Source organism: Phoenix dactylifera, chromosome 1 (genome assembly GCF_051530095.1).
Source record: "Phoenix dactylifera cultivar Ajwa chromosome 1, Ajwa_hap1_PhDact_Kaust_v1.1, whole genome shotgun sequence".
Classification (NCBI taxonomy): domain Eukaryota; kingdom Viridiplantae; phylum Streptophyta; class Magnoliopsida; order Arecales; family Arecaceae; genus Phoenix; species Phoenix dactylifera.
The window spans coordinates 44,577,227-44,682,404 of record NC_143190.1 but is presented as its reverse complement, the minus strand read 5'-3'; the positions used below and the strand labels follow the sequence as shown (position 1 = coordinate 44,682,404).

Sequence of the window (105,178 nt, the reverse complement as noted above, 5' to 3'; positions counted from 1 at the left end):
AAAGCTGTTTGTTGTTTGGTAACTATATTTTTAAAGTGCTGTAGCACTTTAACATATGTTTAGTAAACAAATTGAGAAAATACTTTTATATGATAAAATTATCATAAAGGACATTGCATAGTATTATACAATAGAGCATGATAAAACATAACATATATTAATACATAATATACGATATAGTATAATATTACTGTAATATAAAATATTATTATTATAATATAGTAATATGATATTGCATAGCATAGCATAATGGTAATATAATTATTAGAGTAAGTTAATTTTCTATTATATAACATAATATTAAATTATTTAACATAACATATTAATGTATTATGATATAATGTAATATATATTATATTTATAGTATAATACAATAATAAAGATATAAAATATTATAATTATTAGTATTAATTAATTTCTCATAATATAACATAATATTAAATTATTTAAAATAACATATTAATGTATTATGATATAAGGTAATATAATATAATATGTATAGTATAATACAATAATAAAGATATAAAATAATATATTATTAGTATAAATTAATTTCTCATAATATAACATAATATTAAATTATTTAACATTACATATTAATGTATTATGATATAATGTAATATAATAATATATATAGTATAATACAACAATAAATAACCATTTATCTGTTTAATAGATTATCTCTTTATTTAACTATTTGCAATGGCGACAAATTCACTATACTTATCAATATCATAAGGATCAGATTATTTGCCACTCACTCATTATTTTTCTTTTTATTTATTTATTTATACGTTCATTCGTATATATATTTTTATTTATGCATTTATTTATTTATTTATTATTTTATCCATTGAAATGTATTTATTTATTATCTTATTTATTTATTCATTCATTCATTCATTTATATAAATATTTATTTATTTTATTTATTTATTCTTTTCTTTTCTTTTCTTTTCTTTTATTTTATTTTCTTTTCTTCTTTTTTTTTCCTTTTTCTTTTTTTCTTCTCTTCTTCTCCTTCCTTCCTCTGCCCCTTCTCCGTTCTTCTCCTCCCGCGCGGCCGGCAGCACCAGAAGGGGGCCAGGCCGCAGCGGCCGTGGGAGGAGGCCGGGCCGTGGCCGGCGGCAGTCTCGGTGGCCGACGGCGCCGGAGGGGGTGCGGCACTACGGCGGCGGGGGAGAGGGAGGGGGTGCGGTGGCGGGGGAGAGGGAGGGGGTGCGGCACTGCAGCGGCGGGGGAGAGGGAGGGGATGCGGCGGCGTGGGAGAGGGAGGGGGTGCGGCGGCGGGGGAAAGGGAGGCACGGCGGCGGCGGCAGTGCGGGGGGGAGGGGGTGCGGGTGGGTTGGGAGGTGGGTTGGGAGAGGAACAGGCGGGCGGTGAGGGGGGGGTGCGGGTGGGTTGGGAGGTGGGTTGGGAGAGGAACAGGAGGGGAGAGGAACAGGCGGTGAGACGGTTTTGGGGGAGGAATTTTTTTTTTTTAAATGGGGGTATTTTGGTCAAAAATATAGCTTTCCGGAAAAGCTGAAACAGCTTCCTTCCAAAAGCTCCAAATTGGAGCTTCCTCCCAAAAGCTGTTTTCAGCTTTCCGCAAAAGCTGAAACAGCTTTTTAAAAAATTTACCAAACACAGTTTTTTATCTAAAAGTACTTTTGGAGGGCCAGAAAGTGCTTTCTGGCCCTCCAGAAGCTCTCCCAAATAGGGCCTAAAAGATCTGGGGTTGCAAGCCTTGCATGCTACTTCAATTAGACCATTGTGCGTCCAACCCAGACTAACCCAATCCATTTCAATCTTCAGGTTGGGTTGGATCAGATTACTTTGACTGGGATATATTATGGAGATCATACCATCAAAGTAGGGAAATTAGGAATAGCTGTCCTTTCCGATATCGAGGATATATTTGGTTAAATAACATTCTGCATTTTATCTCGACTTGCAAATATCTCTTGCATCTTCAATTGCTATAATGTCAATCCTACATTTTTCAATTTGCTGCAATATCCCCTACCGACCTCCCAATTTTTAAGCTAGAGCTCACCATCGGTGCCCTACATGACAAGTTAAGAGAGGTATTAATCTAACATAGTAATTTTTTTTGTTTTTAAAATATACGGGAAGCTGACGTGGGTAGTTTGACACGATAAACTTCTTCTCTCAACCCACTCACTTCCAATAGAGCCATAATCTCCAATTCCTCCGACTACACCTATTGAGTCCGTGTGATCCTCCATAGTGTAAGCCTTATCGGCTTCCAATCTCCGGTAAAAAGCGAAGTGTCGGCAGGGCCACAAGAGCGGCCCAATATATTTGGGGCCTAAGGCCATTTTGTCTATGAGGCCTTCCCTACAGTGGACCGGCCTAAGATAAACTCATAGGAGGACCTTTTTTCTTTTCATTTTCTTTGAGGTCTTTTCTGTGGTGGGCCTTCTTTGGGCGGAAGCCTTAGACGACCGCCTCAGTCGCTTAAGAGTTGAGCCGGCCCTGAGTGTCGGACCATAGATCCTATTTTACGAGAGGCCTATTGCTCCCCATGGTTTTGACTAGATCAAAGGTGAGGTAGGCACCAACATCGGGCTGCTGGGCGGCGATCCATGCCTTGGAGGTGACGATGGCCTTAATTGAGGCGGTATGGCGGCCATTTGATTGAATACGGTGAAGTTGGTGTTGATGGCAAATTTCTTGGAGGGCTTGTTGAGGGTTTCGAGAAGTGGAGATGATATGGAGGAGGAAGTTGAAACGGTAGGTAGAGAAGTGGGGGTTCTCATTGGCGGCCAACTCGTGATGGGCAAGGTCGCCGGTCTTGATGCACATGTCAAAGGCGCGCAGAAACTTGCGGTCTCGCATGTCGATCTACTTCTTGATGGCCTACGCCGAGTAACTCTAGCTCCTGATCTCCATTACCATAAGAAATCCTGAAAAGCCATAAAACCCTGTGTGGAAAAAACACAATAGAATATGATCTATAATTCATGCAGTGATATCTAAAAATATCACAATTAGATAGCTTCAGAAGCACCTTATAGACAATTTCATTTCGTATATGCCCATTTATTTGTTAACCCGTAACCCAATATATACTAAAAGCACGGGCTAGACGAATCCTTCTGTCATGATCGCACCCTCCTTTTGTTCTCGCGAACTTAGAAATCATTTCACAAAACTCCAATTACGTATCCGTTCAATAGAAATTAGATAAACTCAGATATCTTTGCAATAACTCGTCTTGCAAAGTCCATAGTTTACATATCTTTAATACCATGCTAAGCTGCCAATGACCAGCACTAAAATATTTTATCTGTTCTCAAACCAAACCGAGTAGTTTTAATTGAAAAATTAAATAAAGATGATTTCGGTGGTAGTTTTAAAAATCAAAAAATATTTGATGTATTTTCCGACCTAAACCCGATTCGGAACCGAACTCAGCGCTAGAACATACCCAATAATTAATACTCTTAATACCTTTTATATTTAGTATAAATCCAAATTATGAATTCTATGAGATGGTAGCGAAGATGACTCTTACTTTGATGAAGTAATCTGTAGAACATTTCTTGGTATTAATAAAATTGCAAGCTTTGAATAAATAGTTGTAAATTACATTATAAATTATATTATTAACTGAGCTTGTTTTATTATATTTTTTTTCCTCTTAAGCATAATATGTTTGTGGATTGGTGAAGACAAAATGGAGAATTAGATTGCTCACCAATTTTTTTTATTCAAAAATTTATCATTATATTTTTTTTATATAGTTGGACTTATTTTTAATTTGAATTATTGTGTTTGTTTGATTGTCATATTAATATTTTTGAATTATTGAGTTTGTTTGATAGTGGTGTTATTATTTTTGGACACATTTATTAATTGAGATGGTATGAATTATATTATAAAAATTGTGCATGATGTGTTTAATTTGGTTATCTATATATCCAAATTATTTTATTAACTGAGTTAAATAGTTTTCAATTTTTTGGTTTTGATTATAATTTTATATTTTTTTATTTCAAAAATTGATCAATTTTGATTTCAATTTTGGGGAACTGTGTAGATTTCAAGTCCGTTTTTGATTTTTTCACTACAGGATCAAAGATGCGAGATGATTGCATTGTTGCTTTAAGTAAGATGATTTGTTATTTTCTCTTGCAATCCGAACCAAAAAAAATCATAATATTAAATTCTCTTATTAGGGTTTGTTATATATATATATATATATATATAGAGAGAGAGAGAGAGAGAGAGAGAGAGAGAGAGAGAGAGAGAGCATCCATATTGAATTTTTTTGGGGGGTTCATGTAAAGAGAGAAAATCCTATCAAACCAGGTTTGAAAATAAAAATTTATATTCTATCTATTTATTTTATTTTTAAAGCCATGCCCTTGCACCAATCCAATTAAGCTATGGCTCATTAATCGTACATAAAACTAAAAATCAAAAGAAACATTGTATGTTAAGATTGCAAATAGCTAAATCAAAATTTACTTTGTGATGAGAACTTTAAAGATATTATCATAATAAATTTATATTATATAACAACCATTAACTTTAAAGGTAAAACTAGGTAAAATATAACCATATCCATGCTGCCGCCGTATTCAAACTGAGATAGGAGCACAGTTCGAACGACTCTAAAGTTGGTGGTAGACGGCCGAGCAAAATGGTTGAGGCATTGAACGGTGGACTCCTTTGCTGGGTGGTCTACAAAAAGCCCACTTGCTAGAGGATTTTCGGCGGAGACCCTCTAATGCCTAAGTCAGCACAACGAAAGAACATTATGAAAGGAAAAGATTTTAGAAGAGTGTGGATTCCATGAGAAAAATAGCGTAGCCAATTTATCGTTACGTGTACTGGCATAGCATGCAATGATGGCCAGTGGTACAACCGTGGTGTGGGTGCCTATCCATGTGGTGACAGAGTGTACTAATGAGATGCAGGATATGATGATATCGTGACTGCGGACGGTAAGAGCTATCGATTGCTGGAGCTATCAGTTTTTGTCGATGCGTGCGGTTGTTCTCCATGGCTGGCCACCCTTTGGTCAAAATCGAAGCCGACTGCCTCGGTTTACGTATGAGAACGCAGTGGTTGGAGTGTCAAGTATTGCTTCCATCACACCATTCTCTCTCTCTCTCTAATTACCGGACCTAATACATCAGAAAAAAAAAACAATTAAAAGGACTATCAAGAGCCGGCTGGTTCCAACTGGATGACAAATGGTGATCCCTCGAGTCCATGGAGCTAAACGTGAACCTACACATTTATTTCTTGGGAAGACGGAGGGTCAGATTTTACGGTCCCTAGAAGTTACCTGGAGCCTGGAGGATCTCCGTGTTTTATTCGCTCAGAATTTAAGCGGAAGGTGCAACCCATGATCCTGGTTTCACCAGGTTTTCCTTTTCCTTCTCACGTGCAAGTGGGTAGGTGAGTAGTGGTAAAAAAAAAAAATCCGAGCTGGCAGAACTGGAAATGCCACGAAATATATCACGGTTGTTCCACGTTTACCCAGGCACCGACCCCTCCACAAGAAACGTCCTCCGTGTGACGTAGACTAAACCCCTCTAATCTCTCGTCCAACCAGATCAGATCTAACTTGGGTGGGAGGAAGGAAACAGGGGCAAGAACGACTTCCAGATGCTGGGGATCGGACCAAGAACAGCGGCCTCGCCTCTTAATTAGCTTGGAAAGATCAAATCATCAACCAGCCACGCCGCGGAGAGAGGAGGGGAGAAGGAGGAGGAGGAAGAAGGGCGTCGTCATCGGTTGTTGCGATGATGGATCCGTCGTCGCGGGCGATGGACGTGGAACGGTCGTCGCTGTGCAACTGCGTGGTGAATTTCCTGCTGCAGGAGAAGTATTTGCTCACCGCGTTCGAGCTCCTCCACGAGCTCCTCGAGGACGGTCGCCAGGACCAGGCCATCCGCCTCCGGGAGTTCTTCTCTGATCCCGCCCACTTCCCCCCCGACCAGATCGCCCGCTTCAACGCCCTCCGAGGTATCATTACCCTCCTCTCCTTCTTCCTCCTCCTAGATCTCTTCTCTTCGTCTCTTCCCCGTTTGCCTATCGCTCCTCTTGTCTCTTTTCTTGTCGATGTATCCAGGGTTGAATCTTGGTTCGCTTTTCTTGTCGCTGTATCGAGTCAGTTACTTGTCCGCTTCTTGATACAATTTCTGGATCTTGATCTGTTTCAGCAATTTCTTGTTATGATTTGCGGCGCGAATCACTTTTCTTTTCTTTATTTTTTTTTTATACCTGAAGATTGAGCTAGTCGACATTGGATCGCCAATTTAGAGGAAATGAACATGAGCACTGGACATTACTGATAGACTTTTTCCCCGATGTTTATCTGTGCTTTTTATACAAAGAAATCGCACAATTCTCTACACATTGGATCTCTAAATCTATTTTCATATCATTCAAGGTAGATCTTGAGGTCTTTCCTGTCACAATTTTCTCTTGCTTTTGTCTTATGTGGGTATTTGTTCTAATCTGCTTGTCTTCATTATATTTTCTTTTCTTGAAAAAGTCTAGGCTTCTCTGGATAATCTTATCAAGAGGCTTGAGACCTTTGTAGTTTTGTTGCACGTTCCATCAGCCATCAGTTTCATATTGTCCGACCATATAGCCTAAATCAAACACTGCTTAAAAATGCATCGAGATCTTTCACCTGACTCTCTAGGCTAGAAATCTCACATTAAGTTGCCGGCATCTTGCTCCATGACTCGCTGTCTTTATTTGTTTTTTTTTTGGGGGTGCTTTTGGAGCTTCTCGTCTTAGACTATTTCCAAGAACTTGTTGAAGATGATATATATTTGATGCTCTTGTTGATAGACATCATATGATTTTATTATGATTAATGTAGATTGAACCTTGATACTGGAAACTACACAAGAATGTTGATCCAATTTACATTTATCTTAGGAAACAAGAGAATAAGATAGACCTCAATACCTGACTGACTCCATAATCATAGAAGCAGTCCTCAAACCTGGATAGGGTAGATCTTAAGCACGGGTTTCATTAGCAAGAAATAAAATAGGGAGAAAAGAATGAGAGAATTTCATTAGTTCATCTCCAATATCTTGGGGATGTTCTCCTACATATTTCAAAAAGTTTTGTCTCAAACAGACTCCTAGAGTTAAAATTATGCCCCCCTAAAGTGCTAGCTACAAATATATGAAAAAATTATTAAAAGTTAGTTAGTACTCAACATAAAGATTCATGGGACCCTAAACTACATGCACAAGGGAAAGAGTGCATATGCGAGGAAAAATGCTCAAGAAGAAGAGGGACAAAGCTTAAAGATCTATGCGAAACTTTTTTATAGATTTTAGAAGCACTCACTATGTAAATCTTATGGCATACTGGAATGTTAATTTATCAAACAGTACAAAGTTGAATCAGGATCAACAGTGTACCAAGTCCATTGCCAAGGCAAGTACCTTGACACCTAGGCAACCACTTGGTTGAGAGGCTAAGTCCACAGCTGAGGGCCGCATTGGCTATTTGATAAATTGTGTTACAATGTTCTTTTTGATATGGTATGGTTAAATTACAATTTTATAAACCTAGAAGAACCACATTGCCACATCAATATTTTTCTTTTCATCATTTTTTAAATATAAGTTACATGTTTCTTCAATTGTTTGTAGTCAAAGTTGTTTTATGAACAATTATGGGTTCGTGACAGATGTAAAGAACTTTGATCATTGATTTTTGTCTATCCTGTTCCAGTTGCAGATCCACAAAGTTTGCTAGAAGAGAAAGTAGCTGTAGAAGAAAAATTGGCGATCAGTGAATATGAGCTTCGTTTAGCCCAAGAAGATTTGTCAAGACTGAAGGCAGAGTTGCAAAAACAGAGGGAGTTCCATCCTGATGAAAGCAATGGTACATCACTATTTCATGCAAACTATCAAAAATCAAGTAAACTATGATTGTGAGATGTTATCATGAAGGAGATGGTGGGATGAGAGAAGACACCTCTCATGCTAATGTTATGTCTCTCTCACATAAATTTATATGTGGCAGACATTCTTATATATTTGACTCCAATTGAAAAAAAAAGAAAAAACTATACCTTTAAATGGCGCGCCTTTAAAGTGAGAAGTTTACTTTCTCTCTCAAAACATAGCATTTGCTTGCGTGGTTGTATCACTTATGCTTTCACAATATAGATTGGTTTTGGCCAATTTTAGTTGATGAGGTGCCGGAAGTGCATAAAATTGTGGTGGCGAGGAAAATGTGTCCTAACTTAGTGTTATGTATGGTCAAGATCTATTATCAGCAATCAATTACGTTCTGAGGCATTCCTGTGATTTTTACTTGGACAAATTTATTTCCTTTGCAATATTAGATTGATGCCAAACTTCTTTTTTGGTTGCAGAACTACATTCGGATGTCTCTGTAGCTGATGGTCCTAAAAACCAACAGGATAAGAGAGAGATCACTTTTTCTTCTTTAGGCCCACTAAAAGACACTGAACGTAGAGACCTAAATTGTGCTGTGAAGGAGTACCTGCTTTTTGCTGGGTACCGTCTTACTGCCATGACGTTTATTGAGGAGGTTGGTAGTATTTATGCATGATTTTTTAACTATTGTTAGACATTTATGTATAAGATAAGCTCAACTAAAAACACATGCTATGGTGAGTTCTATCATGACTCAGTTTTATGGAAAAATTGTTGCACTGAGCAAATAAGGAATATATTAAATATCCTGTTTCACATGCTACATCACAAAGGATTTAACTTCTTATGTGGTAATTAATCTCATACAATTTCTGTTACACTCTCTCTATGTACACGTAGATATATCAACTAACTGAAACTTTTAATAATGGATTGAGAAGTAATAGTCGATACAAGGTACATTTTAGTTGTCTTTTTAACTTCATATCTTCATATAAGTGCATGAACAAATATGTTACTGAATATATGTAATGCACGCATGAGAGTTTTGCAGCCAAAGCTATGAGGGCTTACATTCAGAAAAAAGTAGAAAATATTTACCGCATAGCATCAAAATGCTCGATCCACAAGCAGGAGTATGAAATAAACCAACCGTCAAAAAAAAAGAAGAAAGTGAAATACACCATAGCAGATGACATACCATGCAAGACAAAATTAATTTGTAGGTCTACTTGTGAACCCAGATATCCTCATAGCATTTCCTTTTCATAGATTCATTTTCAATAATTCTCATTCCTTTGTTTTTTTGTCATTGTAGGATTCCTCATACCCTTTATACTGATGTTTTGCCTAGAAGATTCTTTTGAATAATGTCATCTGCATCTTCGATCAAGTATTGATCTGAGTATCAACCTACAAGTGCACATGTGAACACGAGTTTCCCTCACAACGATGCATCCAATTCACTACTCCAATCCCTAAAAAAAATGTAGAGATAATATTTGCTGATTCAACCATATAATTTTCAATAGGCAATACAATGTCGAGTAAGTCAAGTACAAAATTACCCTTCATTGATTGATCCAAGATTTTGTGGAAAAATTAGCTTCTCTGAGTGTGTTACTACGCTCTATCTATTCTACCACCGCTACCACTACTGATCTATTACAATCTTTTCTCTAGATTAATAAACACAAGTGCCAGGCAGGACTGATTATACTGGATCTTTGCATGGGCTTGCAGTTTTGCAGCAAACATAGGCGTGTCTCTTCATTTCAGATGGTAGTTTCATTTTGTGTCCTATCATTGGATGGCAAACTGATCTTTTATTGATCCATCTAAAACATAGGTATCTATTTTTATTGAAAATTAGGCAGGGCATATACCTCTCAAAAATTAAGTGATAGATTGTCATGTTTTCCGCCATTCTTGCTTGATAATAATGGGGAATCAATGAATATTTGTCATCCCATATAAAAGGAAGGATATCAGGGTTAATGAGTTTGACTCACATTAAGCAGACTAGAGGGTTCAATTTGACAGCTATAATTCTAAAAGAGATAAAACTTAATTGATGACTTTGATTGGCATGGAAAGCTAGGGAATGGGTGGATGGCTTTAATCCCTCTTTAGAGATAGAAAGAGCTTACATGGATGAGGTGGATGATTATTGTGATGCAAAAAGAATTGACAACTTCATGCTCACACGTTACGAGTGAGAGTAGAATCAATCACCTCGAAGGTGGTCATTGTTATTTTTTTTTTTTGTTATTAATGTTTGGCAGTAAGAACTCTTTCTTCTTTGTACAGAAAGTAGGGTTTGGTAATATTTTCATGACTGGTTTCACTGACTATGGGACTCAAGGTTTTCTCCTTTCCCTAAGTCACATCTTGTTGATGCAATACACTTCAACATGATCTGTCTTGTGTGTCATTTTCATAGGAACACTGATGATGTATTGATGGAGCTTCATCTTAAGCTTTATCCTAATAACCGCAAAGCTGTGCAAGAACGTATTCAATATCATCAGCTGGTCAGCAGCCTAACAATTCCTAGGTTTGACATTTTGTATATAACTTGTGCCAATTTCTTGTCCTTTAACTCATTTGAGCAAGAAGCACTATTTTGTCTTCTACATCAACACCAAAGCCAAGTATTTGTGTGATAGTCATACAACAATGGAGTTTGCATTTGGTGCTATTTATCTAATTTGAGCGTCATTTCTATGATTCCTGTCCTTCTCCATTATAAATGGAATACTGCTATATAGGCAGAATTGCTCATCTTTTCATCAACAGAGAAAAGCATATGTTGATTTGCAGCCACCTATTTGTTTTCTATTATGCCATTGAACAATTTTTCATGAACATGTATGATACATGCTTTCAGCTTAACTAGGTGAACTCTTGGCCTTTGATCCACCATGAATGTTTTGGAGGCATCAGGGATGCATGCTTTATTCCCTGTTATGTGGTTATGTTGGGTAGGTTTTGTAAAGCAATAGTTATGTATATAGGATTTAGTGCATAGTTTGTCGTACTGGTGCATACCATTCATGCCCTACCGGTACTAAACCAATATGGTAGGAGGGGGGGGGGGGTGTACTGAGTGTCAGTATGCCGAATTGCCCCTATACCAGGCATACGATATAATAATAGAATGGTATCAGTACAAGATCTGGTACCAAGACAACGAATCTTGATTCAGTGCATTATAGTGACACTATGACACTTGTTCCTCAAGTTAATTTGACAATATGGTTCACCGAAAGTTTGGATATTTATCACAAAACTGGTAGTTTGTCATCAATTTTGATAAATTTGTACAAAGTTACTGCAGTAATTGTTCATGAAAGTACAGAGGCAATCAAGTTTATAGTTTTTTTTTTTGTGTTTGACCAAGATTTTTAAGTTTGTAGCAAGGAATTTCACTTGGATCTATTTATTCTTCTCTTTCTTTCTTTGATTGCACAAAATCCTGATGCAGCATTCATCTGATCATGTTATACTGCAGGTTACGGATCAAAACCTTGATGTCTGGACAAACAGTTCAGCTTGTGTATCTGATGCTTTGCGCCGTTACTATTATCAGTACCTTTCTTCTACCTCAGAGGCTGCTGAGGTACGCCTTGAGAATATTCTGAGCCTTGCAAGTTGAAATTTTCTTTGAGTGATTTATATTTTCTGAAAATTGCTGGCATTCTTTTTATTATATCCAATTGTTGTGTTGTCATGCGTGAGGGCCTACCATTACTTATGATCTCTTATTTGTAGAGCATACAAAGATGTTCTGAAACTTGTCCCTGATCACCTGTTTCAGTGGCTGGGTCATTGGTCCACTCTTCAACCAGTAGTCAAAACATTGATACATGATGTCATAGCTCATAACGATAATAAAAAGGAAATTTTTTTCTTTGAAATTTAATAAAAACAATATTATATAAATCAAGTATATATTTAGCATCGATACATCAAAATAATAAAGCCCAACATCGCTAAACCTATCCTGTAAGTAATTCAACTTTTACATGTCATGGATTTCCACGTAACCTCGTGGAGGATCAACTTCATAAAATATAACATCAATTAAGAGGTTTCTGACTTTATTTTAAATCCAACTAACATGCTGAACAAATTTAGTAATATTGCAACAAATATTTGATGGAAAACATCATCATTAGATTCTGCATACCTCATGCCAGAAACCTGAGAATCCTTGCTTCAGTGACTTACTATTAGGGCAGAAATCTGAGAATCTTCAGTGACTTACTATTAGCTTCACCACTAGACTAAATTAGCCCCACAGCCCAACTAAAAAATATTGTACTATTCTTTATACAAGAAGGAGAATCCTTCTCAGTATGCCAGCTATGCTAATTGAATTCCTAATCTCAATGCAGTTCTAGTCACATCATATCTACATTTCAAAGTTAGGACTACACAATATGAATGTGCTTTAGATCTGGTTCTGGCCTTTTTTAATCTAAACAAGAAGGTTGTTATTAGCTCTTTTTATATATTAGATTTCAGATTTCAGTTCTAAATCTGAATTTCATAGGAGAGGTACAAGATGTGAGGTATTTGAGGATGTTGAGAAATTGGAGGAGACAAAGGTGGCTTGAAGAGAAGATAGAAGAAAATGTGAGAGGGATGAAGGGCAGAAGAGTAAGGGTTGCCAGGTGGATGGGAAGAAGGGCAGAGGAGAGGTGAGAGAGGAGGGGTTGGATGGAGAGAGAAGAGAAGAGGAGGAAAAAAGGATGCTTTAAGGAGGGGAGGAAGAGGGTACAAGAAGATGATGGGATGATGTGATTGGATGATAAATATTTGGTTTCTAAGATGGGGTTCAAGATCATAAGGAAGACACAGGTCCCAGATATTTTATAAAGTCCTATTTTTAAGTTTTGTGAGATTCTTGTTTTACCTAAATCCTGATTGGCATCTTACTAAACATGTTAACAGAAAACTACGAAATTCCCTTTTTGTAAATTATACTTTCCTAAAACCTAAGAAACTAAAAAGCCTCTACCTCTCTTTAGGTTTTGAATAAAAGTAAGGCCCAATATTGAGATGGAATGGATCTAGATCAAATTCTGTGGATTCTTGGTACCGTTTCGGTACTGGGCCCGTACCGAGAGCCGGAGCCGGAGAAGACGAGGTGAAAGAGAGAGCGAACGGGGGAGGGAGAAGGAGAGGCCTTCGCCGCCAATGGAGGGCCGGCAGAGGCCACGGGGGCACGGCGGAGGCCAAGGCCGCGGCCGAGTCTCCTATTTCTTTCGAAACAGTTTTAATTTGGAGATTTTTAAGTGAAGTCGGCAAACGAGTTGTCGACTTCACTTAAAAAATCTCAAATTTTTTGCCGCGGCCGCATCCTTGTTTGGCCGCGCCCTCGCAGCCTTCGCCGGCCCCTTGAGGCCCTCTACTAGTGGCGGAGGCTTCTCCTTCTCCCTCCTTCCCCCGCTTGCTCTCTCCTTCTCTTCTTCTTCTCCAGCTCCGGCTGGTTTCTGTTGGTATGGGCTGTGTACCGTTTTCCACGGCCGAACCGTACCGGTCAGAGCCTGGACTGGTATGGTACGTGTTGAACCGGCCGGTATGGGCCAGCTCAGCATACCATGGTCCAAATCCACTTCCATTGATGCTTCCAATTTAGGTAACTTACCAGGATCTTTAATAACAGTCTGCTCAGTATGGCTTTTATGTTCAAATGATGGATATCTTTTCGATTTTAAGCATGAATTAGTGAACAAAGTTCTACTTGAAGTCTCTCATAGTTTCACATATTTAATTAATCTCTCATTTCTGATACACAACAAATTTTTAGGCAATCCATGGCTTTTAGTAGCAGACTGTACTGGTCTGTACCAGGCATATTGACTTATACTGGTAGAGAATTGATACTAGTAGAGATTTGATACTCAGTATGCCCATTTGTATTGAGTATCGGTACCAAGAACTTGACCATACCGACACTGAACTAGTTAGGAATTGGTATGGGTGGTGCTGAAAACCTTGAGGCAGTCTATATAAGGTCATTATTTTAATGCAATTTACAAGAATTTATCATGTGTCTCTTAGAGTCAATTTTGTTGATCCTTATCTATCTACTATTGGTTGAGGGCAAAAATTCTTAACCGTTGCAAGATTGTTATCGTTTGTTTCGAGTAACTATGTATAAACTTTATTGCATACATGGATGAGATGCACAAATGAAGAAATGCCATAATTTATCTGTATTTTTTGCAAATGGCTGTTTTCTGCAGGAGAAGATGTCCATTCTCCAAGAAAATGAATCACTATTGAAAGAAAATGAGAGGCTTAATAATGAAAAAACCTCCTTGCTTAGAAACAAGGAATTCACTGATGGCCAGATTGTAGTTCTAACAAAGTCCTTGGAAGCTGCCCAAAAGGATTTAAAGGACAGAGAAACTCTGGTATTTCTCACTAATTAGTTGTTATATTCTTATCTGTCAAACTAATTACATGAATACATGAAAAATTTATACATTAACTTACTTTGAAGGTTCAAGGTCTGAAGCAGTCTTTGGATCTTCAGAGAAAGGAACTCAATGACTGCAGAGCTGAGATCACTGCACTAAAGATGCACATAGAAGGGGCCCGAGCTAGTAGAGGGTGGACTGGAGAAAGTGAAAGGAGACAATCTCTTTCAATTGATAAATCTAAGGAAGAAATGAAATCCTCGCATAGTGAAATAGAAAACTTAAAGACATCCACAGGAAATTCAGAGAGCGAGGATACACAGCCAGAAGAAAAAGTTGTTGGGGCTAATGAAGTAGCCTTATCGTCTAATCCCATTGAGTCGGTATTTGGATCATATGTCAAGAATGCTGAATGTACTTCTGAAGAAGACAGAAGTACTCCTGAAGACAGAATTAAGCCCAATGATGCAATTTCTGATTCCTTGACAATTTCTTGTAATGGTAATTTACTTACTGAAAATCGACAGAATCTCCACAATCACATTTCCGATTCACCAGCTGAAGATAGAGGGTTTGTTCAAAAGACAGAGAGTCCTAAGAGGGAAAGAACTTCTGATAAGATGGTAAGAGCCTGGAAGCATGTAGTTTTCTTCTTCAGGGTCTTCTTTTTCCACATATACATATATGGGATCAATTTAAATAAAAATGTGATTACTTGAGACAGGCTTTGGAGACCATCCAGATACTTTCAGATGCTTTGCCGAAGATTGTACCTTATGTTCTGATCAACCACCGTGAGGTTTTATTGGATTTCCCTTCTCTCGTCTCTGTTCTTCTTGTAATGCATTAATTTTCTATTAACAAATGTCATATGCCTACAGGAGCTTCTTCCACTGATCATGTGTGCAATTGAACGTCATCCAGATAGCAGTGTGAGAGATTCTCTAACTCACACATTGTTTAATCTAATTAAACGACCAGATGAACAGCAGAGACGAATTATAATGGATGTAAGTTCCTTATAAAGCTGTCAGAATTATGGGCAGGCCGTAATGCCTTTTGCATTATATATTGCCGGGCCATGTATCAGAAGTAGTGGAGTAGCTCATTATTGCTCACTTAATTTTTTTCCTTCTTTTTTCCAGGCCTGTGTAAGCCTAGCTAAGAATGTCGGAGAGATGAGAACTGAAACAGAGCTTCTTCCCCAGTGCTGGGAACAGGTGCTCATATTGTTTGTTTAAACTGTTTAGTCTATTTACCTAATATATTATCGTTGAAGCACCATTACGTAATATGAGTATATCTGCAGATAAATCATACATATGAAGAGCGACGGCTACTAGTCGCCCAGTCATGTGGGGAGCTGGCAGAATTCGTTCGGCCTGAGATTCGGGATTCTCTCATTCTATCCATTGTGCAACAACTAATTGAAGATTCTGCCACAGTTGTGCGAGAGGCTGCGGCTCGTAACCTGGCATTGCTGCTCCCACTCTTCCCAAACATTGACAAATATTTTAAGGTCAGCCTCACTAATGCTCAGAGGCAATCATGGAGCAGAAAATTGACTTCACAGATTTGGCTGAAATGTAAGCTATATAACAGGCTGGAACACATGGCTTCATGATGGCGTGGAGGCTTACTTCCTGTTGAAAAATATAACAATTCCATTTGAAAGGTCAATCTGAAATGGATCTGTTTGTTTAATAGGTTGAGGAGCTGATGTTCCAGTTGGTCTGCGATCCTTCAGGAGTGGTCGTTGATACTACACTTAAAGAACTTGTTCCTGCAGTAATAAAATGGGGAGGTAAATTGGACCATATCCTACGAGTCCTTCTCTCCCACATCTTAGGTTCTGCTCAGGTACATGTGCTGTTTATGTAGCATTTTCCCGCCCTTTAACACTGGCTTGTTTCTGAATTGCTTGCTGATATGTCTTTGAATAATTTCAGCGTTGTCCACCTCTTTCGGGGGTTGAAGGTTCTGTAGATTCTTATCTTCGTGTTCTGGGAGAACGAGAGCGCTGGAATATTGATGTGCTGCTGCGGATGTTGATGGAATTGCTTCCATTTGTTCATGAGAAATCTATTGCAACTTGTCCTTTTACTTCTGCAATTGAGTCTCTTACAAGTTCAGAGAATGGAAAATCCTTTTTCTCTGCTTCCTTGCTTCACTTATATGCAGGGTGAGTTCTTTTCATCACCTGAGGTGTCTTAGCTTGTTCCAAGTTTTGGAACATATCGTTATTGAATAGTATAGTGTAGCCCTTTCTTTCAGGTTTCTCTGATTTCTGAACTCTTAACAAACATAAGTTTTAACTTTGCTTGGGTAGGGGTCATGTAGACTGGCCTGCATTTGATTGGATGCACATCGAATGTCTTCCTGATTTGATTCAACTTGCTTGCCTCTTACCCAGTAAGGAAGACAATCTAAGAACTCGAATCACAAAGGTAAATGTGTATATTAAATGCTCATTCACACTAGTGCACTCAATATTCATCCAAGTCTGCCTATGAATGAATTCACTTATCATGGTCCATTTCTTATTTTGGTATGATATGTGCAGTACCTTTTGGATGTTTCTGAACGGTTTGGGGAACATTATCTTGTGCACATAATGTTGCCAGTTTTCTTGGTAGCTGTTGGGGACAGTGATAGTGCTGACTTGACATTTTTCCCTTCTGCCATCCAATCTAGAATAAAAGGTATCAGGAACAATCTCTTAGAGATCTTATCATCATTTCATTATCAAAAAATTCACTCATCTTGCTTGATCACAGGCTTACGACCTAAAACTGCCGCGGCAGAGAGACTTGCTATCATGTGTGTACTTCCACTGTTACTGTCAGGTATTTTGGGTGCTCCTGCCAGTCATGAACAACTATCAGAATACTTGCGAAAACTGCTAGTGCATAACACAATGAGTGAAGGTTCTTGGTCTATGTATCGCACTAGTGAGCTCATTGATGCAGTTCGCTTCCTTTGGTTGGTATCTTTTGAAATACCCAGCATTATAGAAGATTGTTGCCATTCTCTTAAGTGATCAATATTATTGTTGGATCAAACTGACAATGATTTTAATGCAGTACATTTGAGGAGCATCATGGAATTATTTTTAATATTTTATGGGAAATGGTCGTGAGCTCCAATGTGAACATGAAGACCAATGCTGCAGCTCTGTTGAAAGTCCTTGTATGTTTGCTGTCACACCAATCAAACCAAACTGTTTGTTCTATATGAATTATCTTATGTTCTCACAACTATGTTATTCCATCAATAGGTACCTTACATTGATATTAAAGTTGCTTCAACTCATGTATTGCCTGCGCTTGTCACTCTCGGTTCTGATCAAAATTTAAATGTAAAATATGCGAGTATTGATGCATTTGGAGCTGTTGCCCAGCATTTCAAAAATGACATGGTACTAAGCAAGTTGCTTTGAAATACTACCTTAATATTTAAATATGTCCTAATATGTGCTAACTAAACTTCTTATTTGTTAGATTGTTGACAAGATACGCATACAAATGGATGCTTTTCTTGAAGATGGATCACATGAAGCTGCTATTTCTGTTATTCGTGCATTAGTGGTGGCAGTACCGCATACAACTGATAGGCTACAAGAATATATCCTTGATACTCGAAAAAAAATCAAATATGTTTTTGTATGTTCAAATATTCTTATCTTTTGTTTCTTTGACATTTTATACATCTTTTGTCAAAGATTTTTCAGCTTACAGGCATGCCATCTCCTGGAAATGATGTTATGCGCCGCCGTGAGAGAACAAATGCATTTTGTGAAGCAATCCGTGCTTTGGATGCTACAGGTTTGCCTGGCAGATTAATACTTTTCTTTCATTTCTTTTGTCTGTACAGTAGTATTACTGATATGACACTCTCATGTTTATCTCTAGTTACCATTCACTGTCGTGCTAGTATCTTTCTTGTAGAATCGATGCTTTATATTGTCAGTATAAAATCAATGTCAAACATTTATATTGAAATGTCACACTTTAAACATGACTGACATTTTTTGAGATATATGGAGAGGATGCCACCACCCACGTTCATATCCAGGACCTCCAGCTGAGCTAAACTTTTTGGGCTACAGCATATAAAATCTTAGAACTGCATACCAGAATGTTTTGGAAAATTTTTATGCATCAAGTAAGCTGATGATAGACAATTTTACAAGCACAATTGCAATTTTTTTAATTTGACATGTAGTCTAAATAATGAATGATTCCAAAATCTGTAGGATTTTAGTTTCTACATGGGTTAAGATGCCTAGATCATTGTCAATGATTTGGCTTCTCAATTTTGGTGGCCTACAATATACATTAGCAGACTAGCTTTTATTTTCACTGCCCATTTTTTGTCCAATTGATGCATAAGTAAGAGACCTTGAAAATACATGATCTTTTGTTTTACAATATCATGATAAGCAGTATCTGTCCTCAAATTTAAAGACTGACCATTTATCTCCTGTTGGTAGGATTAAGATTCCAATTGTACCCAGGAATGCAGATTGTGTTGAGCTAGCGCACACCCTGCTCAACCTAGCCTCTTTTCTGTACAATGCCAAATAACCATTTGGTTGGCACAGTTTGGGCTTGAAAAAATTGGCCTGACTTAAGGGTTTCTTTCTTGTTCTGCTGCTGCTTCTTCATCTTCTTCTTCTTCTCCTTTCCCATCTTGGATCAAGAGCTTATGACCAACAAATTGCTTTAGCCTAGCCTAGATATCAGATAGGCAATGCATCCATGATATATTTGCAATGCATCTTCAAGAGGAAAAGGAATCTTTAAATGAAGATTTTGCAATATAAAAGTAAAGTATCTCTTGTCTGGATTCTGTTTTTGCTGTTTAATAATAGAGATAGCAGGAAGCTTGAAGAAGGAGAGAAGAAATTGAGGGAGGAGCATAGGGGATTTGATACTTTCAGAATCCATAACTCTAATTGAAACTTTTAACCGGGTCACCTTCTTAAACCAGTTCTGCCCTCTTTTATGACAATCATGGCTGGCCATTTCTTTCAAAATGAGGAGTTTTCTAGCGGTTGGTTAGCTGCTAGTCAAGCAATTACACCTTTCTTGTGGTTCCTGAAGATGCTGGGACACAAAATAGGATAGTATCCTGCTGAATATTGACCAGAGACACCTCAAACCAAATGTATTCAAATTTAAAATAATCCTTGTTGGTTGGACTTCTTCATGTGTAAGGGCCAGGTCCCTGGATTGTTGTGGCCAGGCCAAGCCTCTCCCATTGTGCATTGACTCGCCCTCAAGTAAGAATGCAAATTTAATGTGAATGTGTATTATAAATGTCAGATATGTTTTTGTTATCAATAATCTATTGATAAGGCAAATGGATATAGAATAAGTAAACATGTACTTGCATGGAGATTTATGGTAATGTTATTATTCTTACCAGGACTATATGACAAGTCAACTGTAGTGGCCAATAGTGCTTTGTGAATATGAATCCTGTAAGAGACAAGAATATAAAGGTTAACATTGAGAGTTACTACATTGAATGTTGTGAAGGGACTAGTTTTGCATTGATATTATATTGTTATAACAAAGAACTGTAAATCATGTTCTTGTCATGAGACCAGAGGTCAATAGTGGTATGTCGGATAAGGACTTGTTAAATGGAGCACTTGCAATTGGATGGAAGTTGCAAGGGGAAAAAGATCTAACATCATTTGATAATTTAGCCACTAATGGAGATTGGTGGCCTGTGGCCAAGGATTAATAAACTTGAACTTCAGACAGACGAGATATGTGGATCCATTAAATTTCCTTCCTTTGGTGTAATTTCCTTTGTGGATTTCTTTTTTTTTTCTTCTCTAGAAAAGAAGGATGATGTCTGTTTTGTGTCATTTAAGGTTTATTGTTTATTGACCATACCTTGACTGGAATGGTTGTATACTTAATTATGCCTCCAAATATGATTAACTATTATATTTTGATTTGATGATGTTTTCTTTTCATATTTTTCTACCTGATGCAAATACTTTTTGACTGAATTCAACGGACTATTAAGAGATGCTGAGCATAGCAAAAGTATTTGGTACTTGCTCAATATTCTCTTTAATATATTAATGGGATTGATTTTAACAAAAATATTTGAAATAAAATGTCTCAAGCAAAATCTTGGCATGGGGAACTGTATGGATCAGGTTAAAGTCATGTGATACCAGTGCAGACTGGTATGAATCAGTACCAGAAGGAAAAAAGATAAGTCTTTCACCCTGTTTGACTTGGTATCAGTCTGTGCCAGTACCTTATCAGCAGGTGCCTCTCAGTACTGCTCAGTTTCAGTCAGTATCAAGTAGCATCCCTCGGTTTAGCCCAGTTTGCCAAGAAACAGGTACCTAGGTGTGTCTTTCCAAGTGCTAGTCCTTCACCAATCTGGTTCGATACAACAGGGAAACATACCAATACTTGAATCCTTGATTTCAAAACCATGCCTTTTTCTTTCTTTTCTTCTTTTTCTTAACAACTTTGTGTCTGCAGCACCTAGCAAGGCTCGTTTTTGAATCATCCATAATATGCAATCCCATTATTATTTTTTTCTTAGTTTTGTATCTGGCTAAGGTTGATTCCTCCAATGATATTGCCTTTCACGTTCATTTGTTGTATTCATAGATTGAATCTATACTTGGTTGCCTATTAATGTGATCTGAGATCCATAATTACATCACTTTGTTTCTATGTCTTTTTTAATTATTTTCACTGGACTAAATGACATTGTCTCATTTTCTTGATTAAGTTAACATTACCTGTAACATTGCTTGAAGATTTTGCTTTGGTGTTCCACTTATACATTGTTCATGGTTTTTAATTTCTTCGTTTGCTTATGGAAAATAAAAAATCTTTATGCCCCACTTTCCTGACCTGTAAGATACATAATCCTGCTGCAATGCTCCAGTTGGATGGACTAATCCCCTTTCAGATGTTAGCCTATTGAATAATGTCAGTTTGCTTTGATTCCAAATGGTCTTTTTGGTTGCTTACTGGAAGATGCCTTGGGCATGTAGATGTGCCATCATATCTTGCCGCTAGGCCAAAACACACCAGTCAGTGATCTACATGCACTCTTAATTCTCATTGCATTGACCCAGAACTGACCACTTGCATGCTTGGGGAAACAGAGGTGTCTTGCTAGTTGGAGTTAGATGGAGAATGCTGGCAGCTTTTTTCTGATAATGCACTTCTCTTGCTGTTCTACGTTTATTTATTTTTACATCCTTGTTATGGGAAATGAAATCCAATGAAATTGTGGTTTTGACTGAACAATACAATTTTACAACTTGTGATATGTAAGTTTTAATCAATGATGTGAGACTAGGTAGTTGTAATAAGCAATCGGACCATTTTGTTATTGTCAAGGCTACTTGATGCACTATATTTTCTACAATGTGATTATTTTTCTTTCTTACCACAGATCTTCCTGCAACCAGCATCCGAGATTTCCTCTTACCTGCCATACAAAACCTGCTAAAAGACCCAGATTCTCTCGATCCTGCACACAAGGAAGCGTTGGAGATTATAATGAAGGAGAGGTCAGGAGGAACATTTGAAAGCATCAGCAAGGTGATGGGAGCTCATCTTGGCATTGCATCCTCTGTGAGTAGCTTCTTTGGCGAGGGTAGCCTTCGTGGAAAGAAAGAGGGTGGAGGACCAGAGCTTGTGGCCTCTCAGCAGCCCAGCCCATCGACCCAACAAGATGACACACGGTTCCAGCGAATCATGAGGGGTAGCTTTGGGGACATGTTAAGGGGAAAAGGGAAAGGCTATGATGATTCTCCGAAACAATTGGGCTGAAGGTGAAAAAGTCGGGTGTTTTTCTGCTATTGAAAAGCCTCCCTTGTGGCTATGGTTATACCGCCAGATGGTTTTTGCCAATTTTCTTTAGGGGGGAACATCTTTTTTTCATCAGAGGTTACTGGGAGTTGGTAAACAGGGCAGTATGGCTGTGCATAAGCTGATGTTCTTTAGAATACTAGGGAGACGAAAGATCTCTGTAATCACAGAATGTTTGTCATTCTTCCCATAGTGCTTGATATTAATCCAGCATTCTTTGGACTTGCTACTCTTGCAATTACAATTGTTTATTTGCACATCTTCAGAGATTTAGAGATCTCTATCTGGTTATTCGGTCCAAATCAGAAGCGGTATTCTATTCTTTAAATTAGTGGAACAGATATTTGTTAAAGAGGTAGTTTAGTCGTGGAATTTTAGTGTGTTCACAGATAAAATTGAGATGTGATAGCTCTGCAGGTGTGGTTGGAACTTTTACCAGAATAGGGGGCCGAAATGGTTGCTTTTGACCATCGTATGGGCTGGGGATGCACTGATGGCTGTACAGGGGACACAGGAAGAAAAGGAATGAATGCTATGCTGGAGGGAGTTTAACGAAATGTGTATGAAGTCGAATGTTACATTAGACTCGGTGTGGCAGCTCAAGGAGAGGTGGCCTGCTGCTGTGCAAGAAAAATCTTATGCTCTTGTTTTTTTTGGCCTTGGTTATGCATTTGGAGTGGTTCTATGTTTTAGGTATTATGCTTTAGTGGGTCTTCAATAGTCTTGCATCATCCGTCTCGCATGAATCTCAAGACCGCTGTGAATGACATCTCACTGGCTATGCATTCTTGTTTTCTTCCGGGTGAGAAAAATGGATGATAAATATGGGTGACTTCTAGTTAATTGTTCAATTAATCAAATAAGGAGGATGACTATTTGTAACAAATCCATGGTAATGGAATAATAGGATTTTTCCACAGGAAAAGACTGTTACATGGAAAAATTCTAGAAAACTAGTTGTATTTTTTTTAAAAAAAAATTGTTAGTTTTCTAATAAAATAACGAAACACAAAATTAGAGTTTATACGACCAAAAATAAATTTTCAAGCTAACAAACATATATTTGAAGTATTATTGATATTTAATTATGCTGGGAGTTTGATTTAACTGTTAGGAGTCGCAAATCCAGACCATATTTTTGAGACTTGTTTGACATTTATGTCCGGAATAAAGCAGGTAAGTACCTTGTCCCACCGCTTACCCCGTTTCTAAAGTGATTCCATGAGGGTTTAAGGTGCGTCCACAAACCCTGCCGCCCCAGCGAGGCCTTAAATATTTGCCCTAAAATAAAATTAAAAAGAATCCAATCAACAGCGGGCTTTTTCAAACTCGACTTCTACTGTTAACCTAAACAGAGGAAGTTCTGCCGAACGAGAAATACAGCGCACAGAGAACTATCGTCTGATCGGTCTTCGAGGGAAGGAGAAGCCAAAGAGCCCAAAGGGCAGTCAGATGATGGATGGGTGGATTCGCTCCTTCGTCGAAGCCATCCATTCCAGCCCCACGCAGGCCGTTATCTACCTCTCTGGCGGAGCTTCTCAGGTCCCCAAGTCTCCACGCTCTCTCCCTTCTTCCTCTCGCTTGCTCTCGCGTTTCCTTGTTATTTTTCGCCCTCATATTTATCGGTTTACGGATCATAAGGATGATGGGTAACAGGCGCTTGGATGGCTGATGTCTGTTCCCGGAGCTTCTAACACCATTCTCGAAGTCCTCGTTCCCTACTCCAGAACCTCCACGGCTCAATTGCTCGGCAAGGTTTTCGATCTTTTCCCTTCTCCTCTATTCCATGGGAATTTGTTTGGAAACTGATATGCTGGAGTGATTGATGGCTAATTAGAGTCTCATATTACAACGGAGGTGAATCCTTCTTTTAGATCATGCTGTTTCCATCATTGATAAATTCTTCCTTTACTTTATTTTTTTAAAAACTTCACTTATATTTCGAAAGGCTGATTACATATATAGAGTGCAAATTTAATGGACGAATTTTTAGTTGGGATCTAAACGGAGTCATCTGGTATGGCTGAGCCACAACGAATTGAATTGCATCCGTTCTTTCACATATTACCTACATGTTCATTCAAGAAGCCTCGAGATTTATAATCTACATGTTCTTATAAACAACTGATCCTGGATAGGAATCTTTCCATGAACACAAATCCATAATGTGCTAGGTCTGCATGACTGGGAAAGCCAAGGGCAAACACAATTAAAACTAGCACTTGAAGCATCAAATTACAAGGAAACATCATCATACCTTGTCTAAAAGTCTTTCTAGAGAACAATTTAATGCGCAAACTTTTCCAGTCCGATATCAGAATGCAGTTGTAAAATTGGAATAGAGTTTTAAGGCCTGAACAGTGATGACGTGCCAAACAGCCAAAGCTCTCTAACGAATTGTTACATTGACTGATGGCATGTTAGATGTCTTGCTGCATGTATAAGTTAGAATGCGTCAAGCTTTCTGCAATGAAGGCATTGGGACAACATCCATGACATTGATCTCCTCTACAATTTGGGGCTAATTGAATCATAAAGAAGTAAACTATGCCCATTCACATCGATCCATTGCAAAAATAGATAAAATCTTGCTTTTAAAATATTAACTGAAGCTGATATTTCTCTTTGGACTATCTTTGCATACCTGATAATTGGGACATAGGATGCTTGTGTAATCCCTCATGAGAAACTAATGGGTCAAACCTGACTTCTTCATGGGCTGAAAACCTCTATTATTTTTAATAGACGTAATGACTTCCGTATATCAGTAAAATAAATAAAATAGCATGACCATTGCCTTTTTCCGCACAAGGTTCCTCAGGGTTGTGAACAAAACCAAAATTCTCAATAGGTTAGGAGCTAGTTTGGCGCCTTATCGATTTGGCAAGTTTGTGTCCTTCATGCTTACAACCCCTATCAGAAAAACTGCTTTGAATTTCTTCTGTGTATGGTGTTATTTAAAATCCTATATCAAGAAGGATTTTATCTTTAGATATATGTGATAGTGTTTGCAATCATAGTGTATAGCAATGGTTAAGAGAATACTACTAGTTCACCATGGCTGCTGGCAAGAAGGTTTCCCCATGATCAATACCCTATCTTCTCATCCATGCTTTTCATCTGCTCATAAATTGAGATGCATTGACATGCATGAAGTCAACTTTTAAGTCCATTTCTTCAATCTACTTTTGCATATTTATCATCTGGAAACTCTTGATAAGCGCAAAATCCATCTCTTAATCTAGGAATGATGGTCCGCTTTGGCATCTATAATTAAGATTTTTATGTTCCCTTTGACTTCGACGAAGTACCAATCTACTCCAAATCTTTGATGCTTAAGTGGTCTATGATGTTTCCATCAATTCAATACTTGAAAGTCTCGCCCCCCTCAACACACACGCAAACAAAAAAAAGAGAGCGCATCAGCTTTTCAAACAAAGTTTGTTTTGACTGTGAAAGGCATGCTGGTATTGTTGTATTCTTTTGCCTTGTTAATGTGATTCACAAAATACTAATTCTAATTCATGCCTCTAGCTAATACTCAATTGACTTATCCATCCATGTAGGGAATTCGTAGATCCTTATGAACTGCAAACTAGGTTTTTGCCCCATCCATGTGTGATAAGGAGCTAATTTGCTGACCTAAAACATTATTTAAGATCTATGATTCACAAAATACAAAATTCTAATTCATGCTCTAACTAATTCTTGATTCATTTTTCCATGCATGCAGGGATCCGTAGATCCTTATGCACTGCAAACTAGGTTTTTGCCCCATCCGTGTGTGATAAGGAGCCAATTTGCTGACATAAAACATCATGTAAGATCTACATTGCACTCTAAAGTGCAAAACCCCAACAAAAGATAGGGAGATTTGCTTGACTCATTGTAGAACATACCATTTCCATTGAAATGCAGTACTTCACCTTGTGTATTTCCTGGAGATGCCTCCTGAAAATCTATTCTGTTGTCTTATATGAACTAAACTTGCAGAAAAATATAGCAACCAACAAAATAGTATCCTAGAAAGGTCTGATCAACTTACATAGCTTGTTTTGCATGCTGTGGTATATAACACCCTTGCTTTCTTGTGATGCTTCTTGATAGAAAGGAAATGTTAACGAAATATATGACTGTCTGTTCTAATTTTTTGAGCCTGGTGCTCCCCTTCCACTCTCCTTTTCTGCTAACGTGTTCCTTCCGAGCATCATTATTTATAATTTTTTTTTGGTCAAATTAACACGTAATGGTTTACTTTTATATGCTCCTCACATGATAAAATTTTCGTTTCAAGTATGAGATGTCAAGCATTTATTTGTTTGAGTTCATTTTGTGCATGTCCATTATTCAGATTCCTGCACAATTCGCCAGCCAACAAACTGCTGAGGAAATGGCATTATTTGCATACAATCGTGCATTGAAGCTTTCTAGACCAGGTTCTACAACCATCACTTGAGTTTCTAAAGATCGTATACTATGTTTTTCAGACAATAGTTGACTTCATCTATGAGTTATGAGATGAAGCTCAGTTCTGTTGCATTTGCTTTCTAGTTTTATTGTATGAATTGTTGGATGTGGAAAGCATAATTAGTATTTATTACCTGCAACATTTAGCTTACTTCTATTGTATGGTTATCAAATGGCCTTTATATTTTGCAATGTTTTATTCATTTCTGATGGGATTGCAATACAACATGCAATAATGCCTTACCTGAACTTGGAAGTAACTACAAATACTGCATTTGATCTGTGCAAGTCAAAGTTGAGGTTTGTTTTTTCAAAAAAAAAAAAAAAGCCTTAATGCAGGTCTATATCCATGGTAGTAATCCTTGAAAGAAATATTTAATAGTCAATTATTGAAATCATAAGATTCTAAGAGAGAGACCATTTCTATGGTAGATTCTTGAACTTGAAAGTCCTATTATAAAATGCATGGTTTATTTTTGCATGCTTATTGATGCTTCAACATGATATATTTGTGATACAACTAATTTGAGATTTTTATGAATAGGTTTACCAGTATTAGGTGTTGGATTTACTGGGTCTTTGGCCACCATACATCCAAAACATGGGGATCATAGGTATTTTTTGTATTCTCTCTTTTTTTCCCCATCCCCCTAGGACATGAAATTCTATCATCATCAGATTGGATTGAGTTGCTTACAGAAATGAAAGTGTTTCTTGAACTTGCAATAGGTGTTTTTATGTATGTATATCTGTTTTTATGTAGATATCGCTAATCCTATATCTTTGTCAGTCTGGCAACCCAGGGAGGATATGGTTGGTGATACTTACCAGAAACAACATGAATAGCTGGTAGGACAGTATGATGAATGAGTAAATTTTGTTGTTAAATATTGAAAAGGATTATTTTTTGACCATTTATACAATAAAATTATTTATATGCAAGGATTCAAATACTGACCATGCCAGTATACCATTGGTATTGTGTATGTTGGCTAACCCATGACTAAATATAGGGGTATACGGCAGTATGTACAACACCACCACATGGCCAGTATGCCCTTGTACTATGGTATTTCAGATCTTTTGCATGTCTATAATGTGGTTTTTGTATCTTTTCTTTAGCTGCAGTCAGAATTAATTGGCTTAAACATGTCAGATCTATCATACAAGATTTGAGAGAAATATGAAGACACCCAAGAATTTTTATTGGGTGGTTAAATTGGTAGGTGCAATTGGAGGTTAAAGTGACCAACATGTGCCTTGTGATACAAAAGGCAATAAACTAACAACACTGTGTGATTCAGACTTACAGAGTGTTTCAAATGTGTCTGCAATATTGCATGGTAGAAACGAGAACATTGGGATGGAAATGTGGTGGAATTCAATAATAGAGATTCCTTGCCCATATATGTTCATTTGTACAGGTATCGTATCTATCCAAATTGGGTTGAAGGATGGGATAAGGAATTAATACTAAAGGAGGTGTAGAACTAGAACCATTTCAGAATTATATGTTGATAACTAATTGAGGTGGTCTAAACATATGTGGCAAACTAACCTCAAAAAAGGAGCGGGAGATCTAAGCTAAGGTTTTGAGAAAGGATTTATAATAGCTTGCAGTACAATTTCAGGTTGCCTTTCATAACAAATGACCAGAAAATAAGGACACGTAAAGCTGACCCAACTTGTCGGGCCAAGATGCCTATAACTATGGTTTTTGTAATATATATCATCAATTAATTTTCTTTGCTTTTCCGTGTGTTATACTTATTTATGTAGTGCATATTTGATAAACATTTTACAGTGCCTTGGCTCTTTCCTCCATTCTCCCACTAACCTTTTTGTTACAACCATGCAGATTTTACTTGTCAACACGAACTTGTGATCGCCTGTGGTCCTCAGATGTTACTTTATTGAAGGTATCCAGTTCCTGTTTTCTCTCTCCAATGGATTCTACTAGATTAATTAAACATTTTGTATTTTGGTTAGGGTTTGCGGACTCGAGAAGAAGAAGACAAGGTCTCTAGCCATTTCTTACTTAAGGTAAGATGTAATGGTCAAGTTCAAACTTTTATTATATTATCCGCCACTAGTTTTTTTTTTTCAAATTCTGTCATGATATCTATGTTCCTTCTAGATTACAATCGTGCTTTTGTGTAATAATTAAGAAATGTTTGGTTGGTTAGTTCTTAAAAAGTAGGTAACATATGGCCATTTAAGCTGCATTTTGATAACTATGGTTGAAGATATTAGAATCAGGCAAATTAATACTTTCAGGGGTGGAATCGTTCAATATTAAAAATAAATTTATATCCTGTTAAGTATGCCATTGCATGATTCTGTTATAACATCTTTAATCTCAACCAAAATGTTGTGACACAATGCAATAGAGGTTACCCCCCAAGGTCTATGAGAGGAAAAGTACATTATAGCTGCTTACTTTTTGGTATCTACTGTAAATGGCATTAGACATACAATGTTGTTATTTTCAGTCATCCTTTAATGAACTGTTAATCATTAACACTTTGTCCCTGTAAATGTTAGTTGAATCTTTTGAGATGAATCTTCAAAACAAAAAAAAAAAAATGCTCTAATTCTTCCTAAGATCAAAAAGAAGCATGAACTGTTGTCATCTTCCTATGATCTAAAAGAAGTATAACTATTGAATGTGCCATATTTGTATTTTGTTATTGTTGATTATGGTATTTGGAACTATCCTGAATAACGGTTATCTACTTATTCCAAGGCAATTGCAGATGCCTGCAAAGTTTCTGCTACCTTTAAGTCGGAGTTACATGAGTCTGAGATGCCCAATGAATGTGAAAAACAATTCGATGAGGACCAGGAGTTACAACAAATTATTGATGGGAAATTATGCATGAAAATTTATCATTTTTCTTGTGGTATTGTGGCATCACCTGTTTATTATTGATTGGACTGCTTATAATCATATTTAAATTGGTTAATACTGTTTTATAAGCTTATGGTTCATCTGAGCTTGTAGATACACAAACATCTAATTCAGAAAGGAAGATAATATTATCTGGTTCATTTAATCCTTTGCATGATGGGCATCTCAGACTTTTGGAAATTGCATCAAGGTATGCACCTCGACTGAAAGCTTTTTACTGCAATATTCATGGCCTAACTTCTTTCGTAATTTTATATGCCTTGATAAAACTTAAAGATTCTTTCAGAAGTTGAACTAGCCATAATGATTTATGTATTGTTAAAAAAAATGTGTGTGTGGTGGTTTTGGGGGGGGGGGGGGGGGGGGGGGGGGGGGGGGTGGGGTGTGGGGGGGGTGCGGGCGGGGAGGCTTTGACTAATAATTTGAATCTTTTTACCACCTCATTGTGAATTATGTACAAAAATTTAAATCTTGGCCCTTCTGGCCCCATGACCTTCATGCCCTTTGTTTTCATCATGTTAAGTATGTTAAGTATACTTGTATCCTCGTTTGTCTAAGCATAACTACTAAACATTATTTTAATTATATATCTGCTTTTTTCCTTGCAGTATTTGTGGTGATGGGCTTCCGTGTTTTGAGATAGCAGCAGTCAATGCAGACAAACCCTCACTGTCAGTAGCTGAAATTAAAACTCGAGTTCAACAATTTAAGAAGGCAGGTCTGTGTTGTTTTGGAAATGAATGATTTTAATGGCTTAAATTTTTCTTGCCATGCTCATCGTGTAGAAGTTATTCAAATTCTTTTGGATGTTTATGTTTCATACCAAGTACTTCAAGTTCATGTGCTATTTGTTCGATTCATTTGTGCAAACCCCAGTTCCATTCTATATAGTAGCTTAGATTTTAAAATTCAACAAACTAGTTATGCTTCTTACTCAATCTTAGTCATCAAATTGTGTTAAGATCGGGAAACTTCTTTTGTTACCATCAACTTACCAACAGGCATAAAGTTTAATACATCGATGAAAATAATGGGACAGAAATATAGTGCTACCTGTCATTATTTTGATGGCATATAAATAATGGATCTCTGGACGCAAGGGAGAAGTAGAAGCAATCATCAAGAACATTTCTTTTGCACAGATTTATTACTATTGCTTTGAGGTTTTATTATATTTCAACATGGAAAGAGCACTGTTGAGAATTATTGCATTTAAAAACAAGTTTTATTTGTTGGTAACAATGATTGAAACACATAAATTGGGTTTGTTGGTAAATAGATGTCTGTAGGTTTTGGAGTTTTGTACCAAGAATTATATGGATGCTTGCCAAATTTGTGGAAGATGCTTTATCATATGTCTAGGCACAACTTTAGGATGGTTAGCAAAATGCCAGGTCAAATGTCCCATCAGGAAAATATACAAGTACCTAGCTAAGATAAAGGATGTGCAGAATTGATGGTTTGGAGCTGGCCAATCATTGAAAAAGGGGGCTGTACCATAAAATAAGTTTAAATTTTATTTTGACTAGGCTGAAGAGCATACAAGTTTCATAGAAAAAAGTGTTCTGGATGTTGAAATTTCTTTAATATACCATAGATTTTCAAGGATGGCTATGGCCTATGGCAGGCCTATAAGATCTTACAGCATCTGCTCTGGACATGTTTATGTGCCCTTACGATTGCATCTGCGCATAAGCATATGAAAGTCTCTCATGTCTTGATGTGGATGGTTGTGATTCTTGCGAAATTCTTTGCATTATGGACATTGCAATAGCTGATTAACATATTTTATAGAAAACCAAATCTTTCTCCATTTATCCTACTTCATTCTTGACTTATTATATTATGATCAACTAATATATTGAGGGATGTCTCATCTTATTGGTAATTTCAGTATTTAAATTCTTATTATTCTTTAATGCAGGGAAGACTGTTATTATTTCAAATCAGCCCTATTTTTATAAAAAAGCAGAACTTTTTCCTGGAAGTGCCTTTGTGATCGGCGTGGACACTGCTGCAAGGCTTATTGATGTAAGAGGTCACTAGCTTAAAAAAGAATTTTCCTTTTTTACCAAAAAGAGAGGGCTTATACCCTTGTTGAAGCCAATTTGTTAGAACAAAGAGCTGATTATTCCTGCTACCTTCTTTCTTATGTTGCATAAATATACTTCAACTTGTTTTTTCTGTAGTTCCTATTTTCATTTCTATATATTTTCTTTTTTTAAAGATATTCTGTTTAGTATGGTGCCCCTGATGAACTCACCAAAATTTCTTGAATCTATGCAAAGTGACATTTTAGTGATCTATAATGCTCCATACATTAAGATCCAGCAATAGAACTCTAACCCCCAATTGTCAGTTAGTTATGAACTTGCTCCATTTTCCAGTATTTTCCTCAATTTCTGTGATAGTGGAAATTGATAAGTAATACACCCATTTTTAGATTGCACTATGTTGTAACTTTTGTTGCTTCTCTCATGAATTGTGGATGGAGAGTCTCAATGGATGTTTTCTTTTCATTTTTAATAGAAAAGGAGTTCAGAAAGGGAAGTCGCAGAACTGTGTCTAATCCTGAAATCCAATCAAAATATCGTGTGCATTTGCATGTAAATGCAAGTATGTCTAGTAGTTCCATTCAGGTGGGTTTGAAGCAAATCCAGTTCAAATTTAACAAAGGAGAATCTTTAATGAAGTTCCACATGGTTGAAATTGATCTACAGTGCCTAAAATCCTACAGACCAAATTTTAGAATGTACATATTGTAAGATATTTAGCATCATGATGGATGTCATTCTTCTTTCCAACACTAGTATTCATTTTTGTGATGTAAAATAAAATCAGCAGAAGGAAAGCTCATGTTTTGTGAACATAATAATAGTCATTTGATGAAAATATTAATTTGGAGAAATTTGTGTGCTCGTATGTCATACTTGAATCAGGAATTATCTCCATATTTTACATCTTGAACCCATTTAATTCTTCATCCTTTGAATACTTAATATGTTGCATCAGTTCTTTTCTTTTTTTTGGGAGGGAAAGATTAGGAAAGCCTAATCACTTTCATTTCGGCAATGAAAGAAGGTAGGTGCAGAAAAGATGCATCAATTTTTAAATTTCTATTACTTCGAGGAATTTTTTGAACTACTAGACCTGTAAATGTATTCTTCTTACAAGATATAGATTTTCTTACTGGAAAGTGGTTTCTGTTAGTCAAGTCTTTATAATCTTAGCAATAAACTTGCTTTTCCTTGTAACCTGGAGAGCATGGATGGAACATGACCGATTCGTATAATACATACTAAATAAGATTCTGTTATTCTTTGTTTAGCCGAAATACTATGGTGGCGATTATGGTAAAATGCTGGAAACACTTCTTGAGTGCAAAAGAACAGGCTGCCAATTTCTTGTGGGTGGTCGAAAGGTCGATGGAGTTTTCAAGGTATTGGTTATATATATATATATATATATATATATATATATATAGAGAGAGAGAGAGAGAGAGAGAGAGAGAGAGAGAGAGAGAACTAGATGTGTTTTTTTACAGTATTTCTAGGAAAGTTAACCATGACTGTTGCCATTTTGTAGGTTCTTGAAGATTTTGATATTCCTGAAGAATTGAAGGACATGTTTATCTCCATACCAGCAGAGAGTTTCCGTGTTGATTTATCATCCACTGAGATAAGAAAAAGTAGGGGCATGTGATATATTGTGGACTCATTTTCTGTCCATATAAGATGCAATAATTTAATCTAGGTGAAACATTAATATTTGTATTCTTGGTTCATTACGATATTAGTTAACAGTTGATGCAGCATAAAAAGTTGTGGTCCTCTTAATGATGTTTTCTTGGCCTGAAGCCTGCTTCCGTTCGTCACCAGACCTGGTCTTCTTCCACTATTAAACTCTGGCTCTTGAGCATCATCATTTGCGAGGAAGCAGGTCATCCATTCGACATCTTCACTTTATTTTTCTCTTCCTGCCTCACATTTTCACGTGCATGTCAGGTGCTGAAGCTTAACCCTGATGTTGTCTGATAGAGGGATCGTAACATGCTTTTATTTACTTGATGGCGTACAAAAAAGATCATTGTTGAAAGGAAACCCAGGCTCACTTTGTTTTGAGATAATAAACTGACTCGCTCTCCAGATATAATCATCAGGGTGATGTTAATATCTTTCATTCTTCCCCCTTGTTTATTTCTCTCTCTTCATCTTCTTCCTTCTGAGACTTGCAGATCACTTGCGACTCATAAAGTGGTCATGAATAAAGTTTTGGAATTTAACCTCTAATTATTTAGACAAGATCTAGCTAATGAGAACGGATCGGTTAATCTTTGTTCTCCAATCGTAGCAATAGTGAGCCCAAGACAAACATAACGTAGGCAAAGTTAATCAAGTTTATTCAGAGAAATAGGCTAGTTTCCCTTTGAGGGGCTTACTCCTTAGAGGTGTTGATCGCCCTAACTCCATCTCTCTCTCTCTCTCGCTGTGCAGTCCTCAGTGCCCATTCACACGGACCGAACAGAGCGGACACCTCGAACCTAGCAAAACAACTACAGTGATCTCGTGCTATCTCTGCATCTGCCATTCAAGTACTCGCAAAGTCCGACTCCAACCCGTGACGCTCTTTTTTTTTTTTTTTACTACCCCTAAAATATTCCATTATATTTTCGCAAATTCACCCATGCAACCATCCAGCTCCATAACGGTTCTTTTTAAATTTTTTATTTTTACACCGGGGAGGCCGACCACCACCCATTCTTATCCCAAATGGGTCTTATCTAAGCCAAAATTTAGGCTCCTAGAGAGATTTATTCTAGTGCTGGCACAGCCCGAGCTTTTAAATGGGGATCAAAATGAAGATTTGAGCTAATTCTCCGGTCGTCAGCGCACAGCATTCGAAGTGTGGCCAAATATAGCTTTTTCCCGTGACATTATTGGGAGTCACCATCTTATCCATTTCCCCAGAGTTGATATATTGTTAACTATGTTTACACCATTGATATTTGATACAGCACCTCAAGTTAGATAGAGATTGGTGTGATTCAAGTTAATGAATCTATAAGAAATAGGTGATTGGTAGTATTAGTCCCAATTGGTTATTCGCTAGATAGATCTTAAATACTTATACAGGATTAAGAAACTCAACTAATACTTTCCGACTAGTCTTTTTGGATGAGGTCCTAGATTGTTACAAATCGTATCAGACTAAACACAGCCTATAACCTATATGGACTAGGTTAAACTACAATATAAATCCATTGAGACTAATCATGAACTGATCATGGTGTTTATGATTAGCTTTGAATGGATTTGAAGTTTTAGCTTGATGAGGACGTCAGAGCTTAAACAGGAGATGTGAGGACCCGTGCGGGCGTGTGTTTAGTCTCATATCAGTTATTTGCTGGATAGATCTTGAGTACTTATATAAGATCAAGAAATCTAAATATTATCTTTCTACTAACTTTTTTTGGATAAGGTTTTGTGTTGTTATGGATAGAGTAGGAGAGTTGATGCATCAATTAATAATAGGCCAAATAGATAGAGTGGGCGAATTGATGTATCAAACTGTTTTTTCATCTCAATGGCCTCCAGCACTATTTTTTTTTTCGGTCTCAAACTACAGCAAGTTGAGTCTACACAGTGTATGAGGGTCAAGCAAATCCTATTACGTCGATAACAAGTTTAGTAAAAAGACTTTTTTTTATAAAAAAAATCTATATCTGGTGAATTTAGAGAGATAAACTTGTAGCTATCGGCCTAAATTTTAGGGGACGTGTCAGCATTTAAACATGATTCAACCACGTCAGTCACATGTTATCTCAACCTAAGCTAAGATCGAAAGAGGAATGAGAGCGGTCCTCATCTGAAGGGCGCCGATTTTTTGACTCTACAGGGTTCACATTTCTACTACTTCATCTAAATAAAAATAAGGTTGGCAAGTGGATGCTAAGATTACAATATCATAAGGTCGCCAATCTTTTCAGCTCTGTAAATTCTTCAAACCTTCTCGAAATTTCGATCTATGCATCTACCTTGATGAATTAATAAAGTGGGGAAGTTGCTTATTTCCTCCTCCATTACTCAAAAGGAAAACGTTCTACATATCCAACGAAGACCTACGGTTACTGGTCATAGATTGCGTATTACGTCACATAATATATTTTAAATTTCTCACGTCGTCGTGGAGGTGGGTCAATACAGTGCAGCCAAAAGACCATCAAGGGAACCATCAAAGTTCGGATATTTTCTAAGGTGTGCTGAGATCTAAACAGAAGTTCATGATGAGGTACACCAAGCTCCCACCCCCAACCACATCATTAGGACGCTCCAACCCCACTGACAAATTAGATAGCAATTGGATGTGATTATGATACGTGGTGGAACTTTTCATCTACCAAAAGATATAATCCATTGGACCAAACTTCAAAGCACTATCTATGGTTCAAAACTTCAAATTCGAACTCAGAAGAACAGTGCAAGAACTCACGTGAAAGGTCCCCGCCATTATCTAAAAAACTTCAAAAGTGGGTTGGAATCTCAAAGTGCTGCCATCTTCGTTCTTTCCTTCTCACGAGCCACCATGGTCTTTATATAGGACCCTCCTCCCTTACTCTCTCTCCCCCATCCTCCATTTACCTTCTTCTCCCCTTTGGCGCCATCATCTTCTTCTACTTCTTTGGTCTAGTGTTTGACATGAAGTCAGCACTCATCTTCTTCTTCTTTATCACAGCTCTTCTCCTACGCCGAGCTCCGACTACGCTGTCGGTGACATGCGACCCCATGGAGCTGAGCCCGTGCGCGGGGGCCATCCTGTCGTCGGCTCCGCCCACCGCCGCCTGCTGCGCCAAGCTGAAGGAACAAACGCCTTGCTTCTGCCAGTACAAGAAGAACCCCAAGCTGCAGAACTATGTCAACTCCAAGAACAGTAAGAGGGTGGCCAGCGCGTGCGGCGTGCCGATGCCCAATTGTTAGTGTACTAAGAGTATCCTCTTTCTCCTTGAAGATTTGAGCATATCTAATTAATTATATAGTCTTATGGTTAAATAGGGGAAAGAGGGTGCAATCCTTCGCATATTAATGGAGACTGTAATTTTTAAGGTAAGGGTTGCAGCAGGTATTCACTTTTGCTTTTGCTTTCTCCTTGAACTCCTTGGTGCGAGTGAGAAAGTTTTGTATGCATGGCGTCCGATGTATGAGGAGAGGAGGGAGAGTGCTGTCTCTTCTGCTTGTGACTTCAACTCTTTTATCATCAGCTCAGTACGTCCAATGCTTTGGTATTATTTGCTAGGTGTTGCTTCTCTGCTGTTCTAGTGAGCAAGCGTTTGAGGGTGTCAACTGCCGAGTTGGCGAAGTTTATGCAAGGGTTTGTCAGATGTGGCAAATAAATATTTTTTTCATATTGTATAACATAATATGTGATATTTCTCTTTGAAAAGAAAAAGTTCATAAGTTGTCCATCGATCAGGTTAGTTAATTTCCACGAGTTTATGCGCGCCTCCTGCGCATGCAATTATCGATGGATCAAATGATTAAATTATATAAGAAAGAAAAAGGTGTAGATAAAGTTAATAGGCTGTTTAAACATTTTCTTGAAAAGGAAATTAATATCGAGAAATAGTACACTCCTGTTTATTTACTACTAAAAAAAATCAAAAGGAAATGTCATTAGACGACTGTTAAGAAGGCGGGTCGTGACAGCTTTACTCGCATATTTTCATTTCATACAGAATTCTGTCATGGTTTATAAGATGGAATTGTGAGCAGGGAGTGAGTTTGTAAATTTCGTTTCTTCATGAATGGAACCTAGATCATTCAACCTCGTCTACAAGCAGCTATCAGTGTTTGGTCTTTTTTTCTGGACTCTCACTTTTTCGCCGAATCTGCTTGTTCTCTTTTGAGAACACATATCAACGGTAATCTTTAGCCATTTTATTCACTCTAGTAGCGTCTAATCTTCGAGTTAAGGCTTTCTTTTATATGATCAAAAATATATCGCATCAGTTAAGCCTCAAATAGGAGTGAGTGCAGGTGGGTGGGCAAAATCTGCCTCAGAGCTAAAATTAAAACCCTAAAGGAAGGAAGGGAGGAAGTTTGAAGTTAGAAATGGACCAGGACCCAAAAATTAGTTAAAAATCCAGGTCGAGACATCAAAGTTTAGACCTAACCGACACCAAATTCAAAAGAGACTCACCCTAACCCAAACCCAGTAAAAATACAGGTCAAAACCAAATCTTAGACCCAATGAAACTTGAGTCGACCAGATTCAACCCACCCGATTGCAATCCTTCGACTCTTTCATGCTGAGTTTGAGACCTGAAGCACAGAGCAGGAAAACATACATGATGAGTCCTGCCTGTCCGATAAAACCTATGAAAGGGATTTAATGACTTTTTCGAGGTTTTAAGTAGCAGCCCTCGTCGGACCACACTACACGATCAAGGATGCTAATCCTGTGAGTCAAAAAGCCCTGGATTTCAATTTCTAAAATATTTTCAAATTCCATTAGCTGCAAGAACATTGAATTCAAAAATTCCTAGGTTTAATTATCAAAAAATCAAAATTCCAACAGCTACAAAAATCTGATTTAGGTTGCAAAAAGAAATCAGATGCACCGAGCCTAATGGACGGATGCCCATAAAAATAAAACAACTTCGTAATGCCACAGAAGTACAGAACCAATACATCAACAGCCATCCCAATAACACACATCCGCCTCAATGCAATGCTCTGGCTTGCTATCACTTTATCACATTCAAACCAAGGGAGTTCGATTTTTTTTGTCCTCTCAACAAATGGAAAACCTTGTTTTACAGCAGATTTTAAACCGGGAAGTCATGTCCCAGGGATCTCCTTCAATATGGATGGTGCCGGGTTCTGCTACGTGCCTTCTGCGATTTCATAATTAGGGCACTTGAGATCCATGACCGGTCTGCTCCTATTGAGTCATCTGACAACCAGCAACATAAGCGACCATCTTCACCCCCAGTCCATCCAAAAACACCTTTGGCTGATGCAAGGCCACCATGACTGCTTGAAGCTGGTAATACAGTTCTTACTACCCCTGCATGGCCACCTTCAAGAATAGCTTCCGGGGACCCAATCACTCCAAGTGGTTCATGACTAATGGGAAAGTAACCAAGTGTCCCCGAGCCCGTACCACCAATCACCCATAAGCGGTCATCAACTTTGGAGTAGTGGCAATCAACAAAATAGTCAACCTGCCAAACAACAAAACAGAAGAACAAAGCGAAAGGAAGCAAATTTGGTCAGGATATTTACCTTGGTATGCCACTTTACTCAACTACTCTCAATAATCTATTATGCAGGATATTAAATGACAAAGGAAATCATATTCTTTGCAGGTAGGAAAACTGCAACGTGAGGTATGAAGCTTGAGCCTGATAACTAGAAATCTAACATCACATTGTTCTGTCAAGTTACATTGGGAAAAAAATGCTAATGAAGCAAAAGAAATTATTTAATCCACCTATAGAGAGGCAAGAGGGTAGGAGCCCAGAGAAGCGGAGTTAAAATGAAAAAGATCATGTGGGGCAGTAGGCTTCATGTCATTAGACAAAATTGTAAGTAAAGCCTTGTAGCAGTACAAGCTGGGGAAACTTTCCCATTTCCCTAGATGAAATGAGAAGGAAGAGAATGCTGTTAGCTGTATGATCAAAATCTAGTGAATCCTCTGGAATCCCTGGACTTACAGAAAGTCTAATTAAAGGAGAGTGACAGTGTTTGATATGGAGCTCTGATCACCTTTAAGATGGATTACATATGCCAAAGAGCTAAATTATATTGTGGTGTATGCTTCGCAAAACAAAATTCATGAGTTATATGGTTCTTGGGCACAAAATGGAAGCATGAAAGCAAATCATGATGCAACACCAAAGGAGTTTCAATCAACTCCAGCACTAAATATGTACAATTGCAGATGATTATTAAAAAAAAAAAAAAAAAAAACAAGATAGCATATATGCGCGAATAGGTGTATAACCAAAAGTGGTCTAGAGAACTTGGTACGGCAAAGGACAGCATAGAACAACCCGAACAGGGCCTTGTGGACAGCCATAGCTGGTCAGAGAAAAGGCCAGCGATGCAGGCTTATTGCATTTATTGGGCTCTAATAGCTAGGTTTATTCTCATTTGAATACTTTATTTCAAACAGGAAACCAAATTTCCAAGTTAGTGTTTTCAGGAGTTTCTGAAGCCCAGCTCAAATAACCAGTTTTGGGTGCAGTGTTTCCGAGACACTTCAAAATTTCAGTTTTTTGACTTGTCCAAACATCCAGACACCTGGACACACCTTATGACACTCCTTGTCACTTCTGATCAACAAACTATTATATCATCACTGTTAAATATCAATTCACAGCAGCTAATTACTAAAACTCGGTTTCAGTCCAGTCCCCCAAGTAAAATTTCAATTTCGGCAATTAGATCATTTCAAAGCCTTTAGCTATCATGTAGCAAATGCCACATGCAATTAACTTATCAAGGTTAGAAACAAAAATTAGCAAAAAAAATGAAACAGGTAAACAGATTCACTAAGGGAGCTTAAAGATCATCACTAAATAATTTTCGAAATAATAATTATAAGGCCATAAGAGAAAACCTAGAAAGATAAGAAATAACTAAGCAACCAAGCTAAAGAATCAGCAATAATATAATACTGTATAGTGAATTGGTTTTTGTAACTATGAACTGAAATGGATCATAAGAATCCAATTATAAGAGCAGACAACCATACATGGTCTAGATTCCATCTGTCAGAAGCTGATGAACGAGCTTCTTCGAAATTGACTTCTCTTTTTCCCTCTTCCCAGTCCCATATACTGTAAAGAACAGAAAAGATGATTACATAGAGATCTGTAAAGCCTTCAAATGCTTCATTCACTAGCAAAGCTCATTGAGTGGAGAAGAGAAGACACTGGAAGAACAAAAAATTTTCAATGTCTCAGCTAAAAATAGCCTAGAGAACAGTATTAAAAAGAATATCAGAAGGTACACCTCTGGAAGTGGAAATTATCTCCATTTTTGTGTTGTCCTTGCCATCCATGCTTAAAGTCTTATTCTTTAAATAAATATAATTGTTTAAATAAATATAATTGTTCAAATATCATTGTTTATAAAAACATGCACACTCTGCTTGGATACTGGAAAGTTGAAGGAAATGAACTGAAATTACAAATATAGGCTTCCCATTCCATGACTTAAACATGTATATTATGACAAGATTCCCCAAAATTTGAATATTCATCACCCTTTACTTTCCTTCCACCGAAACAGAACATAAAAGAAAAGTCATTTTAAACATTTATTTGGGGCATAGTACCCTATATGGTTAATGGTTTTAGCCCCACAGTTTAGTTCACTGACAAGTTTTAATGGTACGGCTATTCTGTTTAAACATGCTTTACTGATCATAAAGATCAAGTCTACCTACATTCAGACTGCATGAAATCACCTTGCAGAAATTCAGCAACAACCCTGAGCCCTCCATCAAAATGCTTCAATGAAGTTATCATGATACAATAGAAATAGACCCGGACAAATGAATACAGGCAATCTTCCTGTTATTTACTAATTGCAATGTATATATGCTCGTACGAAGGGTTCACTTTGTAGAAACAAAAGCAAGCAGCATAGGAATGCTTGTTTCGGTGCAGCATGGTGACACCATCACTTGAAACAAATGATTCAGATATTGATCAACATGTGAATTTGGAAATCTGCCTCATGGAAAAGCCTCAAGATCCGAAAGAAAATGTCCCCTTAGTTTACACCAAGATCTATATGTCCAATCAATATACCAGGTCGCTCCCCAAATTTAAATTCTCTGCACATCTCTGGTCTGTCAAAGGAGCATATAGTGGAATTATCCTTCAGTCAGTAATAATTTGTCAAAACTCACCGTACAAAGTAAGTATATTGCAACCCTGAGGTTCTATCCTCTCTAGATCAAAAGAAGGACAGAAAGAAAAGAAAATTGGAAAATTAAAAATGCAAGAGCTCCATTATGATATTTTTTGAAGTAATGGTGTCTTTAATCCAACAAAGGATCTAGTGCTACCTTAATGTTTCAATATGCGTCAAACACCAAAGCTTTTGATTCATCTGCCCAAAAAATCCTACTTTCGCAATAGATGTCTCAACATTCATCACCTGTCCATTAATAAGGATTGGCATGTGTTACATTCGGATATAAATCCTTCATATTGCATATGTTTTCTATGCAGTAAAATTAGATGCTTCTGTCCTTCAATGCTTAAATATTCAGGAATTGTGGAATACTTGTGACCTCTAAAATTCAAAAATTAAAAAATTGAAAATGAACAAGAAGCCACTGTTATCGAGAAACAATATGTTTACAGTCTAGAACATGACCAAAAAGATTGAAAAATGCACATATGAAGTAAAAAGGTTGTGCATAACTAGAATCATAATTTACTTCATTATATCTGGGAATATGCATAATAAGAATCAGATGGCTTCTTTAAAGTTTCAATGTCAAAGTCTCTATTGCTTTATAGTTTAATAGGTCCCTTGTTGTTAAAATATACAGAAAACAAATATATCATACACAAAAAAACTAAAACTACGTTAACACGAACCGTACCCTGCCCCCTTAAATCATAGACCCCATGTCTATTAGACGCAAGTTTCATATTGCTAAGGGCCATTTTCAAAGTTATGCTGCGTGCAGGTGGCACTAGCATACATTTGCAGGTAGGTCTAGCAGATGTCATCTTAAATAGCTCAAATTAACTAAATTCCTGCTGCTCATAAATAAAGAATTTTACTTGCACCTTAGAACATGTGCCAGCTTGAGTAACCGTAGCTGTTGCAGTATCGCATTAAACTATAAGAACGAAATAAAATCAACACTAATTACTTACTGATTCCAAATGGTTATCATCATCAATTTGTCCATCGGTATCAAAAAGGCATAACAATCCGTCAACAGAAGAAGAAATGAGCTTATTTTGCTTCTCTGGAATGAATCGTACCTAGCAGACATCAGAGTTCACAGGGATAATTTAGAAGATAATATGGAGATGCCAACTTTGCTGCATAAACCTACTGAATAAAGATATGAGTAACTGTACAGTTCTTGAAGCTATGTCGTAACATCTGAATGGAACACAGAAAAACGCCATTCCACAGTTAATGCTACATGGTATACTAATACAGATTAAAGTGTCTCATGTTCACACAATCATAGAACTGAAGAAACCTTTAAATAATATCCGAGGATTTGGAGCAATACAGCATTATCTACTTCTTGTAGCAAGAAAAATTAAATATACAACTACATCTAAAAAACAATACAAATATTATTTAGGCACCGTATAACAGGAAATGTCAAAAAAAAGGGTTTAAGATTGCATTAAGAAAATGAAGTCAAAAATGTTTCGTATGGTAAATTCCCAATACAATCCTCAACGGGTTTCAATTTTAAATGTTGGTTACCTTGGATTGCATAATGTCACAAAAAAAATATCTATTTTTTAATTTTGAATCCAAACTTTAGGAGAAACCTCAAAAACAAATATTATTCCTATGGACATGTGACTACCCATGGACATCCTTAAATGTATTGACAAGAGATTGCAAGGCAATTTGAAGTCTCCATGAAAAATAACTAAGGATCTTAAAGGTTATACTTTCACATATCTTAAAAATGTAAACAACCCACAATCCCTGAAAAAACCTAAAAGTCATTGCGTCTACACTATTGAGCTTTTGACATTTAGATATGTTGGCCATGTTTGGTTCGCAAGAAATGAAAGAAAACAAAAGTAAACTAATAGGAGAAAAGAAAAGAAAAATTAAAAATTTTCTCTTGTTTGGTTGAATAGGAAAATTTTCTCTACATCTGCCATGCAAGTACTCGCAAAGTCTGACTCCACCCCGTGACGCTCTTCTTTTTTTTTTACCTCTAAAATATTCCATTATATTTCCGCATATTCACCCATGCAACTATCCAGCTCCATAATAGTTCCTTTTAAATTTTTTATTTTTAGACTCGGGAGGCCGAGCACCACCCATTCTTAACCCCAACGTGTCTTATCTAAGCCAAAATTTAGGCTCCCAGGTAGATTTATTCTTGTGCTTGCACAGCCCGAACTTCTAAATGGGGATCAAAATGAAGATATGAGCTAATTCTCCGGTCGGCAATGCACAACATTCGAAGTGTAGCCAAATATAGCTTTTTCCTAAGACACTGTCGAGAGCCACCATCTTATCTACTTGGTTATGCATTTTTTTCAGAGTTGATATATTGTTAACTATGTTTACACCATTGATATTTGATACAATGCCTCAAGTTAGATAGAGATTGGTGTGATTCGTAGAAGTTGATGAATCTATAACAAATAGGTGATTGATAGTGTTAGTCCCAATTGGTTATTCGTTGGATAGATCTTAGGTACTTATGCAGGTTGAAGAAACTCAAATAATGCCTTCCGGCTAGTCTTTTTGAGTAAGGCCCTAAGTTGTTACAAATAGTATCAGAGCACACCCAGTCTATAACCTATATGGACTAGAAAAACTACAGCATTAATCCATTAAGGCTAACCACGGGCCGATCATAGTGCTTATAGTTAGATTTGAATGGATTTGAACTCTTAGCTTGATGAGGACATCAGGGCTTAAACAGGAGATTTGAGGACCCATACAGGGATGTGTTTAGTCCCACATCGGCTATTTGCTGAATAGATCTTGAGTTATATAAGATCAGCACACCACATCAGTGCTTATATAGGATCAAGAAATTCAAATAATACCTTCCTACTAGCTTTTTTTGGATGAGGTCTTGTGTCGTTGCAAATAGAGTAGGAGAGTTGATGCATCAATTAATAATAGGCCAAATGGATAGAGTAGGTGAGTTGATGTACAAACTATTTTTTCGTCTCAATCGCCTCCTAGCACTAATTTTCTTTTTCCGTCTCAAACTGCAGCAAGTTGAGTCTACACAGTGTACGAGGGTCAAGCCAATTCTATTTTTTTTAAAAAAAATCTATATCTCATGAATAACAAGAAATGACAAAAAAGGGTTTAAGATTGCATTAAGAAAATGAAGCCAAAAATGTTTCGTATGGTAAATTCCCAATACAAATCCTCAATAGGTTTCAATTTTAAAGGTTGGTTACCTTGGATTGCATATTCTCACAAAAGATATATCTATTTTTTAATTTTGAATCCAAACTTTAGGAGAAACCTCAAAAACATATATTATTCCTATGGACATGTGAATACCCATGGACATCCTTAAATGTATTGACAAAAGATTGCAAGGCAATTTGAAGTCTCCATGAAAAATAACTAAGGATCTTAAAGGTTATACTTTTACATATCTTGAAAATGTAAACAACCTACAATACCTGAAAAAACCTAAAAGTCATTGCATCTACACTATCGAGATTCTGATATTTAGATATGTTGGCCATCTTTGGTTCGCAAGAAAGTGAAAGAAAAAAAAATAAACTAATAGGAGAAAAGAAAAGAAAAATTAAAAATTTTCTCTTGTTTGGTTGAATAGGAAATTTCCCAAACAATGGAGGAGTCACCACACACTCCTAGGGTTTAAAGACAAAGGAGGACAAGTGGGATCATCTATCCCTGCTTATTGGCCAATACTTTAGCAAGGTCTCCACTACTTACTAAGTTGCCACATCACACTCTAATTTAAACCCTCCAAATATTATATGTTCTAATCTAATCAGTAATCAAGTAAACCTCTAAAACAAAAAACAGAAGACTAATTTGAACTTGAACCAGAAAAACTAAAAATTTAAAAAAAATGTGGAAATACTTCAAAAACACAATCACCTTAGTTGCCCCTTTTTCCAGAAAATTAGTCCACAAGTTTATTACTTTTGCATGCTTTTCCTCTAACCATGTAGAATAGGATTGTTCCTTAGCTGGAGATGGGATGCACATCAGATATTGAGTCCAACCAAGAAGTTTTAAGTCCATAATTGTAATCATCCTGCTTGTTCAGCATAAACTTGTACCTTATGCACTGATATCAGATGGTGCAAGTGGTCTCCAGTGTCATCCTCCGCGCTCCAATCGTACAGTCATACTCTTCCTGACTGGGATGGCTCCAGAATAGTTGCACCATAATTTCTCTTGGTTCTTGTCTTTAACGGTTATTCAGGTCCATCCTGATACTGCCCAAACTAGGACAGGCCCCAGTACTTGGATTTAAACCCATAGGAAGCGTTCTTTCTTCCACCTTCAGATTTATCTTTTTCACTGCTTTTGCTTGGACAAAATTTATAATTCCCCCACCAAAGATTAGCTTATCTGCTTTTTACCACAACCGGTCATCATTCTGAAGACATCTATGCACTTCCAATATGCATCATTATTGTCCTTGTCATTTCAGCATCTTTGATCTTTCTTATAAGTAATTCTTCTCATCCATTCTATTATTTTGCAAAGAGGCATTCACCTTGAGAGAAGGCTGATTGCTCCTAGCTTTTCTGATAAGGCATACTGATCTCTTCTTTTATCAATTTAGGAAAGTGGTATAGCCATACCTCTTGCTGATGTGTCACCCTCCTTGTGTTTTACAAGTTGGGCTTGAGATAAGATCTTTTGAACAACAGATGAAGATGTTGGAACTTTGATTGTAGCACGTCAATCCAATAACTCATACATCTCATTCTTATTCAAGGATTGAGTTGGATGCCTCTAATTGTCTTCAATAATCCCTTATTTTTATTATGTCTAATCTATTTTTATGTCTTACAGGTATGATATCTTCAAATTATTATATAAATGAGATCCCCTGCACCATTGAAGCAGAAATTCTGCTATGATGCATTCCTAATCCCACATAGTATTATCATTCAAACCATCATCGAAAAACTTCAGGACTTGCATAAAAACCCTTACAAGAGAATCTCAGATAAGCAACAGATTTAAGGCTCCGTTGTCATGCAGCTTCATTTTTTTTTCCTCAAACCAATTACTTCAGGGAAAAATGTGAGACTTGTTTGAAAATAAAATTAAATTAAAAAAGTCGATAACAATTGGTTCCCATGCCTTCACTCTACTACAAAATATACTCTTTAGTGATCAAAGCATAAGGAAAACTTACTTCTATATTTTTTCAAAAGATGGCATTTTTTTAAAAGCTTTGAATTTTTTTCCATGGTGAACCAATTATCAAGAAACACATTTTTGCTTTCATTCTAAGCAAAAACAATTGCTGCAAGCCTGCAAAAAAAACGATTCACTCTTTATAAGTTTCAACCAAACATACTTGTGTCACATCATCCATGTGAGATTCTTCCAAGCAAGCCACTTGCTTTCCATTTCTCCAATCCCAAAATAATATCTGCAAGAAATTAAAGCATTTAAAATTGGCATATACACCAAGATCACAAGAAGCCATCATAACAAGTTTGAAGAACTTTATAGATGACATAATATGTCTATGCTCATATATAGCTTACACCCTATCCAACTAGCATGATAATAAGAAAGGCAGATTGTTTGCAAAATGTTAGAAAGTCAAACAAGTAATATCAGAGTTAAAATCAATTAATTCTACCGCAACCATTAGTTTTGTCAAATAAAATAAAGCACCATAAGCATTGCCAATTGTCCTTGTCAAGCACTTTTATCTTCTCTGAGTTTACAAATCCTACTTGTCCATTGTCTCCTATCAAGTGCAGTAGCATTTGCCTGTAGAAGGTTGATGAAATTCTTCGTCAAAACCTTCCACTAGATTAACGAGATCCTTACCCTTCATCAGGAATTATTTGTTCCAGATCTGACCATCCAACTTTATTTCTCTTCTTTATAGAGAAAGAAGTCCTCACTGGGGTTCCAATATAAAACATGGCCCCTATATTTTCTTCACACTTTAACTTTGTTACAATAAACTTTCAAAAGGCACACTCCCACATCTCCTCAAAAGAATATGTACTGGTCTCTTTGACTAAAAAAAAAATCGGGAACTTTACATAGTAATCATGATTCAATTCCATTCTGAATGACAAATGCGTAAGAATTTTAAGTCAAAAAGCTTTTTTGTGGTACTAATAAAAGCCTCTACTACAAATATGAAATATGCAATTTACAACAATAGTTCATTTAAAGAGAGCAACAAAATGATGCCACAGAAAGGTAAATATCAAGCTTTGGCAAACAATTACTGTTGAAATGTAACTCCCTGAGGCATCTTAAATGTATCTCACAACAGTTAATATGCATAAGTTTTTTAAATGAGGATGATGCTTTCCTAAAATTATTTGTCATGTTGTATTTATCCTCCCATCTAAACTCAAGTTGTGATCCATGTTCTCTAAAAGCAAGAAATCATTCTCCCATGTCATAATGATGTCACAAAATTAATACCACACAATGCATTCTATGGTAATAAGTTTCCTAGGGGTATGAGAAAGAACACGTATTATTACATTATGAAGGACTTAATAACCAACCATTATAAAACAATGTATAACAACAATGTAATAATAAAAGGGCATTTCAATGCACAAGGCTCCCGCCAACTGCAAGGTCAGGGGAGGGTTAGATGGACGCAATCTTGAGCTCGTGTAAGGAGGGGCAATTTCCATGTTTCAAATCCATGATACCCAAGTCAGAATAGAGCAACCATACTGTTGTTCCAAGGCCAGCCCTTTGTAACAGCAATGCAACAATCATGGTTCAAAAAAACAAAATACCGGTGCAAGTGATGCACATGAGAGTAGTATTAAGGGCTGCAATATCCAATTTGTAATTTGATAAATGCTCTCCTAATTTAGAGAGTTGCTCTACTCTTGTTTCTCTCCTCTCAAGGCAGACTAAAAGGATATTTTGTTTAAATTTTAAGTAATTATAAATTGCTGTGGTGAATGAAGCAACCACGGAACCTCACCAACACTACTCAGGAGGAGTTTGGGCTCAATCGCTGTATGCTTTTTTGAACATGCTAGCATGGGCTGCACAGTGCAGATCCTACAGTTTCCACAGCTGGCGTTTTACTAACAAGTCATGTATTATCCACATATCATTCAGCATTTTTATTTGTTCTGGCATGTCAACCTTCATAGTACAGCAAGTAGGCATATCAATCAATTTGTATTCAAAGAAATTCTTCCATTGCATAGATATATGCAGCATCAGATAAAAATTTGCTCAGATTTAACAAAATTAAATAAATTAATATGTAGCAAACTAAAGGACAATTATGCAGTACCTTCAATCAACAACTAATAAATCACTTTAAAGTATTTTTTTTTTGTTTGAAAGACTTAAGTGTACATTGACTTCATTAGTGAGATAAATTATTTATATAATGTATTTTCATCAAATCAACATATCAAAATATTTAAGTTTTTCAGAATGTTTAGGTCTGAGTCACATATTTGAAAAATAAAATCAATTTCAGAGGAGAGATTAGAAAACTTTATGCCCATGTCCATTAATAACCCATCAGATTCCTAAGACAGATAAAAATTTTCAGAATTGATGATTACTACTGATTCTTGGTACTATAAGTTCAATGCAACATGCATCAAAATTATTGAATTTTCTTTTCATTGCTAAAGTATCTTCATGCACGCAGTCGAATATAGTTGAGACCAGTGCCAATCACAACAATCTTATCATGGTGCATAGTATTTATAACCTTAGTCCTAATCATTAAATATCAAAGAAAATATCTGTAAAGCAATTGCATCAAGTGTATGAAGTGTAGAAATTTTTATATAATGACTTAAGAAGCTCAAGCATATGATGCTATATGCAGATATGAGAAATCGAAATATATGGCTTAACAGATAGCAGCATTATCCTTAAAAATAATGCATTAGATTTCTAATAAAAAGAATAATAAACCGTAAGACTTACCTGAGCATTGCATCCACCAGCAAGTAGATTACCACTTGATCCACCGAAAGAAAAGCTAAATACTTCTTGGGAGGAACCAGCCCTTAATGTAGAAACCTAGGTCATAAATACTCAATTACAGAAATACACAAGTGAAGAAACGATACTTTCTCAACCAAAACAACTTGAGTTGCATCGGCCAAGATATATATTCATCACCCAAGATATATATCATCATCAAATATAGTAGCCAATTAAAGAGGCCTAGACCATAAATTTTGAACTAAAGAAATAGCTGATCAAAGAGAAAAGAGATTTTTTCTTAAGAAACCGAAGAAGATATATTCATTACATAGAAACCAAAGGATTTGAACTACAGTATGCATACAGCATGAAGTCATGGGAAAAGCACAGCTATAGAGGTCAAAGCGTGGTTTCTGGGTTGCTCATGTTTGAGGAAACTAAGGATTTGTTGACTATTCTCAGTGGTGCACAACACTATTAAAAGGGAAATGAATAATATGCTAAATGGGATAATAAGTAGTAAAAACATCGGTGAAATTATAAAAGTAAGAGAGCAAAGAATACCCTTTTGTGATAATTGGCATTTATCACTGAGATACTGACTGTGCTGAAATAATTTATATTTTTTAGAATATAGTGATGCAGAAAGACCTGGATTTCGTACTCTGTTAAATAACAGTTTTCAGCTTGCACAACGAAACAGTCCAGGTTAAAGATCATGCACTTGGGGTGATAAGGGTATGCAATGAGCCCAAACTCAGTCCTAGTTGGAGTCTTGTGAGCCTAATAAAGCAAATTTGAGTCTTGGGGATTTTACTTTTATGTTTTAGGGGATTGTTTTGCAAGTTGTTTTGGTCCAATGGCTGAGATTTGATCTGAACATACTCCACCATAGTTGTTTCCATTTCTTTTTTTTTCTCACTTTGTTACTTAATTAATTTTGGCCAGCTTTGAGAGACCTGTTGGAATCATGAAGTCCATGAGTATGAAGAAAGAGGTACCTAGCTTCCTTCCTTCACCTGTGTTGAATAAGGTGCAGAAGAAAGCTTTCCAGGATAGAAAATACAAAGAGTAGGAGCAGAAAGTACGGAAAGAATAGGAGAACAAAAAAAAGTGGGGGAAGGAGAGGGAGGAGAAAACATAAGAAATACAGAGGAAGAAGAGAAGATGGAAAAGGATGAGAGTGAAAAAAAGGAGCTGACATCCCTTCTAGCCATCCATTCCACTCACTCAACTGGCCTCCAGGCTATTTATCTTCATTTATTCTTCCTAAGGATTTGAACAGGCAGTGGAGTTTGATAGACGAGAGAAGCTTAAGAAATGTAGAAAAATGATACAGCCATTTAAAAACAAAAAAAATAAAATATGTCGCTGACAAAATTCATGGTTGGAGTATAAGCAAAAACCAGTACAAACCAAAGTTAACCAACAAACTTTGAACATTTTCATTAACAAGAAAGCATGCGAGCACTTAAAACACTTGCTGGAAAAAAAAAACAGTTTTTAAACCTGCTTGAAGGTCCTTGTATCCCATGCTCTAACAGTGCCATCGGACGAACACGAACATATAACATGTGCAGAGGATGGAATTGAAAAGGAAATCTCATGGATGGTTCCACTGTGTCCCTTACACTCCCCAAAATATTGTCCGGTTGCTGGAGAGTATAATTTGATTGTGTTTGTTGATAGGGACACTGCCAATGTTGAAATCTCCTGACTTAGAAATAGAATATTGCATCAAAAATGTTATTTAATATAAGTTCTATTATTTACTATAAGTTCTATCAATTTTAAAAAAACAGAAGATGGCTTGCAACAAATCGAAATAAACATCAAGAAACAAAAACTACAAGTTGCAACAGTGGTATATAACATGCAAAACTATATCGAGTGAAAATGCAATAACAAAACTATGAACTCCATCAAAGAGCAAAGTTAACGCCCGCCCGCCCCCGCCCCCGCCCCCGCCCCCGCCCCCGCCCCACCCCTGTAATGGTAGAGAATAACACAGGGAACTTGATGCGACATGTAAAGGTGATGGCTTTGTCCTACAAGAAGGCATCACTTCGACGAACTATCTAATGTTGAAGGAAAGCTTGAAAAAGAGTTTAGATTGAGATAATGTAAACAAAAGTTTAAAAGAGAAAAAGTATCTACAGATTAATTAAAGACACAAACACGACTTGTTGGGGGGAAAAATATAAATCGTCACGCTTGCATGAACGTCCGACCGGACCCTCCGACCTGGAGGCGTCCGAGCGGACCCTCCGACCTGGAGGCGACCGAGCGGATCCTTCGACCTGGAAACCCGGAGGCACCCGAGTGGCCTCTCCGACCCGGAGGCGCCCGAGTGGCCTCTTCGACTTGGAAGCGTCTGAGCAGCCCTACCGACCCAAAGACGCCCGACTCGCGTGCTGTGGTCACATCCCCCCGCAGCGCGACCGAAAAACTACACCTTGTCTTCGTCAACAATCAATACGTATGACTCCTACAGGCATTCAGTTTACTCAACAATCAAAGCGTATGGCCCCTACAGGCACTCAGCTTACTCAACAATTAAAGCGTATGGCTTCTACTGTCTACGGACATCAAGCCCCTTACGGCAAACCTGCTTGGCTACGAATGATGGCATGACTCCACGATGATTTGTAAGCTTCGGCCTGATCTCCTACAGTAACAGCATTGATTCACACGATCGAGCATTAATTTCTACTGCATGCCCAATCGTACGACAGACCGTTTGCCCCGTCACATCACAGGTAACCCAGCTCCCCTCTATAAAAGGAGAACTTCTCCATTTTAAAAGGGGACTGGGAGATTGAAACTCTGAATATTCACTACTCCTCCCGTTCATACACTTGCCCCCTCTGACTTAAGCATCGGAGGGCCAGCGCCGGAAACCCCGGCCACCGGCTTCTTGCAGGTCTCCCGGAGGACGTTGCGCGCCGCCAGACCGCAGCTCGTCGATTCTCACCGGAGCTCCTCCTTCCTAGCCCAGTGGTCGCCCCCGGGTCCAAATTCCAGCAACAGTTGGCGCTAGAGGAAGGGCCCGAGTCGCGGCCATGAAGCTGAGAAGTAAGGGAGCTTCTAATGCCTCCCGACGTCTTCCACCTAGCCCTGGACACTCTGTCCAGAACTTACCACCTCCGGCCGATTCTACTCATCAAGTTCGGCCGGAACAGTTTGATACCCTGGTGCAGCAGGTTCAGGCCTTGGCAGCTGCTGTCCAAAGCCTGCAACCTAAGGGCGTCCCGACAGCACCGTTTCCTCAGGCCCCGGTCCAACCGGTGCCCCCTTCAAGTGGACCGGCACCCCAAGGCCGAGATCTCCACGCCTCTTCAAAGGCCAATGGTGAGGAGCGGTGCCGCTGCCAGGGTTCAGCCCGAGCATCCTCCTAGAGAGAACCCCTAGTGAGGGGTCCAGACGACTGGCCGCAACCGTCAGAGGTCGAGTCAGTCCCAGGGCAACCTGCGCCCGAGCAGACCACCGTGGTGATCCCCCAGAGCGACGAACTCGACAAGAAAGTCGAGAAGCTGGAGCGCCAAATCGAGGCGCTCCACGGCAAGAGGGCGACTTCAAGTTTACCACGAAGTCCCCTTTCTCCCAACAAATCGAGGATGAGCCGGTCCCGCCGAGGTTCAAGATGCCTCAGGTGAAGCCCTACAATGGCATGACCGACCCCCTCGATCACCTGGAGAGTTACCGGGCCTTGATGGCACTGCAAGGATCCTCGGAGGCCATGCTCTGCAAGGTCTTCCCAGCGACACTTCGAGGAGCAACTCGGTTTTGGTTCACCGGGCTGAAACCCAGCACAGTCTTCTCTTTCGAGCAGCTCGGCAGGCAGTTCGCCACCAACTTTGCTGCCAGCCGACCCCAGCGGCGGACTTCAGACTCCCTCCTTGACATAAAGCAAAGGAAGGGAGAGTCGCTCAGGGAATATCTGGACCATTTCACTGCCGCAACTTGAGAGGTCCGCGAGTTTGACCAATCAATAGCCATGTCGGCACTCAAGACTGGAGCTCGGTCTTATAGGTTTCTCTTCTCCATCGAGAAGAATTTTCCAGCTAACTTCACCGAGATGCTAGTTCGGGCACGGAAGTACACAAAAGCCGAGGAAGCCGTTGCTTCTAGACGGGGTGGGGCCGAGTAGACTCCAAAAAGCAAAAGAGGCGTTGTGAGGAGCGCGGCCGTCCCAGAAGCCCGTCTCCACGCCGAGCTAAGAGCCCGTCTCCACGCCGAGCTAAGAACCCGCCTCGTCTGAAGAGTCCACCCCGGCTGCGGGAACCGCTCCAACCAAGGTCCCTGACTGCGGGGACCGCTCCAACCAAGGTCCCCGCCTCGTTCGAGATCTCCACCGCGGCCCCGCATACCCAGCGGGAGGTACGAAAATTATACTCCCCTTAACGCTCCTCGGACTGAGATCCTCATGAAGATCGAGGGTATTTTCTGCCTCCACCCCCGATGCGGGACCCCGGGGCCTGGCACAATCCCAAGAAGTACTGCCGCTTCCACCGGGACCACGGCCATGATACGAAGGACTGCTTCCAGCTCCGGGACGAAATCGAGGCACTCATCCGCCGAGGAGTGCTCAACCGGTTCGTGCGGAACCGGCGTGAAGAGAAAAGGCCAGTGGAGGACGTCGTGCAGCATGGAGAGCCGAATGCTAACAAACCCATCGCTGGCACTATCAACACCATAGATAGGGGGGCCTAGCCGGAGAACCAGCTGGGGAAAGGCTTCTTCCAAAGCGCCCCCGCACCTCTGAAGTCATCTCTTTCTCGAATGAGGACCTGGAGGGAGTTGAAACTCCCCACGATGATGCTGTGGTCATTTCTATGGTCGTAAACAAATTTGATGTAAAACGCATCCTAGTGGATAATGGAAGTTCGGTGAATGTTTTGTACTTTGATGCCTATTCTATAATGGGGATGGCAGAAAAACAGTTACGGAGGATGAACGCCCCACTGGTCGGATTTACTGGAGACTCGGTTCCAGTGGAGGGCGAGGTCGATCTCCTGGTTACAGTCGGGCTCGCCCCCCGAGAGAATACCGTGAGGATGGATTTCCTCGTGGTGCGCTTGCCCTCGGCCTTTAACGCCATCCTTGGACGACCAGGGCTCAACGCTCTTCGAGCCGTGGTCTCAACCTGCCACCTACTTATGCGGTTTCCCACCAGCCAAGGAGTCGGCGAAGTCCGTGGGGACCAGGCGGTAGCAAGGCGATGCTACATGGCGACCCACGAGGCGAAGCAACCGGCCAAGGTGTCAACTTCGACACCAGATGACAAGCTCTCAGCTGAAACTTTAGAGACACGGGTCGGGCCTCAGAAGAAGCGGGTGGAGCATGGTGAGCTACTCACCCGAATTTCCTTACGAGAAAATTATCCCGAGCTAACCGTGCAGGTCGGCTCCGGCCTTGATGCCCGCAAGAGAGGTCGCCTTGTCAGCTTCCTGCGGGCCAACATGGACATTTTCGCCTGGTCGCCCGCTGATATACCGGGGATAGATCCGGAGGTCGTGCGGCAAAAGAAGCGAAGTGCCGCCCCGGAACGACGACGAGCGGCGGCCGAGGAAGTCAACAAACTCCTCAAGGCCAGCTTCATCCGGGAGATATCCTATCCGGAGTGGCTCGCCAATGTGGTCCTTGTCAGAAAAGCTAGTGAAAAATGGCGCATGTGCGTGGACTACACCGACCTGAACAAGGCCTGCCCGAAGGACAGCTTCCCACTCCCTAGCATCGACCAGCTCGTGGACTCCACCTCGGGACATGAGTTGCTGACATTCATGGACGCATTCTCAGGGTGCAACCAGATCCGGATGGCGCCGGAGGATGAAGAAAAGACGCCCTTCATTACTTATGGGGGCACCTATTGCTACAAAGTGATGCCTTTCGGCTTAAAAAATGCTGGAGCAACTTATCAAAGGCTGGTCAGCCAAATCTTTAAAGACCAAACAGGCCGAAACATGGAGGTCAATGTCGATGGCATGTTGGTGAAGAGCCGAATGGCGAAGGATCATGTGGCTGACCTCGACGAAGCATTCTCCACGCTTCAAAGGTACCGGATGAAGCTCAATCCTGCAAAATGTGCATTCGGAGTCACCTCGGGCAAGTTCCTTGGCTTCGTGATTATCCAACGGGGAATTGAATCCAATCCCGAGAAGATCCGAGCGCTCCAAGAGATGGTGCCCCCGAGGACAGTTAAAGAGGTACAGCAGTTCACGGGACGGGTTGCAGCTCTCGAAAGATTTGTTTCCCGGTCGGCCGAGCGCTGTCTCCCGTTCTTCGCGGCTCTCAAGCGGCCGAAGAACTTCTTGTGGTCGGCAGAATGCCAGCAAGCCTTTGAAGAGCTTAAGCGTCTTCTCGCTTCTCCTCCTTTGCTCACGAAGCCTCAGCAGGGTGAGCTCCTTTATCTGTACTTGGCTGTTTCCCCAGTTGCAGTGAGCTCGTTCCTGGTCTGAGAGAAGAACAAGCTTCAGAGACCGGTATACTACACTAGCCGGGTCTTGAGGGATGCTGAGACCCGATACTCCAAACTGAAAAAGACCATCTTTGCCCTGGTCGTCTCAGCTCGGAGACTCCGGCCCTATTTTCAAGCTCACACGGTGGCCGTGTTGACCGACCAGCCGATGAAGCAAATCCTGCAATGATCAGATCGTGCTGGTCGAATTACAAAGTGGGCAGTCGAGCTCGGGGAGTTTGATCTTGAATATCGTCCGAGGCCAGCAATTAAAGCTCAGGCGCTCGCCGATTTTATCGTGGAGTGTACTGTGCCCGACGAGCCCGAGCCCATACCTACAGCGGAGGAGCCCTCGAAACAGCCGTGGACCTTGCATGTGGACGGCTCCTCGACCTCGGGGGGTAGCGGAGCAGGCCTCATCCTCACCAGCCCGGATGGGGTGGTTGCGGAACAAGCTCTGCGCTTCGAATTCCCCGCCTCGAACAATGCGGCGGATTACGAGGCACTTATTGCCGGACTCAAGCTGGCTAAGGAGCTGAAGGTTGAGAACCTAAAGGTTTTCAGTGATTCCCAACTGGTTGTAAGCCAAATTTTGGAAGACTTCGAAGCCAGAAAACCATCAATGCAGAAATATCTCCAGAAAGTGCGATACCTCATCTCGACTCTGAGCTCTTTCCACATCCAACACATTGCCAGGTCGGAGAATCTCAGAGCAGATCAATTGTCGAAGTTAGCGTCCTCCCGTATGAGTGAGCTCCCCAAAGCAGCAGCGATGGAGTATCTCCAAATGCCCAGCACGGAGAAACCCGAGCCGGCCCTTTGCATCGAGGTTGAGCCGAGCTGGATGGACGAGCTCATCAGCTACCTGCAGGATGAAATCCTCCCCAGTGATGAGCGCGAGGCTCGCCGAGTCAAGCGTCTAGCCGCTCGGTACATATTGCATGAAGGCAAGCTTTACCGAAGATTTTTTACCTCTCCCCTCCTTAGATGCCTCTGCCCGACAGAGGCGGATTATGCAATGCGTGAAGTCCATGAAGGAATTTGCGGAAATCATTTGGGAGGCTGAGCACTGGCGCATAAGATTCTATGCTAGGGATATTACTGGCCGACACTCCAGAAGGATACGCTAGATTTCGTCCGGAGATGCGACCGATGCCAGAGGAACGCCAATATTCAATGCCGACCCTCGGCCCCGTTGACCTCGATCAATTCCCCCTGGCCATTCGCCCAATGGGGAATTGATATCCTGGGACCATTCCCCCTGGCAACCAGACAAAGAAAATTTTTGGTCGTCTCTATTGACTATTTTACTAAATGGGTTGAGGCCGAGCCAGTGGCCCGGATCACCGAGCAGAAGATGCGGGATTTCGTTTGGAGGTCAATAATCTGCATATTCGGACTTTCCCGCATCCTCATATCAGACAACGGCCGCCAGTTTGACAACGCTCGCTTGAGAGAGTTCTGTTCCGATCTTGGCATCGACCACCGCTTCACCTCGGTCGCGCATCCTCAGACGAATGGAGAAACCGAGGTAACGAATCGTACTATTTTGCAGGGACTCAAAGCCAGGCTCGGCCAGTCCAAAGGACAGTGGGTCGAAAACCTATACAGCGTCCTGTGGGCTTATCGGACCACATTCCGTGTACCCACCGGCGAAACTCCCTTCAATTTGACGTATGGAATGGAAGCCGTCATCCCATTGGAGATCGAGCTCCCTTCCCCGAGGGTAGAGCATTATGACGCCAACTCCAGCTCTTTGCAGCTCAGAAACAACCTGGACCTAATCGAGGAGACAAGGAAAGCCGCCCGAGTCCGCATGGCGAGGTACCAACAAAAGACGGCACAATACTACAACGCCAGAGTCAAAGCCAAATCCTCAAAGTGGGGGACCTCGTCCTCAGAAGAGCTGAAGTCTCTCAGCCGACCGAGCAAGGAAAGTTGGCTCCGAATTGGGAAGGACCTTACCGGATCACGCGCGTCCAACGACCCGGGGCGTACAAGCTGGAGTCTCTCGAGGGGACCCCTATTCCACGAAGCTGGAGTTCTGAAAATCTCCGGATGTATTACCAGTAGGACCCCAAGGGGTTCTCTCTGATCGGAGCATGAGTCTCACCTTTTTACAATAATTTATCTGCAATCGTTTAATCGTGCTGCGTTTCTCCTAATGTCTAAATGTTTCGTGATTCTCAGACGACCCGGCCTAGCTCGTATATACGACCTCGCTCGGATACTATAATTAACACCGGGCAACACCGGGCGCCTTAGCCAGAAGTCCGAAGTGCCAATGTCGAGCTCGGTCTCGATCTCCCTCAAATACCTCGACAAAGGTCGGAATGCCCCGAGGTCGACAGTGCGTTCCCAGACCCCTCGACCTCGGAAAGCGTCGCAGGTCGATAGTGCGTGCCCAAACCTCTCGACCTCACGTACGATACCTCGGCTAAGGTTGGAATGCCTCGAGTGCCGACAGTGCGTGCCCAGACCCCTCGGCCTTGGAAAGCGTCACAGGTCCATAGTGCGTGCCCAGACCCCTCGACCTCGGGATGCCCCGAGTGTCGACAGTGCGTACCCAGACCCCTCGACGCTTCGGAAAGACGGGGTAATACCTTCGCGGCCCTCCGTGGCGCTCAACACCAACAACGGGGTAGTACCTTCGCGGCCCCCCATAGCGCCTCCTCGACTAAGGTCGAGATGCTCCGACGAGTCGACAGTGAGCCCGAGCTCCCTCGACCTCGGGATAACGGGGTAGCACCTTCGCGGCCCCTCGAAACGTTCGTGATTGACAACAAAGCGCCCCTAAAATGATCATGGATGACAACAAAGCAACGCCCACACATATCTCCAATGGCAACTATTTCTCCTAATGTGCCGGCGTCCCCAGAAAGCAGACCCCGAGCAAAAGAGCGTCCTCAAAAGTTAGCCGAGGAGCAAAGCTGCCGACCTCGGCGTGAGACGCTCGACTCCGACAGTACAAAAGGTATATTTTAATCAGTAGTTACATTGTTTCATTCGTTCCTGCACCGATTGAATGCTTAAATAAAGTCTTGACCAGCGTCGGGGTGCTTTGCCGGGTCAATCACGGGCTGACCTCATTGACCCCGCGTGCACTACTCGTCAGTGAACCCTAGTTCGATTTATACCGGCAGCTCAGCGAAATTTGATCCCGAGCTTGGAGACTTATATCGGGCCTGTACCTAGACGTGTTTAAGTCGGCGGGGTCCAACAATCCGCTTCGGCAACTAAAGGTCCGAGCTCACGGAGTCGATGAAATTTGAGTCCGGTTAGCGACCTCAGGTTCTAGGGCTCGGCAGGATTCAGTTCCGAGCTCTGCTAATCTACAGAGCCTGAGGCTAGCGACCTCAGGTTCTAGGGCTCAGCAGGATTCGGTTTCGAGCTCGAAGGCTTGACGAGCCCGAGGATAAGCGAGTATCTCCCGGACCTAAATACAGCAATATCGCTGGTCGAGGGTCCGAGCAGCGGGGACTTAGGACCCGAATCCAGGGACTTGGCAAGTATGCCAAACCTAAGTCTGACTACGTAACGAACGTGGTTGAAACCGCAGAGCCTAAGTCCATGAACTTGAGTGAACCCGAAGAACCTTAGATCTACTGAGAAGCGAGACTTAAATCAATTACACAAATTTAGAAAAGAAAGTTCATTTAGAAGAAAAGCCCGAAGGCTGAGTACAAAATTGAGGCTCGGCCGTATAACAGACATAAAGGCCATCCTCCTTTACAAAAATAACAAAAGAAAAAGAAAACCCTAGGGGACGAGCGCGGCACCAGCAGCCGGGATCCCTTCTGCCCGACTGTCCTCGGTAGCTTCGGGGGCAGCTTCAGGAACTCCCGCCAAGCCCTCGGCAGCGGCCGATTCCTCCGTGGCGAAGGTCTCGGCCCGGCCGTCCTCAGCAACCTCAGGAGCAGCCTCGGATGCTCCCGCCGGGCCTTCCTCGGCAGCGGCCTCTTGAGCGGCTTCCTCAACCGCCCGAGCCCCTGCCTCGACCGAGTCATCTGCCTCGGACTCCTCGACTCCCGCTCCCGGTTGAAGCAGATTGAGGTCGAAATCGGGGCAGAGCCGCCTCAGTTGATTGCGGAAATCGTTGAAGCCCTGGATGAGCCCGTTCACGGCTTCCTCTTCGAGCAGGTCGCGGAACTCTTCTGATTCACGAAAGAGTTGACGGCGCTCTGGGCCTGCTCCCGGGCCTCCTTTTCCCGAGCTTCGAGTTGCTCGGCCTTCAGCTCCATATTCTTTATTTCCTGCTCGCGGACGACGAGCAGGGACTGCGCCTCGGCCAAGCGAGCCTCGGCGGCCCGCACCTCTGATCTAGTCAGAGCGTGAGCGGCCCTTTCTTCCTCGAGCTCCGCGGTCAGAATTTGGACCGCATCCTCGCTGGCCCCCACTCTAAGCAAAAGCTCCTTCTGTTGGAGCTCGGCCTCCGTCAACTTTTTCTCGGCCTCTTCTTGTGCCCGTAAACACCTACAAGCTCGTTCCTTGTAGTCCGCACCGATCGAGATCAGTGTATCGATCTCGTGGAGGTGCTGTAAGCAAGGCAAAGAGAAATTAGGCCGAGGATAAAATTAGGGCATGAAAGCTAAAAGCGCAAAAAATAAATAATAGTAAATAATGAATAGACTTACTCGAACAGCAGAGAGGCGAGTTGAGTCCAAGAAATTGTTCACGCTCATGGCCTGAATTTTCGCCTTGTCAGCTGGGAGAAGTGCGACGAAAAAGATCTGTCGCGTCGTCTCGACATTCTCGAGAGTTGAGTCGCCCTCGAACACCACCCATTTTGGAATATAGGGCCGCCTCTCTTGTTGGCCCTCGTCCTCCGGTGGACCAGGGAGGCTGGGCCTTGTCGCCTTCGGCGAAAGCGGCCTCGCGGCCCCTCGGCTGCTGCCCGGCTCGGACGCCGAGCGCTCGGGTTAGACGGGCGGCCGACTAGGGATCTGCAAGATTAGCGCCGGGCATGCGAGCACCATAGTAGCTCCTGCTGAGCTCAAGCTCCTAGGCTCGGAGCTCGAGCCCCCCCTCCGAGCAGCTTCGGAGGGCCCAGCTTGGGGAGCGTTCTCCTCAGCGGCCCCACCAGCCGAGATCTTGGCCTTCTTCTTCGGCTCGGGCAAGACTCCTCTAGTCTTGGCCGCCCTCTTTCGGAACCGAGCGTACAGAGCTCCGCTGTTGGTCACCATTTTCGCAATGTCTGCAAGGACGAGCAAAAGAAGTTTGTAAAATATTGTGAGGGGAAAAAGAAGAGAGATAATTTTTTAAGTTACTATCCTTACCCTGAGGGCGCGCCGAGCTCAGACCGACATTGATTAGAGCATCCTCGCTCACGAGGTCGCTCAGAAGAATAACATCCCCGAGGCCGCGAACGGCGTCAAGGATCCCCTGCTCGCGCGTGGAAAGCCTAGGGAGTTTGTTGGCGGTCTTGAGCCGGCTCTGCCTCCACCTAGGGTCGAACCCCCATGACCGCTCGGAAGCCAAAAAGAAAAAAATTTTCTTCCATTCATGAATGGACGTCGTAGCGCCCCGGAAGAGTGGCCGCCCCCCCCCCCCCCGAAGGGCGATATAGAGCCACTCTCAGTCTCCCGGGTTGGACTTCAACATGAAAAGCCGCCGGAAGACATTCACAGAAGACGGGATCCCGTGTGCTACGCACAAGGACAAAAACTCGATAATCGTCCTCCATGCATTCGGAGCAAGTTGCGCTGGGACGAGTTGGTACTCCCCAAGCAACTCATTCACGAACCTATGGAAGGAAAATCGCAGGCCGGCCCAGAGTGCCTCCATATACACTCTGATCCGACCTGTAGGGGGTTCGTTACCCGATCGCCCAACCCAGCGGGTTCCACGGAACCCTTGCCGAGGAAAAAACCACTCCTCGGCCATTTCAACCTCCTCCTCACTCATTGTGGACCCAATTTCATCCGGACCAAGACCCATTAGGAAAAAAAAGAAAGAAAGAAGAAAGAGAAGGAGAGGGGAGGAAGAGAGGGTTCCGAATAGACGAAGAGGACACCTTTGGGAGTTCGTCGGAGGTAATGGAGGATTGGCCGCTTCGGACTGGGAAGAAGATGGAGAGGCTATGGGAAAGAAGTCAGAGACGGCCAAGTAGGAATTTATATAAATCCCTCTGACGACCCAGATCTGCGAGGCGGAGCACTGCTTCCCGTCCAGATCACAACACGTGTCGACCCCGAAAATTAAAGCGCTGCATTCAATTCGAGCTGACGCTTCGAATATGGAAGCGCCTCGTTGGATCGTGTGGCCCCATCATGAGGCCACGACGCGAGGACGCTTCGAAAAATAAAAAGGCACCCCCCTAATGAAACGTTTCGGAAAAAAGGAGACGCCGCCCATTAAAAGCACCTTGAAGCGCGCAATAATTCAAAATTCTCCTAATCCACATTAACACGACCGAAGCTACTTCCCGCGCTCGAGCCTGCGAGCAGCTCGAGCTCGGAAGTCGGGGGATAGTGTTGGGGGGAAAAAATATAAATCGTCACGCTTGCATGAACGTCCGACCAGACCCTCCGACTTGGAGGCGTCCGAGCGGACCCTCCGACCTGGAGGCGACCGAGCAGATCCTTCGACCAGGAAATCCGGAGGCGCCCGAGTGACCTCTCCGACCTGGAAGCGTCCGAGCAGCCCTACCGACCCAAAGCCTTCCGACTCGCGCGCTGTGGTCACATCCCCCCGCAGCGCGACCGAAAAACTATGCCTTGCCTTCTTCAACAATCAATACGTATGACTCCTACAGGCATTCAGTTTACTCAACAATCAAAGCGTATAGCCCCTACAGATACTCAGCTTACTCAATAATTAAAGCGTATAGCTTCTGCTGTCTACGGACATCAAGCCCCTTACGGTAAATCTGCTCGGCTACAAATGATGGCATGACTCCACGATGATTTGTAAGCTTCGGCCTGATCTCCTACAGTAACAGCATTGATTCACACGATCGAGCATTAATTTCTACTGCATGCCCAATCGTACGACAGACCGTTTGCCCCGTCACATCACAAGTAACCCAACTTCCCTCCATAAAAGGGGAACTTCTCCATTTTAAAAGGGGACTGGAAGATTGAAACTCTGAATATTCACAACTCCTCCCGTTTATACACTTGCCCCCTCTAACTTAAGCATCAGAGGGCCGGCGCCGGAAACCCCGACCACCGGCTTCTTGCAGATCTCTCGGACGACGTTGCGCGCCGCAAGACCGCAACTCGCCGATTCTCATCGGAGCTCCTCCTTCCTAGCCCAGTGGTCGCCCACTTATCAAAAGGTCTAAAAAATAAAATAAATCATCATGAAGAAGGATATGGCTAAACGAGTATTTTTATTGATCACTTTTCGACTCGATTATTAAAAAATAGTAAGGCTGCATGGCACAAGCAAGCAACTTATTGAGCAAGTTACCAATTCATATGATTGACATTAACGAACAAATCTTTAAAAAGAACGAACGGAAATACAAGAAGAACAGATTGAGTCCAAGAGACATCTTCCAATATTCCAGCTGATTCCATCGAAGGCGGTGACGGGTAAAGATACCTGGAAGCAATTTGGAAGACGTAATCGTCGCCGAAATTGGTTTGGATGGTGTTCTTGATGCCCAGACGCTTGGAGGAGGAGTAGGACGAAGAGCCATCCCCTATTTCCATATCCATGGCCGTATCCGCATCCATGGGAAGCAACTCCGCCCTCGAGCTCGGCACGAGATGGCCAGGCCGAGCTCAAGCTCGCCGGGAAAAGGTGAGACCTTGTTGCCGTCGAAGTGGTAGAGAGCCGGAAAAAGGTGTAGACCGGACGCGAGGGATGGATTGGGAGAGGACGAAGAGGGGAAATAGATGAGAGATGGGAGGGATCGATCGGGTGAGACTCGTGAATGGGTTAGGGCCGGCGGACCTCGTCGCAACTCCCGAGTCCCCTACCGGTTTCAAGTCTCGGAGTGTATATTTCAGCCACTGGATTAAGATCTAATGGCTGAGGAATAAATCATATTGCTTCAATCTATTTGTATTTTCGGTACACGCAATGGTGTATGTGGGACTCCATTTCAAACTGGCCCCTAAAATGAAGCTTGTTTGGCCATTTTATTTTCCTTCAAACTATTTCCTTTTCTTTTAAAAATTTAAATTTGCTTAAATACCCTCTTAAAATTTATATTTATTTCTATACCATCATAAAATACTATTTTTTAACAAATGCCTGGATTCTTCTAACACCATTAATAAAAACTATATTTATTTTAATTAAAAAAATAAAATTTTGAAATTATTTTTTTGTTCTCTATCGCGATCGCCTTATAAATGTTTCTTTTACACATTTATCCATTAAAGATATTTTAGTCATTTTAATTTAAAATCGTTAATTTTTTAACGGCATTAAATGGCTTGAGTGCATATGTAAAAAATAAAGATAAAAAAAAGGTAGAATAGCATAATAGGTATTTTACGAGGATATACATGCAAATATCAATTGTGGAAAAATATTCATGCAAAATTCAATATTTAGAAGGATATTCATGCAAAAAAAAAAGAAGAGAAAACAATAAGATTTCGGTTCCAAGGGACGTGTTAAATATATAGCACAAGGATTGTGGAGTTACTAACTCATAGCATCATATTCATAATTTAAAATTCACTATTCATTAACAAAACCAATATGAAGAATTGGATGTACAAGATATTTTTCTAAAAAATAAAATAAGTATTCTTATTCTCTTATGTTTATTTTGGTAGTGGTTCCAATGCTTTTTGAAATCCAATTTTGCCATAATATAAATGCATGTGATAAAAATTGAGTTATATACACCATTGTTTTCTAGCGAACAAGGCTAATCCTCATAATCTCTCAACTAAACTTGTTTCTTAATAGCCCAAAGGCACCAGAATCTTAATCTTACTATAAACATAAAAACTCATTTTTCAGTGCCTCCTCGACATGTTCAAAAATCACATGAACCTCCGATGGTTTTTAAGCTCCCCCATTGGGCACCAAAAAGCATAACTTAAGTTTGGAGTCCTCTTTTTGATTGTTGTGTTAGAATATTTTCAAAATATGGGCTTCCACTAATTGCGTATTTTGATTTTATAAAACGGGTTAGATGTATGGCTCATAATGGTACTATGGTTAATCCCAATATGATGTGTAATCATTTTGTTTTATGGGCTTTGGTGCACCTTGGATGTATAAGATTGAGTCTTATTTATTGTGGTAATTTTGGTATGTAGGCCAGAAAACTTAATTAGAGTTTGGAGCCTTTAATGGGAAGGCTCCCTTATGTTTCCTATATAAAGGCTGGGTTTTCCTCTCCTCTCCATATGGTTGATAGCTTGCCCCATTGACGGCTATCTTTTGTGAGGAGCAAGGAAGAAAAGATTCAGCCGCTATTATTCTAGGTGATTGAAGAACGAATTCAATACGTCTTTCGCATATATATCTCTCAAACTTGAATACGGTGCTATTATGATTCTAAATCTTAGCATGTTATTATTTATGATTAATAATTGGTATCAGAGCCTTCATGCTAGGATTAGAATCCTTCATACACAATTATTATTTTATCTGGATTTACAGATTGGTTTTATGCATTGGTGATATATGGTGAATGGATCTTCTGCATAGGATTAGAATCCTTCATACACTGGATTTACGGATTGGTTTTATACATTGGTGATATATGGTGAATGGATCTTCTCCATAAATCTTCATACACCATTGACAATCAAATATCTGATTTGATTTTATTTTAGATTTGCATGCAATATGATTGTCTAAATGAAACAATATAATTATGGAGGAAAAATAAAAAGGAGAAGCTAGAAGGATTTGCGAATGAAAAGATCATCCAATCTCCTTTGTCACTAGCCCAATATCTCGGCTTATAAGCCAGCAAAGAAATAGATAGAACGAAGACCTCCATTGAATAAGCTCAATTGCAAAAAAAAAAAGTCCCACTGCACCTTCTGTCGAAGCCCATTGGCCCATTCTTAATAATGTTATTATTGCATAACGGGAAAGCTGACTAAAACTATAAGAAAGGGATCCATTAGAAGCAATGGTCTTTTGGATCTAATTTACACCAATATTAATGAACTATTACCTTCTACTATATGTGGGAACAAATATTTCATAATGTTCATTGATGATTTCTCGCGTTATAGTTATGTTTACTTGATTAATGATAAATCCCTCGCTCTTGAGAAATTCAAGATTCTTACAAGAATGTGGGATAGTTCCTCAATACATAATGCCAGGAGCACTTGAGCAAAATGGTGTTTCTGAAAGGCATAATCGGACTCTGAAGGATATGGTTAGGAGTATGATGAGTAGAACAAATTTGCTAGAATTCTTGTGGGGTGAAGCATTGAAATCTGCCATGTACATTCTGAACAGGGTTCATAGTAAAGCTATTGAGAAAACTTCTTTTGAATTGTGAATAGGACGTAAACATAGTTTAGCCCATTTTAGAGTTTGGGGCCACCCAGCTGAGGTTAGGATTTATAATCCTTCTAAAAAGAAATTAGACCCCAAATCTACATTTGATTTTTTCATTGGGTATCCAGATAGATTAAAGGGCTATAAGTTCTATTGTCCTAATCGTGGCACCAGAATTATTGAGTCTATTATGGCGAAGTTTCTGGAGAATAATGTTGGTAATAGTAGGAGTTCTGTGTTAAAGAAACTTTTGCTGAACCAAATCAAGTTGTGGTTCCAATTTTCGTTATACAAAAAAGAGTTATTTCTCAGCCGATTGCAACAGTTAATTAAGAACTTGGGCACCAAGAAGAGCCTCACGTTCCTCCTCCAACAGCAGTTAAGTCAGTTTTTGAACCACAGGTTAGGAGAATATAAAGGAAAAGAAGATTTGCCTTGTCTAATGACTATATTGTTTATTTATTGGAGAGTGATTTTAATATTGGGCATAATATTGATCCCATCTCCTTTAAAGAAGCATTAACAAGACCTAACTTAGATAAATGGCTAAATGTCATGGAAGATGAAATGCTTTCTATAAAGAAAAATAGAGTTTGGAAACTTGTTGAGCTTCCACCACATGTTAAGGCGATAGATTGCAAATGGGTTTACAAATCTAAATTAGACTCGAAAGGGGACGTTGAACGACAAAAGGCAAGGCTAGTTGCTAAAAGTTTTAGAGGGCATCGACTATAATGTGACTTTTTCACTGGTTTTATCCAAGGATTCTTTTAGAATTATTATAACACTTGTAGCACACTATGATTTGGAGCTTTATTAAATAAATGTTAAGATAGCATTTTTAAATAGAGTTCTCTGTGAAACAGTTTACATGAGACAATCCGAAGATTTTATTGTAGAGAAAAAAAAATTTGGTGTATAAGTTGAATAAATCTATATATGGGCTCAAGCAAGCATCCCGACTATGATATTTGAAATTTGATGAAATTGTGACTTCTCTTGGTTTTGTTGAAAATACAGTAGATCAATGCATTTAGTTCAAGTTTCCACTAGACCAGACATAGCCTATGCAATCAATGTCTTTAATATATTTCAGTCGAATCCAAGACGAGCATTGAAAAGCAACTAAGAAAGTTATGAGATATTTAAAGAAGACTAAAGGTTATGTGCTTACTTTTCAGCATACAAATCATCTTGAGGTGGTAGGCTGCTCGGATTCTAATTTTGCAGGATGTCAAGATTATCTGAAGTCAACTTCAGGTTATGTTTTTATGATGGCTGGTGGAGCTATTTCTTGGAAAAAGCATCAAGCAAACTCTAGTAGCTTCTTCTACTATGCAGGCTGAATTTGTGGCATGTTATGGAGCTACGATTCAAGCCATTTGGTTGAGAAATTTTATTTTGGGACTGAAAGTTATTGATTCCATCTCGAGACCAATTACTATCTACGCTGACAATAGTGCATCGGTGTTCTTTTCGAAGAATAACAAGAGTTCTGGTGGCTCTAAGTATATAGACATCAAGTACTTAGTGGTTAGAGATAAAGTAAAAGAAGGACAGAGAAAAAAATAGGGCATATAAATACAGAGACAATGATTGCAGACCCATTGACTAAGGGACTCGCACTGAAAGTCTTTAAGACACATATTGCTAATATGGGCATTGTGAAAACCTTTGATGTTTTTGGTTAGTGGGAGTTATTTATGTAAAAGAACTACGTTTTGGCTTGATCCCTTTTTTATGGGGTACGTAGGCAACCCATATGCTTCGGGTACATCCTTTTCCAATAATAATAGCATTTATCTTTTCATTTATAATTCTATATTTTGTGCACATGAATTATAATTATATTTGAGCATGCATTTCATATATGTCTTTTGTTGTGATATCATTTTGATCTCGAGATATAATGCATAAAGACATAATGTAAATCTCTTTTGAGACATGTGGCTTCTTTTTGAAGCATTTATGTGGACCGATGTGAATTAGCACACATTTTAGTCACATTTTGGTGCTAAGTTCATACTACATACTACTACATTAGTTAGAGGATGAGGATCCATGTCGATAAGGATGTTAGTATTTATAGCTGTGGAGTGGTCTTACATCAATTAAATGGTGTAACAACTTCCATGTTCGATGTTGATGTTCTTGTTGGACCGAATCATGTATCCAAGGTGATTATCATTTGAGCTATATACATGGCCATTTATGTAGTCTAACCCGAGAGTCGTTTTCAAAATAAAGTTTTTTAAATTAATATGACAATCCGTGTTCGCCCAAGTGGAAGAATATTAGAATATTTTCAAAATATGGGCTTCCACTAATTGCATATTTTTATTTTATAAAATGGGTTAGACTTATGGCTGATAGTGGTACTATGGTTAAGCCCAATATGATGCGTGATCATTTTGTTTTATGGGCTTTGATGCACCTTGTATGTATAGGATTGAGTCCTATTTATTATGATAATTTTGGTATGTAGGCTAAAAAACCCAATTAGGATTTGGAACCTTTAATGGGAAGGCTCCCTTATATTTTCTATATAATGTGTAGGTCCCCTCTCCTCTCCATATGGTTGATAACTTGTCCGATTGCCAACTATCTTTTGTAAGGAGTAAGGAAAGAAGGATCCAGCCACTATTATTCTAGGTGATTGAAGAACGTATTCAATATGTCTTTCGCAAGTATATCTTTCAAACTTGAATACGATATTATTGTGAGTCTAAATCTTAGCATGTTATTATTTATGATTACCATATTGTTCACTGAAAAGAGTAACATAGCACAAGGTATTGAAGAGAGCAACGACACAATGGTGGCGAGCAAGAAAGAATACGATGTAGCTGCGGCGAGAGGTGGAGCGGACGTTGCGGCCATAGTGAGGGGGAGCGGATGATGCGGCCGCAGCGAGAGGGAGAGAGAACAATGTGACGGCGGCGAGAGGAGGAGTGGATGATGTGATAGAGGCGAGGTGCGACGAGATTAAGCATTTAAGAGTTAGGTTAAGATGTAAATTTGTAAAGCTATAAATTTTTTTAAAAAATATCATATATATATAATATTTATTAATTTAAATAACAGGCTTGGTTCGGGTCAGTGCAAATCTGATTCTGGCCCAATCAAAGTATAGGCTCAAATTTCTGGCCCGATCCAGTCTGCCAGGATGAAAAATGAGGTCCAGGTACGTCAAAACTATGCCAGGCTTGAACAGGCCGAGCAGCCCGCCTGGTTTTTTAGCAGGCCTAATTATGTACCAGGTTACTCAAAATTGGATCAAAGGGCACTCTCAATGATACCCGGCGGACTCCTCTGGCATTTAAAGCAACTCATATTTTAAAGAAGGTATTCAATTTGCTGATTGGTTAGCCAGTAAAGGTTTCCCAAAAAAGATGCAGAGAATATTGGCTGATACCCTATTACATAGCATTTGGTTTTAAAGAAAGCTATATTTCTAGACATGGTAACTGATTTGCTAATTGTTTAGCCAATAAAGATTCTCAAAAGACTTTATTTCCAAGATTGAGCTCCAAAAATAGAATATTTGGGGTTTCAATCCCCTCCTTGAGAGAGGAGTGAAAAGGAGAAAGGGAAGCCGGATGTGCTACCTCTCTTTCCATCCTTCATTTTCATATCCAGCTGTAGAATGAAAAGTCTAAACACCATCCAAATTACGCATACGACGGTGAGGACTCGAGGCAACCTTATAGAACCTGGATTAGCTCGAGGATGCAATGGTGTAAGGGTCAAGGGTGGCATGATCTTTTTACAATATGGTTTTTGTCTGTACTCTCTTGAAGATAGAGACATTCTATAATTGACTAAGACCTTCATTCAAAAGTCCTAGCACAACCTAGGCCTAGATGAGAGGAGGCACGACAGCTTAATACTTAGGTGTTAGCTATCCAGAGAATCCAACCGATCATTAATCGGTTAGCCACCAAGGATAGTAGTCCAATCCTTGAGAGTAAAAGAAGCTTTTGTATGCACTCTTTAGTGGTGCAAGGTTGGTGCATTCTAATCTCTTTTTATGAAGGATAGGATATCATTAGCATTATCATCACCTCTATGGTGCATGATCAGCCTTTGTCGCTCCTCAATATTATAGACCTTCACATAATAATTAGTTTTAATTTATTATTTTTTAAAATAAAGACCATGTGTTGGTGGACTTGAAGATCTGTTGTAGATTCTTAGGTTTTTGATCCTGGCATCCTGCTTTGTTTTTAGCCGTTTCAATTTCATGTTTTCTGAAAAAAATCAATGTGACTAAAAAATATCCATTCATCCAACTCCCCGCTGCCTTTTTAGCAACTCAACTATTAATATTTGCTAGATACGGACTCAAGCCAACTCTGGGCCGGAATTTGGGCTAGGCTTGAAAAAATTTAGACCAGATTTAGGCTTAAATATAGAGCTTATTTGTTTGTTGTGTCAAGCTCGGAATATGTCATTAGTTCGGCTCGAGCCCAAATAATTTCTAAAATGGAGCCCAAATTTAGGCTTGAATCAATTTAATTTTGTGTATTATTATCTAAAGAGAATAATGAGGAAATAAAGAATAAAATAAAATAGGTTTAGTTAAATCATTTACTTGCGTTATAGGAGAGAGTTCAATTTTCAATTATCAGTTACTTATTTTCCATTTTAATCAATCCTATTAACAACTTAATTTATTTATTATTTTGTTGCCGGCCCAATGGGTTGCGCTAACGGTGACCGGGTCACATAACGCGTCCAAGCCCTCGTGCTACAGGAATCTCTTTGGGTACTTTTGGTTGGGCCTTGTATTTTTTTTTTTATTTTTTTCTTTTCCCCAGCACAAAAGTAACCCTAGAGTCCGTATCTGGGTTAGCTCCCGACTTAATAAAAGCGGGTCCTTTGATTCCTTTCCGACTCCAACTCCTTTCTAGGGTTCGCGGAAGAAATCAGGGGAGACGAGCCGGACAAAGAAGCAAGATCTCGAGGTGCGAAATTCCCTCTCCTCACGAAATCGCTGCTTTCCGTTCTTCGAAACGATGCGCGTTTCCCATGATTTCGTTAGGTTTTTGGTTCTTAGCCGGTTGTTTGAGAAGATATTCTCGTTCTTCAATTTCTCTGGTTCTCTTCTGCTCTATCTTATGGTTATAGACGATTCTGAGACTGTGGCCGTTTCTTTGCTGCCTTTGGATGATTTGTTTTAGATTCTAGGGTTTATGTGCGGTAAAACCTATTTTTCATAGCAGTGTGCTATAGAACCGAGAATAGGTGGTTTGGAATGCGAAAGATTGTTTTAGATCTAAGGTTTATATGCGGTAAAACTTAATTTTCACTTATAGAACCGAGAATTAGGTGGTTTGGTGGGTGAAAGATTTCATCTTCAAGGGTTTTGATTGGTGAATAATGGAAACAAAAGATCTCGTCGTTCTTGAGTTTCGATCAGGAGCTTTAGACAGGGTTATTGGTGGTTCACTAGGTGCAGTGATGAAAACCCAACGCGGGGGGGGTGGGGGGGTGTCGGTTCTTCTAAGTGAATAAAGATTTATTATCTTCTTTTAGATACATCTGTATCCTGATGTTGTATTTTCTGTTCGTCTTGGTTGTTCTGTTGGTTTCAATTGCCTAGTTGACAGTTGGCTCTTCTCGTTAAATAGCTAATTTGAAGTAAAATCATGAAGGATCTTGGACATAAACATACTCAAGATTGTCAGTGCTGCATGCCAGTGATTTCGCAGCCTTGCACTAGCATGATATGCCAACTCTTTTTCAGTTCTGGCATGAACTAGCATGCATGGCCACTATTGGTTCCCGACTTTCCCTCTGCTTGCAAGGATGATTGCACTGCAGTCATGCTATGTGTCATTCTGGTGCTGACATGTGTTGGAAGGCAAACCCCTGAATATAATGGCAAGTTTTCTCAATTGGTGGCTGTCACAAACTATTTAGATGTTTCATTTATTCATATAATTTTCATTATGAAGTTACTGTATAAATATATCATTATTTTGATAAATCAGGAAATTTTATTTTTACATATTAGCATCTTTAAAATTAATACATGAGTTTATTTATGCAGTCAACTTCTCTATATTCTTCTTGGTTGTCATATCTGCTTTCTTTTTGAGCTCTTTAAGTTCTTGATTTTGCAGATTTTCTGCTTGTTGTCAAGATTGTAATGTTTTCTTTTCCAGCCAACTTTCATCATTTCTGAACTTTTACAAGTTTTTCCCTTTATTATTTAATTAGATACTCTCTCCCTATGTATGTGTTTGTTTTGAGCGTGCGTGCATGTGTATATTTGGGGGGCTTGGTTGTAGGGGATAACCTCCAGGGTTGCACCAAAATCTTACATGATCAGCTAATGGATCATAGCCTGTTTAGAAACGTTACATTACTTCAACTATTTTGCATTGTTCCTCCACTTTGGCTGCCTGGAGTGATGTTAAATGAGCTTATTCTTTTAATGGGGAAGTAGAAGGTAAATATATTTGATCTAACATGATGAATATTTGTTGCAGAAGTGAAAAAAAATCAAGTTCCTTAATGGCTGGACAGAGAAACAACTATGGTAAACGATCCCACTCTCAGTCAGACTATGCTGACAATGGAGCAAATGGAGCAAGCAAGAGAAGAAATCCTGGTGAAGAAAGAGATCCCTATGTTCCTGGGCCAGAAGATACTGTTTATCGTTACTTGTGTCCTGGAAGAAAAATCGGAAGCATCATCGGGAGGGGTGGTGAGATTGTGAAGCAACTGAGGTCTGATACACAAGCTAAGATCAGGATTGGTGAGACTGTACCTGGATGTGATGAGCGAGTTATAACCATATTTAGCACAAGCAGAGAAACGAATTCCTTTGAAGATACTGGGGATAATGTTTGCCCTGCGCAAGATGCCCTCTTTAGAGTGAACGAGAGGCTCGTCACAGATGAGGCACCTGGTGATGAAGATGCAGATGCAGGTGCCCCTCAAGTTACTGTCCGTCTGCTTGTGCCATCTGACCAGATTGGCTGTATTATTGGGAAAGGGGGACAAATTATACAGGGCATACGTAGTGACACTGGTGCTCAAATTCGCATTTTGAAAAATGAACATCTTCCTGCTTGTGCCATCAGTAGTGATGAGCTTCTGCAGGTATGATGGTTCACTTGCATATTAGTAAAGAAATTTTAGTTGTGATGTATGCCTAATGCATACCCCCTGTTTACATGTGAGGCTTGCACCACATGCTAGCAGTTCACATTATGTATCTTGCATTTGCATCATCAGAGGGGTGATGTTTTGGTGCATTACTGTATATATGCTTTCAGCTTCACTCATATGTTGATCATGCATTCCTTATAATTAACAACTTTGCTCCACTTGCTGTCATAGCATGGAGCGTGCATCAGTTTCGGTGAGAGCTTATTTGTCCTAAGCGAGAGACTCTTGACTTGTCAGATCTGTTAATGGTTACTGGATTTACCCTTACTAAACAAAAGATTCTACTTCTGATGTTTTCTTTCTGCCCTTTTCCTATTGTGTATCATTTGAAGATCAAAGTAATGCTTAATTGTGTGCTTTCCTTTTGGAAACCAATAGATGATAAAGTAATGCTTAATTGTGTGCTTGCTTTTTGGAAACCAATAGAGAATATAGTATATTTAATATTGTAACTAGCATAAGCAACTGATGATAACTCTGGCATTGTCCCTTCACATCATTATCCCCCCTGCCCCCCCTCCTCCTCGTCCAAAAAAAAAAAAGAAGCTTCTCTCTGTGCATTGGTATAGATTATATGTGCAAGTCTACTTCTGTTTTATTTTCTTCTGTTCCCTTATGTTTATTGTTAACTATGTCTCTAATCAGACAGAATCTTTGTTAACTATATCTCTCTGATCAGAGATTTTTTTTTTTTGGTATCAGATTACTGGGGAAGCTCTTTTTGGAAACCAATAGAGGATATAGTATATTTAATATTGTAAATAGCATAAGCAACTGATGGTAACTCAGGCATTGCCTTCACATCATTAGCGCGCCCCACCCCCCCCCCCCCCCCCTCTCTCCAAAAAAAAAAATCTTCTCTCTGTTGCATTGGTATAGATTATGCTTGCAAGTCTACTTCTGTTCCCTTATGTTTATTGGTAACTATGTCTCTGATCAGACAGAATTTTTGTTAACTATGTCTCTCTGATCAGAGATATTTTTTTTGGTATCAGATTACTGGGGAAGTTGTAGTTGTTAAAAAAGCTCTTCTTCAAGTTTCATCCCGCCTCCATGATAATCCATCTCGTTCGCAACACCTGCTTGCTTCCAGCATGTCCCAGATGTACCCACTAGGTGGTCAGTTTGGGGTTCCAAGTGCCAGTGCTCCAGTTATGGGTATGGGTCCACTAGTGGGTCCTTATGGAGGTTACAAGGGTGATGCTGCAGGAGATTGGCCATCTTTCTACCCGCCTTCAAGGGATGAAAGTTCTGCAAAGGAGTTTAGCTTACGTCTATTGTGTCCTTCTGTCAACATAGGAGGTGTGATTGGAAAGGGTGGGGCCATTATTAAACAGATCAGGCAGGAATCTGGAGCATATATCAAAGTAGATAGTTCCTCTGCGGAAGATGACTGCATAATATCTATTTCAGCAAAAGAGGTGATATTCATGTGATTTTTTTTTAAAAAAATGTTTTTGGAAGCTACATTGGGTTTACCTTTTCATTCTTTCAGTTCTTTGAAGACCCAATTTCTCCCACCATAGATGCTGCAGTACGCTTACAGCCTAGATGCAGTGAGAAAACTGAGAGAGAAACTGGTGAACCTTCATACACTACCCGCTTACTTGTATCGACATCACGCATTGGTTGCCTAATTGGTAAAGGTGGGACCATCATATCTGAAATGAGGAGAAACACCAGGGCAAATATACGCATACTTTCAAAGGAAAACCTTCCCAAAGTTGCTGCTGAAGATGATGAGATGGTTCAGGTAATAGTAAGTCAATTCAGTGAACTACATACATATCATCTGAATGCAAGGTGAAATATGCTGATATGTTGCATGGAGTTTGTCTAACCACAACATCTTTTTTTATTATAAATATAATTACCAGATAAGTGGCGACCTTGATGTTGCCAGAAATGCTCTTGTACAAGTAACAACACGGCTGAAGGCCAATTTCTTTGAAAGGGAGAGTGCGCTGTCTGCATTTCCATCCTCTGTTCCCTACCATCCCTTGCCAGGTGATGCTTCTGATGGGTCAAAATATGGGAGCAAGGATAGCAAGGCGTATGGCCGTGGATATTCATACTCTGGTGGATATGGTGCTTCAGGTGATTTGATGCCCTCTGACAACTATGGAGGTTATGGTGGTTCCCAGGTACTTTCTTTGCATTAATTTCTAAAACAATAATTTAACTTTTTTACTGCTCTCTCCCCCTCTCTCATGGTCTGGTTATTGACCAGTTGCAGTTTAATTTCACAAATTTTTTTGGTGCACTCTTTAGGGTGGTGGTAGCAGTTACAGCGCATATGGTGGGTACTCTGCTCGTTCTGGAAGCACTGGGTAAGGCTATTTTATCTTGCTGACGGCATTTGGCATGTTGCCTGTCAAGTATCTTTGTTTACATAGGTGTGAAAGAAAAATCGGGAGACACTTATGTACACTAGTTTTGTTTGCCAATGTTCATATCAACCCTTTCATTAATGATCATAAGCTGCTGATATGTGGGCATGTACCTTGAAACAAATGGGAAAAGGTGGTAATGAATACTTAAGGAGTATTCAGCATTGGACCAATTGATGTTTAGACTTTCTAAGTTTTTTCACTTTTGGAATTTGTCTCTAGCCTCTAGTTCCAAGGAAAATCAATGGTTGAGAGAACTACTGCCTTTTATCTCTAAACTAATATGGTTTCATCTATCTTGTCCATTTGGCTATTACAATTTCTACATAAAATTTTGATGAATATTATTTACTGTTTTTGAGTAGTCAATCATTTTTTTTCATTTTTTCTTTAATAAAAAAATTTCCTATTATGATGATCCTAATCAATAGCTTCTTTTACCAGGTTATCTGGTCCAAACCCTGTTTCCCATGGGAAACATCATGGTTATTAGTGTTCCCTGTGATTAGCCTATCAGGTAGACTACTCCCTTTACCTTCTTTATCTTTCAATGAAAATACATGGAATAACTTTAGATATGCTTGTAAGTCACTTATTCTTTTCCGACCAATTTGCTGTCTTTTACCCAACCAGCCTACCTATATTAGATTTCTAATGCACCTTTTTTCTTAACCTTTGTTGCCTTGGCCTCCAATTTAAAACAGCTGAGGTCTATGAAGCCTGGAGCCAGCCTATATGAAGCCTCAAGCCTAAACCAGAAGACCAGATGAACAGTTTCTGAGATACTAATCTCCCACCTTGGAAGCTATATTTAGGAGGATTAACAAGTGATAATACTTTCCGTTTCTCATGCCCATGCCTTTAGCATTACACCAGCTTATATCAGCGCTGCCACGGGAACATGTTTCATGCCCAACCTTATGTTTGGAAGCAATTGTATTATTTTTAAAATTCTAAGACTGAATGTACTTTAAACCTCGGCTCTTTCTTCTTGAGTGGTAATACTTAGTGGTTTGCCCTATTTAGAAGTGGAACTCATCCTCAAAACTTTAGGGGAAGTTAGCCACCCTTGTGCTAAAGACTTTCAGTTTGAAATTTTTATTGGATTGCTGGTATTATGATACAATTCCACACCATGCTTCTGGGTTGTTACATTGCAAGTTTTTTTTTCTTCATATTATCCAGCCAGAATTCTCTCCTTATTTTGTTTGAACCTTACAAGTTTATCTTTGATCTTGTTCGTTATTCTTGGATGAATGGTCTGTATGCATGCATATATGCAAGCACATGATCAGAATTAGTAGCATCTTCTGTACACCTGGGAAATTGTTTCTGCTCCGGAAAGCAGTCGTGGCTTCTGAAATTTCCTTTTATTAACAATGGCTGGACCTCACTGATTAGCACTTTAGAATTTTAGTGCAGCAAATCAGTGAAGTAAGTGTGTTAGCTTATTTTGTGTGTGTTCATGTTGTTTTGAAGGCTTTGCAGTGGAGAAGCATTTATGCCATTAGTCCATGCTAAACAACTGTATCGAAGGTAGGCGATTCGAATGAGCTTAATTCATGGGGAAACCATTGCTTGAAGCTGGTTTGTGAGCTATGTCATTTTACTGGATTTACTGACATGTGAGATTGGTAAGTTTGCTTTGTCCTTTTCTAATGCTTCATAAGGTTTCAGTGCGGAATAGAATTGAAAAATGCAAATGATATCAGTTTTGCAGGTTCTGGGAACTTTGGGTTTTTACTTAGAAGGCTGGCAAGAATTCCGCTCAATGGTCCATATTCACTTCTAAGAAATCTTCCCAGCTAACTTGGTCATAGGATAGTCTAAACTTTGGACCCCAAACATGTGACTTTGCTAGCCCGGAGAAGCCTTACGTGCGTCTCTTTGGTGTGTGCTCATAGTACATGAAATATCAGCTACCTTTAAGAGGGTTCCGATGTTATACAAATGTGAACTGACATAATTACCGATTTTTCTTTTAGTTCTGTGCTCCTACATTCCTAACTAGAGTCATCATACTCAAGACTCGCAACTAGAGTCGCACATTTTTCAGGAACCTGAAACTTGAACTGAACTGCCCTTTGGGCTTGATTTGGTTCAAATTTAAGCATATATTGGTTCATTCCCTGTTTTCATTTTTAAAAACCTGATTTGGTTGATTCTTGTTCCAGGTCAAGGTGTCAGATCCATATGCATGTATATTATGTAGTATCATATATGTAAAGTATATAATATGATATATATCTGCATAGTATTTATTATTTTATGTATTAATGGTTCACATCTATTTTTGTATTGTTGATTAGACATGCTTTGTTCAAGATTTATAGTTTATTCTTTTGGGTTCTCTTATTGTCTGATTTTCCTGCATAGATTATTTGTTAATTTATTGTTGTCTCTGGTACTTAAGTTTGAACAGAAACAACAGAACCTTTTACTTCTGTTATAAAAAATATTAATTTCTAGGTAATCCAAGAACTGATTTGAATCAACCCAATCTTGATTGGCTTCCTGTCTGGTTCCAGCATCAATTATTTTATTTGTGTTCAAAAGTTGACAACTGGTTAGGATTGGTTCAGTTTTGCGTTGACACTTAATCCAGCCATTTGCACTCCTACTTCAACTCAGTGTAAGATGATTTGCTTAGAAATAGGTATTTTTTGTTGACATTTTTCATTAATAATATTGTCTTGATTGATCTATAATTTGTAAGAATTAGTTATAGGTTGAGAAAATCAAGAATAGATTGAAATTTAATTAGTATATTAGTGATTGTTTTTCATGAATTGATCATTCATAATATTGAGTACTTGCAGAATATGATGGACATCAGGATAGATATTTAATTTTCTGCTTTTGAATTGCTATTTTGCTCCTCTAAACTCTTTTCCATCCCGAACTTCTGACACTTTTATATAAACATGCTAGAAATCAAATGAATCTAGTGTTCTATGGTTTTAAGCTGACTGCAACGTTGTTTTTGTAAAAGGTGGTCCTATGATCAGTTCATAATGACCTTAACATGGAATTCAACATTTTATCCGGGTTCCATTCATGCTTTCTGCAAATCTCTCTCTTTATTTTGTTCCCACTGATGTTGAAATTGCTTATGTTGATAAATGATTCTAATTTTGCTAATTGTTTGATTCTTTATGTGAAACTGTAATGGCCATGAAAGAAAGTACCTGTGATGAGTCCTCAAACCAGTTCTCTCAGTCATGTATTTAGAGGTACATAGGCAGAAGCCAAAACTAGATGTTTAATGCGATCCTTTAATTACTTGAAACTACTATGATCTAGCATACTTAGTGCATTTTTTGAAAAGAAATTTTATATATTTACCCTAAAAAGGAAAATCTAACAAGGTTCATACCATGGGAGTACTTCATTTCATCATCCTGATTAAATTCTAAAGTACAATAATCTTGCTATGTGACTGAAGAGCAATAGTTTTGTTCAATCATAATTATTTTCTAATGCCTTCTTAGTTATTTGAATCTTGCAAATGCCTTTTAAGTTTATGATTTTTTTAATTTTATTTATGGTTGCCTAATGAGTGTATGAGTTGTTACTCAATGTTTCTTTCCCCCCCCCCCCCCCCCCCCCCCCCCCCCCCTTTGCCTCTGATGCTTTCTGTTTCCATTGAGCTTAAATTTATAATAGGAATACATCTTCTACAAGACAACCTCCCCCCCCCCCCTCCTCCCAAAAAAAAAAAAAAAACACACCAAAAGAAGCATACACACAGAGATGTGTGCAAAAGCCCTAGGAAAAACAGCAACAAAAAAAGGTGATCTAATGGAAAATATCTTTTTATTCATTGCAGATCCTTCCCGAATATACTCGAGATACTTCCCTGATAACCTCCTCCTAGTACGAGGGTTGCGTTTTTTTTTATTTATTGATAATCTCTAATGATGAATGATCAATTTTGTAGCCTATAATATTAATGTCATTAATATTAAAATTGAGTATGGATTGAGATCAAATAATGAGTTTGTAAAAGTTGGTTTTAATGATATCGTTTTAAAGTGCAGACTACATTATTTTGATAACCTGATATGCTTTTAAAATGATAAATGCTTTTTTTTAACATATATTCATACATATTGATGTATATATCTATACATGTTGATGTATATATCTATACATATATGTCCATTCATACATACCATATTGATGTATTGTACCCAAGGTCAGAGGAACTGGTACTGGGCATCGTACTGGTTCTCCGGCAGGACGACTCAGTATGGGCTGTGCCGAGAGAGGGTATGACACCTTGGGAGAGAGGAAAAGAGAGAGCGAGCGGGGGAGGGAGGGCCGAAGGAGGGTGGCGGACGCCGGCTTCACTTAAAAAATCGCTCGCTTTCCTTTTTCTGGCTCCGGCAAGCGTCTTGTTTTTATAGCTGGAACCGTACGGGTGAGTAGGGCTGTTAACGAGCCGACCCGAGCCCGAGCCTTCGCAGGCTCGGCTCGGCTCGTTTCACCAATTCCCCGGCTCGGGCTCGCCCGAGCCCGCCCCATCCCCATCTCCGTACCTGTCTCCGTCGGAGAGAAGAACGAGCAGCCGCCAGCCGAGCTCAGTTCCGGCGGTTCGTCGTCGGAGAAGAATGAAGGAAAGAAAGAAAAGAAGAAGAGAAGAAAGAAGGATACAAAGAAATAAAAAAAAGAGAGAAGAATGGACTCACCTCGTCGCGTACGGTGGCCGCGAGCACCGCCTGCACAGGCGTCGGCCGCAGGTACGGCCGAGGACGTCGCGGGCTCGGCCGCGGGCGTTGCCGGCCGTGGCTCGACCCTCCCGTGCGAGGGACTCCCCTCCTCTGTCGCAGTCTCGCCGCCGTCGCCGGTGGAGGAGTCGGCAAAGAGGGGAAAAGAGGGAGAAACGGAGAGGAAAGAGGAGGGACAACCCTATCCAGTCTCCGATCGAAACCTCCTTCACTGGCAGCGGAAGGAGGCAGCGAGGCATCGGCGGCGGAGGAGGAAGGCGAGAGGGGAGGGGACACCCGGAAGAAGGGAGGGGAGGGACACCCGGAAGAGGGGAGGGGAGGGACACCCGGAAGCTTCTGGAGAAACCCAGAAGAAAGGAGAAGGAAGAAAAAAAAGAAAGAAGAGGTGGGAGGGAAGGATTAACGGATTGGGTTTGGGTTAACGGGCTAAGTCCGAACCCGAACCAATCCAATTCGATTTATAGAAATTAAATGGATTTGGGTTAGCTCGGGTTGGGTCTGATTTAAATCCAACTGGGTTCAATCAGATTGGGATTTAAATTGATTAAACCAAATAAAATTTAATTGGGTTGAGTCCAAATTTAATTGGGACCCAATTAAATTGTTAATTGGACTGAGCCCTCTTTTGGGCTCGTTTGGGCTCACGAGCTGCTTGGGCTTGAGCTCGGGCTCGGGCTCAGATTTAAACGGGCCTCATTTTGGGCTCAGGCTCGTTTGACTAACGAGCCGAGCTCGAGCCGGGCCCGAGCCGAGCCCGAGCAGCTCGGCCCGTTGACAGCCCTACGGGTGAGCCATCGGTACGGCTCAAAAGGGGCAGAACTGTCTGGTTCGGGATGGTTCCACCGACCTTGATTGTAGCATATCATATTTTTCAAGATTTGTCATATCGGTGTATCCCATGCTGTCATATCTGTATCCTGCACTTGTATACACCGAGTTGTGTCATATCTGGAACCTGTGCTTGTTTCCATAATATAGTGCATATAGATGGAAGGACATACTAGTATATAGATGGCAAGAACTTTTCTTGTTGAACATCAATTTCTTTAAGATTAGTTTTTATAGTTAATGAATTTTAAATCCTATCTAAGAATATGTCCATTCAATATAATGTACAGAAGAAAGCATCATTTTGTCGAAACTGCTATTACTAATGATATTCAAGTTCCTGATTTTCATTTGATTTTCCAATTTTCTACAACTCTGCCTGGAGCCTTTTTACAGTTCTCTAATGGTGTATAGAGATATGCCAGTACATAATTCCAATCATGAGTTGCAGAACCCTTGCTTCATGTTTCATAACCCGCCTGTGTTTTGTTTTTACTATTTTTTGTATTTTTGTGTGTGTGTGTGTGTGTATATATATATATATATATTTGGCGTGCGCCAATAGGCCTGAGAATAGTGCTTGTAGCGGGTCCGTACTTCTGACTCAAAAATGCAAATACCACCCTAAATAAAGGGGTTACAGGTTTAAGAGGTTACCTTCTTACTGTGTGATGCTGCTGTTGGGTGCTAGAGATGATCTCCTGCCACATTGGACATAACAAGCTGTGCATTTGATGGCTGCATATTTATATGGCTTAGGAATATCCTACCACCACAGTGTGTCAATTTTGTTCCTTTAGGCAGGATGGGGAGTTTATTCTTCTGCTACACTAGAATATCTCTATGGCCCTGGGATCCACACTGCAGGTACTTGGATTTCTTAATTTGGTGAACAAGAGATGGGCCTTTCATGTCCTGTGTTCAATTGCATAGAGAAATCGTTCTATTTGCAGGTGGGGTCAGATCAAAAAAAAAAAAAAAACGCTGTAGTACTCTAATATTGGGTAAGCAGCAACTGTACAGTGTTCTCATGATGGATTGGATGATATCCTCATGGTGGTTGGTTCTTTTGTTCCATTTGTGTTGCATGTTTCTCAACCAAGAAATGGGTTGAAAGTATATATGCTACAAATTGTAAATTTGTTATTTTTAGTGCAATGCTTTCGGAATGTCGGGAAGCCAAGGCTCTTCTTCGGACATGTTCAATGAAATGGGAGATGCCCAGTCCAATGGCTGGGACATGAAATAAGTGATTTTATTTGGGTTCAAATTTATGCGGAGAGCAAAGCTTCTGGGTGGTTCCGAAAATGACCCTCTCTTCATGTTTGGTCAGAACTGTCGTTAAGGGTTTTTCGTGCGACTGTAGAAACTATGAATTCCTTCAGGAGTTTCTTTTTAAGTGAGAGTGGTCCGTTCGATGGATGTAGTTTGATGGCTCCTCTTTGTACCTTCTCATGCAATCAAATTTGCCATGCCCCTTTCCTTTTGGTTATGTGGCAGGAGGAGTTGTTTGTGCGTAATATTCGCTTTCAGAAATGACAATCCAATGGCAAATGAAGTGAGGGTGCTTCTTAACCAGATACATCAACAAACGACATGGAATGATTAATGATATGGTATTGTTGAAATGTGTATTATTAGCTGATCAATCACTATGATTAATGTGTTCGTTACTGATGGCTTTCGTGCTTGACTGTATGCCTCTGCGCAAATATAGGTGGCATGGAATCTGGCGTCAGCATCTTTCCAATAGGGCCATTTGTCTTATCTGCATCCTTCTGTGGTCGGGCAAACGGAGGCCATTATCTATAAGAAAAATCGGGTTTCCTCTTGATAAATTAAAACCCATTGATAGATTCTTCAATCCTCTAGCTAACAAACTTGGGATAACAGGCCTGTTCGATGCCCTGTCACAGTGATGCTCGTCTTGGGTTGCTTTCTGCATCAGTTGCTTCAAAAGTGCTTTGAGTGCCGGTTCTCCACCTGCTCGGTTTACCGTGAGCTGGCAATTCCGCTTAAAATAACTTTGAACGGAATATAAAGACATTTTGTTACAGGTTATCTATTGTTTTATATATTTGATGTGAAATTATATGATTTAAAAAACAGGTTATTAGCGGATTTAAGTGGAAGAGTAAAGCTGTCTTTCAAACCATAGGCTTCTTATTACCGCTAGGAAATATGATGTCCAGGCTAGCTTTCGAAGAACTCGGGGATCAGGAAATGAAAAGAAAAAGGAGACATGAATGGTAAGAGTTTAGCAAATTCAAGCGTATTCCACTAATGCCAACAGATATCACAATTGCAACAAACAAGCCAGATTAATGTTATACAGAAAGGTCAGGTTCTTTCAACTAGGAGCTCTGTAAAATGTAAGACAAATAACCCTTGCTTTCTGGCTTTTATATGCTCTACCTGAACGTATAGGATTAAGACCCTATATGGGGTTGTTTTTGGAGAGGTTAATTTCTGAAGCTCATAAAATTCTTCAAAATAATATATGGATATTGGGTAAAAAATTTAAAACAGATCTTAAAAGCTGAAAATCTCAATTTAGCAAAAACTCTAATTTAGAATATCTTCCCAAAAATGTTTTCTAAAATTCGTCAAAAAACTATTTGTATGACTAAAATACCTCTTTAACTTTATATTATATTAATATACAAATAATATTATAATATAATACTATTATAATATTATCTTAAAATAATAATACGATGCTCATATACTATAATAATATTATACTATGAAATATTAACATATAATAATAATAGTTGTAATACTTTATATTAAAATATCACATTATAATTATTAGCTAATAATAGATACATTACCACTATTACTATTATTATAATAAAAAACAAAACATTATATCATTATAATATTATATATTATTATAGCATTACAATATTATATTATTAAAAATAAAAAATCTGTAGAATAAGAATATTTTATAACAACAATTCTAGTATAAAGAGTTTGAAAGCACTAGAAAATATTTTTTTCTGTCATTTTTTAATATTGAAAGCATTTTTTTAATTTGGTTCTCAAACGGATGTTAAAGTTTTACATAATTACAAAACAATAAATATATCTGCTATGAAAAGCTAAATTTTCAAAAAACTCTACCAACAAAAGCTCTACCACCAACAATGATTTCAAATAGGGCACAGTGACAACGGTGTTTTGGCGGATTCATTAAAACCATCAAGCAACAAGGATTCTACAATAATCTTTTCTCTCTAATATCACCTGAAAAACGTGCACTAACATATCCTGCTTTGCACTTTAAAGATAAATTTCACCATAATACCAACCTCTTAATAGTAGAAGACAAAAAGAAAATGGCAAGAACTTAAAAGTGTCACAGCAGGTGCAAAAAGAAGAAACCCAAAATCCAACTGTAGTTTAATAATTACTGACATTCTAATGTATGCTTTAAGACCATCCATGGAACCTTGATCTCAAACACATTCTGCCAGCCGAATGAAACTGGTTCCACTGCCTATAAATATAGATGATAAACTCCACACGAACTACAGTTCAATATCAGCAGATACAAGCAAGCAATCAATACAGTAATGAACACAAACCATGATCAGCTAGCCTCGTTCAGCAACACATTAGAACCATGGAAGTGATTTTTTGGCTGAAGGACTCTTTCATGTGCTTGGAGCTGCTTCCATTTTGGCCTCTGAAGAGGCTTCTTCAGTCTGCTGCACATCTCTAACCTTTTTGGCATTATCAGTCTTTTCTGCTTCCTCTTCTGGAAAAAGATGGGTAATTAATTTAATATGAGGTTAGAGTTCACAAAATACTGAAAATGTATAACTGCACTGCAACAATTGCACTGGGGATCATCACCCCCACTACTGGAGCACAGGAGCTTATGCTTAAAAAATAAATTGTCTTTACAACAGCAAAAGCTTGTTTTGTTAGTTATCTGCAGGCTGACCATCAGAGTTTCTTAACAAACATTAGAGTTGCCTAAATTGATAATTTAAATTAATATTAATCATGGGTAACCATGAGACAATAAGGTACGTTTCTAGCGTAAATGTCTTAGATCTGTGAACAAAAAACTTTTCCTTTTTTAAATCAAAGATAAAGAAATCACTATCTGCAATCAGCTCCCCGGTTCCAATTTCTCACTAGGAATGATATATATCAGCTTTGTATAATGCAAGCGTAATTTGTATTTCCACTTGAAGCATATTATTCTGTGCAAAAAGGTAATAGCTTAATCAATGAAAAAAGCATGCAGAATAATCTACATAATAGAAAGGAAAGATCAGCAAACAAGCATTATGCAGATAAACATAGAATCGTGTCAAATGTAGAAGGACAAGATGTGTGGATAAAAATTTTGAATCCTCAATAGGTTCTTTTCCCCCTAAGATGCAGGCAATCCATTTCATGCAGTCTCGATGAAACAACAGTTGATTGCATCCTCTAATGAGGAATACTTCTAAGTTGTTAAGTGTCCTCTAATCCACCTTGATAAACTAAATTACTTGTGAAATGTGCATGCATGTGTAAGTTGAGCAATGAAATGCAAAACTATATGCACTATGAAATGTGTTTTACAAACCCTGTACATGAAGCAGAAGAGATAAAATATGCCAAGTCCCTTCCCCTTAATAAAATAAAGGTACTTGTAGGGCTGATACTTCAAACTGATTCCATATCCGGATTGCTGGATCCCCATGTCCTTCAGACTGTCAGATGAAGACTTCAGGTATCTCCGAACTGTATAACAAAGATTTGAGGAGAACTATGAGGTGTCTCTGAACAATCTTATGAGAGCTTGAGATGTCTCCAAGCTGTGATATGTAGACCTTTTAAGTTACCTCTGAACCACCTTACAGAATTGAAGGTGTCTTTGAACTGTGTATAATACTTGAGTGACATGGTTAAATCTCAGAAGAGTATCCCACCCTCCATGAAATAAAGACAGGCATACCCATAGGTGACTGTGCGATAAGAGCAGATCCATAGGCAAATGCCAGATATAAGTATAAAGATGAGGTGGGAGAGTCTTGCATGTACCTAGTACACTAAGCTTGGAATAGAGATGTGGGCCTGAAGGAAACTGCTCAATAATCAAGTTTGGAGTAAAGATGGAGAAAAAGGCCCAAGTACTCAAATCTCCATGCATGGAGATTTCAGAGAACACGAGCTTTGAACAACATAGTGTTTTGTACAATCATGATGATTGAGGTGTTGATCAGCATGCTTGATGCTGGACATAGATGATCAGCACAAAAATTGAAGATGCAAAAAAAATTGAGGCACCTTGTGCTGTCATTGAAAAATTGCCTTGGATATTGAGATTGCTATGCTAACATGAGTTAGGATGTTCATTTGAGCATGCACTATGATCATGAATCAAATCATTGTAAAGATGGTAATGATTGGCTGGCTGCTATTGCAAAGATCCGAATAATTAAAGTTTGTTTGGAGATTATAACAGCCAGTTGCTATAATCCTGAATACTAAGGTGATAAAACATTGTTAATGATGGCCTTGAGAGATCAGACACTGTTGCTGCATAAATCACAAAGAATAAGAAATCCTAAAAATACTAGAGGCTATCAAGTGGTGCAGCAGCATGGACCGTATCAGCGTGAATGGGTCTTTAAATTAATGTCAGTGTTTCCTCTTCTTCCATTTTTCTATTATAAACTTTTTTACAGGATAGCAAGGGAAAAAGAGAAAGAGATACCATGGAACCTTCTCCACACTCTTCTTCATAATATAATACTGTAAATTTAATAGTATTCAAGGAGAATGAGATAGTGGATGGTGTCAATAATGAGAGAGTATAGATTGGAAAAAAAAGAGAGAGGATGAAAGTACTCACCCATCACCACCCTCTTCCTCTGGGACCAGCAAGAGATGCTCCTTGCTTCTATTTGCTGCCAAGATATCACCCAAGAGAGGGCCTACAATGATGGGTCCTTCCTTCATGTAGGCCTTGGAACAATATCAGCAACTAAGTCATGTATCATCTGTACAATGACGGAGCATGTCCTTGTGGTTGGCAAGTGTCAAGGTCTTGACATCTCATGGTCAAGGTCAAAGATGGCATAGCAGTATCATAGTAGTGTCTGAACTCAATTAAAGGCTAGCTTCCTCTCTTATTTACAAGTGAAAAGAGTCCATGGGTTTCAGATCTAGATTTGATATGATCCACCAAGTCCTAAGGAATCGGACTTTTCCATATATGGCTGAAGATTTGAGGTGCACAGCCGATATGAAGGGATTACTCTCTCTTTCTTTGCCTGTTCTTTAGCTTAGGGCTTAGGAATGGGAGTGAATATCACAATGACAAAGGGTTTTGATTGATTTCTCTTAATTCTCTTCTTTCATTTGCTTTGAAAGACAGCCAGTACACTTGCACATCTCTTAATGGATCCCAGTTGACTCCGTACTTCTCTCTTGATTCAGTTTCCTTCTAAAATCATTTATGTCAGTTATATCCTATCCTAATACTTGGGTGGCTGGAAATATATGAAGAATGGTGGTTGATCATGGAGCATTCCATCCAAGAATTTAGGCTGAACCAAAGAGAAGTAATGTTTCTTCTCAAAGCTTCATATTTCATGGCTGCAAATTTAAGAGGCTCGCTCGAGGGATTCAGAACACTTGGAAAGAAGTCTAGCTTTTCTTTTGATGACACTACTCTATTTCGAGCTAAGAAGTGATGATGGCACCATCGCCTTTAGAAAATATGCTGTGAAGCAGTTCCAGTACAAACTCCTAGAGAGCTCTAGAAGAAAATCTTTTCCTCATGCTCTAGTTTGGTTAACTACACATGGAACCTCAAACGTTACTCAATTAGATTGCAACATACCATTATACTTCATGGATACAAAAGGTCACAAAGTCTCTGCTTCACACAAGGATTCAGGTATTAGTGTCTGTACCCGTGCCATTCTAAGATGTGTTGAAAGGGGAAAACCTTAAAAACCATTTTTCAGTTACACACACACACACACACACGCATATATATATGTCATGCCAACAACCCAGACCGTGTGCTGGTAATGGCTCAACAAGGTTGGTGCTGGCCAGCACGAACCAGCATGGTGGTGCCCGAATCCATGGCTTTCTATCAATTTCTGATTACATAAATTGTTAGCTGAGACAAGGCTAAAACCAAAGAAAAATTTCTTTCTTTTGATTGGAAAAATCAAATAGAATGATAAGAGCCTTGAGTTACAAGGCAAAGATCCTAAGGTATATAGTTTTGCTAGCCAACATTCTTGAAAAAATAACTAATCCTTTGGTTGTGGGATGATATAGACTGCTAGAAATGGAAATCTATGACCTGACAAATAATAAAATTATCTCACTCTACTGAAGGAAAACAATGTTCCATTAAATAACTTTGAGACATTGACAAAACCATGATGAATGTATTGACCCCAGATGATCATTGAATAAACCATTGTTTTTTCTTGATGGACAACGGATACACAAACTAAAGCAGCCAACTTTAAATATATATAAATTATATCCAACTTACAAAAGTCAAAGTAGTTTGAGCATAGCTTGAACTTTACCATGAGCCCACAAAATAATCAGGCTCATATTGTAAGTTGTAAACCTTAGCACACAAACTCTCTTGCGACAGAAGGTTCCATTTTGTTGTGATAAACTTCCTTAGAGATCTACTTGTAGGTTCCCATTATAGTACGGTATTGGACTTATCTTAAATATCTTTATTTATTTCTTTGTCGCAAATATCCTGTCAACAAGGCAGCTAGCAATTAATTATATTAGGTTGGAGAGATTAAATAGACTGGGAAATAAGAATTCAGTGTTTAAATGTGAATTAGGATCTGGTTGCTAGCAATTCTAAGGGTTTATTTCCAGTTTCATCGCTTGAACTTTACCATGAGCCCACAAACTAATCAGGCTCATATTGTAAGTTGTAAACCTTAGCACACAAACTCTCTTGCGACGGAAGGTTCCATTTTGTTGTGATAAACTTCCTTAGAGATCTACTTGTAGGTTCCCATTATAGTATGGTATTGGACTTATCTTAAATATCTTTATTTATTTCTTTGTCGCAAATATCCTGTCAACAAGGCAGCTTGCAATTAATGATATTAGGCAGCTAGCAATTAATTATATTAGGTTGGAGAGATTAGATAGACTGGGAACTAGGAATTCAGTGTTTAAATGTGGATTAGGATCTGGTTGCTAACAATTCTAAGGGTTTATTTCCAGTTTCATCGTTTGTTTTGATTACTTTTATGCAACCTTGGGGTGTCCTAACTATGCTGCTTCTAGAGCCATAAATTAAGCTATACTTATCAAAATTAAGTTGAGTCTGAAACCACAATTTGGAAATCTAGCTTCAAGCCTTGGACATTTTTGTTTATGAATTTTCCCAAGTTGTTGCTGCTGCTGAATATTTGCTCAAAGACTAGAAACAAGATTTTGTTAGGTAAAGATTAAGAAAGTTCGAAATGTATTTGGCAAGAAAACCTAGGAATATTTTAAATCAATCTACTCTAGGTTTGCTTCAGATTTCCATGAATCAAGTAATCTGGGCCATACATGTAGGGGAGAAGCCATGTGCAAGATTGAGTGTGGTGAAACTGAATTCAAAATTAACAAACTCTCATATTTTGATCAATTTCCTTTTACTCTGAGTCTGCCTCTATCTTCCCTTTAGCCCTCCTCATTCCCTTCTCTTACTACAAAAAATATGATATAAAATCATATCTAGTTCATTATGACATTGGATCACCATCTGGCTTAGGAAGTTAAATATTTAGTAGGATGGAGATCAAAACATCAAGGTAAAATAATAAACAATGCAGGCTTGGATGTTAAGAAATCAATTATGTGAAATATGTACTCCTTTATGAGAACAGTTAAGATAAGAAAATCAAACTTGGAAGGCCCACCCACCTAATAACAGCCATTCTCTTCTTCATTTGTTTTCAGTTTTATTTCCCTTGTTTCTTTCAATAAAAAACAAACTTCATATATATGCAAATGATTTAATTTGCAATTCAATGTAAATACATATTGAAGTATAATATTAAAAAAAACAGGTGAAATTTCAAGGTTCTTACCTTCATCATCGCTGTCATCAAGGTCATCATCCATACCATCACCCCCCATACCACCAAAATTCTGTGCAAGAGAGATATATATGCAAGATAAGAAATTTATGCCTATATGCCAATAAACGATGGAATTTTATTTCAAAATATTCATTACCGAGAAATCCATCCCTCCCAGGTCCAATTCACCAGGACCTAAAAAAGAAGTAAAAGTTTGTAACCAGGAATTCCATAATCATAAGATCACATTTTATGGGGATTGAGCCATAATGGCTACACTCTCTATGTGTAAATATATGTATTTGACATCAAAATGATCCACTTATTTTAATCATTAAAAATTTTCAGTTGCATTTACACGAGTTACAGTGAGATTAATATAGCACAGTTATTGATTTCTATTTTACAAATTTGCATACAACCTTATCTTAATATGGAAAATTAGAAAGGCGCTTAGAATCTTCTAAACATAAACAGTGATAAAAAGGGGTGAAATGTGAGGTGTTTAGAACTTTAGAGTCTTAGTAAGGCGACTTGTTAGCCTCAGTATATACAGCATATGCTCCATATGTTTCCATTATGCAAGATAATTATTTGGAGTGAAAAATAGATGCGAAATAACAAAGGATATAACGGTTGCACTTGGCATTAGTTACCTAACTTAAAATTGGTAAAGACTGTATACTCCAAATATACACAAGTTTTGAACAAAACAGCAAAATATGGCTTACTTCAATACAATACCATAATTAAATTTATGTAAAGTCAAAACTGCAGGGATTATTTTCTACAAATCATAACTTGGCACTTGAATTTGCACACTTCAAAAAATATATAAGCTATGGCAGCCATCCTTCTCTTCTACTTTCAGTTGAAAATGATCAATACCCTAATGGTATCCCACATCAGGAATATCATGAGGCAGTGTGCCTCACATATCTCTCATTTGATGCATATGCATCTAGTATAGCCTCAGAAATGACACTCTAAGACATCCAGAGACCTTGTACTTGAGGTGTCACATGAGACAGTCTTGTATAAGCCTGTTTAAACAATAGATATAATACATGATTGTTTTTCTTTTCAGCCAAAAGTTTATTACTGGTTAATATTAACCTTTTCAGCCAAAAGTTAATATATTCAGATTTGGCTGAAGCTGCTTCTAAATATGCTTGGGATATAATTCACCAAAAAAAAGATTTAGTAGATATCCACATCAAATTATCTTCCTTTGATTTGTTAAAGTGCCATTACTACACTTTAACATACCTGTTGGTATTCCTCATCTGACTGCTGTTTCTTGAGCATCATATATTTAACTAGAATTTTAATAAGTTGAAACATAAAGGAGAAGCACACATACCATCATCATCTTCATCCACCCACTTATCCCAATCTACTTTCACATAGTGAGGAGTTTTCTCATCACCACGTAATAGCTTCTTCCACCATCCTTTCTCCACTTTTTCTACCACGCAGAAGATAGAACGCACACCTGTGTTAATTTTGCTTCCCTGATAATTAACAATATAGGTGTAAGGAAAAAAAAAAAGGAATGATGGAGGATAAGTTCCAAACATTCAAACAAGATGTTTTTGCTCCACAATGCTTAAGAACAAAACTTACCTCTACATTTACTTTATCATAAAGGTCCATTTTCAACTCATACAAGTTTTTTTCAGCTCCAGCAGTTGCAGAAAAAGTGAAAATGCCGTCAGGTTCCAGATTAACCTTCGCATCTTTTGCATCAGGCAACTGTATAGTGATGTAAACCTTGTCGACCCTTTGTGCCCACTTCACTTCAGGATGACGACTAAGGAAAAAGGAGTGTACAACTTTTCACACAAAGACAAAAAGATGGAAACAAAATGCTCTGTTTATTGAGTCTAATATATTTTTCATAGAGTGCAATTGATTGAGTTGGGTCGGTCAAGACATAGGTAATCTAAGGAAACTATCAATCCAAACTCAATACAGTTAAACAGGCCAATAGTTCCAACCTGACCTGTGTAACTGTTTAATAAACAGGTCAGGCCGGAGATGACATGGTTGGCCTATTACTTTTGACATGCTTAAACCCATACTGACACAATTAGCCCAATAATTACTTGGTCAATCTATTAACCAATGCTAAGCTAATAACTTCACATCCAATTAAAAGCTTTATACAATTGTTTAAAACATAATTCTAACAAATAATTATACCCATACAGAGTTACATAGGTTTATAATGAACCTGTTTCAGGTTGAGATTGTAATTGTGTCAACTGAATCCAGGTCAAGTGTGCCAAATCGATAAAACCCGAAGCCAACCTATCCAATAAACAGGTTAGTCATGTTAACTGGTTTATGATGTGAACCCAATCATGCCAAACCCACACCTGCTAACTTCATGCCAGTTTTTGTCAGGCTTGTGAGTCAAGAACTGCCACCCCTATATGTACGCAATTACAACCATTCACCTGAATTCCACTTTTCTTAGGCAGCAATAAACTGGTCTCATGTGGTGCAATGACATTTTAGTTTGAATAAAAAAAACATGGCAACAGGTGGGAAACTCCCTATAAATGCATCTCCTATAGGATTTTTGCACCAATCAATCTGCAAGTGTTAAGCGAAACTTTTTAAGGTTCTAGTTACCCATATCAGTTAACCAATCCATGCACCTAACTCCCTAGTAAAAAGCATGTCTAACGAGACAATTTACCAACCTATTCTGAATTTCTCTGATAAGTTTTGGTACTTTTCACCAAATATGGCTTTTGAGTTACTACCAACACAATATATAAACACACTTTTATTGCAACCTAACATTTTCCAACATTCATGGTTATTTGCAAAATTTGACCATCTACTCCACAACTTTCCTGAGTTCTTTCATGTAATGAGATGTTTTGTATACTTTATCTGATTCTACATTCATCCTTTTTTTTAATTTATGAAATTTAATGTCATCTGGCAAATTTAACAGGTTCTCTTGTATGAGATCCATCCAATTCATTCAAAAAAGTTCCAGATACAAGGCTTGTAATTAAGTCTTTCATGAAATCCAAAGGCGAGTTACAATGGATAGGCTCAAGTTTAGAGTTGAAAATGGGCTCGGCGGGGCCCAAGGCCCATTGGGTTGGGCCGGGCTTCAGGCTAGGCACGAAAGAGTTTAAATCGGATTTGGGCTTAAATGTAAAGCCCATTTATTTTTTGGGTCCGGCTCAGGTATGTTATCGGCCCGGCTCAAGCCCGAGCCCGAACAAGGCCTGAAACATAGCCTGAATTCAAGCCCTAATCAATTTGTTTTTATATGCTGTTATTTAGAGAGAATAATAAGGAAGTAAAGGATAAATTAAAATGGATTTAGCTAAGAATAATATATCATGTATCATTTACTTGTATTATAGGAGAGAGCCTAATTTTTAACTAGTTCATTTACTTATGAAGCAATATTATCAAATATTAAACTTCAATCGTTTTCGAGCCGGACCTATTTTTGGTCCAAACGGATAATTTGGGCCATCCCAATCGGATTTGGGCTGGGTTTAGGCTGGGATTATCCAAAAAATTTTAGGCCTAAGCTTGGCGCGAAGCCCCAAAAAAAATCAGGCTAGGTTCGAATAGGGTATAGCCCGACCTGACCCACTTCCAACCCTACTCAAGTTGGTCCTCATAGTAGGGAAATGAAGTCACAAAAAATGAACACTTAATCAAATGTCTGTATGCAGCTCTTTCATTCAGAAATAGAGTGCATTCGGTACAGGTATTCACAATAATGGCAGCAAGAAGGTACTTATTTCCCTTTTTGTGCTGGAAAACTAGATTTCTCCATCAAAAGAAAAAATTGAGCCTGAAGAAGAGACTTTGAGCGAAATGAGTCATGATTTCAAGCTGACATTTATTCTTTCTTACTGGAATTTACTGAAACATGATTTTAAACCAATCTAATAATAGAAATATAACTAATTAGTTCTTATAGAAGATTGTTTACTTAGAACATTTTATCAAAATGGACACTGGAAATCAAAAAATTTGTTTTGTAAGAAAAAACATCGGGCAAACGAGAGACTCATCATTAACCAACCCTGTGCAGAAATTTGATATGGCGTTACATATAACAAAACTTTCCTATATAGAATATCTAATTATATTGACCTTAGGTTGACCATGTTATAATTTTATAAACAAGTTGTAACATTGTAACTATATTGATGTCAGAATACATAAAAATCTGGTGAGGGTTTGTACAAAATTTAGAAGTTTATGGATGATGTTCGGGAGGAAAGATCTTTAATTTAGATAAAAGGAAACATATAGAAGATAATATGAGAGAAAGATGAAGAAATAGGAGAGAGAAAAGTAGAAGAGCAAAAATAGATGTAAAAGATGTGTCACAAGGAGCACAGAAAAGTAAGATTTGCATAGATAGCTTAAAAGCCATGAGCAAAAATAGAAGCAGAAGATGGAGCAGAAACAAATGAGTATTAAAGACCGACAAATTATGATGTTCGCCACTCCAAGTGTCTCATGGAACAAAAACATGAGCAGAGGCACGAGTCCATGGATTGCTCCAAGACCAGGAATGATTCCAAGATTATAGTAACTGATCTTTGTTTATGTCTGTGCACATGAGAGAGAGAGGGGGGATCCAAGCACGATGACATCTTCTTACCTCTAAAGCACCAAAGCCCAAAGTTATTTTATAGACTTCCCAAGTTCGCCTAACCTTGAGCATTGCCTAAGGTATTCTAGCTTCCCTTATTGGTTCTAGAAGAACTTGATTGTCAAGCATCTCAGACCTAGAACAATGAAATGACAGAGAAATCTGAACCCCCCACCCCGCCCTGAACACATGCGCACTCAAAAAAGAAAAAAGAAGAGAGAGAGAAAAGAGAGGCTACATAGAAGGAAAGAAAAGTTGTAAGAATAGGATACAATGCCCTTTCCTTTAAAACACTAGACAGGTCTATGTACAAAGAAGACGCTCTATGAAAAATCCACGAATAGCCAGGCAATATAAAAATTTTCCGGTTCCTGCTATGCGCAGATTCATATAGGGTCATTTTCTAGAATAAGCAATAACCCACTTGTTAAAGTCATCATTCAATCTTTAAAGTCACGTGCCATGTGTTACGGTTTCATGTCACCTTTTAACTAGTCATATTGTATGATATATGATCAATTACAAATATCCATGATCTGTCTTCTCTATAAAGGACCCGAAATACCTTGCTTATGTATCATTGAAAAGCGCAGTAACATAAATACGGCAGTAAGAAGAGGCAATACAAAAGTGTGTAAACTATAAAAACGAGTCAAAGTGGATTGGCCCACACAAGCACTTCCACAAAATAACTCTACCAAAGGCGATCCTATTACAGGAATAGCTCAGCCACTCTTCTTCCTTAGATCCGTTATTTCACTCGGATAGCATCATAGATTGGGATCGATACAGAGGAAATGAATGCATTTCTATGCTAAAAATAAAATGAAGTAAGTGGAATAGATAGAACATTGGATCATGCCACGTCACTTACTCTATTCTACGGGATCTTACAGAGCCTGTTCATGCATGACATGATCCGGGTATGATCATAGTGGACAGCGGATGTCGTAGAAATATAGGTGAATCTGGCTCCTGGCGGACGCTACTGGTGCAATTATGTCCAAGATTTAAAAGTATGAGTTTTAATGCATTAGGGTTCAAAAATTAGGTATAACTCTCAAACGAAACCAGTAACCAACTCTGACGCTGACTTTCGCCAGTGACAGTGAAAGAGATATTCATCTGTAGCCACACGAACCACCGCAGCTGTCGGCGGCAGCCACGAAATGCCAGGCCGAAAGCCGCCCTCCTCCCCAAGATTACTTATTACATATAAAAAATGTCTAGAAGAGAAGAGAAGAGGAGGAGGAAAAAGAACTCACCTCATCTTGACGAGTGGATACCGTCGACCGGCGATCGCTGATCGGCGACAGCCCACTGCGAGCGCGGATTCCCCTTCGATCGACGACCGCCGCCCGGACTCTAGGGGCTAGCGTTTAGGTCTTCGACTCGAAGCTTTGATCGTTCTGGGATGAGGGAAGAAACTTACGCAAAGGTACGCGCGTCTGGGTCGGCTTCCGGGTTAATGGATATGGATATGATGCCCTTTAAATCCCGAATCCGATGAATAATAGGAAGTCTAGTCTAAACCCGAACCGACCCGAATCAACCCGAAACCAATACACCTTATCTTCCATAACCTTTATTAGATTGAAGAAAACAAATCGGCTTTTGATGATAACTTTTATGCAGTAAACCTTCAATTGTTGATATCATAATAATTTGTTTTGGTAATAAAAAAACATAATAAAGTTTGGTTGTAACTCTTTTCTTGTTCTCAAATATACAATTATCAATAGAGACAGCATAAAAAAAATTGACCAAAAAAAATAAAGATGATAAAATCATGAGAATGAGATAATCCATAAAACCCTAATCGTGATCCTCAATATTACCACCATCATGAAAGGCAACAGGAACTTGACCTTATTGCAACCCAACCACCAAAAACTTGACCTTATTCTTTTTGTTTGTTGAATAAATTTGTTTCTTTATTTGTTAGGCATGACCAATTTTATGAGCCACTCTCTTCTTTTGTTTGTTGAATAAATTTGTTTTTTTATTTCTTGGGCTTGACCCCTTTTATTTCATAAAAGATGATGGCTCGGCTGAGATAGTCAAGCCAAAATAGAAAAAAAGCAATAGAATAGATATAAATAAGAAAATCTCAACTAGGAGGGGTCATGGAAAGAACAAGTTTCAAATCATGATTAATTATTTTTTCAAAATCTGGAACAACTGCATGGACCCATCCCACATACCACAAATGCCCCACAAATGGGAAGAATCCTAGAACAAAATGAGAGGTTGCTAACCAGCTTCTAGAAGTTTTTGCATTAATTGCGACTTTATCGATCTTACTGATTAGTGTTCTCATAGTATTTGCTTCTTTTGATGGTTGGTAAAGTAACAAAAATGCTGTATTTTCTTTCAAACCATAATTCTAATTTTCTGCAATTTGATAGTGAATTAAAAAAAATAATCCTGTATGATGGAACCATCAAATATTTAACATTTTCTGACTCTGTTTGTAACACACTAGAGACTTAGAAAATAAACCATTAAAGATGAAACCATAAAAAAAGTTTGGCTATAATGTTTTTCTTGATTTGAATACTATAAATTCCATATGAATGAAGCGAAATCATGAAAAAACTGCATAGAAACCCTAATATTTCCATAGAAATCTCACCAAACAAATTCTCCAAAACAATGTCATAACAATATTTACCCAAAAACTGTGAGATAATGTCACATATGATTTTCCATATTGTAAAATTTCAAGGATAATAATTTGACAATAAAAATGATGAGAAGGAGAACTAAACATGGTCATATGACACACCATCAGTTTTCATAATTGTAATCGTCGTTTGCATATAAAATAGCCACTACACCCAAATAACTGAAAATGAAACAAATAATCTCACAACTCGATGTTTCCTTGCTTTAGTACTTCATATTGAAGTAGGAGGAACTCTAGTATTTGAAATCGGTCTTGAAGCGTGAATTAACTCTGTCCTTAAGCGAATTTTGCCCCACTATATTGCTGTTGGTGATCCAGCAAATTCGCTCCAGGATACAACAAAATCAAAATAGAATCCTAGCCAGCAAAACTAGGATTCCCCAGAACAACGAAATGAAATATTTTTTTAGAAGAAGTTGTATTAATCTGTGAAGGATATTGGCAATTTATAACCCTGAATTAAACTCTGAACCAACATAACCTTTGGAATAGTGCCTGTTCAAAACATAACTGCTAGTGCAGTTATTTTGTGCAAAACAAATAAAAACTGCCAATATGAATTTTATTTTACACGTGCACGTGCCACGTGTCCAAGTGCTAGTGCCTGTTCAAAACATAACTGCTAGTGCAGTTATTTTGTGCAAAACAAATAAAAACTGCCAATATGAATTTTATTTTACACGTGCACGTGCCACGTGTCCAAGTGCCAATCTTTGATAATATGATATTGGCTTTTCCTCCACAACTTCCCACCAAAAAGTTACTTTAACATGTGCAGGATATGAATGCTTATAAAGCTATCCAAAAAACTCTACACGAACAATGTGGGACAAAACCCCTGTCAACATTACAAACTATTAAAGGAAGGAGACTTCCAACAATCCCCTACTTAGTTTGTAATGCTAATTATTCGAGTGAATGCATCGAGCAAGTTTCCTTCGAATTAAACCTCCTCTTAGTGTAAGCACTTCAAAACTTCGACGAAATCAATAGTAACTTAAGTTTTAAACCGTGATTCCTTATTATCAAAGCTGGAAGTACCACACACACAAACTCTACCCTTTTTTTTAATTCTAAAGTATACCGTAAGATTTAGCACCGTATATGGCCTTGTGCTACATCCTGGATTCATAAACATGTACAAAAAAATAAGATCCAATTTTTTGTTAGAAGCGGCACCACTTCTATGTTCATATAAGTGAAGTTTCTTTGAGCCTTAGTACATGGCTCCCATGTTCAAACCGAACAAACAAACTTCATTAAAGGCAATATCTATACCTACCCTCCTTTAATAAGTATTAGCCTCTAATATTTGAAACCGTCACTAATTAGAAATTTGTTATTACCCTTTAAACCTTTAATATTTACAAAGAATAGAAAAGATTGGGTTTCCATTACTGGTGACAAAAGTTTAAAATGACTTTAGACCCATACCTATGGCAGTTTTTCAAATCATATCTCTCGAGAGTCCTTTAGTTAATGGGTCAGCCAAATTATTACTGGATCTTATATAGACAACTGTTATGATCCCCTCAGATATAATTTGCCTTATATACTCGTGTCTTAAACTAATGTGTCTAGACTTGCCGTTATAAATCTTGCTAAAAGCTCTAGACATCGTTGCTTCACTATCACAATGCAAAGAAATCGCTGGCGTCGGTTGTGGCCACAACTTTATATCTAACAACAAATTTCTTAGCCATTCCGCTTCTTTGCTTGCTGCCGCTAAAGCTATAAAGATTCCATAGTGGAATGAGTTATGCAAGTTTGCTTTTTCGAAGCCCACGAGACAGCTCCTCCACCTAAAGTGAAGATCCAACTAGATGTAGATTTGTTATCACTAATGCTAGTAATCCAACTGGCATCAGTATAACCCTCTAGCACCCCTAGAAATTGATTATAGAACAACCCACAGGATTTAGTCCTTTTAAGATATCCAAGAACTCTTCCTATAGCTTTCCAATGTCCAGTGCTAGGGTTGTGAGTAAACCTTGAGAGTTTGCAAACCGCAAAAGCAATATCCGGCCTAGTGCAATGCATGGCATACATTAAGCTGCCAATTGCACTTGCATGGTCAATTTGACTAATAGACCTACCTGAATTCTCAACTAACTTGTTTGTAACATCTAGGGGTGTATTAAATTCTTTTATACCTAAATGATTAAATTTAGTTAGCAACTTTTCAATGTAATGAGACTGACATAAAGCATAACCCCCACTATGTTTCTTAACTTTGATTCCCAAGATAGTATCAACTTCTCCAAGTTCCTTCATTTTGAATTGAGAAGTTAAATACTTCTTGGTTTCATTTACTCCTTTCATATTGGTCCCAATGATTAACATATCATCAATATAAAGGCATATAATCACACCATATTCTTTAGTAAACTTTGAATAAACACACTTATCTGCACTATTGTGATTAAAACCATGTGACAGAATTACTGAATCAAATTTTTCATGCCACTGTTTTGGTGCTTGTTTCAAACCATACAATGATTTAATCAATTTACAAACCTTTTTCTCATTTCTAGGTAACACAAAACCTTCAGGCTGCTCTATGTAAACCTCCTCATCTAAATTACCATTTAGAAATGCTGTTTTAACATCCATTTGATGGATATACAAATTATAAATTGATGCTAAAGCAAATAATATTCTTATGGAAGTTATTCTTGCCACCGGAGCATATGTGTCGAAATAATCAACACCTTCCCTTTGCTTAAAGCCCTTGGCTACTAACCTTGCCTTAAAGGTCTGTAAGGATCCATCGGTATTGTAAATACCCATTTACAACCAATGGGTTTAAAACCAGGAGGTAAATCCACTAACACCCATGTATTGTTGGATAACAAAGAATCCATTTCATCCTAGATTGCTTTTTTCCAGAAAGCAGAGTCTCTAGATGCCATAGCTTCCGTATACGTTTTAGGATCTTCCTCAACTTGCATGATTATTGGTATTTTATTAAGCACGATATCTCTATTCCTTTCGACTAAAAATACTATAGCTTGTGAAGATATAAAATAATCACCTAAGTTCTTCTTCTTTCTAGCTCTTTGACTCTCCTAGGTTCACTAGGAGGGTCAAGTGCTTTCCTTTTATTGTAAACCGAAGAGCTAGGGTCTAAACTTGTATCTTGTGGTACTGAAAGCTCATTACTATTCTGTATAACCATGGGTGTTGGATTGACATTTGAATCGTTAATAAAACTTGTTTCAATAAATTCAACATCTCTAGACTCAACAATTACATTTGAATCAATATCTAACAACCTATAAGCCTTAGAGTTTTCTGCATATCCCACAAATATACTTTTGAGAGCTCTAGGACCTAACTTGGTCCTTTTAGGATCTGGAATTCTGTAATAAGCTATGCAGCTCCATACCCTCAAATAGCCTAAATTAGGCTTCCTTCTTCTCCATCTTTCATACGGAGACTCTTTCATTTTCTTGAGGGAATGCGATTGTGCACATGACGAGCCGTTAATAAAGCCTCTCCCCATAAGTTAGTTTGCAACTTGGCATATAGGAGCATGGTATTTACCATCTATACAAGTGTTCGACTTTTTCTTTCAGCCAATCCATTTTGTTGTGGGGTGTATGGTGCACTAGTTTGATGAACTGCACTATGTCCTTCACAAAAACCAAAAAAATCATTAGAGAAATATTCCCCACCTCTATCGCTACGTAGAGTTTTAATCTTCTTCTCTTTTTGATTTCCACCATAGCCTTATAACTCTTAAACATGTCAAAAGCTTGATCTTTTGGTTTCATTAAATATACAACAGTATACCTAGAATAATCATCTATGAATGTGATAAAGTACCTATTCCCTCCTCTAGTTATAAGTCCATTCAATTCACAAATATCAGAATGAATTAGTTCCAGAATATTAGTAGTTCTTTCATTCTTAGAAAAATATTTCTTAGCCATTTTTGTTTGAATGCAAGTTTCACACCTTTTATCACTATGATCAGAACAAGAAATCAAACCATGTTTGGACATGAACTTTAATGATCTAAAATTTACATGTGCTAAACGATAATGCCATAAAGAAAATGATGAATCAACAATATAAGTAGAAACATTCACTTTATTAATATTAAGCTTGAACATTCCATCACAAGCATATCCTTGTCCAATAAATACACCATTCTTAGAAATAATTAATTTTCCAGCCTCTATTACAACTTTGAGACCCTTCTTGCAGAGAAGACTTCCAGAAACTAAATTCTTTCTAATATCCGGAACATGATGAACATTAGTAAGAATCAATTTCTTTTCAGAAGTAAGTTACAGTCCAACAGTTCCTTTTCCAACGACCTTTGCAGTGTCATGATTACCCATCAGAAGCTTCTCTCCTTGTGGCAAATCTTCATAGTCTTTGAATTTAGACTTGTCATTGCACACATGAACCGTTGCACCAGAATCATACCACCATTCAGAAGACTTCATCATTGTTGCCATGTTCAACTCAGTTATCATACTAATTTTTAGATCAGAAATCATAGCAATAATTTTAGAAGTTTCTGGTTCAATCATGTTGGCTTGCTTACCCTTACAATCATTCTCAGTTTTCAGTCTCTCATAAACCTGGAATCTCTCTTAAAATGCCCTTTCTTTCCACAAAAGAAGCAGGTCTTATTTTTCTTACTTGCACCAGGCTTACTTGATTCTGGATATTTTCTCTTATTTCCAGAATTCTTTTGGACTTTCTTGGGGCCAGACTCAACATTATTCACCTTAATTCCAAACTCGTTAACACCCTTATTCTCACGGATCCTTGTTTCTTCTTCAATCCGAATGTGATTAATGAGTTGGCCAATGGTAAAATCCTCTGAAGTGTGCAATAGTTTCTTTCGATAATTATTCCAAGTTTGAGGCAATTTTGCAATAATTGCTGCAACTTGAAGAGGTTTAGAAACTTCCACTTTCAGATCCTTGAGTTTGGAGACCAGAACTTGCAGATCGTCAACTTGATTCATAACAGATTTATCATCTGTCATTTGAAACTCAAAATACTTTAAGGAAATAAATTTGTCAGTACCTTGTTTTTCTGAAGTATACTTGTCCTCAAGAGCAGCCCAAATTTCCTTTGGAGACTGGATAGATCTAAATAGATCGTAAAGTCGGTCTGACAAATTGTTCAGAATGTACCCTCGACAGCGCACTTCATCATCTTCACGTTTCTTCCGGGCAGCCTTCACTTCGTCAGAATCATCAGGTTGTGGTTCAGGCAGTGGTGATTGATTCAGAACATACACTATAGCCAATTCAGTGAGGAGAAAGAATATCTTATCCTTCCGGCGCATAAAGTTCGTCCCATTAAACCTTTCCACCTTGTAAACATCTTGATTAATCACCTTGGACTCCATTGTAGAATACAACAAAAATTCGCTTAAGATTATTGAAGCAGGAGGAACTCTAGTATTTGAAACCGGTCTTGAAGCTCACATTAACACTGTCCTTAAGCGAATTTTGCCCCACTATATTGCTATTGGTGATCCAGCAAATTCGCTCCAGGATACAACAAAACCAAAATAGAATCCTATCCAGCAAAACTAAGATTCCCCAGAACAACGAAATGAAAGATTTTTTTAAAAGAAGTTGTATTAATCTGTGAAGGATATTGGCAATTTATAATCCTGAATTAAACTCCGAACCAACACAACCTTTGGAATAGTGTCTGTTCAAAACATAACTGCTAGTGCAGTTATTTTGTGCAAAACAAATAAAAACTGCCAATATGAATTTTATTTTATACGTGCACGTGCCACGTGTCCAAGTGCTAATCTTTGATAATATAATATTGGCTTTCCCTCCACAACTTTCCACTAAAAAGTTACTTTAACATGTGTAGGATATGAATGCTTATAAAACTATCTAAAAAACTCTACACAAGCAATGTGGGACTAAAACCCCTCTCAACATTATAAACTATTAAAGGAAGGAGACTTTCAACACTTCACCATGCAAGGCAACGTGAAAATAAAAGTTGAGCATAATACGTTTAAGAAAAGAAACACTTATAATTGTTATTTTTCTCTTGATCATGCAATTTTCCTAGGCTCTTAGCTCTGATGATCGGACTATTTGCCTATGAGCCTCTGCACAAAGACTTCTAAGGGGATGGTAGCGGGTGGGAGAAGTAATAAAAATGAAGAAAAATAAATAATTTTTTAAAAATAAATATGACATTTTTGTTTCAAATGAACAAATAATTACCATGATTGTTATTTGTTTTTTTAGCAAAACCCCAACTTTTACTTGTTATGCCGCCAATCTTTAGATATAACCAGGAACTCATGACAACCATTTAAAAAAATAATTAGATGATTCTCACATGCATGCAATAGATATTGAGGGCTTCTACACAGATGATCATCATGTGGATCAACTCGTCGCACTTGCATTACGTCTGTAACCATATTCCATCAAAGATCCAGACAAGTTTGATGATTCATGTTAGGAACAAGTTTTTAAAAACTTTGACAGTGTTTGTCATACCCCCGCCTGTGTAGGGCACGTGAGGCACCCAGTGCCCATATGGGGGCCACATAAGGAGGAAATATGGAGCTTTCCGGCCAGATATTGTCCATTTTCGATCTGATAGAGGAGTCGTGTGTTCTCTCCTCATGTGGCTCCCACGTGGGCATTGGGTGCCGCATGTGTCTCACGCAGGCGGATACGTGACATTTGGTATCAGAGCATGTGACGGCTCTTGTCCGATGGTGGAAAGGGTGTGAGGCCCAATAGTCCAACACCGGAAAGACTTGTTACAGAGTCTGGGTATATGAGGCGGGTGTCTCCAAATTCTACAGATACGTTTTGGATGGAAAATAAAATCGGAAAAGGATCTGAGCGATACGTGCGGGCTCCGGAACTAGACAATATCTGGCAGGGGAGCTCCGTCTTCCTTCTTCATGCTGCCTCCATGTGGGCAGTGGGTGCCGCACGTGCCCTATGGACGCGGGGCGGTGACACTGTGTTATTTAGGTGTGTCTCTGCTAGTCCGAGCAAGTCCAATGATGAAGTTGGAAAATGGTTACTGCAGGCGGATGGATGCCACGAGGATCCTGAAGCAGTGTCCGGCAGCCCCATTGAATTATATCCCTCTACTTTGTGTGCCAAATATGATATGTGTCGCTGGATTCGTTACTGGTGTCTCGACACGCTTAGTACTCGGCGATCTTAACAGGTTTCTAGGTCCGTTAATGTCGGCAAAAGTACAGCCACCTCCCCGGCGTTATGGGACCCGCTTT

The 105,178-nt window shown here is 39.0% G+C and overlaps 7 protein-coding genes across 21 annotated transcripts; 4 read left to right on the top strand and 3 right to left on the bottom strand.

Moving 5' to 3' along the window:
* The first annotated feature begins 5,501 nt into the window (after positions 1-5,501).
* Positions 5,502-22,427, top strand: LOC103721557 (HEAT repeat-containing protein). Of its 3 annotated transcripts, XM_008811824.6 has the most exons (20): positions 5,502-5,988; positions 7,729-7,881; positions 8,378-8,556; positions 11,416-11,523; positions 14,159-14,329; positions 14,419-14,958; positions 15,060-15,134; positions 15,217-15,345; positions 15,481-15,555; positions 15,645-15,854; positions 16,043-16,195; positions 16,285-16,517; positions 16,665-16,782; positions 16,899-17,037; positions 17,113-17,317; positions 17,419-17,524; positions 17,613-17,753; positions 17,836-17,959; positions 18,043-18,159; positions 21,785-22,427. In XM_008811824.6, exons 1-20 carry the CDS (start codon positions 5,766-5,768, stop codon positions 22,162-22,164), a joined length of 3,579 nt encoding a protein of 1,192 aa, XP_008810046.4. In that variant the 5' UTR covers positions 5,502-5,765; the 3' UTR covers positions 22,165-22,427. The 3 variants fall into 3 exon arrangements, with proteins under 3 accessions (XP_008810046.4, XP_008810045.4, XP_088558850.2); XM_008811823.6 differs by having other exon boundaries at positions 16,899-17,317; XM_088702724.2 differs by lacking the exons at positions 5,502-5,988; positions 7,729-7,881; positions 8,378-8,556 and adding an exon at positions 10,367-10,458 and having other exon boundaries at positions 16,899-17,317; positions 17,836-17,961; positions 18,045-18,159; positions 21,785-22,311.
* Positions 22,428-23,413: 986 nt separating this feature from the next.
* Positions 23,414-33,420, top strand: LOC103721556 (Nucleotidylyl transferase superfamily protein). 5 transcript variants are annotated; one of them, XM_088702728.2, is made up of 13 exons: positions 23,414-23,745; positions 23,860-23,958; positions 25,937-26,023; positions 26,555-26,639; positions 27,215-27,284; positions 28,529-28,589; positions 28,660-28,713; positions 29,417-29,573; positions 29,675-29,771; positions 30,190-30,299; positions 31,506-31,612; positions 32,910-33,020; positions 33,167-33,420. In XM_088702728.2, exons 1-13 carry the CDS (start codon positions 23,656-23,658, stop codon positions 33,281-33,283), a joined length of 1,245 nt encoding a protein of 414 aa, XP_088558854.1. In that variant the 5' UTR covers positions 23,414-23,655; the 3' UTR covers positions 33,284-33,420. The 5 variants fall into 5 exon arrangements, with proteins under 5 accessions (XP_088558854.1, XP_008810043.1, XP_088558859.1 ...); XM_088702730.2 differs by having other exon boundaries at positions 23,605-23,745; positions 23,845-23,958; XM_008811821.5 differs by lacking the exon at positions 25,937-26,023.
* A 2,736-nt stretch (positions 33,421-36,156) lies between these two features.
* LOC148715320 (non-specific lipid-transfer protein 2-like) lies at positions 36,157-36,685 on the top strand. The gene has a single exon (XM_088702758.2). It carries the CDS (start codon positions 36,277-36,279, stop codon positions 36,553-36,555), a length of 279 nt encoding a protein of 92 aa, XP_088558884.2. The 5' UTR covers positions 36,157-36,276; the 3' UTR covers positions 36,556-36,685.
* Positions 36,686-38,100: 1,415 nt separating this feature from the next.
* LOC103721567 (Transducin/WD40 repeat-like superfamily protein) lies at positions 38,101-63,829 on the bottom strand. 3 transcript variants are annotated; one of them, XM_039125813.3, is made up of 8 exons: positions 63,470-63,829; positions 50,974-51,158; positions 49,462-49,557; positions 46,865-46,939; positions 42,486-42,596; positions 41,660-41,751; positions 40,337-40,421; positions 38,101-38,801 (listed from the first exon to the last, which is right to left on the bottom strand). In XM_039125813.3, exons 1-8 carry the CDS (start codon positions 63,564-63,566, stop codon positions 38,436-38,438), a joined length of 1,107 nt encoding a protein of 368 aa, XP_038981741.3. In that variant the 5' UTR covers positions 63,567-63,829; the 3' UTR covers positions 38,101-38,435. The 3 variants fall into 3 exon arrangements, with proteins under 3 accessions (XP_038981741.3, XP_038981740.3, XP_038981742.3); XM_039125812.3 differs by having other exon boundaries at positions 50,974-51,181; positions 63,470-63,779; XM_039125814.3 differs by lacking the exons at positions 40,337-40,421; positions 41,660-41,751 and having other exon boundaries at positions 38,188-38,801; positions 50,974-51,181; positions 63,470-63,767.
* Positions 63,830-71,166: 7,337 nt separating this feature from the next.
* Positions 71,167-83,008, top strand: LOC103696152 (RNA-binding KH domain-containing protein RCF3-like). 7 transcript variants are annotated; one of them, XR_003383266.3, is made up of 8 exons: positions 71,167-71,325; positions 72,856-73,471; positions 74,536-74,961; positions 75,036-75,293; positions 75,418-75,684; positions 75,812-75,870; positions 77,410-77,564; positions 77,651-78,055. XR_003383266.3 is itself a non-coding variant. In XM_088702688.2 (8 exons), the coding sequence occupies exons 2-7, from the start codon at positions 72,881-72,883 to the stop codon at positions 76,421-76,423; spliced, it is 1,650 nt and encodes a 549-aa protein (XP_088558814.2). In that variant the 5' UTR covers positions 71,167-71,325; positions 72,856-72,880; the 3' UTR covers positions 76,424-76,447; positions 77,410-78,055. The 7 variants fall into 7 exon arrangements, 5 of the variants coding, with proteins under 5 accessions (XP_088558814.2, XP_017695869.2, XP_008775908.2 ...); XR_003383265.3 differs by having other exon boundaries at positions 77,643-78,055; XM_088702688.2 differs by adding an exon at positions 76,375-76,447 and having other exon boundaries at positions 77,410-78,055.
* A 1,866-nt stretch (positions 83,009-84,874) lies between these two features.
* Positions 84,875-96,650, bottom strand: LOC103696151 (uncharacterized protein OsI_027940-like). The gene is made up of 6 exons (XM_008777685.6): positions 96,491-96,650; positions 92,201-92,387; positions 91,938-92,088; positions 90,732-90,769; positions 90,584-90,644; positions 84,875-85,254 (listed from the first exon to the last, which is right to left on the bottom strand). The coding sequence occupies exons 1-6, from the start codon at positions 96,493-96,495 to the stop codon at positions 85,151-85,153; spliced, it is 546 nt and encodes a 181-aa protein (XP_008775907.4). The 5' UTR covers positions 96,496-96,650; the 3' UTR covers positions 84,875-85,150.
* A 2,995-nt stretch (positions 96,651-99,645) lies between these two features.
* On the bottom strand, positions 99,646-103,291 carry LOC148715319 (uncharacterized). Its single transcript, XM_088705605.2, has 4 exons — positions 102,510-103,291; positions 102,214-102,402; positions 101,946-102,153; positions 99,646-100,671 (listed from the first exon to the last, which is right to left on the bottom strand). Exons 1-4 carry the CDS (start codon positions 103,289-103,291, stop codon positions 99,646-99,648), a joined length of 2,205 nt encoding a protein of 734 aa, XP_088561731.2.
* Between the last annotated feature and the right edge of the window lie 1,887 nt (positions 103,292-105,178).

Excerpts from the sequence above, each read along its gene's own strand:
- LOC103721557 (XM_008811823.6), top strand. The coding sequence starts at position 5,766 with ATGATGGATCCGTCGTCGCGGGCGATGGACGTGGAACGGTCGTCGCTG. Across the intron at positions 8,557-11,415 it reads CCATGACGTTTATTGAGGAG|GTTACGGATCAAAACCTTGA; the intron begins GTTGGTAGTATT and ends GTTATACTGCAG. Across the intron at positions 17,754-17,835 it reads AGCATTTCAAAAATGACATG|ATTGTTGACAAGATACGCAT; the intron begins GTACTAAGCAAG and ends CTTATTTGTTAG.
- LOC103721556 (XM_088702728.2), top strand. The coding sequence starts at position 23,656 with ATGATGGATGGGTGGATTCGCTCCTTCGTCGAAGCCATCCATTCCAGC. Across the intron at positions 23,746-23,859 it reads TCTCTGGCGGAGCTTCTCAG|GCGCTTGGATGGCTGATGTC; the intron begins GTCCCCAAGTCT and ends GATGGGTAACAG. Across the intron at positions 30,300-31,505 it reads TCAACAATTTAAGAAGGCAG|GGAAGACTGTTATTATTTCA; the intron begins GTCTGTGTTGTT and ends TCTTTAATGCAG.
- LOC148715320 (XM_088702758.2), top strand. The coding sequence starts at position 36,277 with ATGAAGTCAGCACTCATCTTCTTCTTCTTTATCACAGCTCTTCTCCTA.
- LOC103721567 (XM_039125812.3), bottom strand. The coding sequence starts at position 63,603 with ATGGATGCGGATACGGCCATGGATATGGAAATAGGGGATGGCTCTTCG. Across the intron at positions 46,940-49,461 it reads CTGGTGGATGCAATGCTCAG|ATATTATTTTGGGATTGGAG; the intron begins GTAAGTCTTACG and ends AATTTCTTGCAG. Across the intron at positions 38,802-40,336 it reads ACAGATGGAATCTAGACCAT|GTTGACTATTTTGTTGATTG; the intron begins GTATGGTTGTCT and ends GTTGTTTGGCAG.
- LOC103696152 (XM_008777686.6), top strand. The coding sequence starts at position 72,881 with ATGGCTGGACAGAGAAACAACTATGGTAAACGATCCCACTCTCAGTCA. Across the intron at positions 74,962-75,035 it reads TATCTATTTCAGCAAAAGAG|TTCTTTGAAGACCCAATTTC; the intron begins GTGATATTCATG and ends TCATTCTTTCAG. Across the intron at positions 75,294-75,417 it reads AAGATGATGAGATGGTTCAG|ATAAGTGGCGACCTTGATGT; the intron begins GTAATAGTAAGT and ends TATAATTACCAG.
- LOC103696151 (XM_008777685.6), bottom strand. Across the intron at positions 92,089-92,200 it reads ATGATAAAGTAAATGTAGAG|GGAAGCAAAATTAACACAGG; the intron begins GTAAGTTTTGTT and ends GTTAATTATCAG. Across the intron at positions 85,255-90,583 it reads TGATGACAGCGATGATGAAG|AAGAGGAAGCAGAAAAGACT; the intron begins GTAAGAACCTTG and ends ATCTTTTTCCAG.
- LOC148715319 (XM_088705605.2), bottom strand. The coding sequence starts at position 103,291 with ATGGAGTCCAAGGTGATTAATCAAGATGTTTACAAGGTGGAAAGGTTT. Across the intron at positions 102,403-102,509 it reads CATTTTAAGAGAGATTCCAG|TATGATAACTGAGTTGAACA; the intron begins GTTTATGAGAGA and ends TCTAAAAATTAG. Across the intron at positions 102,154-102,213 it reads GGAAAAGGAACTGTTGGACT|AAAGAATTTAGTTTCTGGAA; the intron begins GTAACTTACTTC and ends TCCGGATATTAG.